The sequence below is a fragment of the Crinia signifera genome, chromosome 19 (genome assembly GCF_055691185.1).
Source record: "Crinia signifera chromosome 19, ASM5569118v1, whole genome shotgun sequence".
NCBI classification, from domain to species: Eukaryota; Metazoa; Chordata; class Amphibia; order Anura; family Myobatrachidae; genus Crinia; species Crinia signifera.
Window position 1 is genome coordinate 82,978,015 of NC_139226.1, and position 144,179 is coordinate 83,122,193.

At 47.8% G+C, this 144,179-nt stretch overlaps 2 protein-coding genes across 3 annotated transcripts; one reads left to right on the top strand and one right to left on the bottom strand.

Annotated features, from left to right (window-relative positions):
• Positions 1–26,040: 26,040 nt before the first annotated feature.
• Positions 26,041–71,201, bottom strand: LOC146041574 (uncharacterized). Its single transcript, XM_083161525.1, has 4 exons — positions 71,126–71,201; positions 56,852–56,964; positions 42,017–42,133; positions 26,041–26,142 (listed from the first exon to the last, which is right to left on the bottom strand). Exons 1-4 carry the CDS (start codon positions 71,139–71,141, stop codon positions 26,041–26,043), a joined length of 348 nt encoding a protein of 115 aa, XP_083017651.1. The 5' UTR covers positions 71,142–71,201.
• Positions 63,653–115,217, top strand: LOC146041881 (surfactant protein C-like). Of its 2 annotated transcripts, none has more exons than XM_083161741.1 (6): positions 63,653–63,720; positions 105,354–105,491; positions 106,712–106,849; positions 112,359–112,475; positions 113,157–113,279; positions 114,651–115,217. In XM_083161741.1, exons 2-6 carry the CDS (start codon positions 105,375–105,377, stop codon positions 114,732–114,734), a joined length of 579 nt encoding a protein of 192 aa, XP_083017867.1. In that variant the 5' UTR covers positions 63,653–63,720; positions 105,354–105,374; the 3' UTR covers positions 114,735–115,217. The 2 variants fall into 2 exon arrangements, with proteins under 2 accessions (XP_083017867.1, XP_083017868.1); XM_083161742.1 differs by lacking the exon at positions 63,653–63,720 and adding an exon at positions 69,096–69,316.
• The last annotated feature ends 28,962 nt before the right edge of the window (positions 115,218–144,179 follow it).

Genomic DNA, 144,179 nt, shown 5'->3' on the forward strand with positions numbered 1-144,179 from the left:
AGGGGCGTAGTTTTAAAGTGGGCTAAACTGGGCGGAAACATGGGCGGACACGGGGGAGTGCACTTATTTTGGTAGGCGTGCATTCGGACAGCACACCGAATGCACGCAAACAAAAAGGGAAGAAATGTGCGGTGTCCAAAAGGCTAGTATTGCTTTGCGGACACCACTCGGTCATGTGCTAGGCATTCGGAACACCTAATCACTGAAACCATTGTCAGGTGAACACAATACAATCCACTCCTTTACTCATTCCTTGTTAATTACACGCTTGTCACTGCTTCAATTGGAACCATTGCAGCTTAAATGGAACATTACTAAACACACACATATATGCTGCACTTTTCACACACTTTTAAACTGCAAATAATGAACACAACTTAATAGTAATATATATGGTCACCGAGTATTAGATCGACGGTGTTTTGGACGAAGCCGTTAGTCAGACTGTACGGTTTTATCGAAAGTGTATAGATAGACAGTAGCATATGCTCCATCATAGTTAGATCGAAATATGCAAGGTCTTACGGCAGAAAGGTAGACCGCTATTATGTCGACCTGTATCTAGGTCGACCGCATTTTTATCGACAAGTACGAGGTCGTTAATAGCTAGGTCGTCCGCTATTAGGTTGACCGTTAAATATGTCGATCGTTTCCATGTCGAAAATTACAAGGTTGATTAACAATAGGTGAGCCGCTATAAGGTCAACAAGTGCAAAGTCAACTGTTTAGAATTTGAGCACATTTAGGACGCCTTACACAAGGTTCACCGTTAATAGGTTGACACATAAACCACGTTGTACAGCAGTATTCTGACGTGGCACCACAAGTGCCACAATGATCTGGCACTGCTTAGCGCTGCCCACCCCCATTACACCATCACCCATGAAGCTCTCCACCCCTGGGAACCTTCCATCTCACTAGCTGCACCCATTAAATACAGCACACCTATTGCCGGCTAAATGCAGACTCCCCAAGTCTCCCCATAGAGTCAAACAGCCTCCCGTCTACATTTAGAAGCTCAACTCCACTCTAGCGCATTGCCGGGCCCTATCATGACTGCGGCGCCCAGTAGGCAGCTGCCCAGGGTGCCGGGATCTCGGGGGGCGCTAAAGTCTGCCTATCAAATATTCCAGGATTTCTTTGGAGGATCCCTGTTGTACTTAATGCAGCAGGCTGCTCTGGAACCTCTGAGACCTCCCCCACACTTTCCCTAGAGGCATACTTCCCTACTTTGGTGCCTAAGAAGACTTATACCGGCCCTTGTGGCACCACAAGTACCACAATGACCTGGCACTGCTCAGTGCTGCACACCCCCATTACACCGTCACACATGAAGCTCTACACCCCTGGGATCCCTCCATCACCCTAGCTGCACCCATTAAATACGGCACACCTATTGCCGCCTAAATGCAGACTCCCCAAGTCTCCCCATAAACTCACACAGCCTGCCGTCTACATTTAGAAGCTTATTCCACGCTAGTTGATAGCGCTTTGCCGGGCTCTGTCATTACTGTGGCACTACAAGTGCCAGAATGACCTGGCACTGTGCAGCACTGCAAACACCCATTACACTGTCACCCATGAAGGGCTCCACCACTGGGATCCCTCCATCTCCCTAGCTGCACCCAATAAAGACGTCACCCCTAAGCACCCCTATACCTGACTAAATCCAGACTCCCCCAACTCACACAGCCTCCCGTCTACATGTAGAAGCTTATTCCATGCTAGTTGATAGCGCTTTGCCGGGCTCTGTTATTACTGTGGCACTACAAGTGCCAGAATGACCTGGCACTGTGCAGCACTGCAAACACCCATTACACTGTCACCCATGAAGGGCTCCACCACTGGGATCCCTCCATCTCCCTAGCTGCACCCAATAAAGACGTCACCCCTAAGCACCCCTATACCTGACTAAATCCAGACTCCCCCAACTCACACAGCCTCCCGTCTACATGTAGAAGCTTATTCCACGCTAGTTGATAGCGCTTTGCCGGGCTCTGTTACTACTGTGGCACTACAAGTGCCAGAATGACCTGGCACTGTGCAGCACTGCAAACACCCATTACACTGTCACCCATGAAGGACTCCACCACTGGGATCCCTCCATCTCCCTAGCTGCACCCAATAAAGACGTCACCCCTAAGCACCCCTATACCTGACTAAATCCAGACTCCCCCAACTCACACAGCCTCCCGTCTACATGTAGAAGCTTATTCCACGCTAGTTGATAGCGCTTTGCCGGGCTCTGTTATTACTGTGGCACTACAAGTGCCAGAATGACCTGGCACTGTGCAGCACTGCAAACACCCATTACACTGTCACCCATGAAGGGCTCCACCACTGGGATCCCTCCATCTCCCTAGCTGCACCCAATAAAGACGTCACCCCTAAGCACCCCTATACCTGACTAAATCCAGACTCCCCCAACTCACACAGCCTCCCGTCTACATGTAGAAGCTTATTCCACGCTAGTTGATAGCGCTTTGCCGGGCTCTGTTATTACTGTGGCACTACAAGTGCCAGAATGACCTGGCACTGTGCAGCACTGCAAACACCCATTACACTGTCACCCATGAAGGGCTCCACCACTGGGATCCCTCCATCTCCCTAGCTGCACCCAATAAAGACGTCACCCCTAAGCACCCCTATACCTGACTAAATCCAGACTCCCCCAACTCACACAGCCTCCCGTCTACATGTAGAAGCTTATTCCACGCTAGTTGATAGCGCTTTGCCGGGCTCTGTTACTACTGTGGCACTACAAGTGCCAGAATGACCTGGCACTGTGCAGCACTGCAAACACCCATTACACTGTCACCCATGAAGGGCTCCACCACTGGGATCCCTCCATCTCCCTAGCTGCACCCAATAAAGACGTCACCCCTAAGCACCCCTATACCTGACTAAATCCAGACTCCCCCAACTCACACAGCCTCCCGTCTACATGTAGAAGCTTATTCCACGCTAGTTGATAGCGCTTTGCCGGGCTCTGTTATTACTGTGGCACTACAAGTGCCAGAATGACCTGGCAGGGTTTGGTCAGCAGCCAGCAGACTATCGCTGTGAGCCTGCAGGCTATGGCTGCCACACAGCAATCAATTGCTGCTAGCCTGCAGGTGCTGGTCCTCCTCCACCATAATGAGCTTATGGTGGAGCTAGTTGCCAGCAATAGGGTCCTAATGTCATCCGTTTCTGGTGCATTAACACCATCAGCACTCCCTGCTGCCAGAGGGGGAAGACGATCCCCCCCCTCCCCAGCATGTGCTCCACCTGGCCCACCATCTGACCGTGGCCGTGGCAGAAGAGCTGCTGCACGTGGCAAGGAGCCTGGCAGGGGCAAACGTGCCCGCAAATGAACTTGTGTCCGCATTAATCTCCACCCTTATGTCTTCGAAAAATCTTTCATTGAGCTGTGTGTGTCAGCTTCCTGTGTCCAATTCCGTGCAGAGGGTACCCACATTTGCCCTCGGTTCGAATGTCATGTTTGGTTCCCCTGTTGCCCTCTTTTGGCTACCATTACTGTCTGCTGTGCTTGAAGTGTTGGTGCTCTACTTTTGTTGTGAAGCCACCTGATGTGTTCCTAATGATTCTGCTGTGGCTATGTATGTCTACAATACATGTTTTTATTATATATTATTTAATTTTCTTGCTGCTATGCTTCCTTTTTTTTGTGGCGAATTATAATTTTTTTGCTAAGTTCATTTAATAAATGTTTTTTTGTTTCCCCCAAATGTGTGGTTTAATTGCTACAAAACCCAGTCAGGGTTGAAGTGGCCTGCAGAGGGAATTAGGTATTAGGCTGTTCACTTGAATTCTACATTATATATATATATACATATATACATATGTTAGCTCATACTGCACAGGACTATGGTGTATCTAAAAGGCAAATGGTATACGGTCATTTGGTCGATCACTGTAAAGGTCGACACTTACATTACATCGAAACCTTATAGGTCGAATGTAACATAAGTTGGAGGGATCCCAGGGGTGGAGCCCTTCATGGGTGACAGTGTAATGTGTGTTTGCAGTGCTGCACAGTGCCAGGTCATTCTGGCACTTGTAGTGCCACAGTAATAACAGAGCCCGGCAAAGCGCTATCAACTAGCGTGGAATAAGCTTCTACATGTAGACGGGAGGCTGTGTGAGTTGGGGGAGTCTGGATTTAGTCAGGTATAGGGGTGCTTAGGGGTGACGTCTTTATTGGGTGCAGCTAGGGAGATGGAGGGATCCCAGTGGTGGAGCCCTTCATGGGTGACAGTGTAATGGGTGTTTGCAGTGCTGCACAGTGCCAGGTCATTCTGGCACTTGTAGTGCCACAGTAATAACAGAGCCCGGCAAAGCGCTATCAACTAGCGTGGAATAAGCTTCTACATGTAGACGGGAGGCTGTGTGAGTTGGGGGAGTCTGGATTTAGTCAGGTATAGGGGTGCTTAGGGGTGACGTCTTTATTGGGTGCAGCTAGGGAGATGGAGGGATCCCAGTGGTGGAGCCCTTCATGGGTGACAGTGTAATGGGTGTTTGCAGTGCTGCACAGTGCCAGGTCATTCTGGCACTTGTAGTGCCACAGTAATAACAGAGCCCGGCAAAGCGCTATCAACTAGCGTGGAATAAGCTTCTACATGTAGACGGGAGGCTGTGTGAGTTGGGGGAGTCTGGATTTAGTCAGGTATAGGGGTGCTTAGGGGTGACGTCTTTATTGGGTGCAGCTAGGGAGATGGAGGGATCCCAGTGGTGGAGCCCTTCATGGGTGACAGTGTAATGGGTGTTTGCAGTGCTGCACAGTGCCAGGTCATTCTGGCACTTGTAGTGCCACAGTAATAACAGAGCCCGGCAAAGCGCTATCAACTAGCGTGGAATAAGCTTCTACATGTAGACGGGAGGCTGTGTGAGTTGGGGGAGTCTGGGTTTAGTCAGGTATAGGGGTGCTTAGGGGTGACGTCTTTATTGGGTGCAGCTAGGGAGATGGAGGGATCCCAGTGGTGGAGCCCTTCATGGGTGACAGTGTAATGGGTGTTTGCAGTGCTGCACAGTGCCAGGTCATTCTGGCACTTGTAGTGCCACAGTAATGACAGAGCCCGGCAAAGCGCTATCAACTAGCGTGGAATGAGCTTCTAAATGTAGACGGCAGGCTGTGTGAGTTTATGGGGAGACTTGGGGAGTCTGCATTTAGGCGGCAATAGGTGTGCCGTATTTAATGGGTGCAGCTAGGGTGATAAAGGGATCCCAGGGGTGGAGCCCTTCATGGGTGACAGTGTAATGGGTGTTTGCAGTGCTGCACAGTGCCAGGTCATTCTGGCACTTGTAGTGCCACAGTAATGACAGAGCCCAGCAAAGCACTATCAACTAGCGTGGAATGAGCTTCTAAATGTAGACGGCAGGCTGTGTGAGTTTATGGGGAGACTTGGGGAGTCTGCATTTAGGTGGCAATAGGTGTGCCGTATTTAATGGGTGCAGCTAGGGTGATGGAGGGATCCCAGGGGTGGAGAGCTTCATGGGTGATGGTGTAATGGGGGTGGGCAGCGCTAAGCAGTGCCAGGTCATTGTGGCACTTGTGGTGCCACGTCAGAATACTGCTGTACAACTTGGTTTATGTGTCAACCTATTAACGGTGAACCTTGTGTAAGGCGTCCTAAATGTGCTCAAATTCTAAACAGTTGACTTTGCACTTGTTGACCTTATAGCGGCCCACCTATTGTTGATCGACCTTGTAATTTTCGACATGGAAACGGTCGACATATTTAACGGTCAACCTAATAGCGGACGACCTAGCAATTAACGACCTCGTACTTGTCGATAAAAATGCGGTCGACCTAGATACAGGTCGACATAATAGCGGTCTACCTTTCTGCCGTTCGACCTTGCATATTTCGATCTAATTATGATCGACCATATGCTACTGTCTATCTATACACTTTCGAGAAAACCGTACAGTCTGACTAACGGCTTCGACCAAAACACCATCGATCTAATACTCGTCGACCATATATATTACATTCCGATGGCGCAAATTAATTTATTTATTTTGTCTTAAATTTCTATGTTTCTTAACATTAATAAATAGTTAATTACAGTTCGAAGTTGTCTGTGTGCTTTTTAAAAATGTAAAAGTATATGTGTAACTTGTTTATAATGTTTTAAATAAGCAAACTGTACATACTGTATATAGAATATGTTATGTTCACATGCTGTAAGGGTTAATGTGTGTAATGAATATAGTAGTAATGTGTTTCAGTATATATTAGGATTTAATTGATTCAAATAGACAACAATCCCTTTTTAATGAGGTTGCCTAACTGCATACGTGGCTCATGTGTTCGCTGTGTGTGCTGTTGTATTTGAGCGTAAATACTCCGCATCGGTGCCTACGGCCAGGTTCCCGTACGTTCTAACGCGGTAAGACCGTGCTTACACTGTAAGACCGTGCCGAATCTGTACGTGTCCCCCGCACACGCACGATTTTTATGTCCTCCGTACACACGCCCTGTTCTTTAAGAGTGCATCCGTCCGAATGCGGGGGCTCAATGGGCGTTTCTACGGTTGATGTCCGCATAGCGTTGTGTGCGGCCCGCTCCGTAAGAATTCGGTAATGTACGCACCGATCAGAATAAGGGCCCTTGTCTCGTAGCTCCCTAAACGGAAACAAGGTTGGGAACCGACCCCCTTTGAAACATTAATGCTTTCGAATGAGGCCCCTCGACATCTGGGCCCTTATTCAGGTTCATTTGTTCGCATGCACACACGCACGCAGTGTTACACTTCAAAACTGCACGCACGCATCTTGCAGTCACGCCTATAAGGCTTGCGAACTCATTCGTTCGCACCCATACCAAAAAAAAGATGTGGTCTTCCATGACGTGCAATTAGAAATGCTCGCACGCGCCAACACATTTTCACACGCACACGCACCACAGTGTGCGTGCGAACATGCTCTTGTGCGTAATGTGTTTGTACTAAATACTTGAAAGCAGGCAAGACACATGCACTCACATATCAATTAATGATTTCACGCTCCTCAATTAAGTCGGATGGATGTAAACTAGATTCAATCTGCAAACCTCATTACTCACGCAGACAACACCTTAAACTTGTTATTGGTTTCCATTAACGCATTTTTCTACCTTAATAAAGTGTATAATGTTAGATCTGTTACTTTCTCACGACATTTATCTCGAATATGGTTGAATGTGTAGCAATCACCATATAAACACATGTTAGATACACATATCACACACTAACAATATTGTTCCACATGTCATTCGTTAAAAATGTACAGCCACATACTTATACACCTTTCTGTTGTATCTGAATTCGTGTGAAATGTCGCATATATGCTATTTAAATTTTCTCACTTCATCATTCCATTCAGACTCGGCAATATTTTTTAAGGCTGGTTGATAGTTTGCCCACCATTAGGCAAACTAGGGGCAGGAGTAGCCTGTGTGCTGCTCCCTGCCTGTGCTTGTGTTGGTGGTGGGTCAGGCTGCTCTTGCCTTTGCCACAGCTCCTCAGATTGTCTGAGCCGTTGCATCAATACACGCGCATACTGTATATACAGGACGTCTCCATGTAATGCATATTGTATGTATTGACGTGCTTATGTGTACGGTCAGCGTATTTTAATTTTCGCAAACATACTGTTTTGTGAAGATGGACTAATAAAGTTATTACATTACAATATTTTGGACCAATCAGACACCAGGCAAAGTTATATATGTACCTGCAATTAATAACTGCGCCATTGCCAATATGTCTTCTGGAAGGGCACCATCCTTTTCAATGAGGGAGCTTCTGGCCCTGGTTCAGATTATGGACCAGCGGCTGGGTGCCAGGGGCCCCTATGTCTCAAATGCTGAAAAGCGGCGGGCGTATAATGCAGCCCGCCGGCGAATATTCGTCCGGACGGGCGTCAGGAGGAGCCTAGGACAGGTTGAGCGCCGGTGGTCCGACCTCCGCCGAAGACAACCGGAGCTGCTATGTGCTATTCGGCGCTACAATAGCCGATGTGAGTATTTTGTCATTGTTTTAAAAATTCAAAATATTATAGTGTTTTTATAGCACAGTTTGAGTTAATATTTAGATGTGCATTAGTCTATGGGTGTATTATGTCTATGGTATGTGGGCCTATATGGGATGATAGGTTCATATATGGTTGTGTAGTGGTATATATGGGTAGTGTGTATATGTCCCTATATGGATGTAGATTAGTGTGCAGTATTTTGATATAAATTTTTTAATTGGAAAAAATGACACCTTTCCCATATATATACAGTGTGTATGTTGTAATCTATAGTAAATTATCCTTTCCTTTTCCCTTTCATATTCTGCCACCATCCATGACTCCTGAACCATCATGGGCATTTCACCTCAGGCCAGGGCACGCATCAGGGCCCGTCAGGAGGAGGCTGCGAGGGAGGCCATGGACCAGGCCAGAGCTGCACGACCCATGTCACCTGCCACAACCCCATCCACCTCCCACTCCCATACCTCCTCCACTTCCACTTCCCCCTCCCCCTCTGTGATCTCAGGGACCTTGGGACCCCCTGGTGACCACCCCATATCCCCATCCACATCCACCTCCCATACCTCCTCCACCTTCACTTCGCCCTCCCACTCTGTGAGCTCAGGGACCATGGGACCCCCTGGTGACCACCCCATATCCCCATCCACATCCACCTCCCACTCCCATACCTCCTCCACCTCCACTTCCCCCTCCCACTCTGTGATCTCAGGGACCTTGGGACCCCCTGGTGACCACCCCATATCCCCATCTACATCCACCTCCCACACCTCCTCCACCTCCACTTCCCCCTCCACCACCCCTCCCCCCCTTCAACCCACCACTACCCCCTTTTGAACCACCCTATTACTCCCCACCACCCTCCCCAAACCCCTCCCAAACCCCACCACACCCCAACACCTTGGACATAACACCCATCCCTGCAGCATCCCTCCTTTTGGCTCCATCCCCCAGCTACAGGCCAACCACCACCAGAGAGCAGGATGACAATGGCACCCATAAGTAAAGAATGTGCATAATGTTGACACCCAAAATTCTACACATTACCAAACACAACACCCACATATGTGATGCCCACATCATTCTTAGTACCACATATACACTGCAGTGCTAGCCTAACCTGTGGGGTGTCCTCCTCCAGGTTCAAACAGCACCGTCGGTTTTGTTTTGTGGTGTGTGCCCATGCCTCACCATGACAGAAATTACAAGGACCAAACTTTGATTTCATCCTTTCCTTTATTTTAGAACAGTGTCTCCTATAGCAAAGCATAATCTGTGGCAGTTTACAAAGGAGACAGTGATACAACAAACATGGTACTTACAGACAGTCAAAAGGCTGGAGGGCCCTGCTCAGAAGCTTACAATCTATAGGGGCAGCTCATAACATATCCTACAGTAGTGGTGTTGGAGACTTGTGGGCAAAGCTGTTCTATAAGTGTAGTTCCCAGCATGATGAACCACATACATTTTCATATTGTTCTTTTAATAGTGTGTTAGCCAATGCTGAGGCATGCATGACTCAAACAGCTGTAGGGCCATGTACAATGTATTTGTGCAATTGGTGTGGTCTTCACAGTTAAATCTCAACTTCTTAGTTTGTACAAATATACAGCAGTAATGCATTTATTATAGTACATTTACACATTCATATTTTTTTTATTCTAGACAGAAACTGAAGAGAAACAGCCAGATGCACAACTTCTTGTGGCCCTCATACACCTCACCCTCCTCTACCTGGCCACTCTTTTTGGTCAACTGCAGGATCAACTGCATCGTTCCTTAATGTTTGTTTTGGTTCATAATAAAAAGTTAGCATAATGTTATAAGTTGTGTGTGTTATTTATAATAAATATGCCATTCACCTGTTCACAACCACATAAGTGTAACGTTGCTTAGTCCCCCATAACCATTGTCAATACAGATATAGGGCCTTATTCTGATCGGAGCGGCCAAACGTGCGTACGTTCGCTATTAACGTACGCTATCCGTACGCGGCCGTTGGGGTTAAGTCCACCCACAACTCAGCCGCATACGTACGGCCAGAAACAACGTCGAAGGGGAGTGGCGTACAAATGTGCGTACGCCAACGTACACGGACGGGCCAGCCCTTACACTCCGACAACTGGCGTACAATTGAGCGAACACCACCGTTTACGGACGTCTCTCGTCCGTCTTCCCACCGACTTCTTGCGGCTATCTGAGCGTACGCCAGCTTGCACGGACGGGTCCCTATTGTTTTCAATAGAAAACTCAGCTTATGTCACCGCTCGTGAGAGTGAGTGTACGTCCGTGTACGCTGACATACCCTTCACATATATGGACCTGCAAATCTTGCCTTTCAACTATAATTATGAAAATTAATTAATTGATTGAATTAATTAATGTGCAAAATAGTGGCCATGGGCTTAAAACATTGCTGAAACATCCTTTGTAGGTGTTAGATGTGGTTTATGTTATTGTATCCTAAATACAAAACCTATGTTTGTATTAGAGTGAACACGTTGACACATGTCGACTTGTGTAGATTGAGTGTGCTACTGTGTAAAGTCTATGAAAGCACGTAGTGAATGTGTATAACTGTTTAACAAATACCTACCTTAGCATATATAAGCAGGTCTTAAAAAGATTCTTACCTTAAATTAAACAAACCTTTAAAGTAGAGAAGTATAGAAAGATAAGCTTCCAATGTGTTTGAGTGCTGTGTGTAGGCTTGCAGGTAGTGAAATCATGGTTTGGACTTAATAGACTGCAGCATTGGTTATTACATTCAGGTGTATGTGTTTGGTAGTAATCAGCGGAAATTAGCAAATCCAGGCGCACGCTGGCATGCGGTATCTGTAGGGGTGGTTTGAGATGGCGGTTGGCGGCCGCCTGTTTTGTGTCCGAAATGAACGGTGCTTTAGTCGATCGTGCGGTAGTAGCACCGCTCATTTTTGGTGCACACCCCCGTGTACGCCCATATTTACGCCCATTTTCTCTCATTATTTCGGCCGCTCCCCTCATCACGCCCCTATGCCGCCCCCAATGCCCGTACACTCGCGTATGGGTTTTTTCGCACGTAGAGACCCGTCCGTAAGCGTTGTGGAGTGTTCGCGCCTGCGCATTAGCGAATGTACGCATGCGCAGATCATAAAAAACCCCGGGACATACGCGTACGGCCCGGCCGCACCAACCAGAATAAGGCCCATAGTGAGCCACACCAATGTATGTTACATGGTAAAGTTTTATTTTGCTGACCCCAATTTTTGGAAAAGGTGTAATTGCTCCATAAAAGCCACAGCAGCTCCATTAGTGTGCAGTCGCCATCATAAATGTGTACACACACCAAGCAGCATCCCTTAGGTGACCATTGACCTCGCACCACAACACCTTCATGAGTTCACCTACAAGGATAGGAAAAGGCAAAGCATTTTGGAATACATACTAGAAACTAAACATCAAATGCAAACTAAATGCTAAGCATCACATATATATTGGTGCAAGTAAATACGCATAAGTTGTGATAATGTATTTCAATCTATCTTATATGGTGACACATCAATCTGGCAATGGAAGATGGTTAGTAGTTGACAATATGTTGTAAATAAATGAGACTAGACCTACCTGAAAAAGCGGCCCACCACAGAGTCTCGGAGGGTGTGTCCTCGAACATTTTCAGGGTGTCTGTAGCGGCAGGGGGCAGTGTCGTGTGCCTCAGGTGGATGGACTTCCTCCTCGGGGAAGGGTACAGACCTCGTTACAGCTATGTTGTGTAACAAACAACACAACCCCACAATCTTTGCCACCATGGCTGGCGCATACTGGAGGTCACCACCAGTGCGATGGAGCACACGAAATTGGCCCTTCAAGAGGCCAATGGTGCGCTCCACGACTTGCCTGGTGGCGACATGGGCCGCATTGTATGTCTCCTGTGGGCCTGGTGTTGGTGAACTGTAAGGAGTTAGCAGCCAGGGTGTACATGGGTAACCGGAGTCACCCAAAATCCACGCATCACGTCCTTCCAACTCTTTCAATCTTTGCCAGATCCTGGTTTGCCTAATGACATAGGAGTCATGGGCACTTCCAGGAAAGTTGGAGTTAAAGGCCAGGAACTGCATGGATGGGCCACACACCACCATCACGTTGAGGGAATGGAACATCTTACGATTACGGAAGATGTGCTCAGTACGTGATGGTGGCACGAATGGTACATGTGTCCCATCCACAGCACCTATCACATTAGGGAAATCCGCAAGGTGTTGAAATTGCAGCTTGACCCTATCCAGGCAATCCTGGTCTAATGGCATGGCCATGAAGTGCCCCTTGCGTCTAAACATGGCCGACATGATACGCCTCAGGATCCTACTGAAAGTAGGTTGGGAAACTCCTGCAAGCACTGCCACCACTTGCTGGAATGACCCTGAGGCACAAAAATGCAACACCGCCAACCACTGTGTGAGAGGCGGAATTGCTGTTGGGAGCCGGTGACTGCTTTCAAGATCACTCTCTATTAATGAGAGAGTGTCTAGGATCACATGCGGTGGTAACCGGTACCTTGTTTGTACCTCATCATCCGGCATCCCAAAGAGGGTTACACGTGTGCGGAAGATTTGTGCACGCCCCAGCCTCCTTCCTCGAACAGGTGGAGGCACACGTTCTGCCTGTTGCTGCACACCCACCTCCATGGCCACCATTTGCATCTGGAATAAAAAATACATTGTATAAAGAAAATAAAAACACACACACTGTTAGGATCCGCCTCCAGCGGATCTGTGTTATGCGCAGATTCACATATTCTGTGTGTAGTTTGTGTTTTCCCTGGATTCTGCTCCCTGGGTTTTATCCCAGCCTGTGTGTGTGTGTGTGTTTACTCGCTGGTGGCCTCCAGTGGTCAGCCTGGGCCATTGCAGCTTACTTGCTGTGCTCTGTTATCAGGACTCAGGTGTCTTAATAAGGCTCCTAGCCTGCAGTGCTCACCTATAGGCAATGTGTAATCAGCACCACATTGTGCTCACTATAAAAACCCTCTGCTCACACACTCCGGTGCCAGTTATATTATTCAGTTTCATTATTCAGTTCACTGTGTAGTCCACGCTGTCCAGCTTCAGTCAGTTTATGTCCAGCCTGTATCCCAGTCCTACTGTGTCCCTGCCGGTCTGTTGTGCTCTCTGGATCCTGAAGTACTGTTCAGTGGTGTTCCTGGTCCCTGCTGGTTAACCCTCGTCTGTCCAGTCTGTTTGATGTACCGTGTACCCAGAGTGTCATCCTCGTGATCCAGTGTACCTCTTCTGGGTTGTCCTGCAAGGCTGTGCTGCGGTGTCCCAACTTCTCGGCTGCATTACATCTCTCAGCTAAGTTGGGGATTACCCACCTGTCTATTCATTTATTTGGTTACAGTTGCTTATTACATCTCAGTGTATTGTTACACCCACACCCTGTATTGGCACTATTGGTACCGGTGCATTCATTTTCACTTTGTGTCATCTGCTGAGCATTGTTGCTCCCCTGGGGTTTCTGGGAGTTCCCCGTTTCTGGTGTTTTAGTTAGTTGTCCCCTTGCTCTCTCCTGGCCTCGGCGGACGTGTTGTCAATACATAAGACCTGCCTGTAGCGGAGTGGGGCGGACCTAATTCGCCCTTCAGCCGAGACGGGCCCAGGTGAAGCCTAGCCCTGCACACGTCCGTCGATTCCAGCCAGAGGCAACGGAGTTAGGTTGGCGGGGACACTCCCAGAACCCTTACACACACAGACTCACACCACCAACAACACGTCAAATACATACAGGCAGAGGATGCCTGTAGAGATCCATACCCAATCCTAGTCCTAAAAAAGGGCATGTATTGAAATATGACCATTACCACACATGCATCACATAACATTACCATCTCCTTAAGTAACAATCCACCAAACTTAGGTATGATTTCATGACTTAACCACTAGAAATTTTGTATGATAATGACAGAGCACCTTACTATGATGTGTGGCTACACACCGAAAACATACTCCCACACATAAAAAAAAAACAGTTGCAACTGTAAACACCACACACCAATGTCCTGCGAGCTGTGATTTACCTTAAGACAATACTGAGGAAAGCAATAATTGGCCACAGTAGTTGACCACTAATCCAATCCTAAAGCAAAAGTAGACAATACAAATAGCATTACAATCTGGCCCATTAACAATTACAGCAGTAGAAAACATCAGTGCAGAGATGCATTGTAACATTACAGATGGAATGTTCTGTATGCATGGCACACCTTAAAGTCAAAATGTGTCAATCAATAGAAAGATTGACAACATTACACATGCGAATATTTTGTACACTAGAAAAATAGCCAAAGTACTTACACAGTGCGTTCCAGAAACATACGCAAATAACGGCAAAATATACATCAGCCGCAAGCAAACTCAACAATCGCCATTTTTATAGGCACACACCATGATGGCGGATAACAACACAAATGATGCGCAAGCAAACACGCACTAAACACTGGCATGGATTGAGAATGACACAATCCAATTTGAAGAACCCACAGTGCAGATTTGATACAAAATTACTGTTGCCATGCGCTTAATAACTTAGACATGTGAGAACGCACCAAAAGATAGTGATGATAACTTAGACATGTGAGAACGCACCAAAAGATAGTGATGGATAACTTAGACATGTGAGAACGCACCAAAAGATAGTGATGGACGTTAGCAAATCGAAATAACCATACAGCCAGGTTTTCACTGCTGACGCACGCGTGCTCGCGCGCTTGTGAAAATTAGCGCGCGTGCGAAAAAACCAATTAGCTCACGAGCCAGCCTACAAATGGACACATGAATGCATAACACATTTGGCAGCTCAATGAGTTCAGAATCAGAGGGAGACGTCACCTCAGACCACGAGGCTATCATTCAAAGACTGACTGCCATCACTGAAGCCCTTATGGAGAGGAGAAGAGGAGAAGAAGGGGAAGGCTCATCCTCATCCTCACAGCTAGCCATTCCAACAAACTCAGCACAACAGTCCGTGGGTGCTGCAGTGGCAGGCCAAAGTGCTGGGGGTCAAAGCCAAACTAATGTCACAAATACAGATGTGGCTTACCGAAGCCGCAACACCCCTTTCACCAAAAACAAATTGGCCATTTTAGTGCCTAAAGCCAGAGACCTGATCGAATTTGGGCCCAAAAAAATGAGTACCAATGCCAAGGATAAGGTGTGGCAACAAATCACAGACGACATCAATGCCATCTCCCCTCAGGCCCGGGATTGGCAACATGTGAAGCGCAGGCAAGTGTAATATGCTGTATGTGTGTCTGTGTGTGTGTGTGTGTGTTGTTAAGTGTGTAGGCCTGTTTTTTAAACTATACCAAATGTAGAAGGCATGGGTTTGTTGATGTATGTGCAGCTGAAAAGAGAGGTTGTATAACCACATGTCGAATGTCTGAAAAATAGTGGTCATGGTTACACTTTCAGGGGTGAAGATGACAAGGTGTTTCTTATGTGTAATGGCATGTAGTGCATGTGTAAATAAAGTAAATGTGTAATTGTTAAAATGCAAATGTAGTGTAATGCTTGTAAGAAGGTATGACATTTATATGGGCAGACATTGAACCATGTGCATCGTAAACCCAGTGGACATATATAGACATGTTAAACGCAGACATATATGTATCATTTCTGAATATTATTTTGAAAATATTTGTGCAGGTGGCAAGATTTCAAATCACGCCTTAAAAGGAAACTGTCAAACAGATGGAAAGCAAGCCAGAAAACAGGTGGAGGAAATCTCCCAGAACACCTCCAGCTAACGTCACTGGAGGAATTGGCCCAGGACTGTATTTCTCAGGAGGAGATTAAAGGTGTCTCCAGCATGGACAGTGAATTGGGGCCAGATGAGTTTGGTGCAGATACCGGAGGTAAATGTCAAATTGAAATGGCACAGTATAGATTTACAGGTGTATGTGCAGCAACTGATATTTTCGTGTTTGTTGTTTCTTCACAGATGACAACACTGAGGCTGACGCTTCTGCTCCTCCACCACCACCACCACCAACTGAAAACAATGGTGCCCAACCAAAAACACCAGCTGTCAACATTTCCCTTGCACATCTTACCTCCCAACTTTTCTTGAGCTGGAGGCGGGACGTAGTTGTGCGCACTGTAGGCGCGCCGGAAATTTCGAGGGGGCGTGGCCTAATTTCGGGGGTGTGGCCTATACTCGTGGCTCCCCCGCGAGGCCACTCCCCCATTTTGCCGCTGTAGGGGCATGACCCAGAGGCTCTGTGAGCCTCTAGCCATGCCCCCAGCCCCCTGGCTGCGGGAATAGACGCTGTGCGCATGCGCACATCGTTTATTCCCCGCTGCTTAGCAGCCGACAGGGGGGACTCCTAACAGCCCCCCCTCACCGCGGGACACTGCCGGCCGCGGGAGGGACAGCGGGACAGGCCCAGATAATCGGGACTGTCCCTCTGTAATCGGGACTGTTGGGAGGTATGCACATGTACTGCAGGACATACGTGAGCAGGGCCGCACCACTGTGGAATGCCAGGATCAAATGCTGCAGGTGGTTCTGAAAATGGCACACAGTCTAGAGGGCCTACACCATGAAGCCAGACGCTTCAATGACCATATGGCCACACAACATTCCTCCACTGCCCGCACACCAGCAGCTTCGACCTCACAGGGTGAAGGTCAGAATGCACCCCCACTTATGCGTACACGCAGGTTGGTAGACCCACAAAAGGGGGAGTCCCTAAGCGACTGCGTAAATAAAAAAAAAATATTTTCCTTTTTGTGCTAACAAATTGTGTTATTTTTACTTTATTTTACTTTATTTATGTAGTATATGCGAATAAAAATATACTCACATTTACCATGCGTTGTCTTGTGATTTTACGCAGATATATTATATATATGTTGCATATGTGAGTTGACACATGTCGACTAATGTTGACAGTGCAAACATGCTACACATGGCAGAGTGAAAATGTACATAAAGGTCTGTTAAATAAGGGCAATTAATACATGTGTTAAGTGCATTTGCATTTGTGGCATACAATTCACCAAACCATAATAATTGAAATTTGTCTGCTAACTCGTGTTTGGTTTGGTGATGCAACCTGAAGTGGAGCAGAGTTAAATGATTGTAACAATCAACCAATAATTGCTCTCAATGGTGTTCAGGTGCTAATAAGTTCCACATTTCGCTACTGTGTTGTTGTTTTTTTCATAAAGTTTTTATTTGGATTTTGCAGTTATTAAATGGTACCATGTACCCAAAACATTTGCTGAGACAATAAACAATATGCTTTTCAGAAATTGAATTGTTTGACTCGTCATTTCAAGCATTTTACAGAGTGGACTATTCTAGAATAAATATCTGCAGGCGAATAGATTTAACACTAACCTGTTGATCTAGCTATGTAATACACCTCAATTATGTGTTTTGGAATGCCTAGTTAGACTGTTATAACCAGGCATGTGAGTGTATCTTTCCTGAGTTTTGCAATATACCTCTCATACATGAACTAATTGTAGAGCCAGTAGATGAATGGGGAGGGGGGGGGGAGGGGGGGAGAAGAGGTTTTTAGGGGGGAAGGGGGGGGGGGGGAGGAGGATGAGGATGAGGGGGGGGGGAGTGAGAGGAGGGGGTGATTGAGAATGTACACTGGCATCTTGAGAAACATATAAACTTAAACATTTATATCTATCTATGTTTTTAGTCAACTGATATTATCTAAATATAGACATGACGAGACAGGACATTTGGTTGGGGAGGGTGAGGGAGGGGGGAGGGAAGGGGGATGAAGGGTTGGTCAATAATGTGTAGATTCTTCTTCTGGGGAGCTTTCTTATAGATGGACAGTTATCTGATGGTTTGTGATTCCAGCGAGTCGTTGTATGGTCATTGCGTGCCCGATCTGACTGATTATTACCTATTAGCATTCCACATCTCCACAGACAGTCCCCCACATCTTCCATGCAACCGGTCTACAACTCATGACATGGCTCTGTCTAAGTAGTTAAATTGTCTCCACCAACTGTGGAGGGGGATAATGGAAAGTCTAGCCTTAGTCTGTCTTTTAGTTCTGGGTCTAGGACATGAAAGATGGGTTCCCATTTCCTCATATATTTCTGAGGAGAGAAATGAGCGTCCATCTGGACAGATCTTTTGTCAAACAGTATTAATTGTATGAGTTTGGTTTCTAATTCTCTAATAGATGGGGTGGAAGAGAAAATCCAATGGATAAGTATCATTTTTCTAGCTAGCGTTAGGCATATAGTGAGTAGGGGGATGTATTTGGAAAAGGAGGTTGGGAGGATCCAGTTTGAGAAATTTAAGCATAGACAAGCTAGGGGGTCAATCCCAAATGTAGTGGAGAAAATTTTGTTGATATAGTTAATGGTCTTCCTCCAGAACTTCAAAATCTTTGAGCAGCTCCAAAAGCAATGGAAGAACTTTGCATTCCCCATTCTGCATTTGGGGCATTCTCCATTGGCCTCTGCAGACATATGTTTGCTTTGGGCTGGTGCAATGTAAATGCGGTGAAGAACTTTAAAATGCACCTCTTGCAGATATGAAGAATGCAAAGTCCTCATCGTCCTTGCGAAATTGAGGAAAAGGTCTTCTGGTGAGTATGTTCCAGGAATATCTTTTTTCCAGGACTCATGTAGAGTGTGGAAATGATTGGTGGGTAGTGTAGAGACTATAGCCTCATACGTGTGGGAGAGTTTAAATTCCTGAGAGTGAGTGTCTTTAAAGATGGGAAAGAGTGGGTCAGCCTGGGACATGGAAAAAATATCGGGAATCAGGGGTGTAATGTAGTGTCTTGTTTGAAGATACATGTAGAAGTGAGACTTAGGAAGTTCATATCGAGCTTGGAGTTTGTCAAAAGCGAGTATAGTGCCTCCCGGGTCAAATATTTTGGTGGCCAGGTCTAGACCCTTTCGTTTTCATTCCTTGTAGGTCGGGTTCGTCAATGAGGGAAGGAAAGATGGGTTACCCCAAATAGGGATGAATGGGGAGCATGTCGGGGATCTGTTTACTTTTTTGTTCAGTTGCAGCCAGGCGTCATACGTGTGCCTGAATAGTATATGGTTTAACAATGGGCTGGGTATCTGTTTAACCTGGGAATGTAGGAGAGCGCAAGGGGAATAAGGGTAAAATATATCATGGTCTAGAGCTGTGTCACTATAAGAAGAGGTGCCTCCCATCCAGTCTGATATATATCTCATATGTAGGGACCAGGTATAGGCCTGGAAGTCCGGAATTTTTAAGCCTCCAGTATCTAAGGGGTGTTGCATTTTGACAAGAGACATCCTAGGCCTTTTTCCTTTCCATAAAAATCTTGACATGAGACTATTTAGGTTCTGTATGTCTTGTTTCAGAAGCGTACATGGAATCATTTGTAAGATATAAAAGATTTTTGGGAAGATCACACTTTTTAATACAGCCGCTCTGCCCAGGAGGGAGATAGGTAGTTTAGTCCAGCATTCTAGTTGGGATTTTATTTTTGCTAAGAGCGGGGACATATTAGTTTTATATACCTGTCTGGGATTAGGTGTGATCAGGACCCCTAGATACTTGATGGCCGTATTTTGGATTTGAAATTGTTGTATCGTGGGATGAGTGCTGATTTCTGTAGGGATGGGGGTGATCGGGAGAATTTCCGTTTTGCTGATATTAATTTTATACCCTGAAAAGGTGCTAAAAGAGTGAATGGTGTCCATGATAATGGGTAGGGATTTAAGAGGGTTTGTGACAAACAGAATCATGTCGTCTGCAAATAATGCAAGTTTCAATTCGGTTGATCTGATCTGAATGCCAGAAAAATTTGGATCTGTTCTGAGTGCTATTGCTAGGGGTTCAAGGGCGATAGCGAATAATAGTGGGGATATAGGACATCCTTGTCTGGTGCCTCTCTGGATTTTAAATGGTGAGGAAAGGAAACCATTGCAGGCTATTTGTGATGAGGGGTCCGTATATAATGTTTGTATAAATTTAATGTAAGCTGGGGGGATGCCAAATTTGTTCATGGTGTGGTATAAATGGGGCCATTGGACCAGATCGAAGGCCTTTTCAGCGTCGATCGCTAAGAGTAGGGCTAGGGAGTTTTGGGGTGAATCTGAATGGTATAATTGGGTGGCAGCTAGTATCTTTCTAACATTTCGGACTGAATGCCTGCCCTTGATAAAGCCTGTTTGGTCTTGTTGTATTATTGAAGGTAATATGGGGTTAAGTCTGTCCGCTAATATTTTTGTCAGTATCTTGTAGTCATTGTTGAGGAGGGATATGGGTCTGTAGGACCCCGGATTTGATAAATCCCGACCTGATTTGGGGAGAACTTTAATTATTGCACTGTTAAAAAATGGTGGGGGGGTGGCCTGTACTAAGATGGCATTGAAGACGGATACAAGTATGGGGCCTATTCTCTCTGGGAACATACTATAAAAGTCGCTTGCAAACCCGTCTGGGCCAGGGGCTTTTGCTCGCTTTAGTTTCTTTATTACCCCATTTACCTCATCCAGAGTAATCGGTTCCGTGAGTGTTCGAGCTGCATCGTTTGAGATTACAGGGTAAGAGAGGTGTTCCCAAAGCTCTGCATCATAGGAGGGGGGGGTGTCAGAGAACGTAGCAGGATTAGAGTAAATGGAAGAGTAGAACTCTGTCATGACTTGTGAAATTTGAGAGTTTGAGGTAGTGAGGGAACCGTCTGATTGTGTCAGAGGATGTATGAGCATGGGGGATCTATCGGAGTTTAATATGGTGGAGAGGAGTTTCCCCGTTTTATTGCCAAATGTATGAAATCTGTAGTTAGAAATAAATTGTAATTTGTCAGTTGAATTTTGTAGGGAATCCTCTAGGAGGGCTTTAGCTTTCTGATAAGCTGTCTTGTTAATTTGATTTGGCTGCTGGGAATAAGTAGCGTAGGCATCAGTTAGAGAAGATTGTAATGAGATATAATCTCGGGACAGGCTTTTTTTAAGCTGTTTCTCAGCCATAAGCCATAATTGACCCTCTCAGGTAAGCTTTGGCCGCCATCCAGTAATTCACTGGATTAGAGGCCAAATGTTCCGAATTGAATGTGTGGTATTCGTTCCAGGCGGACGTAAGATGTTTTATGAATGTTTCGGATTTAGTGAGTTGGGAGGGAAATCTCCACGTCTTGTAATTAGACCTTTCGGTGGAGGTGGACATGGTACATTGGATTAGGGCATGATCAGAAATGAATATAGGGTGTATCTGTGAGGCTTTCATTGTTGGGAATAGTGTAGAGGATATTAGTATGTAGTCTATGCGTGATTGTGATTGGTGGGCTGCAGAAAGGCACGTGTATTCTCGTGATGTTGGGTGAGTAGATCTCCACGAATCAACCAGGTTAAGGGCCTTAGCTAAGAAGGGAATGCCTATTTTGGGAGAATGTCTAGGTTTAGTAGTGGTGGAAGACCTGTCCAGAATTTGATGGGAAGTTAAATTTAAATCTCCACAGAGTATAATTTTAGAATCTATTTTTGGGGTGAGGATTTTAATCAGGTTTATGAAGAATTTTTTATTATAAGAGTTGGGGGCATACACTGAGCAGATAGTATAGGAGGCGTTCGCTATGTTGGCTGAGATTATGATATACCTTCCCTCAGGATCAATAATTGTGTCTGTTATTGCAATTGGAAGAGCCCTAGAACAGAGTATAACTACCCCTCTAGCCTTGCTGTTATACGGTGCAGAAGCTAGAACCTTCCATTTTAACATCTGAAGTTTAGCTATCTCGGGGGGCAGTAAGTGGGTCTCTTGGAGACAAACAATGTCGACGGACTGTCTCTGGAGATACAGAAGTACCTTGCGTCTCTTTGCAGGAGAATGAATTCCTCCTACGTTGAGGGAGCCGATTTTCAGTTCAGTCATTTGTGTCAAAGGTGGTGATGACCGCTCGCTCGGACAGCTTCCAGTGGACCGTTGAACTTTGACCTACTATAAGGGATAGAGAACAAGAAGGGATAGAGGGGGGGGGAATAGACACATACTGGACTGGGGAGACAAGACAAACATGAAAGAAGTAGCAAATTGCATGTAACACATGCCAAAGAACTTTTACAAACAGCTGGACAACCGCAATATAAATCATAAAAGAAGGTTTAAATTTCTTCCACAAGGGAGGCTTTAGGGTATATCGAATCCGGAACATGGCTGAACGTGCCGCAGGTCCTATAAACTGAGTCCAGTATTTCAAGGATAAAAAAGGGGAGGGGGGGGTGACTTGAGTGGTTTAGTGGCCGCAGAGTAGTAGGTATAAAATAGCAATAAAAATAAGAATAAAAAGGTAGAGGCTTGTGGGCCGGGTATAGTCACCATGGTATGTCGAGGCGGTGCCCCGAGGGGGGTCTGGAGGTATTGATGACAAAAGGGGGTGGATAGTATGTCCGGTATGTCCTGTATTTTAGAAGGTGGATAATGAGGTAGGGACCGACCAATATTGTGAAGACTTCATGAATTAGAGATGTCCTTAGCTGGCCTTCATTATGTCGGGCCTCTGAAAAGCTGGTAGAAGTGCTTGGCTTTTTAGGAGGAGATTCCAAAGCAGGGTGTTGCCAGATTTGTAGGCGAGATGGTTGCGGAACATCACAGGGAGATCAGGTGGAATTTTGGATCGCCGGGGGGTCCGCAATGGAGTGGATAGGGTGGTTAGATGCATGACTACTTTCCCGCAGGAAGCCCAGCGCATCATCGGGGCATGAGAAGTCGAAATGAGTGTCGGCTGTAAAAATGCGGAGGCGTGCAGGGTACATGAGGGCGAATTTGTATCCTTCGTTCACCAGCCGTGTACAGACGGTAGAGAAAGATCTTCTCTGTTTAGATAACTCTACTGAGAAATCCTGGAATATTCTTATCTTTCTCCCTTCCCACTGTAAATCTTGCTGTCTGCGCGAGGCTTTCCATATTGCGATTTTGTGCAGGTAATTCATGCACCTAAACAGTACTGCACGGGGTCTGCACGGGGTCTGGCATCCTCTGAGTGGGGGGCCTACCCTGTGAATCCGCTCTATAACAATGTCCTTGCACTCTGCCTGGATTCCTAAAAGTTGGGGGAGGGTCAGCGAGGCAAAGGTGGCCAGAGCAGGGCCTTTAAGAGATTCTGGTAATCCCACAATTCTGATATTATTACGTCTGGAACGATTTTCTGCGTCGTCCAGACGATTCCACAGTTGTAAATTCTCCTTCTGAAGCCTTATTATATCTTTCTGTACGATATGCATGTCGTGGCTCAGGGCACCTATCCTATTTTCTGAGTCTGAGACTCTGGTATTGAGGTGCTGTATTTGCTGGGTTATTTCCTGTACAGCGCTGGCCAGGATGGAGGGCATAGTGGCTTTAATAGCATTCACAATGTCTCCATATGTTGCAGGGGCATCGGCATCCTTAAATACCTGTGACGCTGAGATGTCTCTCTGCTGTGCTGATGCCTGCCTGGACGCTGGTGAGGGAGGCGCGGAGTCCGGGTCGGGCGCCATGTTGGTTTCAGCGCGTCTTTTCTCCGGCCTCTGCTGCGTCTTGTGTGTGGCCCCTGAAGCCATGTGGTTGCCAGTAATTGGATAGCGGGGGGTTCTGGTATCCCGTGCGGGTGTTTGGAGTCGCGTCGGCGGCTCCGTTTAGCTGGTGGATGGACCGCGGCACGGAGCAGCTCTGCTCAGCGTGTGAGCTGCATGAACCCGGAAGCGGAAGTCGCTACTGTGTTTTAAGCGTACGAATGAGCAGTTCACAAGAAGTATGCTGTGCGAAACTGAAAACCTGCTTTGAGCTTACGAAAGTTTGGGAGCTTGTGTGGGAACAATCCGTGTTGCAGTCATGCGAAACCAAACCCACCACTCCAAGTGAACACCCAGGTGTACGCCCATGTGTACGCCCAGTTTTGCTCATTATACTGGACGCGCCCATACAAACGCCCACATCACGCCTACTGGGTAATCTTTCGCTCGGACAGCAGAAACCGCTTGGAAGATTGCTTGCGAATAGGAATGTAGCAGTTTGCACATGCGCGTTGCGTACACTGCACATGCGCAATGACAGTAGTTGGTTGATGCATGCGAATTCGCGTGCGAACGTGTCAATGTGAATAAGGGCCCTGATCTCTAAACTGTACCAGATTTGTGTGGGCCACCTCTCAGACCCGGTCCCTGCATATACAGCAGCTTGGCAAGGGGAATTGGGTAGGGAATTAACGGAGGATCAGTGGGGCCAAATATTTAAATACGTATTTGCATCATCCTCATCTATCCAAACTCTAGAGACACAATATAAAATACTCGTTAGATGGTATAAGTGCCCAACTGTATTGCACAAAATGAATAATAATCTCTCTAATCTCTGTTGGAGGTGTGAACTGCACTCTGGTTCCCCCTTACATATATGGTGGTCCTGTCCAGTCATCCAGGACTACTGGCGACTAATCCACCAAATCTCAGGTAATATCACCGGCACTGCTCTTCCCTTTACCCCAGAGTTTTGGCTACTAAACCTTATGGACATCCCTATCTCCCGTTTCAAGAAATCCCTGCTACGTCATCTGATGAATGCAGCAAAAGCAGTGATTCCCTGTTTCTGGGGATCTAAGCTACCCCCCCCCCCCCCCCCTGTGACCCGGTGGTTCCAGAGGATAGATCTATACATGTCCATGGAAGATTTGTCCTCCTTCCTAAAGGAATCCCCTCAAACATTCACTGCTACCTGGTTTAACTGGCTCACATATAAAGAATCCCCAGACTACCTACAACGGACCGGCTCTGTATAAAGCAGGGTTGCCGACTCTCCCGGAATGTCCGTGAGACTCCCGGAATCCTGGGACATCTCACGGACTCCCGGAAGAGGGCCCCTTTCTCCCACAGCTGCTGTGATGACGCCACTTACACGATGATTGAAGCCGCGCCAAAGCTGTACACATCGCGGCAAATACCTGCATCAGCCTGGAGACCTCCCCGATCTCCGTGTACGGCACACACACAGTACAGTGTCCACTCCCTAGCAGCAACAGGTGATAGCGCGGCTTCCCCTTCCGTCCTCCAGGCAGCTAGTAAGTCTTTTCCTGCAGCAGCAGCACACAGTGACAGCCGGCTCCGGCTTTCAGAAAGTACACGGGTCACGGAGGCTGCTGCTTTCCACACACAGCACTAAGGTAATTGGATACTCTAGGCTTCTGTGTGAGTTCCCTGTGCAGCATATATCCCCTTAATCACTTGCCTTAACGTAAACAGTGCCCAAGCAGCAGAGTTGCAGCAATAGTATTATCCTCTGCCTCCTTGAGTCTGTCCATCCAAAACCATATAACCCTTTGAGGACTACAGTGCAGGCGATCCATAGAGATATTTTCTGATTGGTTGTGGACCATATTAATACCCAGATAAAACCCATATCTGGCTGCTTATCAAAGTACTGTAGGACCGCCCCTGGTGACGCAAGGCCCACTCCTGGTAACGCAAGGCCCGCCCCTGGTAACGCAAGGCCCGCCCCCTGGCTTTTAATTTTCTCCCTGAAATTAATTTTCAAAAGTAGGCAACCCTGGTATAAAGTAGTGTAAAAAACAAACAAAAAAGATGGTGGCTCCCTTTACCCCATTCCCCCCCCCCTCTCTACCCCTTTGTTTCCTCTTTTTCTTTCTTTACTTTCTCTTTTCACTATTTAATACGATAAGTATGTTGTTTAATGTCTCCCGATGCGAGATGTTCACATTGCGCCAGAGAGAACTGAAGCTTTGGCTGTATCCCTGAGTCATCACACAGATATGCTCCAGCAGATCCAAATGCTCCAAGAACACAGGCTTGTTGGCTTGACTTAATTGATGCTGTCTCATTGACTACATATTGTATAGTCTCACATCGGACAAAAGTTGTTCATTGTTCTTTTACTTCGTATTATTTCTTAATAAAAATTGATTGCATAAAAAAAAACATTGTACGAAAAAAGGGAAGCTATATAATAAAAAAAATTAACAACTGAAGAATGCTTTATTCCGCAAGTATCCTTTGCCTTCCAGATCGCTACAGATTTATCTTACCAGTTTAGCCCAGTAGATGGCGATATCGCTGCAGAGAATATTTACATTGATACCAATCTTCGTCCGATAGGAAGCTGTAGGTCATTTTGTCACCAAGAAGAGTTTTCTGGGGATATATTAATACAGATAATGTAAACATCTGATAAAAGCATTGAATAGATGAAATTCAGAAATTTACAGATGTCAGATGTTCTTGTAAAGGCCCATACACACTAGAACAGGGGTATCTAAACTTTTTGCAACGAGGGCCAGATTTGGTGAAGTGTAAATGTGTGGGGGCCGACCATTCAGCCTGACATTCTTTGAATCAGTAATCACATCAGAATGGTCCCCCACTCAGCCCCCATTAACTCTATGTCCCCCAGCCTGCCCCTTCACTGTATTTTCCCCAGCCTGCCCCTCTTTCACTGTATGTTCCCCACTCTGCACCCATTCACTCTGTCCCCCAGCCTGCCCCCTTCTCTTAATGTCCATCAGTGCCTCCATTCATTGTATGTCTCCAAGCCTGACCCTCCTTCACTGTATGACTCCCATTAACTGTATGACCCCCATTCACTTTGGTCTGCCCCCATTCACTGTATGTCCCCCAGCCTGCCCCTGCTCCCCATTCTCTGAAAGGCCATCACTGCCCCCATTCACTGTATGTCCCCCAGCCTGACCCTCCTTCACTGTATGTCCCCCACTCTGCCCCCTCCCTTCTCCGTATGTTTCCCAGCCCCTTGTGTGAGCCAGAGGAAGGAGAGGCAAAGCAGGCACTGCAAGAACAGGAGATGCTTGGGCTCCCGCTGCTGCCCTCCTCCGCTCTGCATGTTACGCGAGCAAGCTTCCCCCTTGCTGCCCCCCTCCCCAAACACTGCTGCCACTGTGATTGTGGAGTAGGGCGATATACGATTGCAGCAGCAGGGGTAGGACGCCAAACACATCTGACTGTGGCGGCCGGCACCTCCTCACTGCAGCAGACAGAAAGGTAAAGGCGCGCTCGCCGGGGCCCCACCTTTAGTGTCCTGTGTTGTGCTTCCCATCACATCTGATGCTCTGCCCGCTTCCAGCTGGTGGCTGCGGGTAGGGTTACCAACTCATCCCTTTAATCCGGGACACATATTAATTATACAGGTTCTGTGGCTGGCTTTCACCTGGTTTTAAACTGCCACACCTCAAGACTCCATTTCACCTGGTTTTAAACTGCCACAGAACCTGTGTAATTAATATGTGTCCCGGATTAAAGGGATGAGTTGGTAACCCTAGCTGCGGGCCCCATGAAATGACAGCACGGGTGTGATATGCCGCCAGTGGGGGTAGACAAATACCTTGAGTCGCTGGATACTCTTGGTTCCACACCGGTTCTTCGCCGTGTCGGCCGCAGAGAACACACCACCCTAGGAACTCAAGCAAGGCGCTCAGCAGTACAACTACTTACGTTTTATTTAGTGCAAAGTGTGAATAATACAATTATCATGTACTTTAACAGCTGTAAACGGCCTGGGACAGCTTAACACTACAAAGCTCGACTTGCGCCCGCCTAGCAGGTTTCCTTTCTTCGACTTTATATAAAAAATCTTACATTCAAGTGCGCCGCGGTCTTTCCGCGTCTTTGGAAGTGGGAGCACTCAACCCGCGGACCGTCAACTGGGTCGGGGAAAATAGTGCCCTCACTTGGCGATACTGGCAACTCTATGTTTGCCTAGCCACCTATTCACATATGCTAACAATCTAACATAGATAATGCATACCAAACGCAGGAACAAATAACGTACAATAGGACAATCAAATATATCTTATCAATATTAATCCTGAGTAAGTCCCCCCTGAGAACACAATTCAAGATTCTGTCCCTGAGTAAAAAGGTGAATGCTGGATAGTTTAAATGAATTAAACAATAACTCCTTGCCTCCTGGATTCTGGCCACAAGATGGCCGTGTTCCCAAGATCAAGTCAATGTAATAGCAGCACTGTTCCAATAGGTAGGGCTTTTCCAACGGAGATCCTCTGAGGTGAAGGGGGTGAGTCCCCTGCTTAGATGGGACCAACGTGAGTCCCCACGGGGCTGCAGGTGCCCAGGGGCTAACCTCACCCTGTTCAGGTGCCCCTAGGTGTCTAATACTCCTGGGGCTCCGCTGCGCTGGTAGCCCTACCCCCACTGGGGCTTCCTAGTGGGGTGCTGACATCTATAAGGTAGTCACTGGCCAGTTAAGGGGCTAGAGGTTTCCTGGGTAGGTAAGCAGGTGGTGCCCGTGTAGGGGTGTTGTGTTGGTGGCAGGGAGTGGGCACTGGGAGGCAGGTCTGGGGCTAACCACATGACATGCGATACCTGGAGTCAGGAGCAAGGTGCAGGCTCCTGCCCGTCGCGGTGGGGTCCCCCTGGCGTCTTGACGGCTGGTGCTGGGCCCCTCTTCTGCAGGAGGGCATGCTAGTGTGGGCGCTGCGACTGCAGCGTTGCCACACTCAACTGCGCCTCTCCTGACACGCTGCACTTCGCGTCGGCTTCTCTCTTCAGGTTGGGGGGATCCTTCCCTCTTCAGCCCCCTAAGTGCGTGGCCGGCGCGGCTGACAGGCAGGGAGGTCAGCGGGGGTTACAAGCCTCTCCGCGCTCCCTCCTCGGTTGTGTGCGGCAGTCTCTCCCGGCGTCTGGCTGGGGGTCAGCGGGGGTCGCGCGCTTCATGCGCCGCGTCACTGCTCCCGGCGTGTGGCTGGGGATCAGCGGGGGTCACCCTGACATCACCGCTCCGCCGCTCAGTCTCCCCCTGCGGCTTGCGGTATTCTCTCCACCCTCCTGCACCGTCCTCCCACTTCCGCACCCGCTCTCCTTCCCATTGGCTCCTGCCTCCTGTCCCTCAAACCGAGGGCTCCTTTTCGCGCCCTCCGCTGCCCCTGTCATTAACCCCTTGAGTGCTGCGTCGGGGTTTCTTCTGCGCTGCGGTTGCCTAGCAACCCAGCGTACACTGCAGGTGCCACATATCCACCCACTTAAAGGATGCTCGTCCTCGGGCATCGAACTAGGTAACAGAATGTCCCGGAGGAAAGTCTCTTGGGTTTGGCCCAAATATTCACTGTCCTCGGAAAGAGGCCACATACGCAAGTCACATTTACAGTTCTTAACACAATATATACAGTGCACATCATTACGCCAGACATTACATGTACGGCACGCCTATTCCCTGTACCGCAGCGGTAGCACGCCTTGCGTGCTCCTAACTGAACGCCTCGCTCCAGTCCCAGGGGGTGCGATCCCAACGGCCTCAGGAGCAGGTTCAGTGATCCTCGGACTGGTCTGCGGCGGTATATTCGGAAGGAGTGGCACGGACCAACCGACATTCGGCCTCAGTTCCCACGGGTCCTGGGGCCACCTTGTGACGGGATCTTTCTTTTCGGGGTTCTCTTCACTATTCGGTCTGGAATCTGCTGGAATTTTACTCAGATACGGCTTGCTCTGACTTTGATGGATCCGCTGGGAGTGGGTGCCAACGTGCTGGGTGATGCCGTAGGCTGCTGCTGTATCCCGTGGTTTTTCTGCTACCACGTAGGGGTCCACTTCCCACTTCGCATCGAGCTTACGCTTGCGACGATTGTTTCTTTTGAACACCGGGGTACCAACAGGTATGCGATCAGCGTGGGCATTCTGGTCAGGATGAATCTTCTGGCGGTCTCTACTTTGCGCCAACTTTTGGTCGCCCAAGGCTCTTGTGTTAGTCAACCTGGGCTGATGTTCTTGCACCCAGGGTGCACATGGTTCCCAGCGGGACGGTACTGGATTGGTGAAAGTGGGTGTCTCTATCTTCTCTCTGTTATCCTCCACCTCCCCCTCTGGGTGTAGAGGCAAGCGGGAGGGGGCATCGGCGTTACTGTGGCAGCGCCCACCCACTTCGGCACCGGTGGTAGCGCCTGCGGGCACGACGCCTGTCTGAATCAAACCGGCTTCCTCTTACTGGTACCCCACCTGGGCCCGTCACGTCTATCGCTTGAGCACCCTTTTCTCCTTCTACCACATCAAATTCCACCGTCTCGCCATCTTCGACATCGTGTAGAAACTTCTGCGGGTGGTTTCTCTTTATGGCCGTCCGGTGGACAAACACATCATCTTTTGTGTCATTTCGGTTAATGAAGCCATATCCCCTTCGGCCGTTAAACCACTTGACAGTTCCTCGTACCCGTGTGGCCAGTGCTTTCTTCACCACCTGACTCCTCTGGACGCAGATGATGTGCTGCAGGGTTACCTCCTCAACCTGATCTTGGTCATCCAGTTCCTGCTTTAGGGCCGAAATCAGCTCTTCAGGGCAATTTCTTAGGATGTTCATACCCAGGATGATGGGGGAAACCTTTCCTTCTCCACAGGTGATCACCAAATACCCCTGTTTGGGTAAGTGCGCTCGTCCGATCTTCAGGTCGGCCTCCCAGTACCCGTTGCAGGTGACCTCTCGGCCGTTGGCAGCGACCACTTTCACCTGCGTGGGGGAGGTCTAAATGGTACTTCTTTTCCCCAGTATTTTTGGAGGGTGGGTAGTTGTATCATGGATACTTGCGACCCGGTGTCTATCATGGCCACTGTCTCTATCCCATTGATCAGCACTTTGATCCTCGGGCATTGTCCTACGTACTGGGCCCACCATTCCTCCGTGTCTGGGTCTACTCCCGGTGTTCCGGGTCGCTGGCGTATTTCCCCTTGCATATCTGCCATGCTGACGGTGAGGTTCTCAATCTGCTTTTGTAGAACCTTGAGCTGGTCATCCGGCACGTTCTGTGCGGCCCATATGGCTGTGTCTCTGTTCTTCTTTGCCCCATCTGGGCTGGTAGGGAAGGCTCTCCGTGAGTACGGCTGTTCGTGAAACCCTAGTAATTCAGGGTACTCCTCTCCTGCTTCATCCTGTGTCCCGACCACTCCAATGGCGGCGTCTTTGAAGTCGGCGAAGATCGAACCCGACATCTGCCTTCGCAACAGCCTCAGTGGTGCCCGTATGCTCTCTCGCCCGGCTCCTTCGATCAGCTGAACTATTAGTGTCTCATCCACATTCCTCATTTCTTCTGGGTCGAGGGCTTGTATCGCCTTACTCATTTCTAGTAGGCTGAGAGCATAGTCCCTCAACGTCTCGCCCGCTCGTTGTTTTCTTCCGTAAAACTTCACTTTTAGTTCTGGGAGGCTTCGCGTCTCGAAGGTGGCGGATAGCTTCTTTAGTATCTGTGCTACCGTCGTCTTGTGTTCGGGTGCCCATGACCTCACTTCACGGAGGGCAGATCCGGTCAGTTGTCCTATTAGGGTATACAGTAGGCATGTTGACTCCATTCCCCTCTTGAACTCCGCAAATGTGGTTCCCGGTGCCTTCTTTTTGTCTCCGCTGTAGCTGGGCAACCATGATGCCCCGAAGTAGTAAGGGAGCGTGATTTGGGTGGTTGGTGCAGCGGCGGCTTGTCCTTGTTGTTCATCCCCGGGTGCTGGTATCTCTCTGCCTTGCGCTGGCGCAGCTGGTTGCGCCGGTGCTTGTACCGCCGGTTGTGCAGCTTGTTGCTCCATCTTCCCTGCTTGGTTGTCCTCTCAGCCGACTCGTATCCTGTTCGGTTTGACGCCAATTGTGATACGCCGCCAGTGGGGGTAGACAAATACCTTGAGTCGCTGGATACTCTTGGTTCCACACCGGTTCTTCGCCGTGTCGGCCGCAGAGAACACACCACCCTAGGAACTCAAGCAAGGCGCTCAGCAGTACAACTACTTACGTTTTATTTAGTGCAAAGTGTGAATAATACAATTATCATGTACTTTAACAGCTGTAAACGGCCTGGGACAGCTTAACACTACAAAGCTCGACTTGCGCCCGCCTAGCAGGTTTCCTTTCTTCGACTTTATATAAAAAATCGGTACTTCTGTAGTTTCACGGCGCCGCCGCGCGCACACTCTGGCTCAGAAACTTGGCAGACTGCCAGAGGCTCTGATTAACCGTGCGCGTGCCGCTCTAGCTCAGACAGAGTGTGCTCGCGCCGCTCTAGCTGTACTGACAGCTACGTAAACAGCGTGGCGGCCGGGCAGCAGCAGCAGCGCGCTGCCCAGGCGCTGGCAGGTCACTGTCGTACTTGTAGTTCCACAGTGAAATAGGCAGCGCCTGGGCAGCGCTGACAACAGCGGGGGCAAGTGGACACACCCCGGGCACAACGCTGACGTGCCGGGGCTTGTAAAGTACTCACCCGGGCACAGCGCAGTATCCCCCATGTACACGCTAAATCCAATGGCTTGCAGCCTAGATCTAGGCGCTAATGCACCTGGATTCACACTCCCTGCAAGCCGCTAAGAAGGAGGGGGGCGCCTGGATTTAGGCGCAAAACCCTCTGAATCCAGGCGCCTTGCGAGCCGCTAAGAAGGAGGGGGGCGCCTGGATTTAGGCGCAAAACCCTCTGAATCCAGGCGCCTTGCGAGCCGCTAAGAAGGAGGGGGGCGCCTGGATTTAGGCGCAAAACCCTCTGAATCCAGGCGCCTTGCGAGCCGCTAAGAAGGAGGGGGGCGCCTGGATTTAGGCGCAAAACCCTCTGAATCCAGGCGCCTTGCGAGCCGCTAAGAAGGAGGGGGGCGCCTGGATTTAGGCGCAAAACCCTCTAAATCCAGGCGCCTTGCAAGCCGCTAAGAAGGAGGGGGGCGCCTGGATTTAGGCGCAAAAGCCAGGCTCCCTGGGAGCCGCAAAGGTGGTTTAGCATCTAAATTTAGACGCTAAAGCGCCTGGATTTAGTTGGGTGGAGGGGTACATCTAAATTTAGACGCAAAAGCATCTAAATTTAGCTGGGTTTAGGGGTACACTATTAAAGCCTGTCCACAGTGGTAGTAGTCGACGCAACAGCTGTCGACTGTGTAAATCCCACTATCCACGCACACCCGAAGCGTGGCGAGCGCAGCGAGCCCCGCGAGGGATGGCGGTACGCGTCCTACGACCTTTTCATACCCCCACTATCCACGTCGGCGTGGAGTTGAGAATAGAATAGTGTGGCGAGCGCAGCGTGGCGAGCGCAGCGAGCCCCGTGAGGGGACGCGGATACCTTCACAGGTAAACGCGTCCCCTCGCGGGCTTCACAGGTGTCCGCAGCGACGCGGACACCTGTGAAGCCCGCGAGGGGACGCGTTTACCTGTGAAGGTATCCGCGTCCCCTCGCCACGCTTCGGGCTCGGTGGCTCGCTGCGCTCGCCACACTATTCTATTCTCAACTCCACGCCGACGTGGATAGTGGGGGTATGAAAAGGTCGTAGGACGCGTACCGACGCCCCTCGCGGGGCTCGCTGCGCTCGCCACGCTTCGGGTGGGCGTGGATAGTGGGGATGATTCAGGAACACATTCACACCTGCACACTCACACACCTGAGACAGTGAAGACGACATTTTCGGCAACTGTTCACTTTTTTTTTAGTTGAAATTCAAGTGAAATTTAACTTTTTTTTTGTTGAAATTCAACATAACTGTAGAATATAAATGATTCAATGACATGAAATAATCATAAACAATAAAAAAGTCCAACAATAATTTAAAAGTCATGATTTAATCAGTAGAGCAGGAAGGAACTTCGGCGTCTACGTCACCGCCAGCATTTTCAGTTGACGGACCTGCTGTGTCGACATCATCGCCGGAAGGACCTACTGTGTCAACATCACCGCCAGCATTCTCTTTCTCGACCAGGGGGAGCAGGGTCAGAGCGTGCCAAATGCGATGGAAGGGGTCCTGGGCGCCTAAACTCTGCCTCCACATAAATTCCTGAAGGTATGAATCGAGGTAATGGCGTGCGGTACCCCTCTGGCGTTTATTACGCCACTTGCAGCTGCCCCAGAGTCGCTCCACATTCTGGGTGTGCACCCCAGTGTCCGGGTCGACGAAGTGGTATTTGTGGTTCACCTTTCCGTGAACATAACCGGCCTGCTGGAGTTGCTGGGTATTGTACGCCCTCCAGCAGTCTGTGAAGACAGTAGTGCCCGGTTCCACATGGGCCTCGATGGCAGCCATCAGGGTGGCCGTATCCCGCCGCTCCACCGCAGTGATAAAGCACTGGCCGGACTCCCTAGATATTCCCCCGAATACCCACTGCTGGGGCAGGAGCCGTCCGACGTTGCTCTTTCTTTTTACATACAGGCTTTCGTCGACCTCGACGATCTGCCCCGGGCCTCCGATTCGCCGCTGAGGCTGTGCCAGCAGGTCCAGCGTGCAGGCCTCCCTCATTAGATTGCTGTATAGGACAGCAGTTTTTTGGCAGATGTTGAGCTGCTTGTCACAAAATTTCATGCTGGTCAGCTCTTCTGCCCAGCAATATACAAATCTGATCAGGGTCACGAAGGTGAGGTGAGATCCCCTGAACCATTGAGCTGACCTGACGCTGACTTTTTTTCTGCAGCTCCTAATGTGGCAGCGCCACATGCGCTCCTTTATGCTGAGCTTCATGGGGTGGCCATTGGGGCAGGTCATGGTCTGTGGCAGGAACTGGCGGGCCTGCAAGAAAGCCACAGCCTCCTCCTCCGTCTGTGGCAGGTTAAATAATGTCAGACGCTCCATTGCCATACAGAGACTTGCCACTGCCATTATTCACCTCAGCGTCTCGTACAGGGCTACAGCTGACTGACTGACTGACTGACTGACTACGTAAACAGCGTAGCGAGCGTCTAAGCCTGAAGTGGCGGGAGTGAGAATTGACACGCTAAAAGCCCAAAATAAGTTAGCGTCTACATTGGGGACACCCCCTGTGGTAGCGGTGTGCCGGGGTGTGCGATTTATAAGCCCCGTTTATCCCATTTTGTCTCCTTTTTACACTTCATTAATCACGTTACACTATAACACTGTAGCTAGAGCGGCACGCGAGCCTCTGGCAGGCTGCCAAGTTTCTGTTAATAACACTGTAGCTAGAGCGGCACGAGAGCCTCTGGCAGGCTGCCAAGTTACTGTTACTTCCGGCGCCGTGAAACTACAGAAGTACCAAAAAATCTTACATTCAAGTGCGCCGCGGTCTTTCCGCGTCTTTGGAAGTGGGAGCACTCAACCCGCGGACCGTCAACTGGGTCGGGGAAAATAGTGCCCTCACTTGGCGATACTGGCAACTCTATGTGGGCCTAGCCACCTATTCACATATGCTAACAATCTAACATAGATAATGCATACCAAACGCAGGAACAAATAACGTACAATAGGACAATCAAATATATCTTAACAATATTAATCCTGAGTAAGTCCCCCCTGAGAACACAATTCAAGATTCTGTCCCTGAGTAAAAAGGTGAATGCTGGATAGTTTAAATGAATTAAACAATAACTCCTTGCCTCCTGGATTCTGGCCACAAGATGGCCGTGTTCCCAAGATCAAGTCAATGTAATAGCAGCACTGTTCCAATAGGTAGGGCTTTTCCAACGGAGATCCTCTGAGGTGAAGGGGGTGAGTCCCCTGCTTAGATGGGACCAACGTGAGTCCCCACGGGGCTGCAGGTGCCCAGGGGCTAACCTCACCCTGTTCAGGTGCCCCTAGGTGTCTAATACTCCTGGGGCTCCGCTGCGCTGGTAGCCCTACCCCCACTCGGGCTTCCTAGTGGGGTGCTGACATCTATAAGGTAGTCACTGGCCAGTTAAGGGGCTAGAGGTTTCCTGGGTAGGTAAGCAGGTGGTGCCCGTGTAGGGGTGTTGTGTTGGTGGCAGGGAGTGGGCACTGGGAGGCAGGCCTGGGGCTAACCACATGACATGCGATACCTGGAGTCAGGAGCAAGGTGCAGGCTCCTGCCCGTCGCGGTGGGGTCCCCCTGGCGTCTTGACGGCTGGTGCTGGGCCCCTCTTCTGCAGGAGGGCATGCTAGTGTGGGCGCTGCGACTGCAGCGTTGCCACACTCAACTGCGCCTCTCCTGACACGCTGCACTCCGCGTCGGCTTCTCTCTTCAGGTTAGGGGGATCCTTCCCTCTTCAGCCCCCTAAGTGCGTGGCCGGCGCGGCTGACAGGCAGGGAGGTCAGCGGGGGTTACAAGCCTCTCCGCGCTCCCTCCTCGGTTGTGTGCGGCAGTCTCTCCCGGCGTCTGGCTGGGGGTCAGCGGGGGTCGCGAGCTTCATGCGCCGCGTCACTGCTCCCGGCGTGTGGCTGGGGATCAGCGGGGGTCACCCTGACATCACCGCTCCGCCGCTCAGTCTCCCCCTGCGGCTTGCGGTATTCTCTCCACCCTCCTGCGCTGTCCTCCCACTTCCGCACCCGCTCTCCTTCCCATTTGCTCCTGCCTCCTGTCCCTCAAACCGAGGGCTCCTTTTCGCGCCCTCCGCTGCCCCTGTCATTAACCCCTTGAGTGCTGCGTCGGGGTTTCTTCTGCGCTGCGGTTGCCTAGCAACCCAGCGTACACTGCAGGTGCCACACGGGCCGCAATTGGCCCCCGGGCCTGAAATTGGACATGCCTACACTAGAAGATTTTCATTTCAAAAGACTTTGCCAAAATCTCTAAAAGATATGTCTATCACCAAAGTAGCGCGTACAAAGTGAGCTACTTTCCCCAAAGAGCAAGAGATTTTCAAGAGCAGGGCCGGCGCCACCACTAGGCAGCTCTAGGCATTTGCCTAGGGCGTCGGCACCTGGAGGGTGGCAGTTCGCCCCTCACCCCCAGCGAACTGTGTAAAAAAATTGCTGCCCCGGCGTCCCTGCAGTGCTGGGGCAGTCAGGGGTGTCCGTGCCGTAGGGGTACCTGCGGCGCCGTCATGTGTATAAAGCTGGCTGCGGCCGGCGGGGTCCCTGTAGTGAATAGCATATAACTAGCGCTATGCGCGCAGCGGCGCGGGAAGAGCTAGTTATTTGCTATTCAGCGGAAAATCAGCAAGTGTGTATGGGCCTTTAATCTTCAGCGTTTTTTGATCTTCGCAGGATGGACACACTGCTAATGTTTGGTGGTGACAGGCAATGTACCAAAAGTACCATGTGGGCCCTGTTTTCTGGGCTGAAGCCACTTGCAGCTTCACAGGCAGCGCAACCTCAGGGTTTCTCAGATGCCCAATGGTCACACAGTTGATCTGATGCTGCGGCAGGTCTAAGGGGGTTATTCTGGTTGGTATGCAAAAGCAAATTCCTTCTTTAATGGACAAAACCATGCTACACTGCAGGTGGGTCAGAAGTAACATGTGCAGAGTTATATTTGGGTGGGGTGTGTTCAAACTGAAATCTAAATTGCAGTGTAAGAATAAAACAGCCAGTATTTACCCTGCACAGAAACAATTCAACTCACCCAAATCTATATCTCTCTGCACCTGTTACATGAGAATTTGTTTTTGCAAACCAACCAGAATAACACCCTAAGTTCACTTAGCTTACAATGGTTTGTAACTAATGCTAGCATTTATAGAAGGCATTAGCATTATGGTCTCTGTTGCCAGCAATGGAGACACAACAACCTTTCATGCTTACTGGTTTCATTGCCCATTTACCAGGGCCGGATTTCCCACTAGGCTCGTGAGGCACGGGCCTATGGGCGGCACCTGCTGGGGGCGGCAAGCAGTGGCATGATTTTTTTTTTTTACTTTTTTTTTATGACTTTTGCGCTGCGCAGCAAGTGCCGCCCCCCTCCCCTAGCTCTGCCTGCAGTGTCTGGGAAGTTGTGTACCGGCGCCGGGGATCAATTGCTGACCAGCGCCGGAAAGAGGCAGCCCTGTCATGTCAGTGACAGGAGAGTAGCACTTTCTGCGCTGGAGAATGAATGGTGCTGCTGAGCACCCGGCGCTGGGGAAAAGCAGCCAGTATAGTGCTTCTGGCACTGGGGATCGAGTGAGGCTGCTCTGCGATGGCCCTCTTCCCCACCCGTTTGCCTGACCTTTGCTGAGACAGGAGTGGGGACCCGTCGGCGGCCAGATAGGGACTCAGGTGCAGGCGTCCCAGCGCGGTGTTGACTGTGGCTGCGGCAGCTAGATGGGGATTAGGCCCCGCCCCCGGTTTTGTGCTGCCAGGGATCGACCCGGGAACTGCAGCCCTGCGCTGCTGAAGGTATCGCTCTCTCTCTCTCTTTTTCGGGGGGGGGGGGGGGGGAGGGGGGACGGCAAAAAAATGTGGTGCCTAGGGGCGCCATGGCACTGAAATACGGCCCTGCCATTTACCCTTCACTCGCACAGCAGGGCCCAGAGGCTTAACTCTGGGAGTCAACTCATCTGCCGCCAGGCTCCTACTCCCAGGGGGGAATCAGTTAATTGAAAGCCGTTGATTTCGCTTCTGTTGCTGACTCCCCATCTAACATCATTTTGCAAAAATGGCCCATGACCTGTCTTACTGGAGACAGACACCTTACTGAATGAACCATTTGGGGGGCACCAATATTTCTCTTGCTTCCGGGCAACTGGGATAAACTTACGCCACTGGCAGGGCCTGTGATACTAAACTAAATATCCCACTGCCATTAAGTATCATATTCAATGAAGCCCTATATATATTGAAAAGAGATCTTTGAAATGCTAAAATTTCATTCTGCTCATATTGAGTAAATACAACAAATCCACGTGGAGGGGCCTGATTCAGACCCAATCACTTATCTGCAAAGTTGCAGGGTATCCGGTCCCTGGGTCGACAATGTCTAGGTTGACCATCACTAGGTTGAGCGCTACCTATGCAATGCCTTCTATTAGCATGGACATTATAGCAGGATCATTGCTGGAGGATGTTCCCCCAAACAGTGATTATTTTGTCTTTTTTTTTGGCTAACAAATAGTTCAATGGATGAAATGATGAAATATATAAACGTTGCAAAGCCAATGATATTTAGGGATGGGCATCGACCATCGATGATTCAAAATCATCAATTGGTTTATGGCTGAGGTGAAATACTTTTGATGGGGGAGAACCAGATGGTTTCCCTCCATCGATGGCACAGCAAAACCGATGTTTTGGGGTTTTTTTTATTCAAAGTGCTGGGACATGGAGCAAAGCTCCTTCCCCAAACACCCGCAATGCCCCGTCCATGTGTTTTGATTGGCCCACAGGCCAATCAGTCAAACATAATGGATGACCATCGATATGTAAAACTGGCCAGATGCACTTTTGCCATCGATGGCAACCATTGATGGCAAAGGCAACAATGGCCATCCCTAAATTGAGATTAGATATTGGAAACAAGGCTTGACATGCAGAGAGCACGTAGCCGCCCAGTCAGTCTCACAGGGTCTCACATGTACACACCAACCAATGAGCGTTTAGAACTACGAGACTTGACACAGGATGCCTTTCGAAGTGACATACCGGAGACCGCGAATCCGGAAGTGTCCGGCATGTTAAAATTTGGGAGTAAGATACAGATTCTACACTGCCCTTTGAGGAATCCGCCGATCGCAAGTGATGGAGAAGCGCACCACTGCCCCTGCCTGGTACCAGCTTTTGCCCTGAATTCCCAGTGGCCATTTTGTCCATAGGTGGATTCCATATTCTACACACAACAGCATACAGTATGATTAAAATGGCCGGGAACCGTCACCAGAAAAGTCTCACTGCTGGGGTGAGGACCCTTCCAATAAAGCCCCTTCCATCGGGCTGAATTATAGGAAGTAGCAAGCCTGCAACCAGTAACAGCTTTTGAAGTGGTAACTATACCCATGCTCATTTTATACTTCCAGTATATGCACATGCTTGACTAACCTATAGGACTATTACTAACAAAAAGGACTTAATCACTCTAACTAGTAATGGAACTGTGTCATTCATAATCATCTTCATCCATTAAATTGAAAATTCCATCCATAATTTCAAACTTCATCTGTTCCCATGTATATTCGAAGTGCAGTCAGTTTTGGATAATTATGCTATTTGGGGGAAAATACATTTATCTGAACTCTTTACCACTTAAGGGATGGCATTATAGTTATACTACTCTTGTACCTGCATTTTTAACAGTTGTGGATCCACAGTGATATTTAGGATTATTGTTTGCTATATATATTTTTCTGTATCTGTATTTGTATGTCTAATTGTGTGTTTTTATTGTTAATTTTCATTAAATGTACGGTACTTGTGTATTATCTGGGCGCCCAATTTTATCATTGCATGCCACTACTTAAGGCATGCGATGCGATTCGATTTTTCATTGTAAAGACCAGATTTTTAATTGTATAGTCACCCATGGGTGATTTCATACCCCCACTATCCAACTACGCATGAGTTGACTTTATATATTGTGGCGAGCGCAGCGAGCCACCGAGCCCGAAGCATGGTGAGCGGACGCGGATTACTTTAAATGTATTCTGCGTCCCCTCGCGGGGCTTGCTGCGCTCGCATGGCGCCGTGCTACTTCTGGGTTCTACGCTCGCCACAAACTATCTAAAATAAACTAACTTAACTCCATGCCAACATGGATAGTTCATACCCCCACTATCCATGTTGGCATGGAGTTGATTTTAGATAGCGTGACGAGCGTAGCGAGCCACCGAGCCCGCAGCGAGGTCGAGCAAAGAGAGTACCGCAAGGGGACTCAGATGCACGGTGCTTTGCTGGCGCCGTGAAACTACACAAGTACCTTCATTCTCTATATGGTTTTTTGAGTACCCTCATCTGACTGGGATGCAGTTAAAATCCCGGCGGTCGGGATCCCGGCGTTCAGAATCCCGACGCCGGAATCCCGACCGCCGAAATCCCGACACTTTCTGCCTCTGTGGGTGTCCACGACACCCCTGGAGGGAGAATAAATTAGCGTGCGGAGCGTAGCGAGGCACCGGGCCCGCTGCGTGGCGAGCGCAGCGAGCCCGCAAGGGGGGGCGATCCACGTCCCCCCCTTGTCGGGATTTCGGCGGTCGGGATTCCGGCGTCGGGATTTTGAACGCCAGGATCCCGACCGCCGGGATTTCATACTGCTTCCATCTGACTGCTGCTCAAATAATTGGTTAAACATGCTATATGTCCTGGTAGCCTTTTGATCTGTAGCACACCGCCATTTATTTCTTGTTTCTTGACCACTACTGGTTGATAGTGGTTGATGGTCAACAGCAAAGAATGGTCAACATGTCGACCTTTAGAGTGTTGACCATGACCATGTCGACCTTAAGCTTGTGTAAACCATCTGTCAATGTCGACCTTGGATCCGTCGACCATTCATAGGTGTCGACCAAGTCACTGCCGACCATTAGTGGTCTACCTAGACATTGTAGATCGTCTATACCATAACCAAGTTGCAGATGACTGTGAGTAGATAACCGCTGCCCAGACAGAAATAAATTCTACCCTGTGCAAATCTGCAAGAGAATTCGCTATTCGATATTATATGAAAATTCATTAGCAGTTCATGAACCATGGAATGATTTTCCTAATCTGTGCAAACATGAGTAGCTCTGACCCTTCCACAACTCTGCCACACAGACAGGCTGATAGGGGCCGGAACGGACACAGACGTTCCCTGAAAATACCTGGGCACACTTACGGTTTTTCTGACACTCCAAGGAAATGTTCCAGTTACCACCCACAAATGCGACTTCCTGACCATAAAATTGCGGGGGGGATTGCAATGATATATTTTCACTATTTCTGTTGCTATTTGGGCTATTGAATGTGTGATACGATCTGTACACATGCTCAGTCATTCGATAATTGAATGGATTGCGAATTTACACATCAGCGATCAGCTCTGAATATGTCCCTTAATCTGCATACATGCTCTGGATCTGCAGCATTGACAGTATCTCGGTCGACTGTCAATAGGTCAACACTAAAATGTTGACATGCACATGGTTGTCATTAATAAAAGGTTGGCACAAGCAAAAGGTCAACATGGAAAAGTTGACACATGAAAAGGTTGACATGAGTTTTTCATTTTTTTGTGTTGTGTCGACACTTGAGCATGTGGACTCCCAAGTAGTTTTGTGTGTACCCTAATTTTTCTCGCCATACTTTGTGCTAGGCCACTTTACCACTCCCAATCTGGGTCCACGTGGCTGTCAAAGTATGAAAAAGTAAAAAAGTTAAGAAAAATTGTGTTTAACAATTGCCTGTCGACCTAGATGTTGTCAAGCTATCATCTGGATCCCATTATATCAGGACCTGCATGCAGATTATCACTTACATTTGCCTGGAAGCTCTTTATCCTGCCTAGTATATCGCGTACAGAGGGGGTTCTGAATTCATCCATTCTTAGTACATAGCACCGGCTGCTGTTTAACACTCGGATCCCAATTATGTTCTATAAGGAAAGAGATGAATCAGTAACGGATTTACATGAAACATATAGTAACATGTAGTATGATTCTATCCATCCACTTAAAGCAAACATAAAAAACAAAAACAAGAATGAATGAATTAATATAAATAATTATTAAACATAGACCACTAATTAGTAAAATGCGTTGATTCTCATGACATTTCTCATAAAGTAAAAAAAGCCCTCCCACCTTTCCAAAAATTAGTTAATGTCAGATGATGCACTTAGTAAGATGTGACAACATCCAGCTTCATCAATTGGTAGAACCTATATATTGGTAACAGGTTTATCTATTAATGACATGGAATGTGCAAGCTTTGTACATGCACATCCCACAAGAGACATGTATTGAAGCTGTTAGATAACACATTATTTGGACTTCTCGAGTCCTAAATGAGTTTATGATGTCATGTAATTCCTTTATGTTTTCTGGCATGTATTATTTGTTCATTCACCAATTGTTTTTCTCCCGACACAGGGTAATGCCATGGGCACCAGTTTTGAACCAAGTTTTGCCAACCTTTACGTGGGACTCCAACAGGTGGTGGGGAAGTTCACTGTGGATCTGGTCCTCTTTGACAGGTACAGTACTGTAAATAGAAAACCTTCTTTTCTTTTGGTAAAGAGATGTAGAGTAAACTAATTGTTTTATTAGTTATCTCAACCAAAAGCCCTTTCACCTCACCTTCAAAAGCTCACTTAGTAGTAGGGTCAGATTTATGAATTTCCACCTCCCAGTTGGACATTATAAAAGTACAAGTCAGTACATAACTGAAGAAATATAATGCCAATAAATTTCAACCACTTTAAGTAATCACCACAAAAATGGATACATTCTTGCAGCACAGAAATGATTTAAGCTCAGCTAGTACTTTATTGTCTCCTACATCTGGAATAGATAACCGAGAAAGGAAAAGACAGCGCCAGCACAGCCAACACCGGGCTTCTACCTTTTATCCACACTCCATGTCTGATTGCAGGACCTGTCCACAACTACCTTCCTACCCGGAACAGAGCGATCTCTTCCAGGTCCTTGTTAACCAAGGGTCTGACTAACACACAAACCAGAGCCAGATTTAGAACTGAGTATAGTGAGTGCCATTATTATACTGAGGTACTGTTTCTTGAACCCAGTTATTTGGCCATTGGCCATCGCACAAGTTGGGATTGGGTTGATGCAGGGGCGTAACTAACTATTCAGCGCCCCCCCGCCGCACGTTTATTCGGCGCCCCCCACCTAACCTGCCCCCCCTTATTACCCGCGGTCTGCGTCGTCTCGCCCGGCTCTCTGTCGGGACCTTCCTGACGTCACGGTCCCGGCCGGCTCCTGCTGCTACAATGAAAACGGACTCTTAGAAAATGGCTGCCCCCAAACTGCAGACAGAAAACTGTCTGCAGTATGGGGGCAACCATTTTCTAATTGTCAGTTTTCATTGCAGCAGGAGCCGGCCGGGACCGTGACGTCAGGAAGGTCCCGACAGAGAGCAGGGCGAGACGCAGACCGCAGGTAACTATAGCCCCGCAGCCCCCCCGGCGGCGCCCCCAATTTCTCTGCGCCCCCCCGCCACCGCGGGGGCTGCGGAGCTATAGTTACGCCACTGGGTTGATGCTATAAAGGGCGTAAAGTGGTGTAACAATTGGACTGCAGCCCATGCAATGGCCTGGGAAGCTGGCACTGGGAGGGCGCATGGTCTCTGTAGATTCCAATGAGTCCGTATGGAATCTGCTGAAAATGTCCCACCATAAATGACCGCCATCTTGGAGGAGACAGATGCTAGAGGTCCTACTGGGTAGCATATATCATTATTCAGAAGTTACAGACTCCAGGTAGTGAAATATATATATTGTCCCCTGGAATATATAATGCCCCTGGCAATGAGCATGTAAACCCCTGGCAACAAGTATGTAACCCTCTGGCAATAGGCATGTAACTCGCTGGCAACAAGCTTGTAACTCCCTGGCAATGAGCATGTAACCAACTGGTAACAAGCAAAAAACCACTGGCAATAAATAAGAAACCCCTGAAAACCAGCATGTAACCCTGGAATTGAGCATTAAACCCCTAGCAGCCACCATGTACAGTAACCCTGGCAACGAGCATGTATCTCCTCTCAATAAGCATTAAACCCCTGGCAACGAGCATTTTGGTAAAAAATAATAATAAATGTATGTTAGGGGGGGGGGGGGGGCACCAAAAATGTTTTAACATGGGGGGTTCAAAATTTCTAATTACGTCATTGAAAGGGCACCATTTCACACGATAGGCACCCTGCCCATTACCACACCTTGTTCCTATATTTAATAGGCTCCAATTCACAGATATACTTTACACGGGACTTTTCGTTTCTATTTTATGTGACCTAATTAGATATTGATAGGCAGCATATTTTGAAGTCCCAACCTAAACTAAAAGTACAAAGAATGACTCATTTCTTATTGCCCAATTGCATTTAGCAATTGCTTTGTGGTTTTAGCAGCTAAGATACAAGCCTATTGCTGTTCATTTGATTTTATTCTTATATTATTATTATTACTATTAATATTATTATGCTTGTAGTTTGTCTATATTTAACAAACGTAGGGTGACATTTAATAGGATGCGATTTTTAGTCATTTTTAAATTCGCTCATTATAGCACTTTTTAAAATCGCATTTTTTTTGCCACAAATTTGCATATTTAATGAGGTGCGTATTCTGGGTAAAAAAATGCGAATAAGTGCGATAATGTGCGAATTTTAGTCATGAAAATGTGCGTTATTTAGTCATGAAAATGTGTGAATTTGAGGAAATGTGCGAATTTTAAGAAATGTGCAAATTTGTGTTTAAAAAAGAAAAAAAACTAATGGCGTGAGGTCCCCCCTCCTGAGCATAACCAGCCCGGGGCTCATTCAGCCGGACCTGGTTCCAAAAATACGGGGGACAAAAAGCATAGGGGTCCCCTGTATTTCTAAAGCCCCGGACTCTTGGATGGTCCTGGTTCCAAAAATCTGGGGGTCCCCCGTATTTTGAAGCCAGCACCGGGCTCCAACAGCCCATGGTGTCATGCCACAGCCGGGGGACATGAGCACTGTGGCTGGTCAGCCTTGGACGGGGTACCTAGAGGAGTGGGGACCCCCGTAATAAAGGGGTCCCCCCCCCGGGCTTCACCCATCCAGGGCTAAAGCCCGGGGCTGTCACCGGCGTCCGTGGCCAGTGGACGCCAGCCTGATAAGGTTAAATCACACATTTATGCAGGTGAACTACAAGTGCCAGCAGACCTCCCCGCATGCTGGGACTTGGACAACCACAAGTCCCAGCATGCGGGGCATTAATGGACCTGCTGGGACTTGTAGTTCACCTGTAAAAAGAATGTTAAAATAAAACACAGAAACACACAGAAAAGTATAACTTTATTACACACACAACCACACACCTCTCTTTTACAACAACATACTTACCAATACCCCCTTCAATCTCCTTGCTAACACATACCCTTGCATGCATCCGCCAGCAGGAAAATGGGCGCCGAACATTGAATAATTTCTCCGGCCTTCTGAAATAAAAGTCAGTCTCAACTGAATTTTATTTCCTTTCGGTGTCCACCTTAGAGGGGGCGGGTGCTGATGTATTGTGACATCAGTCACCCACCCCCAGCAGACATTAGCCCGCCTGCGTTCCCCCCCCCCCCCCCCCCAAAAAAAAAAAACGCTCCCTCCCCACGAAAAACGTCCTGGAGAGTGTTTAACTCGCCCATACCAGTTGTCTGTGCATGCACAAATACACACATGTGCAGACCCCCTACCATCGGAACGACTACCAAATTCAGCCCAGTCTGAGTCTTAATGAATAACCCCCTTATACTGCTATGCACATTTTTTATAAGACATTCTATTAAATATATACTGTAGGTACTTGTTTCCTAGCACGGCGCCCATCGCATACCGTACTTAGTGGTGTGCGATGCTTGCGATGTTATATTCAGGAGTGCTTGTACAATGAAATATCGCATAGCATTGCATGCCAGCAAATGGCATGCGATGCGATTTTTAATTGTACAAGCACCCTGATGGGTTCTTACAATGTTAAATGCACCCCCATTGTCAACGCCACCCCCACTATCAATGCCAACCCGAAGCGTGGCGAGCGCAGCGGTACGCGTCCTCCGACCTTTTCATACCCCCACTATCCATGTCGCGTGGAGTTGACTTTAGATAGTGTGGCGAGCGCAGCGAGCCATCGAGCCTGAAGCGTGGCGAGCACACGCCGAATACGAGCCCAAAGTGTGGTGAGCGCAGCGAGCCCAAAGCGCATACATGTAAAGTAATCCGTGTCCCCTCGCCACACTATCTAATATCAACTCAACACAGACGTGGATAGTGGGGGTATGAAAAGGGCGTTGATAGTGGTGGTGGCATTGACTATGGGGGTGCATTTAACTGACACTGAATATTTCTCCGTGCTTATAAAGAAGGCGGCTAAGTTTTCCCGCTCATCGACCGAAACAGTCTGCTGGCTGCTCTCCCCATCCTGGGACTGGAATGCCATTGTTACCATCTGTAAGAGGAAATTATTACAATTATGTAACGATAATGTTCACTGGGATTATTTGCAGAGACTATGGGCTAAATATACTGCAGGTCAGATTTAAAAACTGCCAGGAATTATCAAATAATTTCTCAATCTGCTGCCGTGGTGAATCTCTGCATTAATTGCTATGATCTATGCAGGTTTCATAAGTAATAAGTGTAAAGGAGTGATTAACATGAGAAAAAAATGTGTGTTAACCCCTCCCTTCCCCATTACATAAGCAGCCCCAGATTGGGGGGATGATGCTACAGCATGCAGACACACAGTATGGGTCCCCCCTGCAATAATGGCAACCAACCTTAAACTGGTCAGTCCATAGCTATGAACCCTGTCAGGTGCTTTCCCTAAAAGGTTGTATGCTGGCTAACTGACAGCCAGTTGGAGCACAAAAATGCAGGGGGACTTGGTCATTGGGAGGGGGCCTGCTGACATCAGCGGCCCTGTTCTCGCCATGACCATTACAGCGATGAATAAGTATTGACTTCAGTGGCACTGCACAAGGAAGGAGGGGAATCTATTCAGTGGTAAGTAGATTTCCCCTCTTTGCATGGCTGCAAAACCATTCGCAGCCATGCACAGGGGCGGACCGTCTATCAGGTAGGGAGTGGCTAACTGATTGCAGGGCTGCACAAAGTTGCAGTTAGGAGCTGATAGGCTTGTACTGTATCTCCAGGAATTTCTGTCCAAGGGCGGGATGTAATAAAATACATCGCCGCACTTCGGCGCCTGCCCGCCACAATGCCAGCGCATATGTACTAACATATGCGGCTGGCAATGCGGTGCGGTGACGGAGACCCCCTGCGATACCTGTACTGGGATGTGCGCGGAGTCTCCGTCACCTCCCTGCCGCCTGCTTCTCCCCTTACGCCGGGGACAGCTAAGCTGGCTGTCCCCGGTGCCTCCTACTCCCCCTGCAGCCGGAAGGACGTCCGGCTGCTTTGCTAGGGGGAGGAAGAGCTTACCTTCCGGGGTCCAGGAGGTCCTTTCAGGAAGGTAAGCCCAAGGGAGGGGGAGAGGGGGGGTCAGCGAGACAGAGGTGTGGTCAGAGCCGGCCCTAGCCCAAATGACGCCCTAGGCAAGATTTTGGCTGGTGCCCCCTAGCACCGCCACTAGTTCCGCCTCTGACCCTGCTCCCCTTTCCCAGCACCATCATCCCTCATAATAGCAGTCATCATTTTGGTGCTCCTACCCGCAATATTTTAAATAGAAACAGTGCACACATTCGGTACGCAGCCCAAACAGGGGTGTGTTCTTGCTGGGAAGGGGCATGGCCACACAATAGTACCCCCAATTCAAATTATGCCACAAAGTAGTGCACCTTTATTCACATTATATTATGCGATGGTGTCCCTTATTTACGTTACATCACACAGTAGTACCACTTTACCTTATATACATTACTCCTCACATTATTCACATTATACCCTTAGAAAAAAATCCTGAGAAAATATTGTATTTTAAGCCCCTCCATGGCCACACTGCAACCCAGCACAAAGCAGTGTGAGCTGGGCAGAGGAGAAGAGCTGCAGGCGCTGCTGTCACTTAAGGGGTGGGGGCCTGGGGCCACTGGGCCCTTCCATCAGACTTTGGCCTGGGTAATTTGTACCCCCTACCCCTTTCTCTCAGCACCCCTGATAATACCACACAGAAATGCCCCTTACACATGACACACATTATTAATGTCCTTATAACCATAATGCCCCTTACACATTATGCCAACCTTTATTAATGCACTTCATACACATAATAACACACATAATGCCCCTTACACATATGTTTCACATTAGTAATGCCCTTATATACATGACACACATAATGCCCATTACACATATGTTGCACATTATTAATGCCCTTTATACACATGACACACATAATGCGCCTTACACATATGCTGAACACTATTGCACAACCAACCCACCCGCAGACAGCACTCGCACAGCCGCTAACACTGGGAACTCTGCCTCAGCTTGGATACAGATGTTTCCTCATACATCTGGACTCAATGGGTCATGCAGCTCCTGGCCAGTTCTGCTAACGTTTGGTGCCTTTTTTGCTGAAAATTCATTTATTTGCATTGTTATGTGACCAGGACCCTCAAGGAGCTTGGAAAAAATACTCGCACAAGGCGTGTTAAGGCAGCGCTTATGTCAATGAATGTACCAAATTGCGTATGAAAGGTATAAATTTTACTGTTTAAATATGCATATAAATACAATTTTACATTCGTATAAATAAAACAATAAATACAACTTAATAAAATTAAGAAGGTGGGGAATAAAAGTAAATTGGAATTAATGAAATCAAATATAAAAAGTTATCCCGCCTCAGTGGACATTGTGAAGTGAAAATATTTGTGTAATCACTTAATTGTGGAGAGCAGGTAAGTGCACTTTACCAACAAGAAGTTCTGGATCCTTTTTAAGGAGTAGTATTGTAGCTGGAAGATCCTCACGATGTATGCGGCTGCTTGATATGCCGCTGGAGGAGTCAGGGATCGCTAGATGGAATCAGTCCTCAATTGTAGGGTGTGAGGCAGATGGTGAGTATCTCAAACACCGGAGGGATGTTACTGTGGCGATATGACTAATACAGTTCCAGCAATGAATCAGATGTGGCTTCCGTGCCCAAGGATGTAGCCTCACTGGTTTGGATGTTATAACCAGTGAGGCTACATCCTTGGGCACGGAAGCCACATCTGATTCATTGCTGGAACTGTATTGGTATGGGGGCAGCCATTTTCCAAGTGTCACCTTTTTGTATAAGCAGCAGTAACGGGAGAGCCGCCCGGGAGTCCCGCTGCGGCTGCCGGGACTCGGGAGAGCTGGGACCCGGTGCACTGCAAATAAAACCACCGGCGCCGCGGCAGAAGGCAAACAGTGAGTAACTATCGTCCCGCAGCCCCCCCGGCGCCCACATACCCTCACCGCGGGGGCTGCGGGACGATAGTTACGCCACTCAGAGCCAGATTAAGGTCTAAATGGGCCTGGAGCTGAAAATGATCACGGGCCTATTATGTGCAATAATAGGGGTTGCGGCCAGCACCTAATAATGTGGGTGGCGTGACCAGTGATCTGGTTGGGTGGTCTGCTCATGGGTGTGTCTCTATTTGTGTAAATACTTTCAACTGCCTGGAAAAGGCAGGGGGCTGGCATAAGAAAAATGCAGGGAGATATATTGGCGGGTGCACTCCAAAGGTGCACCCGCAGGACGCCGATGTCCTAAGATACTTGCGGGGTGAGGCGCACTCCAGTCATAAAAAAATACTGAAATCCGAAACTTGGTAGACAATATGTCAGCACCTTTTATGTGGTAACCTAAGTTTACCACACCATATACCCCTTATACAAATCATGCAACACAATAGTAACCCCTTATACTGTACTTGCTTCTTACACACTATGGCACACAAATTGAGTCAAAATTCACTTTATGCCACACAGATTAAGGCAAAATTCACATTTTGCCACATGGATTGAGCCAAAATACACACTATGCCAGGCATGTCCAAACAGTGGCCCTCCAGTTGTTGTGAAACTACACGTCCCAGCATGCCTTGACATAGTTTTAGCTTTCCCTAATTGCAAAACTGTGGCAACGCATGATGGGACTTGTAGTTTCACAGCTGGAGGGCCATAGTTTGAACATGCCTGCATTATACCAAACAGATTGAGCAATAATGCACAATATGCTTCATAAATAGGGGCATTGCGCACCAAAGGCGCACATTAAAAATTTACACCGTAATGCCCATTACATGTTAAGCCTCGCACCATAATCTCCATTACGTATTATGCCAAACACCATAAGGCCTATTAAAAATTATGCTACATAAGTGTTGCTTACCTACATGTTCATTGCCAGGGGTTCCATGTTCATTGCCAGGGGTTCCATGCTCATTGCCAGGGGTTCCATGCTCATTGCCATGTGGGATTACATGCTCATTGCCAAGGGGGAATACATGCTCGCGGTAACTGGGGGACAGTCGCCGCCGGGCAGAAATGACAGCCATTAAAAGCCGGGCAGAGAGCAGGGGGCTGCCCGGCTGTATTCAGAGCACTGCATGTCCCGGCTATTTGAAATAATACCCCTTTCATACCAGAAAATGCAGGGAATATGGTCCCAGGATCATGCAGGGACATTCTCGGACTGGCCCCTTTTACACCAGCCTAGTCCCTGCATTTTCTGGTGTGAGGGGGAGAGAAAACCACCCCCGCCCCCGTTAAACAACCAGCTATATCTTCGGAACCAACTGACCCATTTACATGTAGCCTTCGAATGATTTTGGTCCTGTGAAACTGGGCTGTTTGGTTCCAGAGAAATCTGTCCTCAAACAACATGAACAGCCATGAAATTACATTTCAGAAATAAAAAAAAAATAGTTTTACCTGCACTATCTCTAGAACCAATTAACCCATATGGACCAGATATCAGATTGAAGGCCCAGCGATTTGGGTTCGACTGAGATCAACCTCGAGTTTCTGTGATGCTGTAGGGGGAACTGGCAGCCATTGGAACCGGGTGGAAGTCGGAATTAGCAGGTCCCATGTTATCCTAAGGGGAAAACGTTCCAGGTTTGCCTGGCGGTATCTACGGTTCCCGGGGGGCTAGCGACGTGGGGCTGGTCTCGTTGGAAAGCCCTGACCCTCAGCTACAAAATGGGCCTATTTGGAGAGTGGGCCTGGAGCTATAGCTCCATCAGGCCCATTGTTAATCCGGCACTGACGCCACTGCATACATATATGTATGTATGTATGTATGTATGTATATTAGTTTTAAAATAAAGAAAGTGTGTAGTCTATGGTCCTGCTAGGAGGGGGAATCCAGGGCCGTCTTAACAATCTACTGGGCCCCTGGGCAAAATAATTTTTAGGGCCCCCCTCCACCCACCTATGTGCAGCAGCAGAGGAGGGCTGGGAGTTGTGTGGCGGGGATCCGGGCAGCAGCTGTCAGCGGCATCTGTCTAGGCGACTCATCGGTGGCGGCGGTGATCCAGGCAGCGGGGGGGGGGGCTGGGAGCTTGATGTAGCGGTGTGTGGTGGGGATCCAGGCAGCAGCTGTCAGCGTTGTCCGTCCAGGCAGCTCGCTCAGAACTTGATGTAGCGCTATTTGCTGCCGGGCAGGAAGCGCTGCAGATTTTGAAAAGACTGGCCGGACACTGATTGGCTGAGCGTCCGGCCAATCAACGTCCGGCCAGAATTTTCAGAATCAGCAGCGCTTCCCGCCCGGCCGGCAAATAGCGCTACAGCAAGGTCTGAGTCACCACTGCCTGTATGGACAACGCTGACAGCTGCTGCACGGAGCATCCCTGACATATGCCGCCCAGATTGCTACATCAAGATCCCAGCCCCCCGCTGACCGCATCCCAGCCGCCCACCGCCATTCCCCAGAGCAGTGCCGTCTTCCCCAGTGGGCTGGGCCCCTACAATCCTTGGGCCCCTGGGCAACTGCCCATTCAGCCCAATGGGAAAGACGGCCCTGGGGGAATCAGCCACAGAAGCGATATAGATGGCTTGCATCAAACTTGCAGGGGAGGAGAGGTGCCCCTTTGGAAGCAGGAGTCTGGCGGCAGATGACTCCATTGCCTCCCAGATTTACGCCTCTGGTCGTATCTGTATACCTAAGTATATATCCCAGTGTATTTAACTATCAAATCTGATTCTGTATGCCACAGAGTAAGTCACAAATACAGATTTGATGTTGAATTACACTGAGGAACACAGATATGATGGGGAGGTACGCAATGGCACACAGATATCAGGGTGGCATAGAGATAGGATGGTAAGTTTTACTGGGGCATACAGATAGGACGGTAAGGTACATGGGGGCATACACTGGGGTATACAGATATGATGGTAAGGTACTGCAGCACAAAGGTGGAGCAGTTCCAGATATCATGGTGACGTATACTGGGGCATAGAGGAAATATGGTAAGGTACACTGGGGCATACACTGGGGAACACAGATAGGATGCTGAAATACACTGGGGAACACAGATAGGACTATGACGTACTGTACACGTACACGGTGCACATAGATATGAAGTGGACATATAGTGGGGCACACTGATAGGATGGCGAGATACCCTGGGGCATACAGACAGGACAGTGGTGTACACTAGGGCATACAGACAGGATGGTGACGTACAATTGGGTATTCAAAAAGTATAGTGAGATACACTTGGGCATACAGATAGCATGGAGATGTACACTTTTTTGGCACATGAGGGCACATCTGTGCATACAGATAGAATAGTGACGTACATGGGGACATACAGATAAGATGGTGAGGTACTGTACATGGGGGATATGATGGTAAGGTAGATGGGGGCACTTAAGTAGGACAGTAAGGCACAATGGGGAGCACATAGATAGGACAGTGAGGTACACTAAGGCACACAGAGGATGGTGAGGTACAATGGGTCATACAGGTATGACAGTGAGAAATACACACTTTTCATGGTGCCATACACTGGTGCAGTGTGTATCGTGCACATGTGCAATAATCTGCAGGGTTACAAATTCATTGGCCTGCAAATGGGTCTGAATCAGGCCCACAGGACAGTGAGGTACACTAGGGCACAGTGCCACACAGACATTATGTATACTGGGCTGGGCATACTGAAAATACAGTAAAAAACACTAGAGGCTCCTGCAAATGGGTCTGAATCAGGCCCACAGGACAGTGAGGTACACTAGGGCACAGTGCCACACAGACATTATGTATACTGGGCTGGGCATACTGAAAATACAGTAAAAAACACTAGAGGCTCCTGCAAATGGGTCTGAATCAGGCCCACAGGACAGTGAGGTACACTAGGGCACAGTGCCACACAGACACCATGTATACTGGGCTGGGCATACTGAAAATACAGAGCACACAGATTAGCTGCTAAAGTACACTGAGGTAGGCTGCTGTTGCAGCGTCTACCACCCTGCTTCACTCACTGTCAATCACCCGGCCACCATCGCCTGTCGCTTCACCTACCAGCTCTTCGTCACTGAGAGGCTGGCTTGCTCGCTCCTACAGCCGCTCACTCAGGCGCCGGTGGATGTCAGGGGACTCCACTTCCGCAGAGAACAGTGAGCTGAGCAGCCAGATGACAGGGAGGAGCGGTGATGCGTCCGGCCGCTGCATACAGGGGGGGAGGGGCACTCGCATCCGGTGGGGGGGACTGGCACCTGGTGCACGGCTGCTATATAAAGTAACTGTGGCACTGGCACACAATTAAACCTTATGAACACTGGAGGCAATGGAGCCATCGGCCCCTTTAAGCCAGGCGCCCGGCGGCAGATGACTCCATTGCCTCCGGGAGTTCCGCCACTGCGGGAGTATCAGACACATATTGCAAATATCACAATTGACACAGTCATAGGCAACTAGGATAGCATGGTAGAAAGCAACATATTATATCAGGAAGTGGTTGTAGATTGAACGACCGAAGGCGCCATTCGGAGTCACCAACCCACCCCCAATGTTAAGAGAATAGCTATAGAAATGTCAGAATTATAGATCATCATTGCAATAGCAATTAAATATATATCGTCAAATCGTGTCTGATCAACCGGATAAAAGAATAGAAATAGAGTTAAATAAAATAAAACTTCCCAACACAAACCTCCCAAGAACCCCCCACCCTGTATGGCCTAACCCAACCCTAGGCATACTGTACTTGGATCCCAATAAACTGCACCCTTCCGCAACCTATATTAAACTACACTAACTCAAGAGGGATTAGATTAGTGGCCATCAGCTAAAAATTAACTAATCTACGCAAAGTAGGAAGAAAAAGGTTATAAACCCAGCCACCTAAATGGCAGTGCTTATATGGGGCGCTTGGGGAGATGAGTGTGGCTTTTCCAAGCTGCTCACACCTGGGGGTGGTAAGGCACCTATATAGTTTGGTATAAAAAAGAGAAGAAAAGTGGGTGGTGGAGCGCTAACTATTAAGTATGTGATCGACCAATTGGGTATTACATTCAACAAAAAATTATTTTAATATATTAGATCATAAATGAATGAATACAGATAAAACACAAATAAAAACACAATTATTAATTACAATATGACAGTATTCACCCCTATATGGACCTGGATGGAAAGTGAAATGTGAATATATCTCACTTGTTCCTGGTGATGCTCTCGTATAAGGATTAAATATGCTGGAATTGGCGGGTGTCCATAAACCTGATTTTGAACCCGGATGTAATGTTCTCTCCTCGTGAGGAAAGATGGTACACGTCTCACGGAATGGAGGGCCTCACAGAAATTATCAGGTGGTGGTGTCCCTTGTTTATAGAGTCCAGTGTCCTCCTTAGATAAGAGAGCAAGATGAAAAAAGTAGGGTACTTGTTTCCTAGCACGGCCACACCGATTAAGATCGGGGTGGTCGTGCTGAAAAAAATCGGTCGATCGCATCGCATGCGATTTGGTCGCATGCGATGCGATCGACCGATGCGACCGATTTTTGACCCGATTTTTTCATTAAATCCAATGTAAATTGGGTCCCTGGGACCCAATTTTACATTGGATTGAATGAAAAAAATTCCAAACCCCCCCCAAATTGAAGCGTGTACACAGCGCCCCACGATAGACGGCAACCCGAAGCGTGGCGAGCGCAGCGAGCCCGCGAGGGGCGGCGGTACGCGTCCTCCGACCTTTTCATGCCCTACTATCCACTACGGCGTGGAGTGAGAATAGAATAGTGTGGCGAGCGCAGCGAGCCACCGAGCCCGAAGCGTGGCGAGCGCAGCGAGCCCCGCGAGGGGACGCGGATACCTTCACAGGTAATCGCGTCCCTTCGCGGGCTTCACAGTTGTCGGCGTCGCCACGGACACCTGTGAAGCCCGCGAAGGGACGCGTTTACCTGTGAAGGTATCCGCGTCCCCTCGCGGGGCTCGCTGCGCTCGCCACGCTTCGGGCTCGGTGGCTCGCTGCGCTCGCCACACTATTCTATTCTCACTCCACGCCCTAGTGGATAGTAGGGCATGAAAAGGTCGGAGGACGCGTACCGCCGCCCCTCGCGGGCTCGCTGCGCTCGCCACGCTTCGGGTTGCCGTCTATCGTGGGGCGACGACGGGGACATTTTTAATGTGAAATGGGTCATATTGACCCATTTCACATTTTTTAACATTTTTACACCATTTCAATGTTAAAAATTTTTTTAACATTGAATCCTATGTAAAAATCGGGTGCATCGCGTCGCATCGCGTCGGGACCAATGTTAATGGTCCCGACCGACGCGATGCCCCCGATATTTTACAGTTCCCGACAAGATTTCAATGTTAAAATTTTTTTTAACATTGAAGTCAATGCAAATATCGGGGGCATCGCGTCGGTCGCGTCGGGACCAATGTTAATGGTCCCGACCGACGCGATGCCCCCGATTTTTGTTTCCTAGCCGGCAAAATGGACCTGATTTCAAAGGAAATCGGGTCCATCGGGCTAATCGTGTCCCTTAATTAAGGGACACGATTAGTTACGATTGTGGCCGTGCTAGGAAACAAGTACCAAAAGTAGTTTTGTAATCCACAGGGTCCAATAGAAGGTGTGCGCCTGACGCGTTTCGTCATCCACAGATGACTTTGATAAAGTGGGAATGTCCATATTGCTAAATCTGCCATTTTGATTTCATAGATCCAGGTCCAAACTCCCAGGCTGCTGCTGCGGTTCATCCATCTCATCGTGAACTTGGTGAGATGTCATATTGTTATGTAAAGGATTTGATAATATCACACATGGCTGCAACCTACACCCTGTACTGTTCCACTACACAGCCATGGATGGGTGTCTAAACTACTTTGCACATCCTGATTACTAATAATATTTTGTGAATCATGTGTTCTACCTAACACATGCACTTTACAGTTATGATTGTCATGTGTTTGGGCAGCACTTGACATTGCAATGGCTGATTAAAGTGTTTGAAATGATTTATTTAAAATGACAGTACATTGGAAAGTGTCTTTTTTTCATTTAAAAAATACAAAACTAAGCATTTTATCAAAACAACAACCATTGTCGCTTTATGGTGCAAGTACTAATCCACCACATAGATGCACTATGCATCTTGCAGACCACACCATTATAACACAGTTTCCCTGACGCACCAACCAAAATGCAGCATAACATACTTACCTTTGTCATCTTTTTTGTAGGGACATCACAACCGATGCCAGAGCCAACAGATCCCATACAGATGATGGATGATAGGAGTGAAATAATACTGGAACCAGTCACCACATTGGAACCTGCACAACAAAGAACAGAGCCAATCAATGTTCCGCCGTATACTCAGTCACATGGCCAGCAGGCCCCACTCCTGCAAGCCACCAATAGTCCAGCCAATGCCGAAGAATTGGCCAGATCCATTCACACACTTAAAGAGAAGCAAATATTTTTTATGGAGTCTCAGAGCCTCCAAATTGAGCAGATGAAGGGGTATGTGCAAAGCATTGGTCAGCATTGGTCAGCAAATTCGAAAAGTTTATCAAAGCCTGTGTGCAAGTGAAGGTACGCAAATTCGTATTGCATCCACAATAGACACACGCTTAGGCGAGATTGGGCAGGCCATTAGAGGCCAAAGCACAAATTTTGGCAAACTTAATGAGAACATGCTGGCACAGACCCAAGCTATTAATGGGCAAACAACTGCGTTGACGTCCCTACAAAGTCAGTTAAGCCTAAGTGCAAGCAATTTGTTAGGTCAACAAACAACCACATCTACTGAAAGTAGCAGCTTGTCCTCCACACCCATGAGTGGGTCACCCACTACTCCCCCCCCCCCCCCCCCCCGGTGTAGTGTACGTACTAGGGGTGGGTCTGGGTCTAATGTAAAGGGTAAAGGGTGGCATTTCCCATCTCAGGCCAAAAATGTATAAGGCTACAAATTGTGGATTGTTCTGTTAATTGACATGCATCCGGTTTCCTAATGGTAATGTCATATTGCACTATTTTGTTCTATTTGCATAAACAAATCTGTTTTCAGCAAGTAAAATATTTTGGTACTTGTGAGTTATCCGGGCTGCCGATTTCTAAATCGGGTCGGATCGGGCACATCGCATCGGATGCGATGCGATGCGATGCGATGACCCGATTTTTCCATAGGAATCAATGTTAAAATGGACTGAGTCCATTTTAACATGGAATTCAATGGGAAAAAGGGGTCCTTTTCATACCCCTACTATCCAAGTGGGCATGGAGTTGGATATAAACCTGTGGCGAGCGTAGCGAGCCACCGAGCCCGAAGCGTGGCGAGCGTAGCGAGCCCCGCGAGGGGACACAGAATACCGTCCCCTCGCGGGGCTCGCTTCGCTCGCCACGCTTCGGGCTCGGTGGCTCGCTACGCTCGCCACAGGTTTATATCCAACTCCATGCCCACTTGGATAGTAGGGGTATGAAAAGGACCCCTTTTTCCCATTGAATTCCATGTTAAAATGGACTCAGTCCATTTTAACATTGATTCCTATGGAAAAATCGGGTCATCGCATCCGATGATCGCATGCGATGCGATATCGCATCGCATCGCATCTGATTGTATGCCTTAACTTAAGGCATACAATAAAAAAATCGGTAGCCCAGATAACTCACAAGTACCAATATTTTTGCTACCTGCAACCTTGGTGTCATTCTCTTTAATAATGAAGCCATACTTTGATTTGTGTTTGCATCATGCAATAGTACCTTCAAAGGTTGAGTTTGCCTTACACAGAGAATAATGTGATTTCATTTAGGCCTATTACACACGTTTCAAAGGGTCCACCATTTACCATTGCAGCGTATAAGTACCATGTAATTTAAACAACACATGACAATCCCCTCATCACAGGGCTCCATGGTGACTCCACCCCTTGCACCTGCATTGTGTACCTTTAGCAATGCTTTATACACATCACCCATGTTAGGATTACTTACATTGAAAGGTCCTAGGTACCAGCTTGTATCAAGGAAAGGACCAAGCAGGTATGGCAGACCTTCCAGGGGGTGTGCATTAGTCCCCAAATGGCCCTGTGTAATGTTTTAAAAAACAGTGAGTTGTTTTGTAAGGTACACCATGTCAGGGTGATATGGGTTATTCATTAATATCAATGTTTGCAAGCTAAATTATCTGTAAAATGCTGCCATATCATCTCTGAACGATCCACATTCCCCCTCCGCGTACTCCTAACTACCACATGTTGTGTAGCTTCAGCTTCCTGCACGACTGCTGCATTGCCAACATCAACATCATTTGGTTGACCCAGAGCAATGTTATGTAACATGCAGCAAGCCTGGACGATCAGTACTACTTTGGTAGGGTGATAAAGCAGTGTACCTGCTGACATGTTACATCTGCCCCCCCTGCAGTGCACATGGTTTCGTCCATTTTCCAAACAAATTTGTACTGCAATCAGATCTGAATAAGGGCCATGGTGTGGTCCTGGAAGTGGTCCCAGAGAGCTGAGTGACACAGGATGTAGGCATCATGGCAGTTCCCGGGGTAGCCTGCAACCACAATGAGAATTTTAAGGTTGGCATCGCATACCACCTGAACAATGAGGGAGTGGCGGCCTCAGCGATTAACATATACATGCTCCCTCACGTGCGGAGCCCGTATCCCAATGTGGGTGCAGTCTATGGCTCCCAGCACATTTGGGAATGCTGAGAGCTGATAGAATGCCAGCTTCAGGTCCTGCCACTCGGACTCACAACGTGGGAATGTGATATATGTGCGCCACAGCTTCTTTAAAGCATTTAACACCTGAGAAAAATGTTTAGAGAAAGTGGCTTATGACACTCCCAACGACCATGAGCTCACAGACTGGGATGAACCTGTGGCCAAGAAGTAGAGGGCACACATTAATTTCTGCAGCCCAGACACTGCATAGTTGGCACCCCCAAAAGGGTCTAAATCATCTTTCACCTGCTCATATAAGTTCAATAGGTTATTGCGGTTCAGCCTAAACATCTCCACAACCTGTTGATCTGAGAGGGAGTCCAGGTACACTCTAGCACGGTACCTACGAGAAGCACAAAGTGGTCTGGGTACCTGGATCTGGTGGGCAGCATAATCCCTCCTCCTGCGTAGCTCCTCCAAACGTCCCAGCTCACACACTAGCAGCTCCACTCCACTCTGCAGAAACTCCATCACAAACACCCTCACAGGTGTCCATAATCTTGTGGGGGTATATGTAGGGGAGTTCATGATTGCAATGTGAACCACCTGGGATGGTTTTAACCATTTATGAGTCTTTTGCCACTTTTTTAATCTGAAATCGCACGCCTCTACCTTGTCTGTTTTTTCCCCGATAACAATTCGCATTTTGATGGCGATTTCCAAAATCGCCACCCATTAAATTTGCAAATTAAATACTTTTCAATGCGAAAACATCTGGATGCGATAAAAAATGCAATATGAATTCGCATTTCCAACATGTGCGAATTAGACACCAAAACATGCGATTTAAGCTGGAAATCGATACCTACTAAATTGGGGATTTCTAAAAAACAGACGATTTCGCCATTTTCACGCCACAAAATCGCCAAAAAACGGAAGACGCAACCTATTAAATATCACCCAGTGCATCTATTATCATTTGCTACCAGATACAAGGCAGATGTATTAAGCCTGCTGAAGTGATAAAGTGGAAGGTGATAATGGACCAGCCAATCAGCTCCCAACTGTCATATTTCAAACCCAGCCTCTAACTTGGCAGTTAGGGGCTATATGGGTGCTTTATTATCACCGGGACACTTGATCACTTCTCATGGCTTAATACATCTGCTCCTGTAGGTCTGCAGGATACATAATAATTTATGAAGGGGTTATATGACTCACTGGAAGGTCCATGCTGAGCTGCTCAGAGCCCTTCTGCTCCCTCGCTGTGAACTGTTGGAGAGGTCTGGCACTACCTGGGGTATTTATGGAGATACCAATGATGTCTACCCCCACCTTAGGGAGTTGTGTGCAGGATGGGGACGGGGCGGAATACCGAAGTACAGACTAACAACAGATATATTATATCTAAAGGCCCATACACAATTGGCGACTTTGAGCTGAAAGTCGCTCAAATCAACATCGCAGGGAAAGCTGTTCATCTGCTGGTTATACCAGCAGATGAGCAGCTTTCTGGATGGCTTTGCATAGCTCTGCACTATGCAACGCCGTCCTCACCCCCTCCGTGGGCGCCGGGCAGGGGGAAAGACGCTAAGTGTGTTTGCACTGAGCGGCTTTCCCCCCAGCGATGATTAACATCATCGCTGTCCATACACGCTGGGCATAGTCGCCTTGTGTGCATGGACCTTTAGGTTAAGAACACCAAACATCAACAAGTATTGGAGGGATTAATATATAACAATAGATTAACAATTAACAATCTATTAAACAATAGATTAACGACCCGTTACTTAATACTTGTTTAACTTAGAAAGAGGTGCAGGCAACTATACAAAATTAGGATAAATAAATCTACAGGGCCAGATGGCTTACACCAAGTGGTGATTTTTACCTAGAGCCAGACTGGAATGGAATACAACTAGAACTGGACTGGAGTAGAAGTTGTCTGTGGCTGGACTGATACCAGAATAGTAGTCCCCAGGGCTGGATTAAGGAGTCAGGCCATAGGCGCCGATTCTGTGGGTGCTCAAGGGCTTGAGCACCCACGGAAATTCATGAGCACCCACTGCCCGCTGCTGGGTCGCCGTAGGTAGACTGCAGGCTCCAGCAGTGCTGAATCAAATCATACCCACGCCGCGGCCGTTCTACTGTACTTCCGCTCTACTGTACTTCCGTACTCTGTCTCACGCGTCCTGCTCCGTCACGCTCACCCGGGGCCTCCTGGCGCCATCGCCAACCTCCCCCTCCCTCTCTTTTGTGCGCGATCACACATCGCGCCTGGGCCGGGCCACCTACAGTGCGAGGAGGAGGCAGGCAGCAGCTTACCTGGTCCCTGTCCCAGACCAGTCCTTGAGGCCAGCATCTAACTAAAGTAAGTGAGTCCACTCCTGTCTGGCCGGGCGTTAAATATCTGCTCACTGCAGTGCTCCTGATTGGCCGCTAGGCCGCAAGGCGGCCAATAGCGGCATTCGGGAGGCGGAGCCGCACGATGTACACAGAGTACCGTGCGGCTCAGCTGTTCGTCTGGTTCGGCTTGTCGGTTAGTTTTTTGCAAAGACCCCCTGGACTATGTTGCCTTGGGACAGGTGAGTATGGTTTCCTTCCACAGCTTCCACAGTTTAATACTGTGGAACTACAAGTGCCAGCGGGCCCTTTAATGCCCCGCAGGCTGGGACTTGTGGTTCTCCAAGTCCCAGCTTGCGGGGGAGGCTTGCTGGGACTCATAGTTCCCCAGTATTAGACAATATTATTCTTGTTTATTGTTTATTCTTTTTTTTACACTTTAATCAGCCCGGTGACCACAGCCCAGGGTCACCGGGGACAGCACCAGGCTTCAGCCTGGTCAGGTAAGTCCTGGAGGGGGGGGGGGGGCCTTCATTGGGGGGGTCCCCACTCCCCCAGGGCCCCTGGCCAGGCTGACCGGTCAGGGGGTTAATGTTTTGGCTGCGGGACCTTATATCATAAGTGTCCCCCGGCTGTGACATTACCCTGCTGGCTGGTTTGGCCTGGGGCTGGTTCTTAAAATACGGGGGACCCCTACTCATTTTGTCCCCCGTATTTTGGGAACCAGCCCCGGACCTGGAGCCTGGGGCTGGTTGTTGGGTTCCCTGATTTTTAATTACCGGCCCCGGCTCTTTCAGCCTGGTGCTGGTTACAGCTGTGGGGGGGACCCCACGCTGTTTTTAAAAAAAAAATTATTGAATTTTTCTATTTTTTTTACACTAAAGCCTGCACGGATCTGACTGATCTGTGCAGGCTTAAAGCAAATACGACAGGAACATCAAGGTGTATTTTCCTGTCGTATTTTGGTGCCTGTTTTACACCAATTAGCAGCCGTATTATCAATACGGCTGCTTAGTACATCAGGAACCACCATTCTTTTGAATGGTGATTCCTGTCGTATTCTATCGATGGTGTAGACATTCATATTTGTAAATACAAATACGAATGTCCCATCATAAGGAATACGAATTGTTGTATTTACGGGATTGTAAATCCCGAAAATACAAATGTGTAAAAAATAGGTGTATTTCTGCCTACAAATACACCTATTTTTTACGAATCCATTTTGGTAAATTTCCCCCTGTGTGTCATCTGCTGGCTGCTGCGGATGATTCAGGATTGCCAGGCTGTGTGTGGCCTGGTGTAAAGGGCCTGGGGGTCAGTGTGGCCTGGTTTGATGGGGGACAGTGTGGCCTGGTGTGATGGGGGACAGTGTGGGCTGGCCGCTGGTGTGATGGGGGCCAATGTGGGCTGGTCTGATGGGGGCCAATGTGGGCTGGTGTGATGGGCAGGGGCGTAGCTAGGGTGGAGCACTAGCTCCAGGCGCCGACATATCACCTGGCGCCGGAGCTGTGCTCTCTGCCGCCGGCTCCCCTGCTCCCCGCTTTGCCCGGTGTCAGAGCCTCCTGCTACAGCGCCACCCCCCGCTGTTCTGAAATGCTCCTCCTACGCAGTGGCGTAGCCACCGTGAGGCAGACCCGGCGAGGGGGGGGGGGGGTGTACTGACGATACCACTGTCCCGGCTGTCTTGTCCCGGGGGGGAGGAGGAGGCACGGAGCTCGCTAGTAACACACAGCTCCCTGGTGCTGTTGTGTGCAGTGTGAGATGAACTTCCTTCTCACACTGCACACAGCAGCATCAGGGAGCTGTGTGTTACTAGCGATTATTCCCTGCCCCAACAGAGTGTGTGAGACTGTCACCGCTGGGGAGAGACAGCAGCAGATTGCAGAGGGAGGAGAGAGCTCAGCTGCCTCTCCATAACCGCACCGCAGTGCTGCTGTGTGTGAGTGTGAGACCAGCCTCCTGCAAAGCACTACTGGGAATAAGGAGGAGCTGTTTACGCGTGTGCCTGCAGGCTCCTTCATGATCTCTGCTGCAGGAGGAACCCCCATGGCAACAAGAGACATAGGTAAACTGGCTGAAGTGTCTGTTGAAGAACTAGCACTTCAATGCCATACCCTCTTACAGCCTCCCTTTACTCCAGCGTTTCCTGCCCTGTGCCCCCCTAGCCCTGCCTTCCATACCCTGTGCCCCCAAGCCCTGCCTTCCCTGCCCTGTGTCCCCCTAGCCCTGCCTTCCATACCCTGTGCCCCCTAGCCCTGCCTTCCCTGCCCTGTGCCCCCCTAGCCATGCCTTCCATACCCTGTGCCCCCTAGCCCTGCCTTCCCTGCCCTGTGCCGCCCTAGCGCAGCCTTCCCTGTGCCCTCCTAGCCCTGCCCTGTGCCCCCTAGCCAAGCCTTCCATACCATGTGCCCCCTAGCCCTGCCTTCCCTTCTCTGTGCCCCCCTAGCCCTGCCTTCCCTGCCCCCTAGCCCTGCCTTCTCTTCTCTGTGCCCCCCTAACCCTGCCTTCCCTGCCCTGTGCCCCATAGCCCTGCCTTCCCTTCTCTGTGCCCCCCTAGCCCTGCCTTCCCTGCCCCCTAGCCCTGCCTTCCCTGCCCTGTGCCCCCCTAGCCCTTTCCTCCCTTCCCTGTGCTCCCCTAGCCCTGTCTTCCCTTCCCTATGCCCCCCTAGCCCTGGTTTCCCTACCCTACCCTGTGCCCCCCTATATATATGTATATATATATATATATATATATATATGTGTGTATGTATATGTGTGTGTGTGTATATATATATATGTGTGTATATATATATATATATATATATATATATATAAACACACTGTATATACTTATATACTGCCCGCCTTATACAAATCGGGGGGGGGGGGGGGGGGGGGCAAAACATGCCCTAGCTCCGGGCACCGTGGCACCTAGCTACACCACTGGTGATGGGGGCTGGTGTGATGGGGGCCAATGTGGGCTGGTGTGATGGGGGCCAATGTGGACTGGTGTGATGGGGGCCAATGTGGGCTGGTGTCATGGGGGCCAATGTGGGCTGGTGTCATGGGGGATAGTGTGGGGCTGGTGTCATGGGGGACAATGTGGGGCGGGTGTCATGGTGATAGAGGTGTGATGGGGATAGTGGTTGTGATTGGGACAGTGTGGGGCTGGTTTGATGGGGACAGTGTGGGGCTGGTGTGAAGGAGGACAGTTTGGGGCTGGTGTAAAGGAGGGCAGTGTGGGGCTGGTGTGAAGGAGGACAGTGTGGGGCTGGTGTGAAGGAGGACAGTGTGGGACTGGTGTGAAGGAGGACAGTGTGGGGCTGGTGTGGTAAGGACAGTGTGGGGCTGGTGTGAAGGAAGACAGTGTGGGACTGGTGTCATGGGGGACAGGGTGGAGCTGGTGTGATGGGGATAGTGGTGTGATGGGGACAGTGTGGGGCTGGTGTGAAGGAGGACAGTGTGGGGCTGGTGTGAAGGAGGACAGTGTGGGGCTGGTGTGAAGGGGGCAGTGTGAGGCTGGTCTGATGGGGGACAGTGTGGAGCTGGTGTGATGGGGATAGTGGTGTGATGGGGACAGTGTGGGGCTGGTGTGAAGGAGGACAGTGTGGGGCTGGCGTGAAGGAGGACAGTGTGGGGCTGGCGTGAAGGAGGACAGTGTGGGACTGGTGTGAAGGAGGACAGTGTGGGGCTGGTGTGATGGGGACAGTGTGGGTCTGGTGTGAAGGAGGACAGTGTGGGGCTGGTGTGATGGGGGACAGTGTGGGCTGGTGTCATGGGGGCCAATGTGGGCTGGTGACATGGGGGACAGTGTGGGGCTGGTGTCATGGGGGACAGTGTGGAGCTGGTGTCATGGTGATAGTGGTGTGATGGGGATAGTGGTTGTGATTGGGACAGTGTGGGGCTGGTGTGATGAGGACAGTGTGGGGCTGGTGTGAAGGAGGACAGTTTGGGGCTGGTGTGAAGGAGGGCAGTGTGGGGCTGGTGTGAAGGAGGACAGTGTGGGACTGGTATGAAGGAGGACAGTGTGGGGCTGGTGTGATGGGGACAGTGTGGGGCTGGTGTGAAGGAGGACAGTGTGGGGCTGGTGTCATGGGGGACAGTGTGGAGCTGGTGTGATGGGGACAGTGTGGGCTGGTGTGAAGGAAGACAGTGTGGGACTGGTGTCATGGGGGACAGTGTGGGGCTGGTGTGGTGGGGACAGTGTGGGGCTGGTGTGAAGGAAGACAGTGTGGGACTGGTGTCATGGGGGACAGGGTGGAGCTGGTGTGATGGGGATAGTGGTGTGATGGGGACAGTGTGGGGCTGGTGTGAAGGAGGACAGTGTGGGGCTGGTGTGAAGGAGGACAGTGTGGGGCTGGTGTGAAGGGGGCAGTGTGAGGCTGGTCTGATGGGGGACAGTGTGGAGCTGGTGTGATGGGGATAGTGGTGTGATGGGGACAGTGTGGGGCTGGTGTGAAGGAGGACAGTGTGGGGCTGGCGTGAAGGAGGACAGTGTGGGGCTGGCGTGAAGGAGGACAGTGTGGGACTGGTGTGAAGGAGGACAGTGTGGGGCTGGTGTGATGGGGACAGTGTGGGTCTGGTGTGAAGGAGGACAGTGTGGGGCTGGTGTGATGGGGGACAGTGTGGGCTGGTGTCATGGGGGCCAATGTGGGCTGGTGACATGGGGGACAGTGTGGGGCTGGTGTCATGGGGGACAGTGTGGAGCTGGTGTCATGGTGATAGTGGTGTGATGGGGATAGTGGTTGTGATTGGGACAGTGTGGGGCTGGTGTGATGAGGACAGTGTGGGGCTGGTGTGAAGGAGGACAGTTTGGGGCTGGTGTGAAGGAGGGCAGTGTGGGGCTGGTGTGAAGGAGGACAGTGTGGGACTGGTATGAAGGAGGACAGTGTGGGGCTGGTGTGATGGGGACAGTGTGGGGCTGGTGTGAAGGAGGACAGTGTGGGGCTGGTGTCATGGGGGACAGTGTGGAGCTGGTGTGATGGGGACAGTGTGGGCTGGTGTGAAGGAAGACAGTGTGGGACTGGTGTCATGGGGGACAGGGTGGAGCTGGTGTGATAGGGACAGTGTGGGCTGGTGTGAAGGAAAACAGTGTGGGACTGGTGTCATGGGGGACAGGGTGGAGATGGTGTGATGGGGATAGTGGTGTGATGGGGACAGTGTGGGGCTGGTGTGAAGGAGGACAGTGTTGGGCTGGTGTGAAGGAGGACAGTGTGGGGCTGGTGTGAAGGGGCAGTGTGAGGCTGGTCTGATGGGGGACAGTGTGGAGCTGGTGTGATGGGGATAGTGGTGTGATGTGGACAGTGTGTGGCTGGTGTGAAGGAGGACAGTGTGGGGCTGGCATGAAGGAGGACAGGGTGGGGCTGGCGTGAAGGAGGACAGTGTGGGACTGGTGTGAAGGAGGACAGTGTGGGGCTGGTGTGATGGGGACAGTGTGGGACTGGTGTGAAGGAGGACAGTGTGGGGCTGGTGTCATGGGGGACAGTGTGGAGCTGGTGTGATGGGGACAGTGTGGGCTGGTGTGAAGGAGGACAGTGTGGGACTGGTGTCATGGGGGACAGGGTGGAGCTGGTGTCATGGGGATAGTGGTGTGATGGGGACAGTGTGGGGCTGGTGTGAAGGAGGACAGTGTGGGGCTGGTGTGAAGGGGGCAGTGTGAGGCTGCTCTGATGGGGGACAGTGTGGAGCTGGTGTGATGGGGATAGTGGTGTGATGGGGACAGTGTGGGGCTGGCGTGAAGGAGGACAGTGTGGGGCTGGCGTGAAGGAGGACAGTGTGGGGCTGGTGTGATGGGGGAAAGTGTGAGGCTGGTGTAATGTGGGACAGTGTGGGGCTGGTGTGATGGGGGACAGTGTGGGGCTGGTGTGATGGGGATAGTGGTGTGAGCATGTAGGTAAGCAGAACTTATGTAGCATAATTTGTAATAGGCAATACAGTGTTTGGCATAATACGTAATGGACATTACGGTGTGTGGCTTAATGTGTAATGAGAATTATGGTGCAAATGTTTGGCGCGCCATCGGCGTGCAATGTCCCTTTTTACGGAGCATGTTGTAAATTTTGGCTCAATTTGTGTACCATTATGTAAACTTTGGCTCAATCCATGTGGCATTATGTGAAAGGTTCAAGTATAATGGGGTCTACTATTTTGTTGCATAATTTGTAGAAGTGGCATATGGTGTGCTACAACTCACTCAAAACCACGCCCCCTTTTGAGTGGCCACACCCCCTTCTCCGGCACGCGCGCGCAATTACATTATTCACTATTGACGCCAAGGTGGGCCTGTGTACTTTAAGGGCCAGGGCCTATTTTTAATCCCATTCCCACCCTTTCTCTGCTCTCCTCCTCTCTCTCCGCTCTCTGAGCGTGCACACTGGCACAACTAACACACACACTCCCTCTATCTTGGTGCCCCCCCTGTCATTTTCTCCTGGATCCGCCCTTGCCAGCTACCGTGGTTCCAGACATAGAGCGGGATGTACTAAACAGGGGTTTTACCGCATTTTCCTATGTACCAATACCCGTCCGCCCCGTCTTCGCCTGGCAGGGTAGCCACTATAGAAGCCTTTGGGCTTCTATCGCCGCCGTCTGTGCGCCCCCCCCCCCCCCTTCCATCCTCCTTTGATCTCCTCCTCCCCCAGCAGGTGTCACAGCCGGGAGGACATCCGGCTGTAGGGGGGGGGGGGAGATGCGGGGGGACACTGGCAGCCGCTGGGATGTGACGGAGACCCCCGCAGACCACATCACAGGTATCGCGGGGGTCTCCGTCAACGCAACCCGATGCTAGCCGCATATGTTAGTACATATGCGGCAGCATCGCGGCGGCTGTCAGACGAAGGGCGGCGATGTATATAAATACATCCCTCCCATCATGTTGTAGGAGTCTGGTTGTGGCAGCGATATACCCGCCCACTGCGTAGTGGGTGGAGTCAGTAACAGGTGGTTACTGATGGTTACAGGGAATTCCCTATTGGCCTGGTCCGTGAGATCAGAAACCACCAGCTCCGGACCCGAAGGGTGTAGCCAGAGCCTAGGGCAGGCGTCTGGTCACAGTCCCTAATTACCGGAATGGATCTGGAAGCTGGAGAACACTGGAACAGGTTACCAGAATTGAAGAAGGCTGAGAATAATACTGGTATAGTCGGAGCAGGCCAAAAGGATATCCAGTATCAGGGAGCACAGCACTGGGTAAAAACTTCAACATTGTAACTGGTGAGATGGCTCAGGAAGGAAATCCCCTTTATAGCATAGAGCTGAACCTGAATGGAAGCTCTGGTCAGCTGGTCTTGAAACAGTGTCCGGATTGGCTCTGGGAAGTCACATGAGTAAAACCAAGACAGAATCAGAATGCCAGGAGGAATCGGAGCACTTTGTAAAGACACACTTTGGGTTATTCACTGAATGCTGAGAGTGCAGTGCAAAGACAGCATGGACAGACTGCCAGCTGGGAGCGAAGAGCAGAGAGACCGGTTGGTCAGGGGTAACACTGTTGAATTTAGGATTTTGCAGATTACTCACACAGGAGGCTAATCAGAAGATTCAGCAGCGAGAAGAACAGACTGCAACTTGTATGCTGAGCAAACCTCTCAGTGAACTCAGGAAAACAGTACACACTAGGGACTGGTAAGGTGGGCTAAACCCAGTGTGAAGGATACTCTTGGAATGCAGGACTGGTGGCAGAGGTAAGTTACAAAGCAATAGGAATTGTGTCAGTATTATGACAGGCCAACTCTAATAATACAATATGAAGAGGTTGTACGGATGTGTCCGGGTGTCTCCTACTATATTGTTGATGGGTATAGCAGCTTACTGTAGTAGGTCCGCAACTACACATGGCATGCTGTGCTCATTAGAATTGCTGTTGGGTTTCATTACAGATGTAAGAGGACACATCAATGGAGCGTGCTATTACGGGGGCATAGGGAGGACTGCCCCAGTGGAACGGGAGCTCCAGGAGCCGAGGAGGTAAAAGGGCGTACTGCTGGACCTTCGGCTCCCTCCTACACTGCGCCTTAGGACAGGAGCCAGCAGGCAGTGGCAGCCCAAGTGACAGTGCTGCTGGGGTGCAGAGTCTCTGTCTGCATTGACAGAGACCCTGCACCCCTCCAGAATTTGCCAAGAGGTCCTATTGGACCTCTAGCATCTGTCTCCTCCTGATGGCAATGAGCATGTAGGGTGGTAAGTCCTACTAGGGGCATTATTTTTAAGCAGCACTAGTGTGGGGCATTATATGTGTAATTGTTATGATACCCAGGGATTATAAACACAAGATCTGTCTGGCAAGACTGTGGTTGGTAGATACCAGTCTGTGCAGTACCACTGTGACCAAGGTGGTACCTGAGCCTACCCTGACTCTGTTACCACTCCCTGAAGTCGGTTAGCACCTGCAGGTTAATGTCTTTGCCTATAATAGCTGCCTTTCCAGGGTGAATTAGGTCCAACCCATATTTGGATGCCACCAGGTTTTGCAAGGTACTGACAAGGTACTAAGAAATTATGTATAGTAGTTGGGAAGGGAAAGTGGGGAGGTGAGAGTAAAACCGCACCGATTGGTGGTAGATGTCCACTCTAGTATGTGTTAGATTTGAGGTTAGTGGGTAGGTCTGTGATAACTGACAATTAGCCTTAGTTTAAGGTGTATAGGTCCTGTGCAGTATCGAGGAAATTGGCCTCTGACTGTCAGTGGTGCACCCCGGAGTATAAATATAGTATTTATGGGTTTCCAAGGGAGGAAGAGAGAAAAAGAACTCTGGGTGGGGGCACCCTTGAATCACAGACCAATATATGCAAAAATCTGCAGTATTTAAAATGTATAATCTTTATTGGTATGCTCTAAAATAATGGTGTACTGTACCTGGTCCTTAAAATTAAAATGTAAGCGCTTTGAAAATATATGGAACAATTGAAAGGCTGGTATTGCCTTATGTTGGCGGCAAAGGGGGGCAGCTTGTCAGAGTGTGATTCTCATATAGCCCAATTCATACTAATATCGAGGTAGTGATGGTGATGGGAATTAATCATAGGTCACGTATTTTTTTTAAAACTTGATTAAGACAAGTGCCTGAGATAATCAGGAGACAGGGGCGTCCTAACTGATTGTGCTCTTGTATACCTAAATGGAGCTGCCATCAAACAGATCCTAGGCTGCCTAGGATCTGTTTGATGGCAGCTAGGCTAGGCATGTGTCTATATAACCACTGCTGAGATTGCTATTTGACTGTGGGTATAAGCATCAATGTACAGTAGTACAGCGTGATATAAGAAAGTTGCTAGTAAACAAGATACAATGTCGCTGGTAGATACAATATGTACTGTATCCGCTGGATGAGTCCAGCGGTTACCTCACTATCGGCTTCAGATGCCGGGTTCCTGTGGGTGCGTGCTGGCGTCCCCGCTGGAGCCTATCCTTGCCTGAGATGCCCGGTCACGTGGTGCATTGTTAGGAGGTATGCATTATAAATATTTATATATAAAACAATAGCAGCAAGTACCTGACCCCGATGTCATGGTTGCTACAGAAGTTTTTCGATCTGTGCAGGCAGATCCCTGCCCCTACTGCTGGGGGAGTCCTGCGTGCGAATTGCGGCAAAATGCAGAAAGTGGGTGGAGCCTAATTGGGAAAGGGGCGGAGCTATGATCATGATGCCCGATCAATAAAAAAAAAACAGAAAGTTTGCTCCATCAGGGTGGTTTCTGGGTACTCGGAAACCCCCCTGCGTGCAACACTCACAGACTGGAAACAAAATACACACTTGCAGAGACTGGATTCAGAAACCAGGGGCTGGCAACGAGGCATCAGGAAGCTAATACTGGTGAGGATGGGCTCACAGGAAGCTACTTATATATGAGAGTCCACCATCCACTGCAGCAAATGCCTAATTAATTAAGTAAAGACTGCTACTATGCTGCAGCAAAAGCCTCAGTCTCTTAGTAACCCTGCAGCTCCTGACAGTAAGCAGCACTAGTGGGGGCATTATGTAAGTGTAGGAATATGGTGCCCCCACCTGGTGGCGCTGCCGCCTGCAGCCAGGGCCAGTGTACTCGTACAGTCACTGGCCCTGCTGCTGGTGGGGGCCTGCTTCCTTACCTGGTGTGGCACGACGCCACCCCATGCAGCTGGAGGCAGGCCCTCCAATGATGGCTGGTGTGGAGGCAGCGTTGAGGCTTCACCGCTGCTCCACGCAGACAATGGCGCATTGCGGCCATTTGAATATGGCGCCAAAGGAGAGCCAATCACGGCTCCCGCTCTGGCACCCAATCAGAGGAGGCAGCAGCGAGCCAATCCCGGCTTGCCACGTCATAGCTCCGCCCCCGGACACTGGTTTCGCCTAACCAGTGCCGGGAGGGAGAGAGGAGTTTGGCGGCCGGGACAGAGGAAGAAGGAGCAAGCAGGGACAGAAAGCAGTAGCTGTCGGAAGCCCCGGAAGGCGGCAGCTGTGTGCGCAGGACTGCTACACGCTGCCGCCCGCCGGGAAATATAGAGTGCCGGGGACTGTTGGCGAGGAGGCTGGAAGCCCGGGGGTGGTGGGAGACATCCCACCTCCGGCTTAGACGACCCCGCACGTGTAGCTGGACCAGGCTACAGGACGGGTAAGTCCACACATGTGGTCCTCCCTAGACCACCAGGTGTTCGGGCAGTAGGCCCGTGGGCCCAATTCAGGCACTAGGCCTGTCGTGCAGTTGTCGGGCTGTAGGCCCGTGGGGCATTAGGGTTTGCGTTGGGCATGAGGCCCCTTTTGTGATTCGGCATTAGGCCCCTTTTGGGTATTTTGGGCCTTAGGCCCTGAAGTTTGTGCTGCTGGGCATCAGGCCCATTTGCTGCTGGGCATTAGGCCCTTGTTGTGTACGAGGCCGAGACCTTCCTAGGTCTGAGGCCTCTCAGTAGGAGTAACAGGCCTGCGGCAGCAGGCCGTAAGTTCAGGTATCGCCACAGGGATGACTGTGGTATGGCTGGGAGCAACTAGAGGGAAGTAAGCCATCCCTAGTGTGCTGGTGCAATGTTATCTGGTTACATTGTACTGTTTTACTTGCCACTGTGCATTGTATGCTGTATGTTGGTTCATGCAATTGAGTCACTGTGCAGATTGTGTTCTCCGCAGGTTGTGCGACGCTAGGTTGCGGGTTAGGCGACGCTAGGTTGCGCGGGCGTAGGACGCCAGGTTGCGTAACGCTAGGCTTTGGCATCTAAGGATCCAGCGCTAGGTTGCAGGTTGCGCAGACGTTGGCCGCCCGGTTGCGTGACGCAATATTTTATTCCGTATCAGAAGATCTGGCGCTAGGTCGCAGGTTACATAAGACGGCTTCAGGCCGCAGGTTTCGTGGGCGTTAAGCTGCAGGTACGTTTGTGTATTGCCCTGCCCTAGGGAGCAGGAATGTTACGTGTGTTCATTTTCAGGTGCCGGTACCAGCATCCTCAGCAAGTCGGAGGACCGGTAGACAGCTGGTGAGTATAGTCTGTGGTTCATCTGTTGTGTGTGCTCCTTCCCCTCCCCAGAGCGTTTCCCTCCCCAAGTTACACCCGCCGTGTTCCACAAGTGGGTGTAACCAGCCTGAGGCCATTAGTGCCTGTGATGACCATCCCCTTCCCCCCATAGTGGGATTCTCCTTCCCCCCATTTCTCCTACAGGTGCTGTTGCATCGGAAGCCAGTGGGGCCAGAGGAAAGTACCGGGACCATCGCCGCCCCGAAGGTGAGAGAAGGAGCGCAGCAAGGTGAGTACGCGCAACGAGTGGCGCAGACCACGCCCTCGTGCCTCTTACATTTGCAGCACTACAGGGGGCATTATGTGTATAAGCAGCACTACAAGGAGCATTATGTGCGTATGTGGAACTACAGGAGGCATTGTATGTGTAAGCAGCACTAGTGGGGGCATTATGTGTGTAAGCAGCACTAGTGGGGGCATTAAGTGCGTAAGCAGCACCAGGGGGGGCATGTTCCCCTCCTGTCAATTTTGTAGCTGAGGATCAGGGCTTTCCATCGAGCCCAGCCCCGTGTCTCTAGAAGCCCCCCCTCCCCCGGGAACCGGAGATATCACCTGGCAAAGCTGTAATGTTTTTTCCCCATAGGATAATATGGGACCCGTCAATTCCGACCCCCACCCGGTTCTGACGGCTTGTCTGTGGTTGATCTCATTCCATTCCAAATCGATGGGCCTTCAATATGATACCAGGCTGGTCCATATCGGTCATTTGGTTCCAGAGATATTGCGTATAAACTGATTTTTTTATTTTTGAAATGTAATTTCATGGCTGTTCATGTTCTTTGAGGGCAGATTACTCTGGAACCAAACATTCCAGTTTCACTGGACCAAAATAATTCAAAGCCCACTCAAAAGTTCTTCAATCTGATACTTGTCTCATGTATATGGGTCAGTTGGTTCCGAAGATATAGCCGGTCAAATGAGATAACTGGTTAAAGGGGGGAGGGGTCGTTTTCTCTCCCCCTCACACCAGAAAAAGTAGGGACTAGGCTGGTGTAAAAGGGGCCAACCTGGGAATGCATTTTCTGGTGTGAAAGGGGTATTATTTCAAATAGCCGGGGCCAGCAGTGCTCTGAATACAGCCAGGCTCTGCCACTGTCAGTGGCTATCACTTCAGCCTGGCAGCGGCTGTCCCCCATTTACCGTGAGCATGTATTACCCCTTGGCACTAAGCATGTAATCCCACATGGGAACGAGCATGGAACCTCTGGCAAAGAGTATGGAACCCTTGGCAATGAGCATGTAGATAAGTAGCACTTATGTAGCATAATTTTTAATAGGCATTATGGTGTTTGGCATAATACATAATGGCGTGTAACTTAACGTCTAATGGACATTATGGTGTAAATGTTTAATGCGCACCTTTGGTGGACAATGTCCCTGTTTATGAAGCGTATTGTGAATTTTGGCTTAATCTGTGTGGCATTATGTGAATTCTGGCTCAATCCGTGTGGCATTATGTGAATTTTGGCTCAATCCATGTGGCATTATGTGAATTTTGTCTCAATCCATTTGGCATTATGTGAATTTTGTCTCAATCCGTGTGTGATTATGTGAATTTTGTCTCAATCCGTGTGGCATTATTTGAATTTTTACACAATCCATGTGGCATTATTTGAATTTTGGCTCAATCCATGTGGCATTATGTGAATTTTGGCATCATCTGTAAGGGGCAAGTATAATGAGGTCTAGTATTTTATTGCATAATGTGTAGAAGTTGTATATGGTGTTGTACACTACACTCAAGGACACGCCCCCTATTGAGTGGCCACACTCCCTTTTCCGGAGCGCGCCTTTGGCGCGTGCACAACTACATCCTTCACTTTTGTCGCCATGGTGGGCCTGGGTACTTTAAATGCCAGGGCCTATTTTTAATCCCATTCCCACCCTCTCTCTGCCGCTCTCTTAGCATGTACACTCGCACCACTAACAATGCCCCTCCCCCACCTAAACCCTCTTTTATCATGGTGCCCCCCCTGTCATTTTATCCTGGATCCACCCCTGAAGGAGCATTATATGTGTATGTGGAACTACAGGGGGCATTGTATGTGTAAGCAGCACTAGTGTTTGGCATTATGTGTATAAGCAGCACTAGTGGGGGTATTATGTGTGCAAGCAGCTCTAGTGGGGGGCATTATATGTGTAAGCGGCACTACAGGGGGCATTATATGTTAGTGACACTAAAATGCCATGGGGGGGGGGGGGGGGGTTGCAAAATTTATAATTACACTAAGGTGTGTATAACGTTACCCAGAAGTGCTGGGAATGCTGGTACCGCCAGAAGCAGATGCAGAAAGCTGCATCTTTTGCCATGATAACTCTGGCAAAGAGTACTTAGAAGCCTTACTGTGAAGCATCATTTGTAAGGGGCATTTTTGTGTGTGGGACATAAAATGGTGTCGGCGGCATAACTGTGTGTGGTATAATATATAACAGGCATTACAGTGTGTAGCATAAGGTGTAATGGGCAGGGGTTAAAGTGAGCTGTCAGTTCCATTTTGGAGGCGGAACAGTTTCGCCTCCATCCGCTCACCCTGTCCCGATGTCTATCCCTGCCTACCCTGGTGGTCTCTATCAGAACACTGCAGGTCCATCCGTGTGATGCAAAGAATTCCCAGGGCAAAAAACCAAGGGAAAAAAATCAGGCGCTTGACAGGATATGTTTTTCGGGGTGTTAGCTGCTGCTCAATGGGGGGATAGTCAGTCCCCACCGCAAGAAGACACAAAGACCAGTCACGCCGAAGCGTGTGAGCAGCGCTAAATAAGGGTGACACACACCAAACTACAATATAATAATTTTTTACTTGTTAAAAATCAAACATATAATAAAGTACAGTACAAATTTAATATAAAAACAGTGTGGGTATCATAAGAGCCGATTCTTTACGGCACAAGCAAGGGTGGGCGTGACGGTTTTTATTCCAGTTTAGGACACGGGGTGCAAATGATGTGATGAATTAGGAAAGGGAAGGGGGGTGAGCATTTGATCACAGGTAAATGCTTTACAAATGGTAATGTGCACTTACCTGTGATCAAATGCTCACCCCCCTTCCCTTTCCTAATTCATCACATCATTTGCACCCCGTGTCCTAAACTGGACTAAAAACCGTCACGCCCACCCTTGCTTGTGACGTGAAGAATCGGCTCTTATGGTACCCACACTGTTTTTATATTAAATTTGTACTGTACTTTATTATATGTTTGATTTTTAACAAGTAAAAAATTATTATATTGTAGTTTGGTGTGTGTCACCCTTATTTAGCGCTGCTCACACGCTTCGGCGTGACTGGTCTTTGTGTCCATCCGTGTGATGCACCTATTTCAAATGATGTGCTGGCACCGAGCATGTAACACCTGGCACTGAGCATGTAGGTAAGCAGCACTTATGTGGCATAATATGTAATGGGCATTACCGTGTAATGGACATTATGGTGTGTGGCATAATGTGTAATAATGTGTGCATAATCCCCTGTTCCTCAAAACCATGCCCCAAAATTTTGCGGCGCACACTGTAACGTTTCTGTTAGGTGTTACATTGTTTGCATTGCGGGGCATAATTTTCAATTATGGATGGTATTATGTGGTGCGCATTATTCTTTTCATGGGTATGTGGGATAGGCCACAGATGTAAAGCTTGCAGGGGGGCACCGAACACCTTAGAACCCACCCTGGCTGTGATATATGGGGGGGGGGGGGGGGGGCAGGGGAAGTGTTACGGAGTGTGGCATAATGGATTAGGAGCATTACTATAAGAAGGAAAAATAGCTACACCTTTGTGGGTATGATTCATTGGAAGGTCCATGCAGAGCTGGGGGTATTTATATAGAAAACAATGATATATAAACCAAGTAAAGAAGTTTTGATTGTGTGCCACAGAAATTACACTGGAGGAACATTTTGCAATAAAGGAATTAATGCAAGAGTTGAAAATAAAACAAACCCAAGTTGTGTATATATAGGGATTAGAGAAAGACAAGGTATTAAACATAAGGACGATGTCAAAAAGGTCATATAAAAAATAACAGCCTGTGTGCAGGGTGGGGACAGGGGCAGGACTCTGGATACCGAAGTACAGTTTAACAACAGATATATTGGGTGACATTTAATAGAGTCCGATTTTGTTGTTTTTTTGCAATAATTAGAAATAAAATGGTGTTGTTGCATTTTTTTCTCAAATCGTCCATTCAATAGGGTGCGCAAAGGGGCGTATATCGCATTTTTTGTGCGAAAAATCGCACTTTCTAAATGTTCGTTTAAAAAATCAAAATTTTTTCGCATCCAGATGTTTTCGCACAGAAAGGTATACAAATCGCTTATTTAATGGCATGCGCAAATGGAAATCGCACTTTTGAGGTGTCTATAAATCGCACTTTTTTCAGACCAGGTTCTGATGGGCGAATTGGCCCAGAACTATCGTTGGTCAAGTGCAGAAATGGTTAATTTCTCATAGGTGTCCTCATTTTTACTCAGAAACTCCCCCACATATACCCCAACATCATTAAGGACACCTGTGAGGAATTTAGAGATGGAGATTTTGCAGAGTGGTTTGGAGTTGGCAGTTTGTGATTTTGCCCATTTGGAGGAGCTGCGCAGGAGGAGGGAGGAAGCTGCGCGCCAGATCTAGGTACCCCGACTACTGCGTGCTTCAAGTAGGTATCGTGCTAGGCTGTACCTGGACTCTCTCTCGGATCATCAGGTTGTGGGGATGTTTTCGCCTGAACCGCATTAACCTGTTGGACTTATATGAGCAGGTGAGAGATGATTTGGACCCTTACGGGGGTGCCAACTATGCAGAGTCTGGGTTGCAGAAATTAATTTGTGCCCTCCACTCAGTCTGTGACCTCATGGTCGTTGGGGTCTCACAAGCCACTTTCTCTAAGCATTTCAATCAAGTGTTACTTGCTTTAAAGGAGTTGTGGCGCACATACATCAGATTCGCACATTCTGAGTCCGAGTGGCAGGACCTTAAGGTGGCTTTCTATAGGCTCTCAGCATTTCCTAACGTGCTGGGAGCTAAAGATCACACACACATTGGGCTTCGGGCACCGCACATGAGGGAACACGTCTATGTCAATAGGCGTGGGCGGCACTCCCTGAATGTGCAGGTGGTATGTGATGCTACCCTGAAAATCATAAGTGTGGTTGCAGGCTACCCAGGGAATTGCCATGATGCCTATATTCTGAGGCACTCAGCCCTCTGGGATCGATTCCAGGACCAACAAATGCCAGAGGGCTGGCTACTTGGTAAGTACATTTTTAAATATACAAATCTCTACCATTTATTGGTCCTGTTAAAATGTGTAATGGAAAAACTTAATAAATTATTTTACTCCTGTGGAGTGTCCCTATAGTCTGTTAAACATACCCACAACTACATTAAATACTCATTAACATTTCAATGGGCATTAATTGTGGCTAAAATATGGCTATACCTGTTGTTACAACCAGTCATTACCAACAGTAAGTGTTCCCTGGACTAATGTGCATGTTGTTTTACATCTAAAGTGACACTGTAGTGTGTACTCCCCTCTGATATGTGCAAAAAGTAGGTGGAACCAGTCCCTCTACTTTAAGAGTTTGACATGCATATTGCTGTTTTCCCACATACTCATGTTAGGCCAATGCACATAACTTAAAAGGACAAAACTGTGGACGTGGGAGGGTTTTTAGGCTCCTCCCTCGACCGCGGGACCTGGCGATTAGTTTAAATATATTTAAAGAGAAACTTGTAAAGTGCAAAACTTTTTGTGAAGCTCTAGATTGACAGCTGCAGCAAATTCAGGTGAGCCTGCTAATGACTCACTCAGAGGATACAAGGAAAATTGGTTTTGCACTTGCGCTGCTGGATCTAAAGTGATAACCTGTGAACCACACTGAACAAAAGGACACTTGGACACACTGGAAATATCTCAGTTAAGAATTTTATATAAAACATAATAATAAAATTACGTACACACATATAAGTACATAAAAAGGGCAGATATAATCAAATTATTTGTGGTTTCTCATATACTAAATTGCTATATGAGGCACAACGCTTGAATCAAGCAACAATGATAGCCAACTCCAATGGGGTCACGGAATGCCAAGTAAGGAATGAATTTCCAGGAGCAAGGTTAATTCAGTGGCTAACTTACCACTGAATTAACCTTGCTCCTGGAAATTCATTCCTTACTTGGCATTCCGTGACCCCATTGGAGTTGGCGATCATTATTGCTTGATTCAAGCGTTGTGCCTTATATAGCAATTTAGTATATGAGAAACCACAAATAATTTGATTATATCTGCCCTTTTTTGTACTTATATGTGTGTATGCAATTTTATTATTATGTTTTTTATATAAAATTCTAACTGAGATATTTCCAGTGTGTCCAAGTGTCCTTTTGTTCAGTGTGGATCACAGGTTATCACTTTAGATCCAGCAGCGCAAGTGCAAAACCAATTTTCAATGCACATACCTTACCATATACTGCACTGACCTCTTTTCTGTAAAAGTGACTCATGATATGGATGTTTTCCGTGGCTCATGACACCTCTGCGATCCCCAGAAGGCCCTGCACAGCACCGCTATAACGAATCACATGTTGCCACCCGCAATGTTGTGGAACGCACCTTTGGGGTGCTGAAAAGTAATTTCAGGTGTTTGGACAGGTCATCAGGAATACTGCTTTACCACCCAGCAAAAGTAATGATGATCGTCCAGGCTTGCTGCATGTTACACAACATCGTCCTCTCCCAACCATCCTATGTGGAGGATTACAATGCAGTAGTCGTGCGGGAAGCAGAAACTACCACACCTATGGTAGTGAGGGGGAATCTGATGCGTACAGAGATCATCAGGCGCTACTTCTCAGGTAATGACATGTGCACTTTATACTAACATGTACCTTTGCTGTAAGTGTACTCACATACGATATACCAAATACCATATATTTTTTACAATATTTAGGGGAGTAGTCAGAGGCCTACAGGCGAAGCTTGTGAAGCTGAGCTATCCCTTGTTGAGTTCATGCTGGTAAGTACATTATTCACATCTTGTATACCAGTGGTTTAAAAATCATGGATCTCCAGGTGTTGTGGAAATACACGTCCCAGCATGCCCTGACACACTTTAAGCAATACATTCTATCAAATTAGTGCCAGAGCATTGTGGAATGTGTACTACCACAACTGGAGGGCCATGAGTTTGACACCACTATTGATGACCTATTCCATGACCCTCTTGTGCTGTGCAGTGGTTTGGTTGCTATGTTTGCCCAGCAGCCGGTTATATACAGGGATAATGGCCTTGACTAGTGTGGCATTTTTTTCATATGAAAAAAGCACCTTCCGGCCATTTTGGGTGCGACCACTTTCTACCTCCTCCTCCAGCTCCTCTATGGCATGTCCCCCTCCTCCAGGGCAGTCTCAGCCTCCTCCTCCTCACCTCCATATTCATCCACCTCAGGCCAGTCAAGGTCAGAGATGTGGCTCTCCTGCAGCAGCTCCTCCTGGGACTGTGTAGTGAAGAGGATTCCTGTGTTAGGGTATGGGATGGGGATGCAAGAGGATCCTCCACCTCCTCCTGCTGGGCCTGCTCCTCCAGGGTCCGGGATGGGCCGGGCCTTGCTGTGGCCATACTGCCTGCCACACTGCTGCCTCTCCCCCTGAATGTGCAGGGTGTCAGCATTCCTCTGCTGCCTCTCCCCCTGGCTCATCTTGCACTGCTGCTGCCTGTCTGTGGGCCACTGCTCCCTCTGCCACCACCACTTGCTGCCACTCTTCCTCTGCCAAGCATAACTCCTCTCCATCTCCTTACTCCCTTTCAAAGATTAAAATGGCGCCAGTGCCCCTTTATATAGGGGGTGTGATGCATAATGGAGGGGACTTAGGTGGGCCAATAGGTTAGGGGGTTATTTGTCATGCGGAGGCAGTGTTGTAATTCACACTCCGGTTAGCCCTAAACTCGCACATGACCGGCGAGACAAATCGCACTTTTATGTGTCATAATATCGCACCACATCGCATCTCTTTGCACTTTATTGCACTTTTTAGCCGCATATTAGCATCCCATTAAATATGCGAATTACACGGGAAAAATGTGAATTTGAAAAGTGTGATGTGCGGCGATATGGTGTGATTTCAAAAAGTGCAATAAAATAGCATTCTATTAAATGTCACCCCTTATATCTATGTTTAACCCCTTCCTGACGCAGCATGTTTTTGCCTTCCTGACAGAGCCCTTTTTTTCAAATCTGACATGTATCACTTAAGTGGGGATAACTTTTTTTTGCTTTTACTTATCCCAGTGATTTTGAGATTGTTTTCTCATGACACATTGTACTTCAAGTTAGTGGTAAATTTGGGTCGATACAGTCTGTGTTTTTTTGTGAAAAATACCAAAATGTCGTAAAAAAATGGAAAATTTAGCAATTTTCAAAATGTTAAATTTTCTGCTTGTGAGACAAATAATCATACCACTCAAAATAGTTAATAACTAACATAGACCATATGTCTACTTTATGTTTCCATCATTATTTCAGCCTCCTTTTAATTTTTTTGGACACTAGGAGGCTTAAAATATGAATAGCAAATTCTCAAATTTTCAAGAAAATTTCAAACACTGATTTTTTTAGGGACCAGTTCAGTTCTGATGTGACTTTGAGGGACTTGTATGTGAGACACCCCCATAAATGATGCCATTTCAAAAACTGCACCCCTCACAGTATTTAAAACAGCATTTTGGAAGTTTGTTAACCCTTTAGGTGTTTCACAGGAATTAAAACAAAGTGTAGGTGAAATTTCAAAATTTCATTTTTTTTGCAGATTTGCAATTTTAATACATTTTTCTAAGGAACACAGTAGATTTTACTAGAGAAATGTGACTAAAAATTGATTCCCCCAATTCTTTTGTTTTCATAAATATCCTATATGTGGCCCTAGTGTGCACGTTGACCAAACCACAGGCTTCATAATAGAAGGAGCATCTACTTGATTTTGGAGCCTCCTTTTTATGAGATTATTTTTTAGGCACCATGTAGGTTTCTAGGCACCATAAGATGCTAAAAGTTAGGAACCCCCCCCACAAGTGACCCCATTTTGCAAACTACACCCCTCAGGGAATTCATCTAGGGGTATAGTGTACATTTAAAACCCCCAGGGGTTTCACCAATTGTGGTACAACTGGGCAGTGAAAATGAAAAATTAATTTTTTTACACAAAAATGCAGTTCTGGCTCCAAATTTTTCATTTTCACAAGGAATGAAGGAGACAAAGCACCCCAAAATCTGTGCCCCAATTTCCCCCGAGTACGGCAATGCCTCACATGTGACCAAAAAATACCATTTGGGTGCATGGCAGGACTCAGAAGGGAAGGAGTGATTTTTGGATTTTGCAGCTCAGATTCTGGTGGAATGTTGGTGGGTGCTATGTCGCATTAGCAAGACCGCCGAAGCACCAATACAGTGGAACCCCCCCACAAGTGACCCCATTTTGCAAACTACACCCCTCAGGGAATTCATCTAGGGGTATAGTGTACATTTCAAACCCCCAGGGGTTTCACCAATTTTGATACAACTGGGCTGTGCAAATGAAAAATTACATTTTTTACACAAAAATGCAGTTCTGGCTCAAAATTTTTCATTTTCACAAGGAATGAAGGAGACAAAGCACCCCAAAATCTGTGCCCCAATTTCTCCCGAGTACGGCAATGCCTCACATGTGACCAAAAAATACCATTTGGGTGCATGGCAGGACTCAGAAGGGAAGGAGTGATTTTTGGATTTTGCAGCTCAGATTCTGGTGGAATGTTGGTGGGTGCTATGTCGCATTAGCAAGACCCCCGAAGCACCAATACAGTGGAACCCCCCCCACAAGTGACCCCATTTTGCAAACTACACCCCTCAGGGAATTCATCTAGGGGTATAGTGTACATTTCAAACCCCCAGGGGTTTCACCAATTGTGGTACAACTGGGCAGTGAAAATGAAAAATTACATTTTTTACACAAAAATGCAGTTCTGGCTCCAAATTTGTCATTTTCACAAGGAATGAAGGAGACAAAGCACCCCAAAATCTGTGCCCCAATTTCTCCCGAGTATGGCAATGCCTCACATGTGACCAAAAAATACCATTTGGGTGCATGGCAGGACTCAGAAGGGAAGGAGTGATTTTTGGATTTTGCAGCTCAGATTCTGGTGGAATGTTGGTGGGTGCTATGTCGCATTAGCAAGACCCCTGAAGCACCAATACAGTGGAACCCCCCCACAAGTGACCCCATTTTGCAAACTACACCCCTCAGGGAATTCATCTAGGGGTATAGTGTACATTTCAAACCCCCAGGGGTTTCACCAATTGTGGTACAACTGGGCAGTGAAAATGAAAAATTAAATTTTTTACACAAAAATGCAGTTCTGGCTCAAAATTTTTAATTTTCACAAGGAATGAAGGAGACAAAGCACCCCAAAATCTGTGCCCCAATTTCTCCCGAGTACGGCAATGCCTCATGTGTGACCAAAAAATGGCAGGACTCAGAAGGGAAGGAGTGATATTTGGATTTTGCAGCACAGATTCTGGTGGAATGTTGGTGGGTGCTATGTCGCATTAGCAAGACCCCCAAAGCACCAATACAGTGGAACCCCCCCACAAGTGACCCCATTTTGCAAACTACACCCCTCAGGGAATTCATCTAGGGGTATAGTGTACATTTCAAACCCCCAGGGGTTTCACCAATTTTGATACAACTGGGCTGTGCAAATGAAAAATTACATTTTTTACACAAAAATGCAGTTCTGGCTCAAAATTTTTCATTTTCACAAGGAATGAAGGAGACAAAGCACCCCAAGATCTGTGCCCCAATTTCTCCCGAGTATGGCAATGCCTCATATGTGACCAAAAAATACCAGTTGGGTGCATGGCAGGAATCAGAAGGGAAGGAGTGATTTTTGGATTTTGCAGCTCAGATTCTGGTGGAATGAATGGTGGGTGCTATGTGGCATTAGCAAGACCCCCGAAGCACGGTGAAATGATGAACCTAATAATCCATAGATGTGTGGTATATTTTAAAACACTCCTTTATACATAGGCCGGGTTTGTCGGGGCAAGTTTCACAGTGGAAAATAGTATCCTTTCTTATTCCCTTTTTATAGCAAACTTTGCACCTTTTTTGTGTCCTGTCCTTTCTTGCAGTGGAGGGGATTTCGTTAGGAAAATGCTGCCCTGGTACAATACGGGGGCCAGTACTAGAAGTACTGGGGCCCTCTGCCTGCTGGTTCCCAAATATTAGGCCCTTTATGACTTCCTCTTGAAAGTGCATAAATGTCCCCCTCTGGCTGGTAGAACGGAATAGCACGTAAGCGTTATACAGTGCCATCTGGATGATATACACGGCCAGCTTCTTGTACCAGATTTTTGTTTTCCGCAGGGCACTGTACGGCTTCAGTACCTGATCTGAAAGATCCACTCCGCCCATGTACCTATTGTAATCCAGGATACAATTCGGTTTTGAGGTGTGGGTACTGGTACCTCGTACAGGGATGGAGGTGGTACTGTCTCCATGAATTGTTGTCAGTATAAGGACATCCCTCTTGTCCTTATATTTGACCAACAACATATTTTCGGTGGATTGTGCCCTGCTTTCACCCCTTCTCAGTACTTGGGCAATGTGCGTTTTTGGGAGGCCTCTTTGGTTCTTGCGCACAGTACCGCAAGCTGCTGTACCGCTTGAACCAAGGGCCTTAAACAGGGGGATGCTAGTGTAAAAGTTATCCACATAGAGGTGATAACCTTTATCCAGGAAGGGGTGCACTAAATCCCGGACAATTTTTCCACTAACACCTACGAGGGAGGGGGGGCATTCTGGCGGTTCAATTCTTGAATCCTTCCCTTCATATACCCTAAACCTGTGGGTGTACCCTGAGGTGCTTTCACACAGTTTATACATTTTTATGCCATACCTTGCCCTCTTACTGGGAAGGTACTGGCGGAATTTAACCCTTCCTTTAAAATGGGACTCGTCGATACAAATAAATTTTTCAGGGATGTACATCTCTGCAAATTTGGCACTGAAATGATCAATGACCGGCCTGACTTTGAATAGCCGGTCAAAGGTGGGATCATCTCTGGGTGAATACATTCTTCTGGATGACTGGGATGACATTTGGGATGACATTTGGGATGACATTTGGGATGCCATTTTTATTTTTGTGTTTCTGTAAGTGTAATGTTTCAACACGTGTATAGTGTAGGGGGGGTACAAACTTTATTTCAACACGGGGGTATGTAGTGAGTAGTGTGTATGTAGTGCAGAAAAAAAATACTTTATACAGGAATTTGATCCCAATAAAAAAAAAAAAAATTGAAGGGGTTAAAAAAAAAAAAAAAAAAAGGTCCTGCGCCAAAAATTGAGCGCAGATGTTGGTCAGTAACGTCCGTCACTGAACAGCGCTCAAAGGCAACAGGACACCCACAAAAGCAACGTGGGTGTAAAAACAATTTAAAAAAAAAAATACCACAGAACTCTCCAAAAAAAAAAACAATTTAAAAAAACTGCAGAAAAAAAATTATATCAACCCTGTGCCAAAAATGCTGTTCAGTGATGTACGTCACTGATCAGCGGCCACAGGACACCCACAAAAGCAACGTGGGTGTAATAAACCACAGCACTCTCCAAAAAAAATTTTTTTTTAAAAAAACTGCAGAAAAAAAATTATATCAACCCTGTGCCAAAAATGCTGTTCAGTGATGTACGTCACTGATCAGCGGCCACAGGACACCCACAAAAGCACCCACAAAAGCAACGTGGGTGTAAAAACAAAACCCCACTGCACTCTCCAAAAAAAAAAAAAAACTGCAGATCAGTGATGCAGTGATGCAACACTGATTAGCAGTGAGGGGCAGCAGGCACACAAATGTGGGTGCAACCTGACAGGGTATATATAAAAAAAAAAACCTGGACCCCCAAAAAGTTGCTGATCAGTTAATTAATTTAAACTGATCAGCACAAAAGGGGGGGCAGCAGGGGGGGGCAGCAGTCAGTTGCACAGGCAGCACAACCTTTGGTGCAACTGACAGGTATATATATAAAAAAAAAAAAAAAAACCAAAAAGTTGCTGATCAGCACAGATATACTGATCAGCACAAAAGGGGTGCAGCAGACACAAAATATAGCACTCTCTATCACTCTCTGTCACTCTCTGTCACTATCTCTCACTATCTCTCACTATCTGTGACTCTATGACACTGCAGCAGCAGCACACAGGAAGTCACAAGATCCAGGAAGCATCCAGCTGCTGGCAGCACGCTACCAGCGGTGATCAGCGGTGATCAGGTAAGTATCAGGCAAGGTTCAGGTATGTATAGCACGACAGAGTGGCCGGTGACCGCTCTGCACGCAATTCCAGACCGGAATGGCGTCTGCAGCGCAGTCACCGTTAGTTTAAATGACGCGCCTTGGCTGTGATTGGTCCGTCGGTCCGACGGACCAATCACAACCTTGGGGGCAGGTGGGGTGAGGTGTGGTCATCACCGGTGACCCCCTCATGCCCCCTCACACCCGGCGGTGATTGACACCTGTGTTACCGAGCGTCTGATTCGCCGGTAACACAGGAAAACGCTGCGACTGGCTGTTCACATTGAACAGCCAATCACAGCGATCGCCGACGGGGGGGAGGCATCGCCACCCCCCCTGGGCATGCAGGGACATGTCTGATGTCAGGGACAGCAGACATGTTTAAACTGTCACCGCGTCTATAGACGCGGGGACAGTTTAAAGTCATGACGTATATATACGTCATGTGTCGGGAAGTACATCCCGGCCATGACGTATATATACGTCAAATGTCGGGAAGGGGTTAAACCTTTGAATGCCAACGTTGCTGTGATAGAGCCTCAAAATATCCGTTAAAAATGCCACAGTCACTCACAGCGACTGTTATTTTTTTGGGTGCAATATCTAACTAAACTTCAATTAATTGACTTTGCTGTATTTATATTTATTTATACTGAAAGAACAGCCGCTGTGAGCGACGCTGGCATTTTTAGAGATATTGGGCCTTATTTTGGTTCATTCTTTCTGACAAAATCCTTCTTAGATGGGCAAAACCATGTGCACTGCAGGTGGGGCAGATGTAACATGTGCAGAGAGAATTAGATTTGGGTGGGGTTTTACTTCAAAGTGAGATCTATATTGCAGTGTAAAAATAAAGCAGTCAGTATTTTCCCTGCACAGAAACAAAATTACTCACCCAAATCTAATTCTCTCTGCACATGTTACATCTGCCCCACCTGCAGTGCACATGGTTTTGTCCATCTAAGAAGGATTTTGTCAGAAAGAATGAACCAAAATAAGGCCCATTGTGAGGATCTTAGACAGCAACGTTGGCACTCAAAGGGTTAAGAACACCAAACATCAACAAGAATGAGGAGGATTAATGGGAATATAAATATGTTACTGCAGCGGTAGCAGCCGTGGTAGTCTCAACCACATCTAAATGGACACTCGCTACCTCCATCTACACTTACACATCCTTGCAACCAAAATCCAGTATGTGCAAACAGTCCTGCTTGCGCCGGAACTGCTCATCATACTGTATGTGCACCAGGCCGTACCCCCATAATCTCCCTTCTCAATCTTGACCCTGCAACTCTCGCGCAACCCGCGTAACACTGCCGTATAATCGCAGTGGACCACCCCCGGCAAGTTATGCCTCTTTCTCTCTCTACGGGACATGGAGGACACCTTCCGGCGCTTAGCATGGTGGGCCGGCCTACCAGCTTCCTTCCTAGCGTACTTGGCCGCACGCTAACGGGCCTGTGCGGCGCTACCCACGTCCGACCCCCCGGCCGGTGGCTATTACCCCCCCCCCGAGGAGGAACCCCCGTAAGACCCGGCACCGTACTCTGAAGAGTTCTCACCTGCCGACTCCAGCTGCGCAGCCCTTGTGTCGTCATCATCATCAGCATCCTCCAAATCGACCGATCCCGAACCGGAACCGTAGTCATCGTCCAAAATGGCCTCTTCTTCTTCTTCCGCCTACCAGACCCCCCGCGCTCATGACCCCTGACAGCAGAATTCCAGGGTGCAGAGGCCCTGCCTTCCATGATGGCTACAGCCAACCCCATGTCTTTAAAGTAGAAAGAGTTGGGGTTGATACACTGCGCTCACTCTTATGTCGGTGTTCTATTTCAGGCGCTGCCAGGCTCTCAAGGGTTTCCCGGTACCTTGTTTCTTAGTATTGTTTTGCTAGGGCTTTGGCGCAGCCTATCTACTGTGTTGATTTTTTTTGTTGTGTGGGTGTAGTAATAAGAAGAAGGAGATTTTGTTTGTGTATAAAATGTAGATATTTATTGATTAAGTAAATTGTGCTGGAGGTGATAGGTAGGGTTATATAATTTTATGATTTGCTTTACTTGGTGCTTGGTGGAGAATTGCACCTACAGTATATGGGGTCCCCTCTCAGGGGAAATTCCACTGCAGTGTCACAAATGAGATTCCCAACAGGGATTCAGGTGATCCTTATAAGGCACCTTTAAACCTCCGTAGGTCTGTTGTTACATGATCTACGGTCTCAATTGTGTTGTGCCGTGGAATTATAATGGGTGTGGTGTTGCTGTTGGCAAAGTGGAAAGGGGCCAGTGACGGCTTACGGCAGTTCTTCTGAACTCCGTTACAATCTCATAGGTGTCTTGCACCTATGCCCTTTCCTTTTGCTTCCTTATTGGAGCTGGGTGCTCAGTCTACCCATACCCAGGGGAAAATACTACTTTCAAGGATCTAAATAAAAAGACTACAAACGGGACTCCACACCAATAAGTATAATACCCAGATCTTACTTTTATTATTTCTTTTATAACATATGTCAAGCCAATTTTTGCGTTTATTATGATTTTTATACCATAATAATTGTAGATTTTTTACCATTAAATATTGCATACTGTTTTTTATCAAGTAACCGATTGATCCATTTTTGTAACACTCCACCCTTCTTTTCTTGTACTTGGCAGAAAATGAGTGATATATGACCAGTGGCGACTTGATCAGTGAAGAAGCAAAAAAGAAAAACTTAGGAATAAATTCTTAAATGATTTGATAATATTATTGTAGGAATATACTCAGATGGTTATATTCATTTAATAGGATCCATGGGATGCGGTCATTTGGTCTACTGCATTATGGTCGACAGTCATTAGGTCGAATCCATTAGGTCGACATGCTAAAAGGTCGACATGGCTCTAGGTCGACATGGGAAAAGGTCGACATGATTCTAGTTCGAAAGGTCATTAGTTCGACAGGTCATTAGTTCGACAAGGTCATTAGTTCGACATTATCTATGTCGACATTCACAAGGTCGACATGGAGTTTTTCACTGTTTTTTGAGCCAACATGTGCCGACAGGCGGTATTTCATGCCCTACCATCCACTAGGGCGTGGTGGGAGAATAAAATAGTGTGCCGAGCGTAGCGAGGCACCGTGCCCGACGCATCGCGAGCGCAGCGAGCGATGCGAGGGGATGCAGTGCACTTTAAACTGTGGCCATGTCGACTGTGTTGACATTCAGGTAAAAAAACAGTGAAAAACCCCATGTCGACCTTGTGAATGTCGACATAGACAATGTCGAACTAATGACCTTGTCGAACTAATGACCTGTCGAACTAATGACCTTTCGACCTAGAATCATGTCGACCTTTTCCCATGTCGACCTAGAGTCATGTCGACCTTTTAGCATGTCGACCTAATGGATTCGACCTAATGACTTTCGACCATAATGCAATAGACCAAATGATCCCAACCCGGATCCATAGTGTTAAGTTGAGCTGGACAGTTTTTTTATTTTAGTTTAAGTTCACGATTGCCCCCCCCCCCCCCCCCCTGGGGTCTTTCGGGACATGATCGATGAGCATGCATCGTAGAGTGGAGATTTGATGGCCCATAGACAAGAAGTGTCTCATGACTAGTTTATCAGAGCTGCCGGTGGCATATGCAGCCATGATTGATGTACGGTGATTGGCCATACGTTCGCGAAAGCATCTGGTGGTTAGCCCTGTATAATAATGGCCACACGGGCACATTAGGATTTATATGACGAATTCCATTGTACAGAATAACTTTTTCGTAATTTTAATCTTCTGCCCACTATGTAGGTGGGGAAAGGTTGCAACTGCCACCATAGACCGACATGTGGTACAGGAGGTACAACGAAAGCAGCCATTCTTACGACCAGATAACAGGTGGACGTTTTGCTGGATGGATGCATAGTCAGGCGCATCAGCATATGACAGATATTCGGACCACGTCTATACGCATTCAGAGGTGGTACAAGTTGGTTTAATTTCAATGCTGGATCAGTGCCCACAATGGGTCAAAGTTTCTTATACATAGATTTTGTATGCCGGAGGTGTGATCGTATGTGCTCACGTGCATCATTCATCTATCCTTGTTTTTCACTGACTTAGCTTGAACTGAAGCCTGATGTTTTTTATGTGCTTTTCTAAGGCAACGTTCGACTACCAGAGGTGAGAACCCCCTATCCAGGAATCGTTCTCGCATTTCTTGAATCTGAGTATCAGCATTAGCGGTGGAGGAATTTATCCTCAACACACGCAAGAATTGCGATATAGGCAAGTGGTGACCATATATAGGGTAAATATGAGCTCGTTCAAATGTCGCCATATATAGGTTGGCGTAGGCGGTTCCTATTTTCGAACCCATAGCGGTCCCGTTCTTTTGCTCATAAAACTCCACCCCATACATGAAATAATTTTTTGCAAGTATTAGCTCAACCAGAACTCAAAAGGAGGGTATGTATGGCCTGTTTTCACTAGATTTTTACGTAGTGATTCCATGCCCTGCTGGTGTGGGATAATCGTATATACAGACGGCGCCGGCCTTATGCTTGCTGGCGAATCGCCAGCAGCATGCTGCTGGCGATCCGCCAGCAACACGGCGCGCCATCTGACTGAGACGCGCGTGCGTCCCCCACGCACGCGCGTCTCAGTATCCGGGCGGCCGGCCGGCGAGGCGGACGCAATACTGTCCGCCTCCCGCTCGAGGGGGGCTGGGGGGACCCGAGGAGGCTGTGGGGGGGTGCGGGCGCCCGGTGTGGGCACCGGGCGACCGTCGGAAGGGGACGGCAGCACCGTCGGAAGGGGACGCGCGCGCACCTCGTGCGCGCGCGTCCCCTTCCGACACACAGATGGCGCCGGGAGCAGGGAATGGCGATGGCGTCGCCATCGCCATCCCCTGCAAAGATGAGCCCGGCCCCATCTGTAACATCCATAGTACATACCAGCAGGTAATTCACAAAGTCCCCAATTTTACTAAAAAAATCACCAGTGTCTCTCGGATAACTGCCAACCTGTTGCACCAAAGGTTGGAGAAATTGATCCACGAACTCCGCAAGCTGCTGGAGGAGTGAGCCCATGGCAGAGATAATGTGCCACCCCGGAGGGTCCTCCAGCCACTTGTGAACCTTGGGCAATGTATAGATCATGGGGACAATGCTATAATCAATGGTTAAATATGAAAAGGTTTACTTTTCAATCCAGCCTGCATTAAGGGGACCATTTATCAAACCATATTTGCGGCTAAATCCCCGAAAACACACATTTTCGAGGTTTAGCCGCAAATATTAAGTATCTCCTAAGTGTATCAAAGGGGGACCGCAGCAGGAATCGGAGATCCCTGCTGCGATCCCCCCTGCACCACTGCCGACTGCATCCCCCATAGGTTTCTATGGGGGATGCAAAGCTGCCCGATGTATCAACATCGGGCAGCCCGGCATCGCACCCCTGGGCTATCGCCATTCTGATATGGAGATAGCCCATTGTAGCTACACATCGCAATGCCCGAGCAGGGCAGTGCGGTAAGAGGGGTCGGCAGGGGTCAGCGCATAACCGTGCATGCACAGATCCCCCGGATTCCGGGTTAGGGCTTCGCAGGGACAGGCTCCTATCGGAGCCCTGTCCCTGCGGCCTTAAAATTGATACATTCCCCTGATATGATCGCATTTTACAATGCGATCCTGGGCGGTAATTTTCCGCCCAGATCGCATTGTAAATGCGATCATGATAGATGGGCCCCTACGTCCAATGGTCAGTAAATCATCCACAAGTCTTTTTGTGGTTTTGGTGGGAATTTGTCTAAGGTGAATATATGTATACTCATTGTTTAATTGTCTACGAATTTCGGAGCCATAATCCATCCAATCTTGTAGGACAATCGCCCGGCCTTTGTCAGCAAGACGTATGACAATGTGGGTGTTATCTTTTAGAGACTTAAGGGCCTGTTTTTCACTGGTCGATAAATTGGAATATCTCGGTTTACTGGTAATCTTTTCAACCTCATTTGATGCCATTCTAGAGAATGTATCAATGCTGACATTTCTCGACACAGGATTGTATGTGCTGGACTTAATACACCAACTAGGGGGCCCATATTTTCAGTCGTCTCAGGGAATGGCTCCCTTAATCTCAATTTTCGGCAAAATTTATAATGATCGACCGACCATTGGAACAGGTCATGCGGGGTGGTTGGTATGAACGATAATCCTAGAGATAACACCTTACGTTCACTGTCACTCAATGAATAGGAAGAATAATTAAAAATCATGTTGGTTTCTTGTTTCGCTGGTACCTTACCCTTCCACCCACCCCTCCTTTGATGGTTCCTAGTCCGCCTCCTTGTTGGGAGGTGGATTGGTGGGTGGTCTCTGATCTAAAAAAAAGGTGGCCTTTTGCTGCTGGCACTATCAGAGGTGTCGCCCTCCGAGGATGCAAAATCATAAAAATATGTTCTTTGTTTACGGGGGCGTTGTGGTCGTCGACCACGATTTTTAGCTGAATCACCTGTGAGCCAACGGTAAACCTGATGGTTCTTGTAGTCATTGTTCACTGTGTCCAACTTCTTACATTTAAATTGTACTAGCTCTTGATGATATGTATCAATCTGGACTTTCAGTTTATCCAGCCAAGCCTCACTTTTATCAGAAGTACATTTTTTTAATGAAGACAAACGTCCTGGTGTGTACCCAGAATAAATCGACAAGGACATGGTATAAGTGTACCGTTGCGCTTGCCATGCTACAGGCAACTCATGCCGACCTTTTTCATGTCGACCATTTCCATGTGTTCAACCTTTTGTGGTTGACTGTTGACCTGTCGATCTAATGACCGCATAGCAGCTGTGGGTGAATAATGTCACTATAATGAGACCACCTTTCTGGACCTTACAGAGGACAGGCCAACAGAGTCAGCATTTATGAGTCATATAGAGAACCCTACAGGCAAGCCAGCACTGGTTTAATCCCTGCAGTACTCACATTAATTATCCTCAGCCCAAGGAAGAACCTGCTTGTCTAAACCACCTTCACCTGCAGGTCTGGGGCTGCTCCCAGGTCAGGTGAGCGCTGGAGGGTTTTTTTACAGCTTTCCTCATATGGGAGTTCCGTACCTCCACCCTGCATGTGTCAGGGAGGGAAAACCAGCACATTACACCTTATAAATATAAACATAAGCAACAGTCACATAGCCATCACTTCAGCTTCCTGTAGACAGCCATCACATGCAGACTAAGGTAAGAAACATAGAAACATAGAATTTGACGGAAGATAAGAACCACTTGGCCCATCTAGTCTACCCCTTTTTTTAAACATGTTACCTCAAACCATATTTGATCCTTATATATTATAAGGATATCAATATGCCTATCCCAAGCATGTTTAAATTGTACTACTGTATTTGCCTCTACCACCTCTGATGGGAGGCTATTCCACTTATCTACTACTCTTTCTGTGAAGTTATTCTTCCTCAAATTTCCCCTGAATCTTCCTCCCTCTAGTTTCAGTGCATGTCCTCGTGTTCTGCTGCTCCTCTTCCTGTGAAGACTGTCTCCCACCTTGATATATTTGAAAGTTTCTATCATGTCCCCCCTTTCCCTTCTCTGCTCTAAAGTATACATATTAAGATATTTTAGTCTTTCCTGGTACGTTCTGTGATGTAGGCCATGCACCATTTTAGTTGCCCTTTTTTGTACAGTCTCTAATGTATCTATGTCCTTCGGGAGATATGGCCTCCAGAAGTGAACACAGTACTCTAGATGAGGTCGTATTAATGACCTATACAGTGGCATTATTACTTCTTTCTTTCTACTGCTGATACCTCTCCCTCTGCAACCAAGCATCTGACTTGCCTTCTTCGTTGCTTTGTTACATTGCCTACCTGTTTTTAAGTCCCCTGAAATAGTGACACCTAGATCCGTCTCTTCCTCAGTAGTTTCCATTATAGTGCCATTTATACTATATTCAGTCTTTGGATTTTTGAGACCCAAGTGCATGATTTTGCATTGTTTTGGCATTAAACTGTAGTTGCCATGCTCTTGACCATTCCTCGAATCTACCTAGATCATCAATCATTTGTTTTACCCCCTCCTGGTGTGTCTACCCTGTTGCATACCTTTGTGTCATCTGCAAAAAGGCACATTTTACCCACAATTCCATTTGCAATATCACCAATAAAGATATTAAAAAGCACCGGTCCAAGTACAGATCCCTGGGGTACCCCACTTGTAACCTTTCCCTCCTTTGACTGTACTCCGTTTACTACAATTCTCTGTTTTCTGTCCTGCAACCACGCTCTTATCCATTCAACTATCTTAAAATCCAATCCCGAACTTTCAAGTTTATTTAACAGTCTGCGAAGTGGGACAGTGTCAAAAGCCTTACTAAAGTCTAGATAAACTACATCTACAGGTAGGCCCAGATCCATCTCCATACTGAGCCAGTGTCCAGCTCCTCAGCAACCACTGGCCCTGTCAGTGCAGCTAGTGATGCTGATATTGAGTAGATAAAGAGATAAAGTGGAAGGTAATTGAAAAATGACAGTATAAAGTTGATTGGCTTCTGCGCTATCATCTTCCACTTTATCTCTTCACCAGGCTTAATACATCTGCCCCACTATGAGGATCCCTGATCTCACTTCTAATGGCCAGCATAGAAACAATGTGTGAGATTTAATAGGATGATAGATACAGAAAGAGATTTGGGAAGAAATTTCTGTTTTTGTTTTTTTCAAGCTGCAATCATTTACACTTCAAAATCAAACTGGTTTTGCCATGTAAATGATTGCTGCTTTAAAAAAACTGGGGATTTCTTACCAAATCTCTCACTTTCTGAATCTCTCATCCTATTAAATCTCACCCACTATCTCAGGTTATAGATCTGAGTATAGGAACACAATCTCAGATTAAAGATCTCAGTATAGGAACACAATCTCAGGTTATAGATCTCGGTATAGGAACATGATCTCAGGTTATAGATCTCCGTATAAGATCTCAGAATAGGAACACAATCTCAGATTAAAGATCCCAGTATAGGAACACAATCTCAGGTTATAGATCTCGGTATAGGAACATGATCTCAGGTTATAGATCTCAGTATAAGGGCCCTTATTCAGATCTGATCGCAGCACAAATTTGTTCTCAAAATGGACAAAACTATGTGCACTGCAGGTGGGGCAGATGTAACATATGCAGAGAGAGTTAAATTTGGGTGGGTGTATTGAAACTAAAATCTAAATTCCAGCCAGTATTTACCCTACACAGAAGCAAAATAACTGACACAAATCTAACTATCTCTACATCTGCCCCACCTGCAGTGCACATGGTTTTGCCCATTTTGAGAACAAATTTGTACTGCGGTCAGATCTAAATAAGGGCCAAGATCTTAGGTTATAGCTCTCAAAATAGGAACATGATCTCAGGTTCTAGATATTAGTATAAGATCTCAGGTTATAGATCTCAGTATAGGAACACGATCTCCATATAAGATTTCAGGTTATAGATCTCAGTATAGAAACACAATACTCAGTATAGAAACACAATCTTAGGTTATGGATCTCAGTATAACATCTCAGGTTATAGATCTCAGTATAACATCTCAGGTTATAGATCTCAGTATAGAAACACAATCTCAGGTTATAGATCTCAGTATAGAAACACAATACTCAGTATAGAAACACAATCTCAGGTTATAGATCTCAGTATAACATCTCAGGTTATAGATCTCAGTATAACATTTCAGGATATAGATCTCAGTATAGAAAACATTCTCAGGTTATAGATCTCAGTATGACATCTCAGGTTATAGATCTGCGTATAGAAACAAGATCTCGGGTTTACAATGTTACATTGAGGGCTCATTCACACATATGAGCTAGGAATACAGACAAGACACATGAGACGTCACCTGCACTATAGAAATGCATCTTGACTCATTTATGGGACATCTTCAAATTTTTAAATTAGCGTTATTATCATTCTGGATCGCAGTAATGGGAATGAGCCCATTAGAAAGTGTTCCTCTGGCTTTTCAGTCTCAGGTGAAGGGCACATTGTCAGGAACAGCGGATAGGTGAACAATCCTTTCAAACCCTGTTAGTAAAACATAGAGGTGTGTACATGAATGTATATGTGTATATATATATATATATATATATATATATATATTTATTATACCCCTTTCACACAGAAAATGAAATACCCGGGTGAAGCAGCTCCACCCAGGAATTTCATTAAGTACACGGGTCCTTTTTCTGTGTGCAAGGGCACACCCGTGTCATAAATCCCGTGTCTCCGACCCTTGAATTGACCAGGGCCGAGGACACGGGATTTATGACCCGTGTTGACCCTTTCACACAGAAGAAATACCCCTGTTATTCAGCAAATTATCGGGTATAAATTTTCAACCCGGTAGTTTGTTCTGTGTGAAGGGGGGTCAGGCTGCACCCGGCAAAATGACACAGCATTTGAAATTCTGTGTATTTGCCGGGATTTTCAGACTTTTCTGTCTGAAAGGGGTATTAGTGTGTACATTTAAATGCAGCCTATAAATCTGCACCGTATGAATCTGACACTGAAGGAAATAATTCTTGTCTCCAGTAAACAATTTTCTGGAGGTTAAATTATGTCACTTATGTTTTTTTAAGGAAAGTTTACACACTGCTGTGTAAAGCAATCTTACAAAATCAGTTTTCCCCTGGGAAACGAAGTGTCAGTGTCCATGTTCTGGGACCTCATGTGTCAGGATGTCATAGTCCTGGTACCCCACATGTCAGTGTGACCTTGTTCTGGGACCCCACATGTCAGTGTGACCTTGTTCTGGGACCCCACATGTCAGTGTGACCTTGTTCTGGGACCCCACATGTCAGGGTGTCATTGTTCTGGGACCCCAGGTGTTAGTGTGTCATTGTACTGGGACCCCATGTGTCAGTGTGTCATAGTCCTGGTACCCCACATGTCAGTGTGACCTTGTTCTGGGACCCCACATGTCAGGGTGTCATTGTTCTGGGACCCCAGATGTTAGTGTGTCATTTTCCTGTCATTGTGCTGGTACCCACATGTCAGTGTGTCATTGTCCTGGTACCCCACGTTTCAGTGTGTCATTGTTCTGAGACCCCAGGTGTCAGTGTGCCATTGTTCATGGACCCAAGGTGTCAGTGTGCCATTGTTCATGGACCCCAGGTGTCAGTCTGCCATTGTTCTGAGACCCCATGTGTCAGTGTGTCACTGGTCTAAGACCCCAGGTGTCAGTGTATCATTGTTCTGAGACCCCAGGTGTCAGTGTATCATAGTCCTGGTACCCCACATATCAGTGTGTCATTGATATGAGACACCAGGTGTCAGTGTGCCATTGTTCATGGACCCCAGGTGTTAGTGTGTCATTGTTCTGAGACCCCATTTGTCAGTCTGCTATTGTGCTGGGACCCCAGGTGTCAGTGTGTCATTGCTCTGGGACCCCAAGTGTCAGCGTGTCATTGTTTTGAGACCCCAGGTGTCAGTGTGTCATTGTTCTGAGACCCGAGGTGTCAGCGTGTCATTGTTCTGAGACCCCAGATGTCAGTGTGTCATTGTTCTGAGAGCCCAGGTGTCAGTCTGCCATTGTTTTGAGACCCCAGGTGTCAGTGTGCCATTGTTCATGGACCCCAGGTGTTAGTGTGTCATTGTTCTGAGACCCCATTTGTCAGTCTGCCATTGTGCTGGGACCCCAGGTGTCAGTGTGTCATTGCTCTGGGACCCCAAGTGTCAGCGTGTCATTGTTTTGAGACCCCAGGTGTCAGTGTGTCATTGTTTTGAGACCCGAGGTGTCAGCGTGTCATTGTTCTGAGACCCCAGATGTCAGTGTGTCATTGTTATGAGAGCCCAGGTGTCAGTCTGCCATTGTTTTGAGACCCCAGGTGTCAGCTTGTCATTGTTCTGAGACCCCAGGTGTCAGTCTGTCATTGTACTCGGACCCCAGGTGTCAGTGTCATTGTACTGGGACCCCAAGTGTCAGTGTGTCATTGTTCTGGGACCCCAGGTGTCAGCGTGTCATTGTTCTGAGACCCCAGGTGTCAGTGTGTCATTGTTCTGAGACCCCAGATGTCAGTGTGCCATTGTTCTGAGAGCCCAGGTGTCAGTCTGCCATTGTTTTGAGACCCCAGGTGTCAGCGTGTCATTGTTCTGAGACCCCAGGTGTCAATGTGTCATTGTTCTGAGACTCCAGGTGTCAGTCTGTCATTGTACTCGGACCCCAGGTGTCAGTGTCATTGCACTGGGACCCCAAGTGTCAGTGTGTCATTGTTCTGGGACCCCAGGTGTCAATGTCATTGTACTATGACCCCAGGTGTCAGTGTGTCATTGTTCTGAGACTCCCAGGTGTCAGCGTGTCATTGTTCTGGGACTCTGAGGGGTACATTTACTAAGATGGGAGTCCTATTGAAGATGGGATTTTGCCCATAGCAACCAATCAGATTATACATATTTATTTAGCACCTCCTAGATGATAATAAATAGAATCTGATTGGTTTCTATAGGCAACATCCCATCTTCAATAGAAGAATCTTAGTAAATGTCTCCCCAAGTGTCATTGTGGGACCCCAAATGTTGGAGTGTCATTGTTTCATTAACGGAATTGGCATTATCCCAACCTGTATTCCTATTTGCATAATCCTTCCGGTAATCCTCTGTAATTTCTGAACCGTATAATTCCAGCCACCCACGTTTATGGTAAGGACACGTATTATGCCACAAATGAACTTGTAATGTTCTGTAAGTAATAGCAGGAAGAATGTATGGCGTCAGAAATCCTAAAAAAGGAAAGTGAAGTATTTATAAGAAATGATGGGGTTGGTTTACTAAACCTTAAATGCCTCATATACACGGGGCAACTGAGCCTCTGTGCTGAGAGCAGTAGTGTAGCACAGATCACTCCGTACACAGGGCCGGATTAACAATGGGGCTGATGGAGCTACAGCTCCAGGCCCATTCTCCAAATAGGCCCATTCTGTAGCTGAGGGCCAGAGCTTTCCAACGAGCCCAGCCCCGTGTCGGTAGCCCCCCGGGAACCGGAGATACCGACAGGCAAACCTGGAACGTTTTCCTCATAGGATAACATGGGACCCACTAATTCCGACCTCCACCCGGTTCCAACGGCTGACAGTTCCCCCTCCGGCATCACAGAAGCTTGAGGTTGATCTCAGTCTAACCCAAATCGCTGGGCCTTTAATCTGATACCTGGTCCATATGGGTTCATTGGTTCTAGAGATATTGCGGGTAAACCAATTTTTTTTCATTTCTGAAATGTAATTTCATGGCTGTTCATGTTGTTTGACAGATTTCTCTGGAACCAAATAGCCCAGTTTCACGGGACCAAAATCATTTGAAGCCTACATGTAAATCGGTCAGTTGGTTCCGAAGATGTAGCTGGTTATTTAAAGGGGGGCGGGGGTTGTTTTCTCTCCCTCTCACACAAAAAAATGCAGGGACTAGGCTGGTGTAAAACGGTCCAGTCCAGGAATGTCCCTGCATGATCTTGGGGCCATATTCCCGGGTAAATCCCTGCATTTTCTGGTGTGAAAGGGGTATTATTTCAAATAGCCGGGACATTCAGTGCTCTGAGCCAGCCAGGCAGCCCCCTGCTCTCTGCCCAGCTGTCAATGGCTGTCATTTCTGCCCGGCGGCGGCTATCCCCCAGTTACCGCAAGCATGTATTCCCCCTTGGCAATGAGCATGTAATCCCACATGACAATGAGCATGGAACCCCTGGCAATAAGCATGGAACTCCTGGCAATGAACAGGTTTATAAACAACACTTAAGTAGCATCATTTTTCATAGGCATTATGGTATTTGGCATAATACGTAATGGAGAATATGGTGTTTGGCTTAACATGTAATGGGCATTATGGTGTAAATTTTTAATGCGCACCTTCAGCGCGCAATGCCCCTATTTATAAAGCATATTGTGCATTATTGCTCAATCTGTTTGGTATAATAATGTGTATTTTGGCTCAATCCATGTGGCAAAATGTGTATTTTGCCTTAATCTGTGTGCCATAGTCAGAATTTTGGCTCAGTCAGTGTGAATTTTGGCTCATTCCATGTGGCACAATGTGTAAGAGGCAAGTACAGTATAAGGGGGTTACTATTGTGTTGCATGATTTGTATAAGTGGTATATGGTGTGGTAAATTTAGGTAGCCACATAAAAGGTGCTGAAATGTTGTCTACCAAGTTTCGGCTTTCAGTATTTTTTTTATGACTGGAGTGCCGCCTCACCCCACAAGTATCTTAGGACATCGGCGTCCTGCGGGTGCACCTTTGGAGGGCACCCGCCAATATATCTCCCTGCATTTTTCTTATGCCAGCCCCCTGCCTTTTCCAGGCATATATAATTAGTTGAAAGTATTTACACAAATACAGACACACCCATGAGCAGACCACCCAACCAGAACACTGGTCACGCCCCCCACATTATTAGGTGCTGGCCACAACCCCTATTATTGTGCATAATAGGCCCTTGATAATTTTCAGCTCCAGGCCCATTTAGACCTTAATCTGGCTCTGTCCGTACACAGCGATGCACCAGTAATATGTGCTAATCGAACTGATAACTCTGGGAGACAATAGAGTCATCTGCCACTAGGCTCCAGCTCCTAAGGGGGAACCTCTCCTCCCCTGCCAGTTTAAGTCAGTTCATTGAAAGCCATTGATATCACTTCTGTGGCTGACTTCCTCTCCTAGCAGGATTGATAGACGTCACACTCTCTTTATTTTAAACATAATATCAGGGTTGCCGACTCTCCCGGAATGGCCGGGAGTCTCTCGAAAATCGGGACCCCCTCCCGGCCCCCCGGAAGGGTGGGCAACCATCCCGGATTCAGGGGGGACCCCTGCGCCCTGGATCGCGGCATTAAAATACCGCAATCCTCGGGTCTCAGAGGAGGGGGCGGAGCTAAAATGACACAATCGCATCATTTTAGCCCCGCACCTACCACGGAGATCCGTGAATTCGGCAGTTTGCCATCAATGGCAGTGTGCCATTGTTCATGGACCCCAGGTGTCAGTGTGTCATTGTTCTGAGACCCCAGGTGTCAATGTGTCATTGTTCTGAGACCCCAGGTGTCATTGTGTCATTGCTCTGGGACCCCAGGTGTCAGCGTGTCATTGTTCTGAGACCCCAGGTGTCAGCGTGTCATTGTTCTGAGACCCCAGGTGTCAGCGTGTCATTGTTTTGAGACCCCAGGTGTCAGTCTGCCATTGTTCTGGGACCCCAGGTGTCAATGTGTCATTGTTCTGAGACTCCAGGTGTCAGTCTGTCATTGTACTCGGACCCCAGGTGTCAGTGTCATTGTACTGGGACCCCAAGTGTCAGTGTGTCATTGTTCTGGGACCCCAGGTGTCAGTGTCATTGTACTATGACCCCAGGTGTCAGTGTGTCATTGTTCTGAGACTCCCAGGTGTCAGCGTGTCATTGTACTGGGACTCTGAGGGCTACATTTACTAAGATGGGAGTCCTATTGAAGATGGGATTTTGCCCATAGCAACCAATCAGATTATACTTATTTATTTAGCACCTCCTAGATGATAATAAATAGAATCTGATTGGTTTATATGGGCAACATCCCATCTTCAATAGAAGAATCTTAGTAAATGTCTCCCCAAGTGTCATTGTGGGACCCCAAATGTTGGAATGTCATTGTTTCATTAACAGAATTGGCATTATCCCAACCTGTGTTCCTATTTGCATAATCCTTCCGGCAATCCTCTGTAATTTCTGAACCGTATAATTCCAGCCACCCACGTTTATGGTAAGGACATGTATTATGCCACAAATGAACTTGTAATGTTCTGCGCAATTAAGTAATAGCAGGAAGAATGTATGGCGTCAGAAATCCTAAAAAAGGAAAGTGAAGTATTTATAAGAAATGATGGGGTTGGTTTACTAAACCTTAAATGCCTCATATACACGGGGCAACTGAGCCTCTGTGCTGAGAGCAGTAGTGTAGCACAGATCACTCCGTACACAGCGATGCACCAGCGATATGTGCTAATCGAGAGGGGAATGGAAACTAGGGACTCAAGGGTAATTATGCCACTATATAAAGCATTGGTGAGACCTCACCTAGAGTACGGAGTACAGTTCTGGGCCCCACACTATAAAAAGGACATCATAGAATTAGAAAAAGTCCAAAGGCGAGCAACAAAGCTTATTAGGGGAATGGAGAATTTAAGCTACGGGGAGAGATTAAGCAATTTGGGACTATTTACATTAGAAAAGAGACGTTTAAGGGGGGACATGCTCAACATGTACAAGTATATCAAGGGCCAATATAAGGAACTGTCACACACCCTATTTTCTACTAGAAAGGAATCTAGGACGCGAGGGCATGAGTATAGATTAGAAGAAAAAAGATTTCATTCAGCTAGTAGAAAGAATTTCTTTACGGTCAGAACAGTCAAACTCTGGAACTCTCTTCCCAGAGAGGTGGTAATGGCTGGCTCATTAAATGCGTTCAAGGCAAAGTTGGACAAACATTTACTGGAGAAAAACATCCATGGGTACAAATAAGAAATATAATTTGTCTGTAAAATACCAGAACCTACCAAATCAGCAATGGATATCTATACCAGGTTGAACTAGATGGACGCAAGTCTTTTTTCAGCCTTACCTACTATGTAACTATGTAACTGGTAACTCTGGGAGACAATAGAGTCATCTGCCACTAGGCTCCAGCTCCCAAGGGGGCGCCTCTCCTCCCCTGCAAGTTTAAGTCAGTTCATTGAAAGCCATTGATATCACTTCTGTGGCTGACTTCCTCTCCTAGCAGGATTGATAGACGTCACACTTAAGCCCCGCCCCCCGAGCAGCTGCTGGAACTCTTCTCTCCGGACTTCTCCCGGAGAGGAGAATTAGAAAGTCGGCAACACATGCATACATATATTTATATAAGGTGGTACATGTGTGCTTGTGGGAAGGGGGGAGGTGGTTTACAAATATTTATCTTGCCCCCGGGCAGCTGAGTCGAACTTACACCACTGTTAAGTGTGTAGAACTGGCTACTGGAGCCAAGCATATTCCGGCTATGAGCATACAGTAACATGACTTGCTCTCCTACACCTGCACAGTCTTGTGCCATGTGTAAACTAGTAGCAGTGCTGTGCCGCACTGGGCTGGTATCACTATAGCAGGAAAACCCACAATGCCAGATTACCAAATAGGCAAAGTAAGCCCTGGTCTATGGGGCCTGCAGCTTTTAGGGGCCTGGCAACAATGGATCGTAACAATATTGTTTATAAATGGGTCCCTGAGGATGTACAGTAAGTACAGGAAGTCATTGATTGCATGTGATACATAATATTACGTAATAATGGCTTAATTAAAGGTCTAATTGCAGTGTACAGTCATTACCAGCATATGCAAACACAGAAATATGTCCCCCTTCCTCTATATATTACTCCCTCTTATAATACCGTAAGTGTTATAGGAATTAGGCTTGTTGTAGGCTTCCTGTAGGCCTAAGGAGGCAATTCAGACCTGATCGGTCAGTTCCAGTTGTGGGGGTTTGTGCATGCATGATTATGCGCATGAGTGAATGCCTTCATCGAGTTTCACACTCCCTGGGGCATTTGGTCAATGGCAGGGAGGGTATGCAGGGGACCACCCAGCGTTTTATGGGGGTGCCTGCGAACGCAGCTTGTGGTGGGCGACTGATGTCACATGACAGCACCAGCCACTGTTTCCGTCATCTCCGTCCAGTATAAAAATAAGTATAGGCCTACTTTTATCCGATACGAAGGAAGGGAACATCATTTGCACCTTGCGGTGACCCTCTGTAATTGCTATCACAAAGTCTTATCTTTATGGTAGACACTAATATCCTTACCTCTTGGATAGGTTTCTTTGCTTGGGTGGTTGTAAAGTGTATTTCTTTTCCATGGAAAGGATCCTGTGATCATCCACCACTGTTGTTGTCCATAGACATCCAGGCCTATCTGTGTCCCGAGCCCCCAGTACAGTCTCAGAATGTACCAAACTGCTGTTATGGCCTCTTCTAAGGTTCCTGCTATTGACATATAATAAACCTCTGTAATTCCTAAACCTTTCCTCCAATCTGGACCCTCAAATTAAAGTTAAAGGTACTGTAGCCATACATCAGAAAGACCGGTCTTATGCTGCCCATACATATGTGAGATATTGCATGCAATCATTCGATTTCGACCACATCTGGCCGATAAATCAAATGATTGCATGCATTTTTAAGCTGACATTCGACGCGGTGCGCAGGCATGTAGTCGAATGTCGCATCGATAGATATTATGAGCTGCACATAATATTTATCAAATTGCATGACCAATCGCATGTGGTTTTTAAATGAAAACCACATACATCAGGCAGCAGATGGATTGTATGATGGATTGTGAGTACATTGTGTGTCCAAAAACCACCAAGGACTGCCGGAGAGTTGAAGGGAAATTGGACACAATCATGATTGTAAAGGCCCCCACACACTAGAAAGATTTTTTGGCCAATTGTCCGATTTCTGACCGATCGTCAAATATATCGGGCAATTTTTTATTTTTTTTTACAGATAATCGGCAATAATCGTCCAGTTACTGCTGATTATATCGGACGATCGGTCAGAAATCGGACAAAAAATCATTCTAGTGTGTGGGGGCCTTAAGACCTGTCTTTCTGATTTAGTGCCACCTTAAGAGTCTGCATGGTAAGTAACACCATATTCATTATATAAGTGTTCTGCAAACAGCAGAAAATTGTGTTGAAATATATCTGGACCTCACTGTATGTATATAAATTTTAATATATGCACATACATACATACATACATACATACATACATACATACATACATACATACATACATACATACATACATGCAACCATATACAGACAAAGAGTCCAATAATAACTTGTTTCCTGATTATTTCATTTCCCAGTCATTTACCTCCTTGCCCAAAATGAATGAGCGTGGGAAGACTTGGCTGTGGTCAATTGTTGTGCTGATGCTACTGGCTGTCATAGTTGTGGGGGCAACATTAGTCGGGGTGTATATGACCCAGAAGCACACTGAAGCGGTGAGTACATCAGAGAATATACCAGGAACACGCATTATATCTTCTATAGGGCCAGATGTATCAAGCTACAAAAAGAGATAAAGTGGAGAGTGATAAACAACCAGCCAATCAGCTCCTACCTGTCATTTTTCAAATACAGCCTGTAACATGGCAGTTATGATCTGATTGGCTGGTTGTTTATCTCCATGTTATCACTTATTGAAGCTTTATACATCTGGCCCATATACAGTTGGGCGGCCACCCACACACCTGCTGCCGCTAAACAAGTAATTGTTTAAAAAAAATTGTGTGTATTCTTGGACCTGGGCCCCTCTGAGAGGATGTTGTCCCCCCTCCTTCTCAGCGGCCCTGGTTGTCATGGCTGCTAGCCTATACTTTGTATTACATAGAACATGAGATAATGGGATTGATAAGAGGATGTGTTTTGGGGAAACCTCAGTGGGTACTATCGTCAGCACTGGCTGTGAGTAACTATAGGACTAATATGTAAATTCGTGAAGCTTTAAGTGGAAGACCACTCAGCCCACTTTTCTCTGTCAACAGCTAAAACTGCCATTATTAGTTATGGCATCACTGCAGTGGGTGTGGCCTTACACCCCACACAGTAATGCCCCTGACACCATATTGTAGCCCACACAGTAATGCACCTGACACCATATTATGCCCCACACACTAATGCCCCTGACACCATATTGTGCCCCACACAGTCATACCCAGGACACCATATGGTGCCCACCACAGTAATGTCCCTGACACTATATTGTACCCCACACAGTAATGCCCCAGACATCATATTGTGCCCCACACAAAGCGATTGCACAAATGCCAGAACCAATTTGGAGGCCCAGTCCGTCCCTGTATATGTCCCTCCCAAAATGGACACTGCCTTCTGTAGAATCCTTCACAATTGTCTCATCTGAGGTGGCCATTTTGGAAGTGACATTTTCAACAATAATTATTTATTTGATTATTTCTGAATCAATAACAATATGAAATAATATAAATATTAATATTTCCTAGACGTTTAGATATTATTATATATTCACTGTTGTTATTATTATTATTTTTATTATTGATTGTTATTTTTATTATTATTATGTAAAAATGAAAGGAGTGGACACATTTGGTATCCTCTAAAAAAATGTAAAAAGAAGCTGATTGGTCACTATTGGCCCAGCCCATAATTTTTAGGTGTACAGTAAATATTAGTTTGATTCCAGGTGGTGGAAATGGCCTTCCATTCCAAGAATGGTGATAAGGTCCAACAGACGGTCATGGTCAGTAATGGAGAGAACGTGGCAGCATTTTATGTCAACACTAACAACACGTCATCGACGGTTCTGTACGACTACAACCATGTAAGTGACATGCTGGCAGTACGACAGGATCAACAGGGCCATCTTAACAGCATTATGGGCGCCTGGGAAAAACAGTGCAGTGGGGCCTGTACCTACACACACATATATTAATATATATATATATATATATATATATATATATATATATATATATATATATATATATTGAGAACAGACTTGTTTCGTGCCACAGATTTTTAGGTTGCTATTACAAAATCCGCTGTTGGATGCGCCCTTTTTATGACCTCAGTAATTGGGTCAACATTGCCTTGTAGTCAAACTTTAAAACAAGCAAAGTAAAGTCCAAAGTTTAAAAAACATTTATTATAAAGTCTCTTATACCACAACAATGTAGATGCAGGGGCGGATCCAGGATAAAATGACAGGGGGGGCACATGATAAAAAAGGGTTTAGGTGGGGGAGGGGCGGTGTTAGTGGTGCCAGTGTACATGCTAAGAGAGCGGCAGGAGATGGTGGGAATGGAATTAAAAATAGGCCCTGGCATTTAAAGTACGCAGGCCCACCATGGCGACAAAAGTGAAGGATGTAGTTGTGCGCGCGCCAAAGGCGCGCTCCGGAAAAGGGTGTGTGGCCACTCAACAGGGGGCGTGTCAACACCATATACAACTTCTACACATTATGCAACAAAATACTAGACCCCATTATACTTGCCCCTAACACATGATGCCAAATGGAATGAGCCAAAATTGACATAATGCCACATGGATTGAGCCAAAATTCAAATAATGCCACATGGATTGAGTCAAAATTCACATAATGCCACATGGATTGAGCCAAAATTTACATAATAACACACACGGATTGAGCCAAAATTCACATAATGCCAAAAGGATTGTGTCAAAATTCACATAATGCCACACGGATTGAGCCAAATGCATAAAATGCCATACAGATTGAGCCAAAATTCAAATAATGCCACATGGATTTAACCAAAATTCACATAATGCCACACGGATTAAGCCAAAATTAACATAATGCCACACGGATTGGGAAAAAATTCACAAAATGCCACACGGATTGAGCCAAAATTCACATAATGCTACATGGATTGAGCCAAAATTCACATAATGCCACACGGATTGAGACAAAATTCACATAATGCCACATGGATTGAGCCAGAATTCACATAATGCCACACAGATTAAGCCAAAATTCACAATACACTTCATAAACAGGGACATTGTCCACCAAAGGCTCGCATTAAACATTTACAGCATAATGTCCATTACACGTTAAGTTACACGCCATTATGTCCATTATGTGTTATGCCAAACACCATAATGCCTATTAAAAATTATGCTACATAAGTGCTGCTTCTCTACATGCTCATTGCCAAGGGTTCCATGCTCATTGCCAGAGGTTCCATGCTCGTTGCCATGTGGGATTACATGCTCATTGCCAAGGGGGAATACATGCTCCTGGTAAATGGGGGACAACAGAAGTGATAGCCACTGACAGTGGCAGAGCCTGGCTGTATTCAGAGCACTGCAGGTCCCGGCTATTTGAAATAATACCCCTTTCACACCAGAAAATGCATTCCCAGGTTGGCCCCTTTTACACCAGCCTAGTCCCTGCATTTTCTGGTGTGAGGGGGAGAGAAAACCACCCCTCCCCCCTTTAACCAGTTATCTCATTTAACCACCTTTATCTTTGGAAACCAACTGACCCATTTACATAAGACAAGTATTATATTGAAGAACTTTTGAGTGGGCTTTGAATGATTTTGTTCCAGTGAAACTGGAATGTTTGGTTCCAGAGTAATCTGCCCTCAAAGAACATGAACAGCCATGAAATTACATTTCAAAAATAAAAAAATCGGTTTACACGCAATATCTCTGGAACCGATTGACCGATTTGGACCAGCCTGGTATTATATTGAAGGCCCAGCGATTTGGAATTTAATGAAATCAACCACAAGCTTCTGTGATGCCAGGGCGGGAACTGGCAGCCATCGGAACTGGGTGGGGGTCGGAATTGATGGGTCCCATATTATCCTATGGGGAAAAAACGTTACAGGTTTGCCAAGTGATATCTCCGGTTCCCGGGGGGCTAGAGACACAGGGCTGGGCTCGTTGGAAAGCCCTGGTCCTCAGCTACAAAATATATGACAGGGGGGGCACGTGCCCGGGTGCCCCCCCCCTGAATCCGCCACTGTGTAGATGGCTTTTCCAGACTATTAAAAGGTTCAACAATGTATTTCTTTTACTTCAGTATAGCAAACAAACTTTCCCAACGTGTTTGTCCCAACGTGGGACTTGATCAGGGGTTCGCTATGGACATATAAAAAACATACTTCAGATACACATTTACAATAAATTTCTACATTCATTAAGTCAATCTTTCGGACTTTACATTTTGTTGAATAATAATTAATAAGGCTTGGCCCTTTTAGTACATTACTCAACACAGAGGAACTTAAAAAATGGAGGTGAAGACTCGTGAAGGAAAAAACAGGTGAAAATGGAAAAAACAAGACACAAAAATCTTAATTCAAGCTATCTGGTTACATACCGGTCATTACAATCAATTCCAACAAATTTTGTAGGGGGACAGTGTCTACAATATATTGAATTATTTGTTTTGGTCCTTGTAAAGAATTTGTTCAGAGGTACCTATTGGAAACAGTACATTGATTTGAGGGAAATGGTACATATTACCCTTTAACTCCTAGCTCTGGATCTATTGGAGATTTACATAGTTACATAGTAGGTGAGGCTAAATAAAGACTTGCGTCCATCTAGTTAATCCTATGTTTATAGTAGCTAATCCCTTGTTGTATAGTATGTTCTGATATTTTAAAGACAGATTGTTACTTATTCATACCCGTGGATGTTTTTAACCAATAAATGTTTATCCAACCTTATTTTAAACGTATTTATAGTGTCTGCCGACACCACTTCTCCACAAAGTTTGACTGTTTTGACTGTAAAGAAATTTTTTTCTTCTAGATGAACAAAATCTTTTTTCTTCTAATCTAAACTCGAGCCCTCTCGTCCTAGGTTCCTGTCTACCAGAAAAAAGGGAGTTTCTTATTTATAATTTGTTATAATCAGTATGGAAATTAGATTACTTACTCTATCACTTTAAAACGTTTTGTTCCACTCTAAGGTCAGCGTAAGAGCCTCTCAATTGTCAAAAATAGTTACACCTATATGTAAACAGATTGAAAAAAATGACTGGATAGAAAATTTGTTTGGTGATACCCTTAAGTGACCATATATACTTCAGTTCATACCCTTGTAAGGTTAACAATTTTAGTGACAGCTCTATATTGTTTGAAATGGATCCGTTGGTCCATTTCAAACAAACTTGTTTTAAAGTTTGACTACAAGGCACTGTTGACCGGTGCCCTCCATAAAGTAGATGCCAAGCAGTACTTGTGATATAGTCAATCGGACGGCGGCACTCAGAAATAAAACACCAAAGAGCAGTTTTACACTAAACTGCTCTTTGATGTTTTATTTCTGAGTGCCGCCGTCCGATTGACTATATATATATATATATATATATATATATATAAATAATACTTGAATGGACCACACTCATTGACGTTTACAGGGGGCGGGTGCAGAAATCCTCAATTGATTAGTATAAACACATGTATTAGTAATTGATATATGATAGGCAGCACACCATTTATCCGAAGAAGAAATCCTGTTTTCAATGCTCAATAAAGTTCATTCCAAAAAAGGACTGATTTACAGAAATTGAAAAAAGATTAGAACCATGGTGGGACACTCATATATTCACCCATCCAGAGGGATACAAAGGGATGACAGTCGACAAGCCCGTTCGGCTTCTCCAGCCTTCATCCTGGACTGACTCATTAGTGCCTGTATATTTTCACGCTGGTGACCCAGGACCTGGGTAGAAGTCCCATGTAAAGGGACACGGCTTGACCCATTTACACTGCTGCTGACCCGGGTCTGACCCGCCGCTGACATGGGTTTTTGCTGCGGTGTAAAAGGGGTATAAGGTAATGGCACGCTGTCTTCCACACTAGGTGCACTGACAACTGACACTCACACAGAGAAGGTGCACTGGTAAGGAACACACAGCGTGTGGGGACTGGGAACAACCACTAGAGAGGATGGGGGCATAGGCGAATCTAGGGGGTGGTCCGGGGGTGCACTGGACCACCCATTAGCCCATTTTGTAGCTGAGGGATGGGGCTTTCCAACGAGCCCGGCCCTGTGTTTCTAGCCCCCTGGGAACCGGAGATACTGCCAGGCAAAACTGGAACGTTTTCCCTATAGGATAACATGGGACCCGTTAATTCCGACCCCCACCCAGTTCAACGGCTGCCAGTTCCCCCTTCGGCATCACTGAAGCTCGAGGTTGATCTCAGTCGAACCCAAATCACTGGGCCTTCAATCTGATACCAGGCTGGATCCATATGGGTTAATTGGTTCCAGGGATATTGAGGTTAAACCGTTTCTTTTTTTCATTTCTTAAATGTAATTTCATAACTGTTTATGTTCTTTGAGGGCAGATGTCTCTGGAACCAAACAGCCCAGTTTCATGGGACCAAAATCATTTGAAGCCAACTCAAAAGTTCTTCAATATGATACTGGTCTCATGTAAATACCACACCCCTTTTTGTGATGCCACGCCTCCTTCCCGTGAGGCCACGCCCCCTTTTTGGCACGCGGCTACGCCGCGCAAAGGTCCCCCTACTATTATCTCTAGATCTGGGACCACCCATTACCATCATTCTAGATTCGCCTATGGATGGGGGTGCAGAGGGACAAATCAGCCTACGGGGCTTTTGTTGCTGCAGCTGCTTCCCCAGGGACAGGTGCCGAGCGCACCATTCTAACAGCACAGTATGGCTTTGGGTCCCTAGCATTTGGGGCCCTTCTGCAACTGCCCTTCAAGCCCATAGGTTAAGATGGCCCTGAGGATCAAGGGTACAGGCAATGAAGGCGGTGCAATGAGCGGAGGGGGGGGGGTGTGTGTTAGAAAAATAGGGGGCAGTGTAATCAACATTGCAGACACTGATATGGAGTTATGGGCTCACCCAGGAACATTGGGCGTAATTCAGGCCTGATCACAGGACAAATTTGGGGGAGTTATTTTGTTTCTGTTCAGGGAAAATACTGGCTGCTTTATTCTTACACTGCCATTTAGATTTATGTTTGAACAACCCCCCGCCCCCCCCCCCCCCCACACACACACACACACAGATCATCTGCCCCACCTGCAATCAGCATGGTTTTGTTAATTTTGAGTGAAATTTGCCCAGACCCTTTACGCATCCCCTGAATATTATGCAGGCCATCTGTATCCACATAGATATGTCCTTATAGACAGAGTACTTAGTAATGTCACCTGTGCAAAAAGTTCTCCATGCTGGAACTCGGAAAGGCACACCACTCCCAGGACAGGGAATACATTCATATAAACAACACATTTTGTTCCATATTGTAACGTTCACACAAACATTTACCACAACCTGTTGTGTACATCTTTCCTTGTTCCTCCCTAGGATATTATCGGGTTCAGACGAATGGGCAACAACAAGTGTAACATTGTGGACATGAGGAGCAGCGACGTCCCTACAATGAATGATATATTAAAGAGCATTAAAAACTTCCAGAGACAGGTACAGTGATTATCCCCATTGCATATCCTGACATTATGGGTGCTGCCAGCTGTTCAGGGTGTGGGCAATGTTTGTGTCCATGCACCACTTCTTATCTGTATTTCTGGGCCACTCCCGGCCCAGGTGAGACTCTTACTGCTTGTCCAGTTGGTTCACTGCCTCACATGCCCTACTGAACTCTTATTGGCCGCTGGCAGTGACCAGTCAGAAGGCAGCAGCTGTAACCGTACTGAGCCTTGGAGCGTGATAAAATATATGTGACCTTCATTAGAAAACATGAGCGTAAAATAGAGTACGGTTGTACTGGTCATATGTTCCCAGTGGTGTAACTATAGCACCGCAGACCCCGGGGCAGCGGGGAGGCGCTGAGAAAGGCCCCAGGGGTCTGCGGGGCTATTGTTTTATTTATTTATTTATTGTTACGTCGTTGCCAGGACCTGCCACCTCTCTGGCCGGGACCGCAGATTTACTTGTCTGCGGTCCCAGCTCTCCTCCTGGCTCCTGCTGCTATTGAAAACTGACCTTCAAAAAATGTCTGCCCCTCAGTTTTTGAGGATGCTAGAGGAGGCGACGGCAGCAGGGGGGGGGGGGGGGGGGCGCAAAATTAGTAGTTACGCCACTGTATGTTCCCTCATTTCAGCCACCTCCGCCCAATGTAATAATCCCCCTTTCTTCCCGCAGAACGTCACAAGTGACAACGACATATCATACGACCTTGTGGAAGGAAAAGAAGCCGATCGCACCAAACTGGGGGTCCACATCAACATTCTGTGCAGCGATGTCCCCATCTACTGGGCCACACAGGTGCAGTCACCTGCTTATTCTGCCTCCTATAGGGGTAGATGTATAAAACTGTCATTTTACAGGCTGTGAGAGACAAATGACAGCCACTTTATCTCTTGGGGGGGGGGGGGGTTTGATACACTTCCCCCACAGTGTAGATACGTGACTATGTTATTACTGGGTGGGAGTAGTGCCCAGCTCATCTACAGCAGATCCATATGTAGATTATGGGACTGATGCTGACCATACACCTATTGGCAGAGAGTTTCTGTAGTGTACGTGCTCCGGAACGAGCGCGGAACTTGGGGTGTTAAAATTGCAGCTCCACTAATGGCTGTAACAGAAAGTCCTCATATAGGCCCTGTCTGGTGAGGCTGTGCAGGTTTACCATCTATATATGAAACACTGCCATCTGTTGGCAGCAGGGAAAATACATCTACCAACTTTCAAAGCATTTGCTTTGAGCAGGCTTACTAGTTATATATACTGTATACAGTAGATGTAGATAGATACATATATATATATACACATACACTAGCTAAGCCCGCTCAATGCAAATGCTTCAAAGGCTAGTCTGTGCTGTGATTGCCTCTGTGTTTCTGTATGTGTGATTGCCTCTGTGTTTCTGTTTGCTTAGGTCGACACAAGAAATAGGTCAACATGGTCAGGTCAACGCAAGCATTAGGTCAACAATGGAGGTTAACAGTCAAAAGATCTACATGAGTTTTCTTGAAATTGTCCTGAATTTTGACGTGTCGACATGGACGCCGTATCAGCCGTATCAGTATACCGCGTCCCCTCCCATGGCTCGCTGTGCTTGCCATGTTTTGGGCACAGTGCCTCGCTGCGCTCGGTACACTATCATATTCTCCCTTCACACCCTAGTGGATGGTATTGTATGAAATACCGCCTGTCGGCACAAGCCAGCTCAAAGAATTTTGAAAAACTCATGTCGATCTAATGCTTGTGGCAACCTTTAGTGATAGACCTAATGTATATCGACCTTCATAGTGTCGACTAGCGACCATATCCCTTAGAAGACGCAGCCTCAGATCCTCTGGGTGCCCACAAGTCATATGAATATGAAACTGTGTGTGAATTGCGGAGGATGGGCACATAGGCACCAGTACACAAAATGTACTGATGGGGCTTGTCTTACACAACAAGGCAGTGAACTCTGCCGCGACCGCTGGTGTCTGGTCTGTGCAACAAGTGATGAGCGCGAGTTTCTCTATAGTACCAGAAGCCACGTGACATGGACCATTCACTGACAGGATGCAGTTTGTGAGATGCTGTGTTGTGACAACACGTGGGTTGTGGTGTATTGTTTAGCAGGTGTCTCCATCTCTGACAGCCGCAGCTAATTATGTGTGTATATTCTCCCTTCTCTAGAACAAGTCTCCACACCTGCGCTGGAAGTTCACCATGAAATTCGAAGTCTTCGGAGTGAATGTGTCATTTAGCTTCCAATCCTGAGACTGGGACTGTGGCTTGTAACAGAACTGTGTCGCTGGGCCTTGGCTCAGCAGTTGGACAGTTTCAGTGTGAGAGTTTGATCGCTGACTTCCCCCCATGTTTCCTGATAAATTACTTCTCCCCCCCCCCTCCATGTTCTCTGATAAATGACTTCCCTGTGAAACACGAGACATTGATCTGTTACGCCCATCGTCTAGAGAACCTCAGGACGCCAGGACAGCAGACTATCTGCCCGCAATACAAATACTTTAATGGGCAAGGGATTGACTCCAGATAAATCTGCCTGACAACGATAGTCATGGCCGACATCAGCCTTTATCTTTTTGTACAGGGGACCGGATTCACAAGGAGCCCCGGAGGGACAACTGGTGTTGTATTGTAGCACTCTCTGCGCTTGTATTTTCACGGACCACACGTCATACTTTAGCACCTTGTATTGTTTGTCGGCTGCGTTTCATGAAACATCATTTCTTGGAATTTTATATTATAAGTACATTAGAAAAAATAAAGATCATTTATTTTCCATGGCCTGTACTGTAACGTGATACGTGGGTATTTCCATGTGCGATGCAGTAGCCAGCCTGAACTTTGTGGTAATTCTCCACTTCCTGTGAGTTATAAGGGGGGCCTTCCAATACAAAAGGTTATGCAACAAAGGAGAGATCAATTTGTAGGGTAGGTGGCACAAGAACACTGCATAAGAGGCACAGGAGCACTGCATAGGGGGCAAAGGAACACTGGATAGGAGGCACAGGATAATTGTATGGGTGGCACAAGAGCACTGTATAGGGGGCACAGGAGCACTGCATAGGAGACACAGGAGAATTGTATACAGGGTAGAGGAGCACTGCATAGGAGTCACAGGAGAATTGTATAGGCTTCAGAGAAGCACTGCATTGGAGGCACAGGAGACTTGTATAGGTGGTAGAGGAGCACTGCATAGGAGGCACAAGAGAATTGTATAGGCAGCACAGGAGCATACCTCCCAACAGTCCCGATTTTATCGGGACAGTCCCGATTGTCAGGGGCTGTCCCGATGTCCCACCCGCGGGCGGCAGTGTCCCGCGGTGTGGGGGTGGCTGTTGGGAGTCCCCCCTGTCGGCTGCTAAGCAGCGGGGAATAAACGCTGTGCGCATGCGCACAGCGTCTATTCCCGCAGCCAGGGGGCTGGGGGCATGGCTAGAGGCTCACAGAGCCTCTGGGTCATGCCCCCATAGCGGCAAAATGGGGGCGTGGCCTCGCGGGGGAGCCGCGAGTATAGGCCACAACCCAAATTAGGTCACGCCCCCCCCCCACCCCCCCCCGAAAATTTCGGCGCGCCTCCAGCAGCACCGTCCCGACTAGTGGGCAACGAAAGTTGGGAGGTATGCAGGAGAAATGTATAGGTGGTAGAAAAGCACTGCATAGGAAGCACAGGACAATTATATAGGCTGCAGAGGAGTACTGCATAGGAGGCACAGGATAATTGTATAAGCGGTAGAGGTGCACTGCCAGTAGCGCACGCAGGGGGGGTTTCTGAGTACCCAGAAGCCCCCCCAGGAGTCTATGGACCCTAGGCTGAAAGCTGAAGGTCCCCTCTTTCCATGGGTACAAGAATTTTAAAAATCGGCCCTTGGGAACCGGAGATATCTGACTTCAAACTAGTGGTCCCCAGCCAAGCCTGTTAATTGCTCTTCCCAGTCAGATATTTCAGGTTCTGTCTGACAGAGTTTTTCTGAGGATATATTCCAAAAGCTGGGACTCTCCCCCTTTGAAGAACACTAGAAGCTTGTCTCTACTCTTCCCAGAACCAGAGATATCAGCCTTCCAGCAGCTGGTTACTGCTCCAGCTCCACACACCTGGTATGTAGTTTTATATTCTCGCTGGCAGATAGCTCTACCTCCTGAATTCTGATCCATTAAAATCTAAGAAATCTATTTCCGGGAACTGGAGATATCTGCAGTCAAGCAAGCTGTCCTCCCACAAGAAAATTATGAATAATAAGCCCACTATACACCCCTCCTCTGCATATTAAACATCCTTTACCACCCTGGAAGTTATGTATCAGGGCCCCTTCATTCAGCCCAATGCCCCCTTCTCCCACCCCATCTCCCACAATCTGTACAGTAAAGGGGTAATTAGTGGAAATTAGTGATCCAGGCCCTACATGCTGAGCGGTTTATACATACCACTTACCACCTGCGGGACATCAAAGCTTCCCCTACCACTGGAGGATCGGTAGGGGCCCCAATACATTGCTGTGCCCAGGGGTCTACACTGCTGTATATATATATATAAAATTATTATTATTACTTATATACATTTGGTCTATCTGTAATACTTTAACTGACTCGGCATATACTGGGTCGGGATGCAGTTAATATCCCGGCGGTCGGGATCCCGGCGTTCAGAATCCCGACGCCGGAATCCCGACCGCCGAAATGCCGACACATTCTCCCTCCTGGGGTGTCCACGACACCCCTGGAGGGAGAATAAATTAGTGTGCCGAGCGTAGCGAGGCACCGGGCCCGCTGCGTGGCGAGCGCAGCGAGCCCGCAAGGGGGGGCGATCCACGTCCCCCCCTTGTCGGCATTTCGGCTGTCGGGATTCCGGCGTCGGGATTCTGAACGCCGGGATCCCGACCGCCGGGATTCAATACTGAATCCCACTGGGTCACCTAAGTGTCCATCTCCCTGCTTTGCTCCGCCCCCCCCCCCCCCCCCCCCCTGGAAACCCCCTTCTGAAAATCCTGCTTTTGCCCCTGACTGCATAGGGGGTACAGGAGAATTGTATAGACGGCACAGGAGAATTGTATAGATGGCAGAGGAGCACTGCAGAGAAGGCTCAGGAGAATTGTATGGGCGTTAGAGGAGCACTGCATAGGAGGCACGGGAGAATTGTATAGACGGCAGAGGAGTACTGCATCGGAGGCACAGGAGAATTGTATGGATGGTAGAGGAGCACTGCAGGGGTGGAGACTCACTGGGAAGCTTTGGCACTCACTGCGTATGAGCACTGTACAGACAGCAAAGGAGCACGATTCAGGGAGTAGGGGAGCACACTATCATCCAGGGAGAACTGTGTAGATTGGAGATGTTGCAGGTTTGTGATGCGATGCATATGCAGCTATACAATCCTTCCCTGGTACACATCCGTGTGTAGGAATGTGCAAGGGCTGAGACATGGGGTGACAGGACTGATAGTCCATACCTCCCAACTTTCAGTTTGCTTGAAGTGGGACATATGCATGAGACAAAGGGGGAAATTTACTAAAGGAAATTTGTAAAAAAATAGGTGTATTTGTATCCAGAAATATACTTATTTGTTACATTTACTATCCCGAAAATACGGCAATCCGTATTCGTATTGATAGCACATCAATACGAATACGAATTGCTGTATTTTCGGGATAGTAAATGTCAAAAATAAGTGTATTTCTGGATACAAATACACCTATTTTTTACAAATTTCCTTTAGTAAATTTCCCCCAAAGGGTCTTATTCTAATTCAATCTTTCTGGCAAAATCCTTCTTAGATGGACAAAACCATGTGCACTGCAGGGGGCAGATGTAAAATGTGCAGAGAAAATTAGATTTGGGTGAGTTACTTTGTTTCTGTGCAGGGTAAATACTGGCTGCTTTACTTTTATACTGCAATATAGATCTCACTTTGAAGTTAAACCCCACCCAAATCTAATTCTCTCTGCACAAGTAACATCTGCCCCACCTGCAGTGCACATGGTTTTGTCCATCTAAGAAGGATTTTGTCAGAAAGAGTGAACTAGAATAAGGCCCAAAGGCACGTGCCCAAAATAATAGGCATGGCCTAGCAGCTAGTGGGCATGGCCTATGATTACGGCACTTCCCGTGAGTCCGCCACAGCACCCCCTTCAGTAATCAACTCACAGCACCCCCCCCCCCCCCTTCAGTAATCACCTCACAGCCCCCCCTGTCAGTAATCACCTCACAGCACCCCCCATCAGTAATCACCTCACAGCACCCCCTTCAGTAATCGCCTCACAGCACACCCCCCCCCCTTCAGTTATCACCAGTGGTGTAGCTAGGTGCCACGGGGCTCGGAGCAAGGGCATGTTCGCGCCCCCCAATTTGTAGTAGGCGGGGTTCTTGGGCGGTGAAAATGGGGCGCAGTCTAACATTATTCCACACACCATAATGCACATGGCACATTTTAGCGAACTTTGTAATACCCATTACACATAAAGCCACATGCCGTAATGCCAGTTACACATAAGGCCACACATGATGCCCATTACATACTATATAACACACCATAATGGCCATTACATACTATGGGCAGGATGCTGTATAATCCGCGCCCCCATACCGCCGCACAACGCCGGCTACTGCACACCTAATTATCGCATATGCTGTAACATATGCGATAATTATGGCAAAGGACAGCTCTTGCGTTAAGAGCTGTCCTTTGCGATTTTGCCAGCGATGTGCTGCGGGTCCCATGCTCCCCCTCCCTCCATTACTCGGGGCTCCTGCTTTCATGACCTCACTCACATGAGCCTTATAGAATGGAACTCAGATTGTGAATGTCCCAGGCATGCACCCCAAGAAAATAGAAGCTGGCAAGGACTGGAGTCAGATGCTGTTGTGGAACTACACGTCCCAGCATGCCCTGACAGATTTTATATAATGGATTGCTAAAACTGTGACAGGGCATGCTGGGACGTGGAGTTCCACTGTAACAGTGAAACTCCACGTCCCAGCACAGGTTTAGCAATTTTTCACATGAGCCTTGAATGGCATAGAATGGAAAAGCCTGACAGGACTCACTGGAGTCAGATATCAGGCGCCGGGCTGTCCCGCTCCTGCCAGCCTACTCCACTCCGCTGAGTAGGGGTGAGTAAGCTGCCTCCTCGCACTATGCAGCAGCTGAGCCAGCGGCCAGCCCAGGCTGTGACTGATGCCGACACTCTGGGGGAAATTTACTAAGAATACGAATACAAAAAATTGTATTCGTATTCTTGATATTCTTGACGTCGTATGCAAAGTCGTGTTCTGGAGGGAAATTTACAATTTACAAAGCAGTCAAATACGACTGCTTTGTAACACTCGATGTCGTATTAACTTGTATTAACGGCCATATATACGGCCGCTAATACGAATTCCTACAGGCAGTCTGCACGGATCAGTCAGATCCGTGTAGGCTGCAAGGTGTAAAAAAAATAGGAAAAATAAATAAATAAATAAAACAGCGTGGGGTCCCCCCCACAGCCGTAACCAGTACCAGGCTAAAAGAGCCGGGGCCGGTAATAAAAAAAATCAGGAAACCCGACAAATAGGGGCTCCCCGATTTTTTAAAACCAGGACCTGAAACCCCACACCCTTTTTTTTATTAAATTTTTTTTTTTTCTATTTTTTTTTTTACACTGAAGCCTGCACGAATCTGACTGATCCGTGCAGGCTAAAGCGAAATACGACAGGAAAATAAAGTGTATTTTCCTGAGTATATTCGCGGCCATTTCACGCTAATTAGCGGCCGTATTGATAATAAATCAGGAACCACCATTCTTTTGAATGGTGATTCCTGGCGTATTCTTTCGATGGTGTATTCATTCGTATTTGTAAATACAAATATGAATGTCCCATCATTAAGAATACGAAAATACGTATTTTTGGCATAGTAAATGGCAAAAATACGTATACACCAAAAAAAATCGTATTTTCGTATGAAAATACGATTTTTCACAAATTTTTGTTAGTAAATTTCCCCTGCTGTGTGATCGCATCTGGTGGAGGGAGAGGGAGGGGGGAGGTTGGCGCCGGCGGGTGCATGCTTACTGTATATATCACGGCCTGGATAAGTATGGCGGGACTCAGGCAGCCTGTGGGTCAGAATCGGCACCTGTGGCGGGTTGGCGAGGGGGAGCTGGATGTATGGCTCCGGTGCCCTTTGATGTATCGGCGCCACCCTCCCTACGCCCTTGGTTATCACCTCACAGCACCCCCCTTCAGTAATTTCCTCACAGCACCCGCATACCTCCCAACTGTCCCGCTTACCGATTTTTTTGGGACGTTCCCGTCCCGGGTCCGCCAGTGACCCGCAGCGGGGGTGGGCAGTTGGGAGTCCCCCCCCTGTCACAGATGAATAGACACTGTGCGTATGCGCACAGCATCTACTCCTGCAGCCAGAGGGTTTGTGAGTGCAGGCCACGCCCTAAAAATGTGGGCACGTGTCTGTCCCTCCCTGCAATACTGCAAAACTGATGCATGTCCAAGCTGTAAAAGTAGCTGTGATTTACTAGAAGCCTGGTGGCCATGGTGATATTGGTGAAGGCATTATAACCAGACAGAACATAAACCCAGGATGTGAGATTCTGAATGTTGGTGTTATAATGAGACTGGAGGATTCTATTCACTAAAATAACTTTATATTAGTAACAAATACTTAAAAAATTCCATTGACTTTGTCGAATTAGGGGCCCTGAAGGTCAATCTCAGTGATCGCTGCTGGGTGGATTTGCAGAACCCAGACTGAGTGAAATTGCACCCTGTGCAAGTCTGCGAATGGATCGCTGATTACCGACCTGCTGCAAAGCATACCTCCCAACATAGCCCTTTCCAGGAGGGACACAATGCTCCTGGACTTTCCTATGAATGTATGATTGCCAGCACCTGTGCCAAACAGGGTAATTGAAAAGAAAGGTGTTTTTCAACACAGGAGATAGCAATTATTCATTCAGAGGGAAGTCCAGTAGGATTGTGTGCCTCCTGGAGAGGGTCATTTTGGGAGGTATGTGACAAAGCCGTACACAACTCGCCATCTAATAATTTCCCAGACTTGACTACCCTCCCAGAATGGGCCCCGGGAAGGTAGGCAAGTCTCCCGCTTGCTTCCCAGAGCCACCCCCCTTCCATGCTGACTCAAATACCAAAATCTGCTGGTCCGTGTAGAGGGGTGCAGTGGCACACGCAGTGGGGTTTTCTGAGTACCCAGAACCCCCCCCCCCCTCCTTCCCCGGAGTCTAAGGGCCCTAGCCTGAAAGCTGAGGTCCCCTATTTCCATGGGTACAAGAATTTTAAAAAAATCGGCCCTTGGGAACCGGAGATATCTATATTAGGGGATGCAGTTAAAATCCCGGCGGTCGGCATCCCGGCGTTCAGAATCCCGACCGCCGAAATGCCGACACATTCTCCCTCCTGGGGTGTCCGCGACACCCCTGGAGGGAGAATAAATTAGTGTGCCGAGCGTAGCGAGGCACCGGGCCCGCTGCGTGGCGAGCACAGCGAGCCCGCAAGGGGGGGCGATCCACGTCCCCCCCTTGTCGGCATTTCGGCTGTCGGGATTCTGAACGCCGGGATCCCGACCGCCGGGATTCAATACTGAATCCCTATATTAGAAGGTCCCCATCCAAGCCTGTTAATTGCTCTTCCCAGTCAGATATTTCAGGTTCTGTCTGACTTTGAGGAACACTAGAAGCTTGTCTCTACCAGAATCAGAGATATCAGCCTTCCAGCAGCTGGTTACTGCTCCAGCTCCACATACCTGTTATGTAGTTTTATATTCTCGCTGGCAGATTGCTCTGCCTCCTGAATTCTGATCCCCTAGTCCCCAATACCATTTGGTAGGTGGGATTCTCTAGTTTTTAATTCCATTAAAATCTAAGAAATCTATTTCTGGGAACTGGAGATATCTGCAGTCAAGCAAGCTATCCTCCCACCAGAAAATTATGACTAATAAGCCCACTCCACTATACACCCCTCCTCTGCCTATTAAATATCCTCTACCACCCTGGAAGTCGTGTATCAGGGCCCTTCATTCAGCCCAATGCCTCCTTCTCCCACCCCATTTCCCACCATCTGTGCATAAAGGGGTAATTAGTGGAAACTACTGATCCAGGCCCTACATGCTGAGCAGTTGATACGCTCCTTGATAAAGGTCCTGCTGTTGGACCGAAACTTCGGGGCTTTTTCTGTTGATATACTATCATGATGAACTTATAAGAAATAAATATCCCAAATTGGATTTTATCAAAAGTTCACTGACTTTGATTATTGTGGAGAGTGCGCATTTCTCTGATAAGAGAACCTTGGATATATATATATGTATATATGTATATGTATGTATGTATGTACAGTGGTCGAAGTGGAAATTTAGAAGTGGGGGTATGCAAAAGTTAAGGATGTAATTATGCGCTTGGTCACATTAAAAGGGGGCATGGTCACCTATAAGGGGGTGTGGTCACATTGTCTGATACACATGCCCCTACAGTGCGAGATACACGTGCCCTCAGCATTGCCAGATACACATTGCCCCCCAGTGCCAGATACACATTGCCCCCCAGTGCCAGATACACATTGCCCCCCAGTGCCAGATACACATTGCCCCCCAGTGCCAGATACACATTGCCCCCCAGTGCCAGATACACATTGCCCCCCAGTGCCAGATACACATTGCCCCCCAGTGCCAGATACATATTGCCCCCCAGTGCCAGATACAACACTACAACACCCTGATTACCAAACTGCAACAGTTACCTGCTCTACCCAATGATTGTTGGTTATGCACTCTAGATGTGGTCAGCCTGTACACCAGTATCCCCCATGATGCTGGTGTACAGGCGGCACGCAGGCTGCTGACCAACCATTCCTTGTACAAAGGCCCTAAGATTGAGTTCTTCATACAGTTATTAGAACTCACACTCAAAAGGAATTATTTCCTTTTTTATAGTAAATGGTACATTCAACTGCAAGGGTGCGCAATGGGATCTTGTGTGGTGCCGGCGTTCACCAATACATTCATGTTTGATGTGGAACATGAAATGTTCTTGTCGAACCCGGACGTCGCCACCAAGATCCCATTCTTCATCCGTTATATAGATGACCTGCTGCTCATTTGGTTGGGCAGCGAGACAGAATTTCGGGACCTCATGGAGAAGGTGAACCTATCGGACACTCCAATTAGGTTCACATACTGCATGAGTAGGACCAGTGTCAACTACTTGGATGTGTGTATTTCCCTGAGGGAGAACCACATTCACACTAGTTTGTATAAAAAAGAAACGGATAGCAACACGATTCTCCACTATCAGAGCTCTCACCTGGTATCCACCAAAACAGGTTTACCATATTCCCAATTTTTAAGAATTCACAGAATTTCGGATGATATCACTAACACCGAAAGAGAAATCAATCTCATGATCGACCAATTTCGGGTACGTGGTTATCACTTGAATGATCTTCTTCTGGCCAAAAACAAAGCTCTATCTGTACCCAGAGAACAGGCCCTCAAACCCAAGGGTAGTCAGGAAAGTATGGGCAAAAAATTTCCTTTTGTCCAGAAGTTCCACTCGGGTAGCCAGGATATAAATAATAAGATCAAATCTTTTTGGCCCATGGTAACCTCTGATAGGGACATCAGAGGCCTTAGAGAGTACAGCATCATGCCCAGTTATGCACGTACCCACAACCTGAAAGATTGGCTTGTACATAATGATATATCTGCCTTTAAAGCCGCCCAGCCAAGTAACTTCCTGACCAAGAAGCCGGGCTGTTACAGGTGCACAGGCTGCACCTGCTGCAGCTTCATGGAAGTGGGTGAGACATTCAACCACCCGCACTCAGGCACCAAAATTCCCATCAGGCAGGTGGTGACCTGTACTTCGACGCACGTCGTCTATTTCCTGCGCTGTCCTTGTGGTCTGTACTATATTGGTAAGACCACAAGGCAGTTCAAGGAGAGGATGGCGATGCATCGCTCTTCGATCCGCCAATCGCTAAGCGGCAAGAAAATCGATGCTGAACAGCCGGTGGCACGCCACTTCCGTGAGTGTGGCCACGGCTTATCCACTCTACGGTACAAAATTATAGAACAGGTCCCCCAAAAAATCAGAGGAGGGAATAGGCCTAAAACCCTCCTACAACACGAATCAAGGTGGATCTTTAAGTTGAGAACGGTAGCTCCTGAGGGCTTAAATTAAAATTTACCCTTATCATGTTTTTTGTGACCAGGTCTGCGACTCATGTTTATATTGATTTTTTTATTTCTTATGTTTTGTTGAATTCCCCTCTGCTGAGGTTCCATGTTTTTGCCACTTTTCTATTTTCCCATGTATCTCCATTTACTCATATTGATTGCACCAATTGCCTTTGCTTTTTGTGAACAGTCATATTTTTCACTTGATTACTGCCAGTTAGGCACATCACGTGTTTCATGGACACGGTCATGTTTTTTTCAGTGGGCACTTTTTTGCCAGCATAATTTTTCTGTACAGAGGACAGTCTCAGTACCATTTATATAGGTACTGGGCATTATTTGGATTTTCATATCGTCGCGATAGAATACACTGGCATATTTTTTACAGCAGTGTTTCTTTGCTTTTCTATGGATACTAGCCATCACATTTATTGTATTGGCTGACTGTATAGGTACAGTACTGTCCCGTAGTGCAGGTTCCATGCATAGGTTATTGGTTTTCTACATGTATTTTAAATGTATGTATTTATGCATTATTTTTTTCACTTGTTTCAGTGTGGTATTTAGGCAACCGGTCTCCAGATCCCGGCAGTCCCTGGCTGTGCATCAGCACAACAGTGAGCGTCATCACGTGCACCCCGCAGCGTGCGTCGCCGGCTGGTGACGTAGATGGACCCGGAAGTAGGAGACGTGAGTTAACACACGGTGTCTGGTATAAAAGGTATGTCTTTTTATTATTTGAACGATCTTGACAAAGGTTAATAAACCGAAACGTTGATTGCACGCTGTTGCTTCATCTTCTGTGTTTGTCCACTGAGTGCCGCTCCACCATCTCCGTTTACCGGACCACTTTGCTATATATATATATATATATATATATATATAATACCACTTGTAGGTGTCACTCAGGCCAATAAACAGACAGAGACGGTAGTAGCGTTATCAACGTTTCATTTGCGGGACGCAAATTTCATCAGGATACAAGACAAAACAACAGTGAATCGGTGCTCACCTTATACCTCCCGGTGCAGCATGTCCTGACGTCATCGCCGTGCGTCGCGGGGCTGTCCGACCATCGGCGTCGCCTGGCTGCCGCATCACCGCGTCAGCGGTGACATCATCGCGCTCGAGCCGTGCCACCGCGTCCACGGTGACGCCATGACGTCATCACGCTCCAGCCGTGGTCACCTGGCTCCTCCCATGACCGTATTACGAGACAGGAGTATGCTGTAACCTAGGAGACAACCATAAACAAATATAACCAAAGTGCAAGTGCAAATACATGAAAAAACAGACATACATGAAGTACATTATGATACATGGCAGTACATACTCTAAAAAATGTAGAATTGACTAACAAATCGTGTGCCTAAAATCACAACGATATTTTGAGTTTAAAAAGTCTTGCAATAACATCAAAACCTATTGGGTAGGCAATGCATCAAAAAAAGTCCAAAAACAAGAGAATTAATTATCTGAAAAAAGAGGGATATACAGGAGATGATGCAGGTAAGGACATCAATGACGCATATATTTAAATAAACAAGTGGGCCTTAATTATAAGGTAAGAGGAAAAATGGATGTGGTCTTTAGAAAAAACAAGACAAAGGTATTGTCTCATTTAGCCCTTTTGGGTGGATTACATTTAAACGATGTATCCACCTCGCCTCACATCGTAACAAAGCAGCACCCCTATCGCCACCCCGTATAGACGGTTTGATGTGGTCGATCATGCAATACCGTAAGCTCGGTAAATTATGCCTCGCCTCGACAAAATGTCGGGCGACTGGTTGCTCACTGGTTCCAGAAACTAGAGCAGCTTTAATCGCCGAGCGGTGTCCTGCCATCCGCTCTTTAAATTTTCTGGTGGTCTTGCCAATATAGACAAGACCACAAGGGCAAATAATTTGATAAATGACAAAGCTGCTGTCACATGTTAGGTGGTGTCGGATTTGATATATATTACCATCATGTGGGTGGTGAAATTTATCACCAGTGATCAAAAACTTGCATGTTGTACATGCACACTTGAAGCAACCCCATCTTTTTTGCTGTAAAAATTATTTTGTTGGGGGAGTCCCTTTCCCTGCTATATCTGACTTAACCAAGATGTCTCTCAAATTTCTTGGTCTGGAGAAGCAAGGCAATAACTTAGTGTTTTCTAACCCTAATGCTGGGTCTGACTGTACCATATGCCAGTTAGTTTTGGCAATTTTGTTAATTTGATCTGAGTGAACATTATATTGACAAACCCATGGAATTTTGGTTGTCATGGTATTCTTTTTCTTATTGATGCTACCAGATAACAACTGTTCACGTGAGATGGACAGTGCCTTAGATTTGGTGTTAAGCAAATCACGTAAGTGATACCCCCTCTCAGCAAATCGTATGATTAAATCATCGATCTGACTGGAGGCTGTTTCGATGTTACTATTAATACGTAGTATCCGCAGCATCTGCGAATACGGTAGACTCAGTTTGAATTTGGTAGGGTGAAAACTTCTATTGTGTAAAAAGGTGTTACGATCGGTGTCCTTTGTGAACACCGTTGTGTCAATTAAGCCAGCTTCTACAGAAATTCTAACATCCAAAAAATCGATGTTAGTTTGGTGCATCTGGTATGTGAATTTAACAGGGCTGTTACTCTCATTATGGGTTTGCATGATCGTCTCAAACACCTCCTTTTTGCCACACCAAAAAATCAGTAGATCATCTATATATCTTGTAAATAAAAAATTTTTTGTAGAGATCTGAGGGTTTGAAAAAAAGAGTTCATCTTCAACTTCGAACATGAAAATGTTCGCATATGTTGGCGCCACCGAAGAACCCATAGCGCAACCACGAGTTTGTAGAAAAAACTCGTTATCAAAAAGAAAAAAATTCTTTGTTAAAATGATTTCCAGCAGATTTGTGATGATCGATGTTGATTCTTTGTCATATTTCCCAGAGGCAAGTAAAAGTCTCTTCACAGCCATAATCCCTTCATAGTGCGGAATCACTGTGTACAAACTTGAGACGTCGGCTGTAATTAACCATAGCTCTTTAGGTAATGGTCCAAGTTGTAATAATTTTTGCAACAGTGACGTGGTGTCTAGCAAAAAATGGGGATGAGTGATTATTAAGGGCTGCAAAAGAGAGTCCAGGAGAACTGAGGTGGGCTGAAACAAAGACCCGCGGGCCGATATTATTGGTCGTTCCGGCGGTGGGAGACCCTTATGCACCTTGGGCAGTGTGTAGATCAAAGGCACCAAGGGAAACTGAGGAATAAGTAGATCAAATACTTCATCCGAAATGATGGCTGCATCTTTAGCAAATAACAATGCTTCACGAAGTTCTCTAGTGAAGATTGGAGTTGGGTCACCTTTTAATTTTGTGTACACACCTGGATCGGAGAGTTGTTTCTGGATCTCAATCCGATAATCGGTAATGTCCTGCAGGACAATCGCCCCACCCTTGTCCGCAGGGCGGATAACCAGGGAGTTGTTTTTGCTTGTTGATGTTAAAGCTCGGCGTTCATCCTGTGTAAGGTTCTGATGAACAATCTGTTTTGATCTCTTAAGTTCCATGGTGTCTTTATCCATCAGTCTCATGAAAGTCTTTATATATATATATATATATATATATATATATATATATATATTTTTTTTTTTAATTATTATTATTTATACACATTTGGTCTATCTATAATACTTTAACTGACCCGGCATATACTGGGTCACCTAAGTGTCCATCTCCGTGCTTTGCTCTGCCCCTCTGGAACCCCCCTTCTGAAAATCCTGCGTTTGCCCCTGGGCTAAAATGTCATGATTAGCATCCTTTAAGTCCCGCCCTATATTCGTGGACCCGCAAATCACTGCATTTGAGCGGCATGGAGCTGGATCTTAATTATGTCAAACTCATCCCCGCCCCCTCAATGTGTTGAAAACTTTAAAAGTAGGCAAGTATGTTCCAGGCTAATAGATTCCTCATTTATATTTGTTGCTGTTTGACCTCAGGCATCACAGCAGCAACAGCAATCAAATTTACTAAATCTTCTAATAATGAAAAGAGCTGAAGTTGCCCATAGCAACCAGATTCTGTCTATCATTTCTCTATTGCATCCTATAAAATAACAAACAGAATCTAATTGGTTGCTATTGGCAACATCAAACCTTTTCCTTATTAGAAGCTGTGGTAAATTTCCCCCTGATAGCAGTGTTGGTGGAGCGGGCAATAAAATCACATTGCAATCCGTGTCGCCTGCAGGTTCTTAAGGGATTTCTCTATCTCTCTAAACAAGGACTACTCCCTCTTGTGTGTACAGTATAAATGAGTCTGTTCGGCTCATTAATTATACAGACAATTCAAGGAAACAAAGTCATGCGTCCGCCGTAGTAGCAATTACTGTATTTTCACAAATCCGGATGGCTAGAACTGGTTTCCAGGCAGAAGAGTCACTGGGGTGTACACGTGTGATTCAGGTCTGCGTAGGAAGTGGATGCACTGAGCTCGCTGACTCTGACACAGATTACTATAGGCACAGGCATCATGCACCCATGTTACTGAGCACATGTATTAAACACCACAATGACACACTGTTACTGCCATTATTTGCAGTGATAACAGATTAAGGAGATCGTGATAGTCACATCAGACGTACCTTACACGTGGAGCTCCCGGCATGTTCAGGGCATGTGTACACTCCAGGCTGCTGGCGAGGCAGACGGAGATCTCTATCCGGTGATACTGTACCCTATGGGCAACAATGGAAATGTACTTGCCAGGATTATTGTGAGGCACATGCACTTGGAGGTGTTCTCCCAGTAGATAACTTTCCTCATATCTCCCATGACTTCAGGGTAGGGATGATCTTCGACCATTGATGATTCAAAATCATCGATGGTTTATGGCCGATGTAGAGTAGTTTTACCATCAATGGGGAGAACCGGATGGTTTCTCACCATCGATGTCTAGCTTAAACGAATAGTTTTGTTTTTTTCTGTTTTCTCCTAGGGGCTGGAACACGGAGCATAGCTCCGTCCTGATACCCGTGAAGTCCCGCCCCTGTATTTCGATTGGCGCACAGGCCAATCAGTCAAAGAAAATGGATAACAATCGATTCCCCTACAGTCCCCTAGATCAGTGGTTCTCAAAGTCGGTCCTCAGGAACCCACACAGTTCACTTTTTCCAGGTCACCCGACAGGTGCACAGGTGCACTTATTACTGACTGTCACATTTTAAAAGCTAATTATTTCTCTTGTGATTCTGTGAGGAGACCTGCAAAACATGCAGTGTGTGGGGTCCCGAGGACCGCCTTTGAGAACCTGTGCTCTAGATGCTTTTGCGACCAGGGAGAAGATGCTTATATACATCTGATCAACATAGAAATAAGGGGGTACTTATCAAAGCTTAGAGAAAGTACAATTGTGAGAGATAAAGCATACCTCTCAACTGTCCTGTTTATCGCGGGAACGTCCATGGATAGACTGCTGTTTCCTGCGGCGAGGGGGGCAGTTGGGAGTCACCCTCCAGTAACCCATGGATAGGCGTTGTGATCATGTGCACAACAGTCTATTCCTGCAGCCAGGGAAAAGAGAGTGAATAAATCACCCAGTAGCGCTGGCTGTTTAACCAGGGGATCAGACTCTATAATGAATTATACAATTGAGTAGGGCTGCTGCTACCTATACATAGAGATTGTGTATCCATGTGGACGAAAAGCAAGAGGTGTTTGTAAAGATAATATATCACCACCAGGCGGCGCTGCTCCACTCAATAATAAGTAACAATGAGGCACTGTTTAGGAAGATGCAAATAATCTTTCTTTTAATAAAAAGTCATATAACACACCAATTTAAAAATGTGCATTTACATATGAAAATACACTCAAAAAGGACACACAAGACATACAACATATAACATACAAGGCATGGGCTGGCTATGAGGCTTATGGTGTTATTATGAGACAATATCAAACTTTGAATGAGCAAGACAGAGCGAGGGCCGCATAGGCTGGAGGGAATTTAAGAGCCTGTGAATTTGTTGTCCACAAGCAAGTGTAACAGAAGCATCTGTGTGAAGCCCTATGGAAATAGTAGTTGAGTGGCAGTTAGTTCTGCCAATCAGGTAATAGGGGGCAGCAGCCAGAGAGGGTTATATCAGTGATCAGAGACAGGAAGTGAGCCTCTTTGGATCATACTTGCCTACTTTTGAAAAGCAAAATGAGGGAGATTTTAGATGCTAGCAAAATGCACCGAGAGCAGCGTTGCGCACCATTGAAGGGGTGTGTCATGTTTCAAAGGGCGTGTCTAGTGACACATATGGGCGTATCTATGCTGTTAATAGGATATTTATCATGGTGCTGTGCCTATTCAACTGTGGCCTCATTCTGTCTCCCCCATGCCAGGTCTCGGTTAACGTATCTGTTCCTAAATAATCTTGGGGAGCTGTCCCTATTTGGAGACCTGAATCAGCCACTTGAGTGCTACTCCCTTGTAGAGGGACTGCCGTCAGGCACCTCTTTACTGCAAATGTGTGGTGCCACCCTCACTGATAAATCCCTACCACCTACAGAAAGCAACCAAGCCACAGGGATTCACATATACACAGGGATGGATATATATATATATATATATATATATATATATATATATATATACACACATACATACACACAGTGCTTGAAGTGGAAATTTGAAAGTGGGGGTATGGAAAAAGAAAGGATTTATTTATGTGCGCGCCGTAGGCGCGCGCTCTGGAAATGGGGGTGTGTACCACACCACATACCCCGTATACACATTATACACCACACTAGTGGGACCCCTAATACTATCTAGTACTAGTGCCCTTTACACATTGTGCCACACGGTATGAGCCAAAATTCAATGACAGCAAATCCAAAGGGACAGAGAGAGACTGACAGTGGGAACACAGAGAGAGAGAGAGAGTGAGACAGCAGGGACACGGACAGCCACATATGTATATTGGGCATCACAGTGTGTGGCATATGTATAATGGGTATCACGGTGTGGGGCATATGTATATTGGGCATCATGGTGTGGGGCATATGTATAATGGGCATCACGTTGTGGGGCATATGTATAATGGGTATCACTGTGTGGGGCATATGTATATTGGGCATCATGTTGTGGGGCATATGTATAATGGGCATCACGGTGTGCGGCATATGTATAATGGGCATCACGGTGTGTGGTATATGTATAATGGAGCATCACGGTGTGTGGCATATGTATAATGGGCATCACGGTGTGTGGCATATGTATAATGGGCATCACGGTGTGTGGCACATGTAACATTCAGAGATCCTTACCTTCTGATGTGTGGGGTGTCAAAGAGATGCAGTTTGTGGTTCTTGTGGTGCGGGGTGCCTAGGCAGTCATAGATGGTTGAGCTGGGTCCCTCCTGCTGAGGTCTGCAGTAGTCTCCATGTGATCGGGCTGGAGAAGAACCATTTCCCTCCTTGTCCTCCTCCCAGTTCTGGATCTTGGGGCTCTCATACTGCGTTCGTTCGATGGGAGTTGGACTCCTAGAAGGCCTCTAGTCTTTTCCCGTGCTGTCCACCTTATCACAATCACTGTGGGATAAGAGTGCAGGGGGAAGTATGAAGCACGGATGTCAGTGGAGCACACTGAGGAATACGTGCCCAGTTGGCATGGATGTGGATGTCTGCCCCACAGAGCAAATGTGCTGTGTGCTCAGCACCATCTGCACCACCCTAGTTACAACTCTGGGATAGACTGAATATGGACAGAGTGTATAGGTGACTGGCTGTGACTGGTGGGTAGTGGGTGACAGTCTGTGAGTGGGAAGGTAGGTGTAGTTGGTGTAGGTGAGTGGAGACAATGGGTGTGGGGTGATGTGCTGTGAGTAGTGTGTAGATGCTGTGGAATAGCAGGTACTGACAGGCTGTGTTTGGAGTGGGAAGGTGGGGGTAACAAGTGGGGGGTGACAATGGATGTTGGGTGACTGGCGGGTAGTGGGCGTGGGGTGACAGTCTGAGCAGGAAGGTGGGGGTAACAGGAGGTGTGGGCACAATGGATGTGGGGTGACGGACTATGACTGGTGGGTAGTAGGTGTGGGGTGACAATCTGTTAGTGGGAAGGTGGGGATTAAGGGTGTGGGGTGACAGACTGTGGGCAGGAAGGTGGGGGGTAATGGGTGTGGGGTAACAGCAGAAGTGGGGACAATGGTGGGTAGCAGTGGCGTAAGTTCGTCCATGTCACCCAGAGGCAAGATAAAAGATGGTGCCCCCCATAGATAGATAGATAGCTAGAGAGAGGGATAATTATAAATAGGGGAGAGAGAGAGAGATAGGGAATCACGGAGAAAGAGAGAAATATAATAATAATAATAATAATAATAATGTCAGGGGTAGAGGGGTGCATCAGGGAAAGTGAGGAAATTAGACGGGAGAGTGAGAGAGTGTCAGGAATAGAGAGGGTGTCAGGGATAGTGAGAAGGGGGTGAGAGGATTTAAGGGTAAAAGAGAGGGGTTAGGTACAAAAAGAAAGAGGGTGAGAGGGGAGGTCAGGCAGAGGGGGGGGGGTTATGGGAGAGAGAGTGAATGTGGGGTCAGGTGTAGCAAGGGATGGGGTGAGAGGGGGGTTATGTGCACATATACACAGGGCCGGTGCTAGGGTGTTCGGCGCCTCCCTGCAAACTATACATTTGCGCCCTCCCTCCCATATTTAATAAAGGGATTTAATTTACTCCACACACAATATTATTCATATTGCACCACACATAGTGGCACATTACAGTCCACATTGGTGGTGCATGTAAGTAAGCAAGTTTTATTTATATAGCGCACTTTCTCCAACAGGACTCAAGTGCATGTGCAGCAAACACCCCTCACCCCAACCCCTTTCCTCTCAGTGGGTGTTCACTACCCCCCCCCCCCCCCCCAACCTGAGCCATTTTGGGATGGCATTTTGAAGGGTGTCTGGCTTGTACACTTACTGGGCAGTAAAGAGGCATGGCTGTAGTTGCTGTCTCTCCTGGTGCGACTGGTGTTTGTGACTGAATCACATTAGTACAGGTCCTCCCGGGGATTGCCCTCCAAACCTGGGACACTTCTGGGCCTGCTGCTGGGAACGTGCTTTATACTGCCAGCATGGCTGTCTGTAATTCAGTTCACTGTTGACGGGTCGCAACAGTGGACAGCAGCAGAGCAGCAGAACATGGAGAGCACCTATCCAGTCCAGTGCCATACCCTGATGTGCATTTAAGCAGGTAAGAGAGACCAGGGGCAGAAAAAAAGAGACATGGGGCAGAGAGGCAGAGAAAGAGAGAGAGACCAGGGGCAGAGAGGCAGAGAAAGAGAGAGAGACCAGGGGCAGAGAGAAAGAGAGAGAGACCAGGGGCAGAGAGAGAGAGAGAGAGACCAGGGGCAGAAAGAGAGACCAGAGGCAGAGAGAGAGAGAGAACAAGGGAAGAGAGAGAAAGAGAGAGGGAGACATGGGAAGTGGAGAGATACCAAGGGCAGAGAGAGACCAGGGGCAGAGAGCAAGGCAGACATGCGGAGAGAAAGGGGGCATGTTCCCAGGTCACTAGTGGGTGTCAGGGCAGACAGAGGTGACAGGGAGATATTGGTGGAAAGAGGAATCAGAGGGTGACAAAGGAGGCAGTGGGTAACTGCTATGAGGTGGGTGCATCCAGAAACATTCATACATTTTCTTACCAGGGGCAGAGAGTGAGGGAGACATATGGGAGAGAGAGGGGGACATATTCCCCAGTCACTATGTTCTGCTCACCTGCTCCTGTGATGACCAGTGTCCCCGAGTGTTGTACAGCTGGTGGTAATGTTACAGGTACCTCAATGCTTCTTCTCCACGCCCATAACATCAAGCATCAGTCTGGACACACACTTGTCAGCATACAGGCAGCAGGAGTCACTGGAGAAAGAAACTGGTGAGGTGATACAATAGAGGAGACCTAAGGACAGGTAAAAGTGTGACAGAAGGCAGCGGGAGACAGGGGGCAGGATGTACCAACCACTTGCGATACATCCCACCATCCATTGTGCCAATACTTTTCGCATAGACACTAACATATGCGATTTGTAATGCAAAGGACAGCTCTCCCAAAAAGAGATGCCCTTTGTGATGCACTCTGGTGCCTGGACTTCCGGGTCTGTGATCCGGGAGTCCCTCTACGAATGCTCCCAGTGTTGCGGAAAGAAGCCGATGTGCCTCTACAGGGTAATGCCATGTATAGCTGGTATTACCCACTGCATTAGGCTACTGGTGGTAGGGCTTTAGTACATTTAAAAATAGGGTAAAATCCCTGAAAATGGGTATTTTACCGCATTTCTGCCATAGGGAGCATAGAGGGTGATGGAGAGGGTGAAAACAGACAGTGGTCAATGGGTCATAGTGGCTGAAAAGTAAGTCAGGGGTTATAGGGAAATAGTGGGTGACTGAGGAGGCAGGGGTGACAGGGATATAATGGGTGACGGGAGACCGGTGTCAGTAATAAGGATAATTGGTGGCAGGGGTGAGACAGGGATAAGGATAGTGGGTGACTGAGGATGCAGAGGTGACAGGGAAATAATTGGTGATGGGAGACTGGTGCCAGGGATAAGGATAGTGGGTGACAGGGAGATATATGGGTGAAAGGGGGGCAGAGGGTACAGTACCTGCCAAGAATTGGCTACATCCAGAGACATTCATACATTTACAAACTTCCGGGACTATGCAGATTAGTCGGACTTTAATGGGCTGTGGGGAGGGCTGACTCGGAGACAGAAAAGAGGAGCCATGACTTGATGAAATGGGAGGCCCCATCGCCCCACCCAGCTAGAACATGTCCTCACGATAACAGGTCCTTTAGTAACATGGAAAGGCACAGCAGTGAGGTCATATAGAGTGTGTGTGTGTGTATATATATATATATATATATATATATATATATATATATATATAGTTTCCAGGCTCAATGTAAAGTGTAAAAATATAGTGCTCCCTTTTTTTTTTACATTTTCATGGTCAAAAACTCACTTTTGCCTGGGACTTTAAGGGTGTGAGGCTGAGGCAGAAATAATACTGTTGCTTTCAGTGCAGGTACAGTAACGGCAGCATGCCCTCTGACTGCACTCCTGTCACTGACCTGGCTGCTGACCTTCTGTCTGAAGTCCGGAGAATAGTGTCAGTGTCCAATGAATCTTATCTTCTGTGCGGCAGATCTCCGGGTTGAATAGCTGCGTCCTAGCTCCTGCCCTGTAGTGGCCGGTCTCCGGGGCTTTTCTCTTGCTTGAGAAAGCAGCAGATAGCTCCTGCAAAGTGTGAGAGTCGCACTTCAGGAACCACACTGTAGGCGCTGCTGTATCTCATCATAGAGTTGGCCAGTTACAGTACCTAGCTGTCGGTAGGGACAGAGAACAGCAGCGGAGTAGGGAGATGCGCCTCTCCAGCACAGCGCCTCCCTGCTTTTGCTGAGCAGCTAGCGCCGGCCCTGCATATACATATGCACAAACACATATATATATATATATATATCTCCTATATATTTGGCTACATCTGTCACTCAAAGTGGGTGTCTGTGTCTATAACGCTCTGTTCCTGGACTTTCCTCTTAATGTGTGATTGTCTTCATCTGTGCTGAACACCTTTCTGAGAAATTAACCTGTTTAAAACAGGTGATGGCAATCATACATTAAGGGGAAGTCTAGAAACAGAGCATTGTGTCCCTCCTGGAGAGGGTCATGTTGGGAGGTATGTGACAGAGAAGGGATGCGGTTAATTTCCCGGCGGTCGGGATCCCGGCGGTCGGGATCCCGACACTGGAATCCCGACCGCCGAAATCCCGAAACTTTCTCCCTTCGTGGGTGTCCACGACACCCATAGAGGGAGAATAAAATAGCGTGCCGAGCGTAGCGTGGCACCGGGCCCGCTGCGTGGCGAGCGCAGCGAGCCCGCAAGGGGGGGCGATCCATGTCCCCCCCTTGTCGGGATTTCGGCAGTCGGGATTCCAGTGTCGGGATTCCGACCGCCGGGATCCCGACCGCCGGGAAATCATATCGGATCCACAGAGAACCAGCCCAGTGAGCCCACAGACAGTGCCAGACACCCACTGCCTTCCCATGTTGCCCAGCACTGCTACTCCACAGCCACCAGGTGAGCGCCCCCCTCCCGCGATTTGCGGCAAAACCTCCCCCCCCGCACGCCCCCCCTCCCGCGAATCGCGGCAAACCCTCCCCCGTGACCCCCCCCCGATTCGCGGAAACCCCCCCCCCCCCCGCGACCTCCCTCCCGCGATTCGTGGCAAAAAGAACCCCCCCGCGACCCCCCCTTGCACGATTGGCGGCACCCCCCCTGCGACCCCCCTCCCGCGATTCGCGGCACCCCCCCCCGCAATTCGCAGCAGCCCCAGGATTAAATGGCACATGCAAAACACTGACATGGCTATGGTCGACAATGAAAAAGGTTGACATGAGTTTTTGAAGATTTATTTTTAATTTTTTTAATTTTTTCATATTCATTGTCATGTGTCGACATGGACACCAATGAAGTGGCACACTTATGTCAACATTTACATGTGTTGACCTTTCTGTGTTGATTTTTTCTTGTGGCGATTCGCGTCACACCCCCCCGCAACCCCCCTTCCCGCGATTCGCGGCACCCCCCGTGACCCCCCACCTCCCGCAATTCGCGGCAACCCCCCACCGGAACCCCTGTGAACCCCGCCCTCCCGCGATTCGCGGCACCCACCCCCGCGACCCCCCCTCCCGCAATTCGCGGCACCCCCCCGTGATTCGCGGCAGCTCCAGAATTAAATTGCACATGGAAAACACTGACATGGCTATGGTCGACAATGAAAAAGGTTGACATGAGTTTTTGAAGTTTTGTCATTTTTTTAATATTTTCATATTCATTCTCATGTGTCGACATGGACACCAATGAAGTGCCACACTTATGTCAACATTTACATGTGTTGACCTTTCTGTGTTGATTTTTTTCTTGTGGCGATTTGCGTCACACCCCCCCCCCCCCCCCACAACCCCCACTCCCGCGATTCACGGCACACACACACACACCTCCCCCGCGATTCTCGGCATCCCACCCCGTGACCCCCCCTCCCGTGATTCACGGCACACCCCCCGCGACCCCCCCTCCCATGATTCGCCGCAACCCCCGCCCCGTAACCCCCCCTCCCGCGATTCGCGGCACCCACCCCCGCGACCCCCCCTCCCACAATTCGCGGCACCCCCCCGCGATTCGCGGCAGCTCCAGAATTAAATTGCACATGGAAAACACTGACATGGCTATGGTCGACAATGAAAAAGGTTGACATGAGTTTTTGAAGTTTTTTTTTTCATTTTTTGAATGTTTTCATATTCATTCTCATGTGTCGACATGGACACCAATGAAGTGCCACACTTATGTCAACATTTACATGTGTTGACCTTTCTATGTTGATTTTTTCTTGTGGCGATTTGCGTCACACCCCCCCCACCCCCCCCCCCCCCCCGCGACCCCCACTCCCGCGATTCACGGCACACACACACCCCCCCGCGATTCTCGGCACTCCACCCCGTGACCCCCCCTCCCGTGATTCACGGCACACCCCCCGCGACCCCCCCCCTACCATGATTCGCCGCAACCCCCGCCCCCGTTACCCCCCTCCCGCGATTTGCGGCAACCCACCCCGCGACCCCCCTCCCGCGATTCTCTGCAATCCCTCCCCTCCCGCGATTCGCAGCATCCACCCCCCCACAACCCCCCCTCCTGCAATTCGCGGCACCCCCCGCGACCCCCCCTCCTGCAATTCGCGGCACCCTCCGCGACCCCCCCTCCCGCGATTCGCGGACACCTAAGTTGCAATACAGGGCATCTTTAATACAATTCTAACCATATTTCTCATATATAAACGTTCACAAATTAAGGGGGCGCAGCCCCTTACGACGGTGTGAAGAGCGCCCGTAGGGCGCGATGAATCACCTAGTATATATATATATATATATACATATACACATATGCACACATATATACACACACATATATATATATATATATATATATATATACATATACATATCTTTTAAGTGTCCCTTGTAGGAAGGCAGGCAGGCAGGCAGCTAGTAAATTTTCCTGGGTGCCAGTCAGGGACCAGTGGTGGGGGGGAGGGAGCGGAGGATCAATAAGAAGCAGGCTTAGTGGGTGGGGGGAGAGAGGTACGCTGTTACAGTCACAGAGTTATACTTACTGCAGCTGCCGCTCCTCACACAGCTGAGTCCACTCTGACTGACAGTTGTGCTTCCTGCCTCCAGTCCCGGCCGGCTCCCGCTGCCCGACTCACTGCCTCAGGCCACTGCCGCTCCTGCTGCCGGACCACACAAGTTCACCGGCCAGCACTATCCTCACAGCCCCGCGGTGGCCATCATAATGACGTCAGGACGTCGCGCATTTAGGCCACGCCCCCGCAATGACGCGTTCGCGCATGCGCAGTCACGTTTTTTTTGGCAAAGGGGACGAAAAACCGGGAGGATCCAAGGGATTTGCGGGGGGCCGGGAGAATGATTGACAAAGCGGGAGACTCCCGCTAAATGCGGGAGGGTAGGCAAGTATGCTTTGGATCCAGCGCTGGGAACAGTCACAAACGAAGCTAAGTATACTCTTTTGATTTACTTTTTGCTACCTGCATTACAACATGTCTGGCCGTCCTAAACGTTCAGCTCCTCCTCCCCACTGGCTGGCAGATGCTGCGCGGCCACTTGCGACCGCTGCGTCACGCGGCGGTGGGCGGGGGTCATCTGGGCGCAGTTACACGGTCACCCCCGCCAGGGTCCCCTCCACGCCCCATCCCCGGAGCTCCGGAGGCGGGCATGCCCCTCTCCCCCTGTGCGCGATGTCCTAGGCCTACAGGGTCCCGGAGTCCCTAGGCCCCCGTGCTCCCCTGTTAGGCCTCACACACCGGGGGGGTCACCGCAGGCATCCACCCCCTTAGGCAGCCCAATGCAGCTTATAACAGGAGGCCCCTCCAGGGGCGCCATCCCTTTGCTGCAGGGGCCGGTCATCGCCATCCACTCAGTGGGGGGCGTGCAGATGCAGTCGGTTTTAAACAGGTATGCCCAACAGGCCTCCTCAGGCTGCCCTGCTTTTTACGGGCCCTAGTGACCCTGCAGGGCACATGCAGGGCCAAGCCCCTACACACACACACACACACGCACCAGGTTTGGCTCAGCAACAGCCAGGGCTGCCCAACACAGCAGGGGGCATGGGCCCCAACAGTGGTTTCGGGGGTCCGGGTTACGGTCAGCAGGGGAATCCAACATACGGGGCACAAGGGTTTCAACTGGGTTACCACCAGTACCCTCAGCCTCCAGCCCCTCCACAGACCCCGCAGCATTGGGGTTTCCCATCCCCTCTGATAAGGCTCCCCCCTCGGGGGACATGGTTCATTGCTCCAACACAGCAGTGTCACGCGGGTTGCGCAAGGGGATAAGGGATAAGATTAGGAAGGGCAAGTTTGTAGACCTTTTCTCCCTCACCACCGACATGAAGAAAGACTTAGACAAGGCCAAGAAAGCGGCTGGTAATGGGGAGCTCACTTTCAAAAGTTTCCACAATTGGCTCAAAGGGTTCTTAGTCTTTGCCTTGTGTTACCACAGCACCAGGCCAGAGGAACATACTAATGTCCTTCGTTACCTGTACTTAGTTAACGAGACATTCATTTCCTACAAGGGCACTGCCTGGCATGACTACGACGAAAAGTTTCGTCTTAACCACGGCAGGTCCAAAACCATGCCTATGGGGTGTAAACACGTGGAGATTTGGTTAGAGGTTATAGGCAATGGCCAGCCCTCCACGGATCCCGCCACCAAGAAGTCCTTTCCTGGGGGCAAACCCGGGGCCAAGCCCGGCGGCAAAGGAAAGTGCTTTCCATTCAACGACGGCAAATGTGACCGGGGCGCAAAATGCAGCTTCCGACATGAGTGCCATTATTGCGGGGCGGGCGCCAGGTCGCCACACTGAGCAGAGTGAGCCCAGCACTGTCAGTAAGTAAGGCCCCGTCCCCCATAGTTGTCCCCGAGTTGGTACGCCGGCTGGCTACCCAAACAGGGCCGACGCTATATTTTTGGGCCTCGGTTTCACCAATGGTTTTCGCCTGCCTATTCCCCAATCCGTCTCGGTGGTGTCCCACAGGAATCTTAAGTCAGCAAGGGATTTCCCCGAGGTGGTAAGAGGCAAGGTGCAAGCTGAAATCCGGCTTGGCCGGATGGCGGGGCCTTTTCAAACTGGCCCGCTGCCCGGGATGTGTTTCTCCCCTCTGGGGGTGGTCCCGAAGAAAACCCCGGGCAAATATAGACTGATTCAGCACCTGTCTTACCCCCACGGGGCGTCCATCAATGACGCCATCCCCGAGCAATATTGTAGCGTCCACTACCAATTGTTTGATGAGGTACTAGGCATGGTCCAGGAGTTTGGCAGTGGGGCCCTTATGGCTAAATTGGACATGGAGTCGGCTTTCAGGCTCCTCCCCCTACACCCAGAGTCTTTCAGGTTCATGGGTTTCCATCTGGACGGGGGTATATTTATTGACAAGTGTTTGCCCATGGGGTGCTCGGTCTCCTGCTCCTACTTTGAGAAATTCAGTTCCTTTGTGCACTGGTGCATTCAAGACGTCACAGGCTGTAGTGGTGTGGCGCATTATTTGGATGATTTCCTCTTTGTGGGGCCAGGCGGGCAGGACACATGTGCAAACATCAATGTCATGGCGTCTTTGGGGGTCCCCATTGCCGCAGATAAGACAGAGGGCCCTGCCACGGTTCTGTCTTATCTGGGCATTGAGATAGACACTGCAGCGGGTTGCTGCCGGCTTCCAGAGGACAAGGTATCCAAGCTGCAGTCTCTCATTAGTGAATGCAGGCAAAAGAAGAGGGTCAGGTTGCGGCTCATACAATCATTACTTGGCTCTTTCAATTTTGCTTGTCGTATTATCCCGACGGGTAGGGTGTTTTGCCGTAAGCTAGAGAGGTCCACAGCGGGGGTTAGGCACCCTCACCACACAGTCAGACTATGTCGGGAGATGCGGGACAACCTTTTAGTTTGGTCCGTTTTTCTCGAGCAGTTTGATAGGGAGCTTATCTGGCCTTCCGACCCCGCCTCTAATGTTGAACTGCAGCTGTTCAACATTAGAGGCAGGATGCGGCGGGATCCACGGGTTTCGGGGCGTACTTCCATGGGGAATGGTGTGCCTCCAAGTGGCCTCAGTCGTGGGTTGATCGTGGTTTCACGGTCAACCTGCTGCTTCTTGAGCTTTTCCCGATTATAGTTTCTGCAGAGCTGTGGTGCTCCCTGCTGGCTAACCAGAACATAGTGTTCTGGTGTGATAACCTTGTGGTGGTTCAAGCCATTAATAATCAGAGGGCGGCTTCCCCCGAGGCGGCTTCCCCCGAGGCGTTTGCTAAGGCACTTAGTTCTGCTCTGCTTACGGCATAACATTCAGTTCAGGGCCAGGCATGTCCCGGGGGTTGATAACAACATAGCAGATGCCCTTTCTAGGGTTCAGTTCGCGAGATTTTGCGAGTTGGCTCCCGAGGCTTCGCCACTAGGGCTTAATTGTCCCCCTTTTGTGTGGCAGATCATAGAGCTGGCATGACAGACCTGGCTCTACTGTACTTGGCCCCTTCCACTCGTAGAACTTATGGGGCCGCACGGCAGGACTGGGTGGAATTTCAGGGCTACTCCGAGGCTAGAGGTAAGTCGGTCGAGGACCGGTTACTCGCTTTTGTTTGGGGGTCACCATAGGCAGGGCAGGTCAAAGTCGGCTATGGCGGCGGCGTTGGCTGGCATTGCTTTCTATTCGCGCTTACGCGGCGATCCCGACCCCACGAGGTCTTTTGTATTGTCCAAAGCCATGAAAGGTTGGGCACGGGTGCGTCCGGTTCCCCCGGATTCACGCAAATCCATAGACATAAGTATGCTGGGGGACCTGGTGGGTTGTTTGGCTAAGGTTGCTGAGAGCGAATACGAAGTTGCACTATTTAAGGTTGCATTTACATTTGCGTTTCATGGCTCTTTTCGCATCAGCGAGCTGGTGGCAGCCAGCAAACTCTCCCGCACTGGCATTCTAGGGGAGGATGTAGTATTCCGTGAAGGACAAGTGCTATGTAAGATTAAGCGGTCCAAAACGGATCAGATGGGTAGGGGCCACTGGGTTACCCTTATGCACAGGCTGAAGCGGCCGTGTGTCCAGTTTCCTTAGCTAAGGAATATAGCTCCCGCAGACCGGAGGCCATCTTGCAGTTTTTGGCGCACGTTGATGGGCTACCGCTGACCCGATTCCAGTTTTCAGCTGTGTTTCGGCGATGTCTGGTAGAATTGGGTCTGCGGGAGCAAGATTTCGGAACGCATTCATTCCGAATTGGGGCTGCTACTTGCGCAGCAGCGGCAGGTTTTTCACCTTCTGCCATTCAGGCAGTTGGCAGGTGGAAATCCTCCGCTTATAAGAGTTATGGGTACTTATGTAATATCTGGGCTCCCGTTTTTCTTATGAGACCGCGTCCCCTTGCGGGGCTCGCTGTGCTCGCCACGCTTCGGGCACGATGGCTTGCTGCGCTCGCCACACTATATAAAATCAACTCCATGCGTAATTGGATAGTAGGGGTATGAAAAAATGGGGTGCATTTAACATGGGAGCACAGATAATACATAAGTACCGAGTTATGTAAGATTAGATAAGTTAGATAAGTTGTAGTTCAAGCGCCTGTTGCGCCGGCTCAAAAACGATTGTTTACAATCGGTTCTGGAATGACTAGCGTTCCGGAATCGGCGGTGTGAAGGGAATTTTTTACTTTTTCCTTCATTGTGGACTAATTCAATTGGCTGTCCCCTAAAGTTCACAGAAGGTTTTTTAAGTTTTTCACCTTCACTTGGGCCGTAGTTATGCATTTTGTTGTGCTTAAAGTCTATCATGATGTTAACCACTAGGTTTTCACTTTTTCAGCCCCTCCCCCTTCCGATATGGCTCTGGGTAGGGTTTGGTTTGTAGGGCACTCTTTTTTTTTTTTTTTAAATTATATTTTTATTAAGGCTTTGTGTCATAACAGCGTCATTGCAAGCATGCATTTAGGTGTATACGAACAATAGATTAGGTGTAAGATCATACAAATATTTGTTGCATACATTTCCAGAGAAACAGTATTGAGCACAATGCTAATTAAATTTTCCAAGCTGTACATCTTGCATTCCAAACGATTATTTCCAATGAGTATTGCTGCTGGAGGTTACACCATAAAAAAATAAATAAATAAATAAATAAATCACACAATGCATTGCCTACTGACGATAAACCAAGCATGAGTCTCTCGTACTCTCCTCCTTTCTCCAATTGGCCCGAGCGATTGATGCGTCAATTTTCATTTCCCCCTTTACCCTGGAACCCTAGCAAATGTCGAATTCTAAGAACATTCAATTGGTGGGTCATTGCCAGCTAGTCGTAGCAGGTACCACGTAGTGTTTTGAAGACTGTCTGCCACTTGTTTTTTGATGTCTGTAGACAGGGTGGATATATAACT

Excerpts from the sequence above, each read along its gene's own strand:
- LOC146041574 (XM_083161525.1), bottom strand. Across the intron at positions 42,134-56,851 it reads CTACAAAAAAGATGACAAAG|AACATAATTGGGATCCGAGT; the intron begins GTAAGTATGTTA and ends CTTTCCTTATAG. Across the intron at positions 26,143-42,016 it reads TAAAGAGCTTCCAGGCAAAT|AAAACTCTTCTTGGTGACAA; the intron begins GTAAGTGATAAT and ends ATATATCCCCAG.
- LOC146041881 (XM_083161741.1), top strand. The coding sequence starts at position 105,375 with ATGAATGAGCGTGGGAAGACTTGGCTGTGGTCAATTGTTGTGCTGATG. Across the intron at positions 105,492-106,711 it reads CCCAGAAGCACACTGAAGCG|GTGGTGGAAATGGCCTTCCA; the intron begins GTGAGTACATCA and ends GTTTGATTCCAG. Across the intron at positions 113,280-114,650 it reads CCATCTACTGGGCCACACAG|AACAAGTCTCCACACCTGCG; the intron begins GTGCAGTCACCT and ends TCCCTTCTCTAG.